At 46.4% G+C, this 144,179-nt stretch overlaps 1 protein-coding gene across 1 annotated transcript; it reads right to left on the minus strand.

Moving 5' to 3' along the window:
* Window positions 1-1,467: 1,467 nt before the first annotated feature.
* Window positions 1,468-93,712, minus strand: LRIG1 (leucine rich repeats and immunoglobulin like domains 1). The gene is given in 22 exon segments (XM_069028419.1): window positions 1,468-5,598; window positions 5,828-6,136; window positions 7,250-7,396; window positions 7,980-8,102; window positions 9,375-9,794; window positions 10,339-10,620; window positions 11,250-11,570; window positions 13,502-13,665; window positions 15,766-15,837; window positions 17,107-17,178; window positions 22,201-22,281; window positions 25,881-26,024; window positions 30,575-30,718; window positions 31,541-31,684; window positions 33,935-34,078; window positions 35,029-35,166; window positions 52,974-53,048; window positions 57,874-57,945; window positions 93,175-93,403; window positions 93,406-93,482; window positions 93,484-93,607; window positions 93,610-93,712. Coding segments are annotated over 22 exon segments (3,618 nt in total). The 3' UTR covers window positions 1,468-5,365.
* Between the last annotated feature and the right edge of the window lie 50,467 nt (window positions 93,713-144,179).

The following is a 144,179-nucleotide window of genomic DNA, read 5'->3' on the forward strand; positions in this document are numbered from 1 at the left end:
AGTCGGTGCTGGCGGTCAGGTTCACAGCACCAGCTGGGCTGAGTGGTGGTTGAGAAGGTTTAGCTGTGGAGGGCGTTTCTGTGCGCAGGCAAAGCCAAGGGGCTGTGGTGGGTGATGGGTTCCTGCACGGCCGTGGGTTGGGCCATGATACTGGGCAGTTCCTCATGACTGAGCCGTGCCAGGTCACTGGTTCTGGTGGCACCGTGCGTGCTCCGGCTGCTCCGTCCCCGTCATCCCAACACTGGAGTACTGGGGATGATGTGCTGCCCTAGGGTGCTGTAATTTAACTGTGAGGCTGTTCCCCTCATGAGGACGATGTACAGGTGTTCAGAGTCTGGGGAGAGGGAGAACAAATGCCAGACCAGGTTAGTGGACTGACCAGGGGACACAAGTGACACCAGAGCCCCTGCCCAGAGCACCAACAGCCCAGGCTGGATGGTTTATTACACTGTTATCCATGACAGAGTAGTAAGACTTTTTAGAGGCCAAAACTTAGAAAATAATTGGCAGACAAGTAAAACATAGAGAACAAAGGACACAATTCTTAAAAATAATCTTCAGTTAAAATTGGGAATTCAGCCAAGTCCTGTCTTGGCTGGTTGGTAGTGCTACTCGTTACCATGGCTTGCTGTAGAGGTTGTCTCTTTTATGACATTTTATATATGTGTCCTGTATATATGTATCAGATCCAATTTTAGGGGCTGGGGGGGAGGAAGATTATTATTACTCTGTCTCAAAAGTCTATCACGTTTTCTCTTTAAACATGGTGAGGGGGTTAGCACTACAGTTGATGCATTTAATTACTTGAGCTGTAAATAATCATCTTTATGTCATTGGGTCCAAATGGTGCATTTTTTGTTTTTATTTAATGTTGCAGAATCAGTTTTTGTCATCACCTCAGGCCCTAGCCTCTTAAAGCCTCTCTCAATTTTAAAAAATTTTAACTCCTACATATGTTAAGGAACTTTGAGTATTCTCAGACAACCTGTTTTATACCCAAAGTGATAATTTCGAGGGGGAAATAGTTTTAATTTTTAAAAAATATACAGAAACGGAATTGAGATTTTTAGTTAAAGCAAGAATTCAGGCTTATCTCCAAAGCTGCCTCTGGAATTTCCACCCAGTGTGGGGTTGGGGTTTGGGAACACCAGAGGTGTTCACAACTGCTGCTGAGTCTGGTGCTGTCCTGGCCATGTTTTTACTTGCACACATGCTCACACCCCCCATCTGTTCTGTTCACACTGCCAAGATAGGGGGACTTGCCAGATACTAAAGCAAGCTGATATACTGGAAATGTATTTCTTACGAGTTCTGTATTGTATTTTCCAATCCAGCCCCAAATTCCACCCCATCCATACGCCAGGCTGTCAGAGCCTCATGCTGTTCCCCAGCATCTCATGGCCCAATTTCAAGAGCAGGTACTTTGGCAGTTAATCTCCATTTTCATAAGAGAAAGACAGAAAAGAGTTATAGCAATGGATTAGAATTTTATTTAATTTTCAACTGAAACTCCCAAAAGCTCACTCTCAACAAATCAGCCGTAATATTATAAATGAACCTTTATTAAAGACACTTCAATGCCGTTTGTTAGACACTTCAATATCTTACATGTTTTTCAATGTACAACATTGTACCAAATTTTCTAATAAATAAATAAATTTGTACACAAAAGTAATACTTCCTCTTTCACATTGCCTCTTAGAAGCAGCAAATTCACATATTTAGTGGAAGTCATAACATTAGGCAGTTAACTTTATTCAGAAACATTATTTTCAATGTTAACATGGCAAATATGCTTTGTATCTGCACTGGTGATGACACTGCCGCCAGCAAAACGAGCCCATTGAATCATTCCCATCTTCCCTGTGTCCCTGGTTCCATGAGTCGGTTCTGGAGCACTTTTCCCTTCAGTGAAGGGAAAACTGTGCTCAGTTTATAATTTTCTAACATCCATTTCCTTTGCTTTGAATAAACTTGGCACTCAACATAATTCACCACCTGTCTCAAAGTGCAAATGTGTCAATAGTCAGGGACTGGGACAGACAGGTACTGGCTGAATTATGCCTGGCTTCATCCAGGGGCAGCTGCTGCTCTCCCTGACCCTGAGGTCCTTCCCTCACAGGAGCTGGTGGCTCCTCAAGCTAAGGCTGGGTATGACCACCTTGTAATAAAACCAAGGGGCAGCTTGCAGCCACTCCCTGAAACCCCATAGGTGCAGTAGCACTGGAGCAGGTCCCAAAGTAATGGGTTTAAAGTGAGCATGAAGTGTTTCTGCCCTTACCTCTGCTGCTTGCTCTGAACAGCAGTCCTGGCAAAGGTGGATTCCCAGACTCAGCCTCAGTGGAACTGGTATTTGAGTTGCTCCATAGGAAAAAAGTGATAACTCCCCCTGTGATAAGCCTGCCCCAAAGTAGTCATCACCAGAGTTAGCAACCTCATGTTAGCAGAACTCAAATCATCCATCCACAGGTACCAACAAACACCACTGGAAAGCAGCCTTTCTATAAATAAAAAGCGTCATTGTGAAGTCAGAAGTGACAAAGATCTGTTTGACTGAGGTGGGCATTTCTTTATTACCTGCCACCCCCCATTAATGGACAAGCTTAAAAGACCACATAAAAACATTTGGGACATTTCCATTTAAAAGTCTATTTCAACCATGAATCCACAGTTTTCCTTATAAAACAAGTGTATTTCTAACTAGCCCAGAATTGCTACACAAAGCAGTGTAACTCACTTGAAGGTGATATTTTCATATAGAGAGTCTGGCTGTTCAACTACATAGTGTAATATTATGTTGCAAGGAAAAAAAAGTATTGGATGAATTAATGATACAGCTGTCCCCTTAGGAGTGCAGTTTGGTTTTGTTGTCAAAACAGCTCTATGGTTTCAAACCCCCCAGAACAGATGTCTTTTGGGAGTGAAAATGCATTATACTGGCATGGGTTATTTATTCTAGGCAGGGCAAGGCTGGATCATTGCACACACCTCAGACAGGTGGAGCTGGGACCTTTTGGAAGGGGAAGGGCCTGTGGTGAGGGCTGTGGTGCCCAGTGCTGTGCCAGCACACATGGAAGGTAACACCTCCTACGATGATGTGTTTGAAAGGTGCACTGTTATGAGACCACCCCTGGTTTACTGCTCAAGTTATTTATTTTGGTAACTGCTTCCCAGTCATAACAGCCTTTTCCTCTGGTTGTTTTGGGGCTCTGTACTGTTGCCGAGTTACTTAGTGCCTCCTGTGTGGTCCACTCTAAAGTCTCACACAGTCACAGTTCAAATAATAATTTTTATAAAGTTTTGAAAAATAATAGAATTTAAGTTCTTCCACCAACAGGAAAATATCAGGTTGCTATGTCATTGCTCACTGCTATTTTTTCTTTATAAATTTCAATTGACACAGTTGAACCTCTCTGTTATTAAATGTGTTAAGTACAATAAATTTCCAAGGGGAAAGAAATTTGTGCTAAGTAATGCAATTGAATCACAGAATGTCTTGGGTTGGAAGGGACAGAATCACAGAATTAACTAGGTTGGAAAAGACCTTTGAGATCATCAAGTCCAACCTATGACCTAAGACTGCCTTATCATCTAAACCACGGCACTAAGTGCCAGATCCAGTCTTTTTTTAAACACCTCCAGGGACAGTGACTCCATCACCTCCCTAGGCAGCCCATTCCAATGCCCACTTTGTGAAGAATTTTTTCCTAATGTCTAGCCTAAATTTCCCCTGGCACAGCTTAAGGCTGTGTCCTCTTGTCCTGTCAGTAGTTGCCTGGGAGAAGGGACCAACCCCCACCTGGCTATACCTTCCTTTGAGGGAGTTGTACAGAGTGATAAGGTCACCCCTGAGCTCCTTTTTTCCAGGCTAAACAACCCCAGATCCCTCAGCTGTTCCTCACAGGATTTGTGTTCCAAGCCCTTCACCAGCCTTGTTGCCCTCCTCTGGATGCACTCAAGCACCTCAATGTCCTTCCTAAACTGAGGGGCCCAGAACTGGACACAGCACTCAAGGTGAGGCCTCACCAGTGCCGAGTACAGGGGAAGAATCACTTCCCTGGTCCTGCTGGCCACACTATTCCTGATCCAGGCCAGGTGCCATTGGCCTTCTTGGCCACCTAGGCACACTGCTGGCTCATGTTCAGCTGCTGCCAGTCAGTATCCCCAGGTCCCTTTCTGCCTGGTCCCTGTCCAGCTGGTCTGTCCCCACCTGTAGTGCTGCAGGAGTTTGTTGTAGCTGAAGTGTAGGACCCAGCACTTGGACTTGTTAAACCTCATATTGTTAGATTTAGCCCATTTATCCAGCCTGTCCTGACCTTAAAGGTGATCTTGTTCCAGGCCCCTGCCATGGGCCAGGAGACCTTTCATTAGTCCAGGTTGCTCAGAGGCCCATCCAACCTGAACACCTACAGGGATGGGACATCCACAGCTTCTCTGGCAACCTGTACCAGTGTCTCACCACCCTCACAGGGAAAAATTTCAATTTCTTCCATATCTAACTTAAATTTTCCCCCTTTCAGTTTGAACTCATTACTCCTTGTCTTGTCACTACAGCCCTCCTTATACTGAGGGCACCAGAACTGTGTGTGGGGTCTCACCTGAGTGGAGCAGAGGAGGAGGATCTTCTGCCCCCAATGCTCTGGATGCAGCCCAGGACACGGGTGGATTTCTGGGCTGTGAGCACACATGGCAAGGGCATGTCCAGCCTCTGATCCACCAACACACCCGGGTCCCTCTCCACAGGGCTGCTCCTGGTCACTGCTCCACCCAGGCAGTACCTGGGATTAACCCAACCCTGGTGTACATGGTGTAAAGGAACTTCCCACTGAAAAGAGGACAATCCCTTTGGAACGGTCTGGCTTTTAAAAGTTATGCTTATGCATTTAAGGCACCAGAATTATTTCTCTCACAAAGTTTAACAGCAACCTGATACTGAAAACAATATTGCCAAAATTGTAAAATTTCACTCAGTTTTCCATGCACTAAAGATTAAAATAGCCTCTGTAAAAGATATATATATTTTTTTATATATATTTATATATGAAAACTCTTATGTACAATTGTATCAAATACTTTTCTCTTTACACAATAATCCCTTGCATTTATGTGCTTCATATGCAAGTTGACTTTTGAACACTTCATACTTCTCAGGGAAGTTTTAAACTATGTACAATCAGATGACGCTCGAACAGGAGTTTGTTCCCCATACAAGCTTGTTTCTCATACCTCAGTTGGCTGCCTTTGCCAGGCCATCAGTTCGAGATTGGAGGTAGAAGTAAGTAGCCTATATACTCTGTGCAAAAAAAAAAAATTTAAAAAGTAATAGTGTGTTTGTTAATTTGCACATGGCAGTCAGTGTGTGCTCTCAGTCCAGAGACCTGTTGGGTAGCTTGGGCTCGTGACCAGAGTTGAAGGGCTGGGCTGCGGTGCCATTGGGCAGGAGAGCCTGCTCCACTTCTGCTTCCCTCTGCAGATCCAGTAGTGCTGGGGACATTTCGGGAAGCACATTCAGTTGCTTTAGTGACCCTCCTGCTGGTGAAGCTCTCACCAAATTAAGGTTGTTAAGCTCTGAAGGCTTTGTTGCTGCTTGTGAAGAGCCTGCAAAACCCCAAAGGATCAGCATGGTTAGGTGATGCTCAGCCTGCCATCTTCCATGACCTTGGAGGTCTTTCCTAAGCTTAATGATTCTATTCTGTGCTCAAACCAACCCCACCGCTGCCATCCATGCCTGTGAGCTAGCTGAAAAGGCTGAGGGGAGCACATGGGGCTGTACTACAACCCCGGTGGAGCCCCTGGGGATCAAAGGTGACCCCAAGGAAGGACGTACCGTGCGTGTCTGCGAGCAGCGCGCTGGCCATGCCCTCTGGCCTTATCCTGTCGTGGTTGCTGGGGTAGAGGGTCCCATCTGTTTCCACCCTCTTGCCACTGGCAATCCCATTGCAGGGCTGAGCATGAAGAAGGCTGGTGCCTGCACCCCTCTTCCTATGGCGCTCCTTGCTGCTCAGTGCATTGGGGTGGGTGTTTTCCACAGTCTTTAGGCTCTCAGAGTAGCACTCAGAGTCCCTGGGGTAGATGTGGACGTTCATGCTGTCCGTGCTGCTGCTGCACTCTGTGCACACCACGGGCAGCCCATAGCCTTTGGGGGAGGAAGGGAAAATCAACAAAGGAGGATGAGCAGCTGGAAGTGGTCAGCACTGGAGCACACAAATCATGGAAGGAAAGGGCAATTCTGTATAGTTCAGTGGGGAATCTCTCATTAAATAATGTGGACACTTTGTGATTTTACACAGGGCTACTACGCACCCAGTTTTCAGAACTCTGTAGCCACCATCACTAAAGGTAGTTCCAGTCAATAGCTTTAGTTAGTTAGGGATTCTTTTTCACTCCAAAGAAGTTGTAACCTTCTTTTTTTTTAAATAAACTATGCATTTATTTCCTTTTCCAGACTTTCTAATCAGGGTAGAAATGCAAAGTGGAACTTTCCTGTAGCTGCTTTAAAATACCAAGTTACCTTTCTTATTTTTGTACTGCTGCTTTACAAGGGATCACCATCAGCTCACACTGTTATCTCAAGATACATTATTACTGTTAGTGGGAACAACAGATGAGCAGAATTCAAATCAGCAGGAGTTTCTAAATGTTGAAAGTTAATTTCCTTAGTGCACTCAACAACTTTCCATTATTAAACTTTACATTACTTTCTTCTAGAGAGAAATTTGTTTCATTGGCTGGTTTTCTGTGGCTTTTACAATGCAATGTGAGAACAGAAAGCACATCCTAAAAATAGAAAAGTATGCGTGTAACACTGTAAAAATTGGCAAAGAGCAGAGGCAGGTGTAGTGCCCAAAACAAATTTTAAATTTTGAAAATAAATAAATAAAAAAGCTGAGCTTTGAAGTCAACAGCCCTTTTAAAAGAGCATGAAAAAATTTAACACCTTCAGTTTTGAAAGTGCTCTCATATTCTACGAATATCTCAAATCAAAATTCCCATCAGCCAGCTGCACAGAATGGCAGTCAGGAGCTTTACTCTGCCTCTTTCTGACAGTTCCTCAAATTCCAACTATCCTCGCTTGAGAGAGGATCAAAGCAAGCAGGAGAAAGTAAATTTTCTGTGCTTGCACCTGATAATCATTCTGGGCTTTTTTTTCTCTGAAGGTAACAATTTCTTGTGTTAATGCTGTCTGACTTGGAGGGCTTTGTGATCTGTACAAACACGAAATGCCTTCCCAGATTAATGGGTTTTGTACCTGTCTTATCTGGAACAAGCATTCCATCAGTCATGTCCTCAGTTTTCCAAGTGTCTTTATTATAGCTGACACACAGCTTGGGCTGTCTACAACCTACAGCAGGAGCTTCAACATCTGGACACCTTCCAGTGTCAGTCTGACACATACCTGTAACAAACAAGCCATCTGGTTAAAGATCACAGCCCTCTGCTCACACTTAGGTGACTTGTTGGTCTTATTTCTACTGGCAAAATGGAGAAAAAATAGCAATGGAGATAATAGATAATTTTCAGCTAACATTTAACAGAATAAATGCTGCACAGTCTCAGGAGCATCTTAGTTCAGAACTCTGAACTTCTCCTTCCTAATGTGCTGTGTTTGAATAGTGTAAAACCCCAACATTTAATTTCAAAGCCTGAAGGCAGGGACAGGCAATGCTAATGCATTTTCTAGTATAACTATGTGTTAATCTGCTGCCAAAAAAAGAATCCAAAATTAGCAAAAAACCAGTCCTTAGGGCCTGACTGAGCAGTTTCTGAGGCAGTCAGCTTGTAGGAACACTTACTTCTGGGAGAGGAGAGCTCTGTGAAGTCAAACACAGATCCCTGCTCTGCATAAATGCAGGAGTTACATTATGAAGATCTCTGATAACTCAGAACAAACACAAACACAGAAGTACTCTGGGCTGTGATTTCTACCTCCCATATCAAGTTCAGATCCAGCATTACAGAATGATTAAACCATTTCTCACCATTGCTGTCAATGTGTCCTTTGGGCTGCTGGGTATCCACTCCGATGGCCACTTCCTGCCGCTCCGAGAGAGTCCCTTGGGAGGACAAGTAACTTGGCACGTCAGGAGGCACAATAGTCTCATCTAGAGCAATGGGAGCAAGGAAACATCAGTTCCCAGCAGGATTTTCAAAGTAAATTCACATTTTCAAGGGGGATTTGGGAACAGATCTAGAACCGGTTATTTTCTGTAGGTGCAATGGAAACGGAACTGCCTAAATATTCCTTTCTCCTCAGAAGCCCCATTCCTGATTTTTCAAAGCTTAAAGCTGTGAGAGATAGTGCTGATAAAGGCACTTTGAGGGTTTGCATGTGGCACAGTCAGTACATAGTAGGTGGAGTGGAACTATTTCTTCAGAATAAGTAAATCCTTCCCTTTCCCCTGAAATTCAGTCCCCCCTTTGACTCAAGTCCTCTGCCTCCTGAAGTCAGGAGTAAAAGTACTCTGCAGAACAGGCTCTTTGATTCCTGTAAGCAGGAAGTAAGTCTTAAGCTCCTGGCTGTCCTTGGCTTTCTCCATTTTCTATCAGGTAATTTCAGTTTCCCTTGCCATACAAAACCAAGTGAAACTCAATTATATCAGGCATGAAGCCCTGGATTTTCAGGACTGAAAAAAGAAGTTATAAAAGAATCCCACTAATACATCACACTGCTAACAGGCTATCCAAGACTTCCTACCTAACCCATGTCTTTAAAAATCCTTTTGTACTCTGCCTAAAGCTAAGCATAATATAGGAAGGCTGCAAATCCCAACAGGCTGGGAAAGTCTTAGGCTGGTTCTTCCATACTTCTGTTTTGTTCAGAGGCTGTGTAAAGAGGTCAGGAGACTTTATTCTTACTGCAACACTTATTTCAGCACGAAATTATCCCCTCTGAGTATCAGGAGAAAGCAATAAACGCTAATTCTTCCTTTAAAAAGTAACAGATACCCCCCCCATCAGCCAACATGGAAAAAGGGATTCCATCTTCAAAGTCTAATTTTTCAAGTTTGGAATTCAAAATCTTTGAAAATACAGATTTCCAAAAAGTAAGACAGGTTCCCAGCATCATGGACATCATCCAGACTGTCTCAAGAGCTATCACGTATGGTCATGGAAAACCAAAGTAGCAAAGCAATGGCTGCAAAGTGCTAAGTGGAAAAGACCTTCCTAAAGAGCAAGCCAAGGGGAGAAATGCAGCTCTGAACATGCTTCAGCAGCAAGTGAAAGCTGGTTCCAGCTCTGTGAGCCAAGAGAACCAGGGAGATAAGCCAGCTGCAGTTCAGTGGATTGTGTGGCTCCCTGATGGGCCGGCTCAGCCTCAGTGGGACATCTGGCAGCACGAAAGGTTAGAGGGGGCCTCAGGACACTAGAGCTACCTGTGTTGGTGACACTGTACTCTTCACTCTTCTTCCTGGTCTGGTAGATGATGCAGACCCAGACCAGGGAGGTGAGCACGATGCTGCAGACCACGGCGATGGTGATGATGCCCACGGTGGTGCGGTCCTTGCGGCAGCCCAGCGACTGCAGGATGCTCACGTGGCTGTGCGCGCGCTCCGTGCCCAGCGTGTTGGACATCTCGCACGTGTACTTCCCGGCGTCCTCCAGGACAACATTCCTGATGATCAGCAGCTGGTTGCCCGAGGTGAAGTGGTGCCTTTCCGTCACCACCAGGGGCTGGTCGCCTTTCAGCCAGGTGATGCGGGGCGGGGGACTCCCCGTGGCTTTGCACTGGAGAGCCATGGTCTCACCGACAGAGACCACGTGGTCTTCCAGTGGATGGACCAAAGATGGAGTCTCTGCAGGAGAACAAACACAGAAATTAATTCTTAGGGACAGTGTAACATCAGATTTAACAGTGCTGAACATTCCTGATGTTCCTGTGGACACAGCAAGGCACAAAGCAGGCACATGCTCAGGAATATGGCAGCTGCACACCACAACAGATCTAACAACCACAGCCAAGGCCTCACTTCCCACAACCAATTGGTGTTAAGTTTTCCCAACAAGAAACTTCTGACGACATGGGCCAACAGCTGACATGTGAATTATTTCATAGGGCAAGAGAGATGAAGTGCAATTTCCTTTTGAAGTCATTTTCCCAGAGAGCAAATAGGCTGGTTGGATGGGCTTCCTTGGCTCAAGAGGAGATGCAACATACAGCTCCTTCTCTAATTTAAGAGGTATTTTTCATTAGTGAACTACAGTGTAAAAGAATGAAACAAGACTAAGCAGAACATTTAACTCTGTCTTTTCTTTATCTGCAAGTGGTAAAGAGCTTGAACAGCCATCCCTCCCAGTTCCCACTTGCACTCGGCCTCCTGGGGCACTGGTGCATCTTACCCAGGACGGTGAGGGTGGCATTGGCCAGCACGGACCCTGCAGAGTTCTGAGCTGTGCAGCTGTAGACCCCCATGTCCTCGATCTTCACATCTGTGATGAAGAAGACGTCATCGTCGGGCATGACGTGCATGCGGCGCTCGCGGGCCGCGGGGAAGTCGGTGCCACCGTCCTTCTGCCAGGCGATTTGGGGCGTGGGGTGTCCCTCGGCCGCACACTCTAAGCGTGCCGTCGTCCCCGTCCGGCTCGTGATGTCGTGGGGAGTTTTGATAAATGATGGCAGCACTGATAAAAGATAACAAAAAAAGGGCATGAGCAATTCTGTGGGGGAAACACCATTGTCTGGGCAGTTCTGTTTTCCTTCCCACAGAGAGGGTGAACATGACCATTACCCACAGGCAGGAGGATGTCCACCTGCTTCTGCAGGGTATCTCTGAACTGCTGGGGACTGACCCTGTGTTTCTATAGAACACACCTGTCTGCAGAGTCCATGACACCCCCAACTCAGATCATTAGAGCTGGGATCAAAGCTAATTTTCTTCTGTGAAGACCAGGGAAAAAATCCATTATCTCTCCTACAGAGAACTTCCAATCACTACATCCCTCTTCTTTGCATCCCTTTGTTATTCTTGTTTTCATTGAGCAAAGAATCTACCTGAGCAGCCAAAGAGAGGCAGCTAAAGCTGTTAAGAACATGCATGCTGAAGTGCTTGGTTGGATGGCAGCCAACACAAAATGGTGTGTGCTCCTCATAGGGCATTTCTCAGCATCCACTGAGATACAGACAGCTGCTGCAGAGGTTAAGAGCTCACCACCAGGAGTGGACCCTCGGGAATAACTAAGTGGGTCCCAAGGAATTGTACCACGTACGAGCTCAGGCTGAGGAGAGGAATGAGGAAGCAGCTCGCACTCACCATTAACAGTGAGTCGGGCCTTGTTGGAGTAGGTGGAGCCGAAGTGGTTGGTGATGACGCACTGGTAGCGCCCCTCGTGTGCGAAGGTGACGTGCCGCAGGTGCAGGATGGTGGTGCACTCCATCACCTCCCCGTCCTTGGCTCGCACGTGCGCAAAGTTCTCGATCTCAGCGTTGTGCAGCATCTCGTTGTCCTTCTTCCAGGCAAACATCATGGGGGAGCTGCTGCTGCTGGCAGCCAGGCAGGTGAAGCGGATGTCCTTGCCAAGGACGGCCACTGTCGTCTCAGGCTGGATGATGATCTGTGGCTTGGGGAAATCATCTGGGAGGAAACAGCAGCAATAGTCAGTGCTGAACTCTGAGGGGAGACTGGAGCAAGCCAAGAGGTGAAATGAGAAATAAGCAGCGCTCTGTAGAGCAGGTGTGCCACACGCAACTCCACTGAGTGGTTGGTTTACATGGGATTGTTGTTCCTCTGGTTCCTTCAGTGGGCTGAGATGGTCACCTAGTGACCTCAGACACCTACAGGACACCCAGCTCCTTTACCAATGTGGCTGAATCTGAGAAAGATGCTATGATCTGCAGAAAATATTCAGACCATATTCAGGCTGTCCTTCCTTGTACAATCCATGCATGAAGAGCACGACTGAACTTAAAACCTCACCTCCAGACCTGTATTGGCATAAAGTAGGATGGGAGAGGACACTTAAAGGGCTGCAAGTGTCACCTCCAGGGAAAATTTCTCATAGGAGGTTTTAGTGAGGTGGGAATTGGTCTCTTCTCCCAGGCAATAGGACAAGAGGTAATGGCCTCAAGTTGTGCCAGGAGAGGTTTAGATTAGCTAATAGGAAACATTTCTTCCCAAAAAGGGCTGTCAAGCACCGGAACAGGCCTGCCCAGGGACCAGGGATGTGGTGGAGTCACCATCCCTGGAGGTATTTAAAAGATATGTAGATGTGGTACTTGGAGCCATGGTTTAGTGGTGGGTTTGGCTGTAGTAAGTTAATGGTTGGATTCAAAGATCTTAGAGGTCTTTTCCAACCTAAAGGATTCTATGACTCTACGCAGCCCATGCTGTCAAAGCAGAAGCAGCTGTATTTGCCTGTCACCCAACCGGGGTGGAAAGCTTTGCACACTCTCTCTGCCCTGAAGACTGTTGGTTTTAGCAAGGTTCCAAGCAGATTCATTTATTAGATTTCTACAAATGGTGTAATTTAATATTTGACTGAGGTTTAATTAAACAGCCAGGCCTCTGGAACCAGGACTACTAGTGCCTGGAGGACTTGGCAGGCACCGGGAAGCAAAGCTGCATTTGCTTTGTGATGTTGCTGTGGGGATGGAGCCTTCAGGATCTCTTCTTCTTCCAGATGAGCACAGCAAGCCTCCCTCCCAGCCTGCTCAGACAGAGGCCACCTAGGCAGAGCCTGTCACTGGGGGATCAGGAGGGACACTGGAACAAAGCTTCTGCTCCGTGTTCAGTGCAAGTCATGCATTCAGCTCAGTTAAATAGTGTTTTGCAAAAGCTCATTTTTCCTTCAAACAACCATGTGCAGCTCCACCCAAGATCCTCACTGGTTGGCTCCACTGCACAGGGTTTGGCTCCCAAACCAGGCCTTTCTTTTCCCCAAAAGCTGGATGCCTGAGCAGCATTAGTTTGGCCTCCAGTGATGATTTAAATTTCTTCTTCTTTATGAGAAAGGTAGTAGATGTTTATGTGTTCTGGGTATTAAGTAAAGCTGCTTTGAAACCACAGCTCAGGTGAAGACACAACTGCAGTATTTGGAAGAAGCAGCTGTGATAGAGGGATTCTCCTCTGGGTTTTGTTTTTAACTCTTTGCTGTCTCCAAGAGGGAGAAAGATGGGTGAGGAACACAAATCCGCAGAAGAGCTCAGAACACTGCAGAAGGAAATAAAATTACAGCTGCAGCCTTGGTACTGTCAAACTGAGAGGGCTGGGGAAGTGTCTGTGCAGCCCCATCTGGAAGTGGAACAGGCCTTAGTCCCTTTTGATTTAATACTCAGAGAGCCCTGTAAGGAATACTCTGGATGCAAGCAATGCAGTGTGGTTTTGGTGGGAAATAAATTGTAGCCAATGACAAATTTTTAAAATGCAGGCTTGGGCTTCCTTTGATCCCACTGAATAACAAAACAAAACAGAAACCCTCTCATAATAACATGCTGGTAGTCAAAGAAAATGTTTCCCAAGTGACTCCTACCCTTCATACAACCTCAAAACACGCAGGCAAGACTTACCACACACAAAACTCTCTGGCTGGATGGAAAAAATGCTCTTGCTTTTCAGTGACTCAGGATGGGCACAGGTGGCCACCACGAAGGACTGCAGCTCCTTCTCCACTAACCACTGGGGCAGCCACTTCAGCTGGCAGTCGCAGAGGAAGCTGTCGCTGTTAATGTGGCTGCAGGGAAACAAAACCAACATGAGCCTGCTGTGAGTCCTGCACGGGGGGAAGGCTGTGAGGCTCACAGCCCTTTCATGTTAAACACATTCCTCCCACCCCCCCAGCATGGGTGGAGGGAAAAAAAAGGACTTCAGGGATGTCCTGGAGGCACTAAGGATGTTACAGACATGACACATTTAAAGAGCATTTCATCTCCACATAGACAGCCCCACTCCTGTACTGCAGTGACACTCTGTAGCACCTTGTACTTATTAACCAGCTTGCAGAGTGATCCCCAGGAACAGACAAGCAGTGTCAGTGAGTTCCTCCTCTGCCCCTGTGGTTTGAGCATCTTTGGTGGGGACCAAATTCAGCACTTTACTGCTGAACAGAGAGAGGACACCCAGCTGCCACTCTAAGGCCTCGAGTTCCCTCCATGGCAGAGCAGTAAGCAGAGAGGCCCTGCCTTCACTCGGTGAACCTGGAGTTGTGTTTACTGATTAGCAGAAGCAGCAGAGGAGAAATGACCAAAGATATTTGTGTAAACCCCACACAAACAGTAACTAGTCTGGAAAACAAAAGACATTTCTCAGCATCCTGAGATGTTGAGAAATCCTGAGTTCCAACCCCACCATTGCAGGATTCTGTAATTCTGTGATCCAACACTAGCTTAGCACCTTATGTTACGAAGAGAGGTGTGAAAAAGGGGAAAAAAAAAAGGGAGCTTCAGGATTAATGTGGGGTTTTTTTCAATATTCTGGGCCAAATTATGGCTCAGCATAGCTCTGAGGCCAGTGAAGAACTGTAAATTTAGGGCATTCAGACTTTGGTCTGGTTTGCAAAACTCAGTCTGATCCCTGGAATTAAATGTGAGGATGCCTCAGAGACTGGGAAAATGCCCCAGAGAGAGCTCTTGTCCTGCAATACTAGAAGCTATGCAAGAGCAGGGTATCAAGAGCACAGCAGAACCCCAGCTCCAGCACTGCACTGTAAGATGTGAATCTCCTGCTATTTTTCTACCCAATACCTCAGGAAATCCTGAAGTTTGAAATGAGCAGGAAAGGGAAAAAGAAGGAAATGGACTGGAGAGGGAGGGAATATAGGATTTGATTTTTCAAAGCTGTCCACTTTGCTCTTCTAGAATGATGTGTAGCCTCTAACACACATGATGGCATAAAACCCTCCTGGCTAGTTGGGACAGGTCACAAGATCCTTCAGCATAATGCATTCTGCATGTAAATGCCCTCTAGCTGAACTTCTCCATTTTATAAACATTCCTTCACAGTATCTGGGATCTCACTATCTCTTCCTAATAAGATCAATCTTTCATCTCAATTTTGTTTCAAGAGCCAGTGCAGAAGATAAAGTTTTTAATCACACAACAGACGCACAGTGTTTATCTTCTTCATTCCCAATCACTGGTATCAAGTGTCACTGCTAACAGTGACCATCTGATTCCCATTTCCAATGTCAGGAGCAAGAACCTGTGCCTGCCCAAATACCAAGTAAGTGATTTTGTGTTCCACAGACACTGCACTACTCTGGGGCATAGCAACACACTGACAGTGGATTAAATATTTATGGGGAAGAAGAGAAAAGGAAACCAGGCAAGACTGGAAACAGTGTCTGATAACAGTGCAGAGCCCCAGCCTGGAGCACAAGTGGCAGCTCTGATAACACATCTGTATTTTTACACCAGAAGGCTGGATGACAAGCGGATGCAGTTCAAATGGTGCTTATCACTGCAGTATCAGTCCTGTGTGTGCACCCTAAACACAGGTACAGCAAGGGAGCAGACGGACCACTGGGAATTAAGTCCATGGTGGTGTGAGCAGGAGAGCTGGCTAATAGGACCAAGGGCTGGACTTCCTGAATGGAGATGAATAATTGCACAGGCACAAACCTGCTGGAAGATCCTATTCCGATGATCTCATTTCACTCACTATTACATGCAAGATGTTCCTGTGACAGCTCCTTGTGTAAAAATACCCCACAGAGGAGGACGGAGGGGAGGGGCAAATAAATGAGTGGTAATGTGGATAACACCTGTGCTGCTGCTCACGTCCAGGGCCAGGAGGATCCCTCCTGCCTAATGGTGTGAGCAGGGCAATCACTTACAGCTGCTGCAGGCTCCTCATCCTGGCAAAGGCATCGGCTTGGATGGAGCGGATGGCGTTGTCCCCAAGGTTCCTGCAGGCACAACCACAGGCAATGTGAACAAAAGGGATGCTGTGGCTGGGACAGAGCCTCTCCACATTGATTTAAACAATGACTCCGGTAGCAGGTGATTTGGTGGCTCCTTGTTAAGGCCTTGTGCACTTACGGTGCATAGAAATGCTCCTCAAAACACCTTTATATTATTAAAGTATTGCTGAACGATAGCCAGCCAACAAAAATTACACTTAACTAAATCACTAAGTCATTCCCTACCCCACCTTCTCACTACGCTTTCTCAGTCTGAGCTACCTCCATCATCCATAGCTCGGAAATTCCTCAGCCCCCTCGATAACCAAAGATAGTCAGGAATGTGGTACCCCAGGCTAGACCTTCAGCAAATATAAAAGAAAGCAAATACTTGCACTACACAGCATCTGAGGAATTATTTGAAAGTGATCTGGAGAGGATATTGTTGGGTTTAAAAAAACATCCCAGTATTTCCAAAGGAAGGGGTTCTTAAAAGCTTCCCTCACAACTACTGCTAATTAAAAAAATAATTTGTTCTCTGAAAAAGCAGTGTCAGATTTAGGGCTGAAGTCTACTAATTGACATATAGGGCAGACGAGCACTACTTAAAGAGGACAATCTCAGTAGAGCATTAAGGGCACCTTTATTTGAGAATGTACCCCCAGTCAGGCAGCCCAGATCTTTCAGTGTGCTCTCGATGGCCATAAGATATCATACAATCAACAGCTAATAAAACATGCAGAGCACAGTCACATATACTTTAACTTGTCTTAATCCAAGAAAGAAGGTTATTCATGAATCACTGCTGGAGTCACCAGCCTTGGGACACAGAAAAAAATTGCACAGAGGCAGGCAAAATTTACTTTTTGCAAATGGCTCTAAGGGGGTTGGGCTGAATGGGGATGTTCAGTGCCTGCATCGAAACCAGTCATCTGCAACATATGTCACTGCCAGAGCCTGGGTTTAGGAGGAAGTTGAGGCAAAGGAGGAGAGCCTTTTTACTGCTAACAGCCTGCAAACAGTATTGTGCAAGTCAAGGTGATACTCTCAAAAATTAAGAGCATGCAAATTTGCCATATGTTCTATAACTTTGTTCCTGGCACAAAAAAAGGCCAAAGTTGAGGCGGACTTATAATGAGAAGGAAGCAGGTGGCCCCCACAAATGGACTGGCTTCTCAGTTTACAAAGACACTATTAAATTGCTAGCAGATTTCTCAAGCAGCTACTTTTGGCAGACCCCCCTTCCCGAACTCTGAGGCATGGTGGGTTACTCACAGGTGCTCCAGGGCCTCCAACCCTGAGAACGCTTTCTTGGCCACTGACTTGATCTTGTTTCCAAACAGAGTTCTGCAGTTTCCAAACATCCAGTGCCAGATAAACAGAAAGAAAATGGGGAGAGGGGGGCAAAAAAAAAAAGAAGGAACGCAATTAGTGTGGCTTTATCTGATATACACACTCAGTGTAAGTCCCAGGAAATCTGAACTGCACAGAGATTAAGAGGGCTGAAGCACACTCGCTTTCCTGCTCCTGAAATGAAATCCTTTTATCTGTATTTGAATTTAATAGTGATGACAGCGCAAAAGGGAATGTGCCATATCATGTAAAAAGGCAGGTTTGCTCCTGTGCTTGGGAACCAGCTTGCTGAGTAACAGAAGGTCCCCTCTGTTCTTCACAGGCTGGCTGTGGACAGGATTAAGTGCAGTGACAGTTTAACAAGATATTGGTTTCTCCCCACAACACTTTTCATTTCTGACTTCTTCCCAGACAGGAAAAAGAGTGGTCATTTATTCACTGGTACTTGGCCTGAGCAGCCATCAGCACACAGAGCTGAGGACTGCCCCTGGGCTGCACATTTACACTGCAGCTGACTGGAGGCACTGCTCATTCCTTCCTTGTAAATACAACAGCAAAGTAACATCATGCAACAGATCACAGCCAAGGGAAAATTTCTAGGAGCAAAAGGCAGAACAGGTAATGTCCAGAGCTGAGGAGTGGGCCTGCTTGCATCTGTGACCAGAGAGCATTCCTCCAAATCAGCAGTGGCATGAGGGGGACTATCACCAGAAAACAGCCAGCTGGAGAGGTCCCAGCCCAGCTGCCATCTCCAAAGCAACAGTTCTCCATAAATATTGACCAGTGCTAATGGCCAGGGGCAGGGTTCGTGCCAAATGGATGGTCTCCTCACCTGTTTTAATAAAACACCAACCAGTGTTATTAATTAGGAACTTTTTTTTTTTGCTTTCCATCCCCAGGCTCCCTCTAAGGTTCATCCTTCAGGTGCATCTGTTACCACCACACGGTGTCCAGTGCAAGTCATCACCCACACCTCAGGTGAAAAAAAGACACATCTGGTGCTGCATTTGATTTTGAGTTTTCCTTCAAGAGCTGTACTTCAATATAGGGTGCAACGTGTATCTGCACCCTAAAAAGACCTAACACTATGATGGTCCCACTGCTTGCTTACTGTCCAGGGAAAGAACAGGGATGGAGCATGTGCAGCCATTCCATGAACAAATACATTTCCAGTAACTTGTCAAGGCTTTCCACAAAGCACTTTTGAAATGTCAGCATAATTTGGTTATATACTGGCTCCCAGAAAGCCCAGTTTCAAATACACCCAGCACCAAAAGATGTGTGCAATCATGTGTGCCATCATTTGGTAAAAGGGATGTTGCATTAATGAAAGCTTTGAAAAATCCATTAGAATGATTAATACAGTAAATAATTTACTATATGTAAACTCTGGTCAAATGGCTGCATCCAGACACACTGATTTCTGGAGCCATATCTCTAAATAAGGGTGTTACAAGGACGAGGTAAGGATAAAACAAGGACTAGAGGAAACAGCCTCAAGTTGCGCCAGGGGAGGTTTAGAATAGATTTTAGGAAAAATTTCTTCAGAGAAAGGGTTGTAAGCATTGAACAGACTTCCCAGGGAAGTGGCAGAGTCACCATCCTTGGAAGTGTTCAAAAAACATGTAGACATGGCACTTCAGGGCATGGTTTAATGATGAGCATGGTGATGGTGCTAGGTTAATGGTTGGAATTGATGATCCTTAAGATCTTTGCCAACCTTAATGATTCTAGTGGAAGTTAGATGGGCAACTGCTGTTGAAAAAATTATGCTGAGCTTGGGTTTGATAGCTGCAGATTTCTATTATTGTTCAGTGGATTTTGGACTTTGAAAATTGGAGATACTGCTGGTATCTGTTTATTTTTCTGTGCAGACATAAGCAGTACATCTGGGGATGGGAATACACAACTGTACCACTTGTGTAGGTGCAGACGACTTGATGGCTGGACATGAGAAACACCTAACACACTTAACAAGTCAGGCCTCGGCAAACTCATTACTCCTTTCAACTAATTTCAATCAATTTCAATTTGCCTCCACAAATCTGAGAGTTTGAACCCAGCAGCCCCCATCAAAGGGCTGTGGAAGGCTGGAATGTGAAGGCAGCAGAACACAGCCACAATTAGCTATCCCACTGCTGTCCAAAACCTCCTCCATGGGGCAGAGCCAGGCACAAGCTCTCCTGGAGATTGCACCAGTGTAATTACATGCCAGACACACAATTCATTGCAGCATTTTCTCCTCCAGCCAGTTTTGCACCTGCAGGAAGATCTCGCTGAGTAAGCCATCAAAAAGCCGGTTACATTTAGCAGCTTGAATAATTAGGAACCTCCTTGTTTCCACAGCGATTCCACCACTGCTTTTTATGCTTCAGTGCTCCTCTACTCCCTCTTTCTTCAAGCAACATTTTAATTTAGGCCTGTGCTCTCCATCCTGGAGAGCTTCATATATAATTCAGAGAAGGCTAAAGTGACTGGCCTCTCCATCTCTATTTAACACCTTCGTGTCAGCGAACAACCCTCTCTGTGCTAAGTCCTTTCAGAGGCTAATCTGTGCCAGATCAAAGGGGAACGGCTTTTAAGGCAATCTCCACAGAGCTGAGGTGATTATTAATTCATCAGAAGGTCTCCTCTGAAGTGCCCATTTATTTTTTGTATGCTAATGCATTTAAAGCGGTTGATGGTTTAAACACAGGCCCTAAATCACACAGTGAAATGTTTGCTGTAAGGGCTGACCTTTTATTTACAAAAAAATCCTGATACTCACTTCAGCCTTAGAAATCACCAGTTTGGGATTTATGTGTTGATAAGCTAAAACAGTTCTGAGGAGAACCCTTTAAAAGTGACCACTCACAAGTATTCTCAAAATGCCTCAAGAAATAATAATAAAATAATTTCATGTTCTGAGCGTGTTTTAGCCTTACAGTCTGGCTGACATTGAACGATTCCAGCAAGCTGTCTGTCCCACAGCAGTTCACTCTGTTAAGTAATCAAACCACTCCTGTCTGCCCCAAACCAACCTGATCCACATGCTCTTCCAGGCTATGAAATGTGCTGCAATCCCCCGTACAAACCTTCCCTGCACATGTCCCTCAGCCAGACTCAAAGCTGGCCCGAGTCCATGTGCAATGACAGACATCAGTCAACAAAGGAAAGAAAGATATAAACCAAATTTCTTTAGACTTGCACAAGCCTTTAGTGCATCCTTGGCTACTGGCAGCCCAAACCAGCCATCTTTTGGAGGTGTTCCTTGTGCTGGGTGATAAACTTCCCATCAGGCCACGGCATTTTACAGAGGAGAGCAATAGCTGCTGTGCTCAGAGCTCCCAGCACATAATCCCACAGGCTGTCCCTGCCCCCTTTCTTCCTCCTTCTGCTCCTTGCTGTTCCTCCTGGCCTCTGCCTGACCCCCACAGCTCATCAGGGCTCACTGCTCCTGCTCTCCGAGTCAATCCTTTTCCTGAACTCTTTCCTTCGATGCTGTCTCCTCTGGATTAATCACCACTCTCCTGATATCTGCACCCAGCATTTCTAACATATCCTAATCACTTGGGACCACTACTTTTGCTCCCATGCCAGTGGCCCTGTTGGAGGGATGTGTCACCAGCAGTGGTTGTCCCACCAGGACAGCTCTCTCTGCTCCTTTCCAACACCTTCTCTCCCTTGTCAAAGCAGCACTACAGACTCATAATCCCTATAGCCTGCAAATCCCACTGGATAAAGTCTCTTCTCCCATCACCCTTCCAGCTGCTCACATGGTTTCACTGGGTTCTTCAGACAAACCAAACGCTTCAGTCAGGCAGCCAAGGACTCTTCTACCCACATCTGCTCCTCTGCCTTTTTTCTGGCAGTCATGGGAAGATTCCCTGACTCTGCATGCACAGCAATTCTTACTGACTTCTCTCTCACCCCCACACTACTGCTGCTTCCCTGCCTGGCTCCCCCCATCCTTAAATCCTTCTCTGCCTTCTGCCCCACTTTACGTGCAGCTACAACTTGGTTCCTCTCTGAGTGGACCCAGTGACTCCCCTCAGCAACGATCAAATGCCATCTCTGTCTGTGATTTCAAATTTTTCTTCTCTAAGCACTACATCCCCACAAATCCTGCCATGGCTCATCCCACTCCCCGAGGAGTCTCTAATGAGAGCGTGACAATATCCCGCCTGCCAGGATTCATTCCAGCCATCTGCTATCCATCGAGGTACTTTTACTGCACCTCTGGCTGTGCCATCCCAGCATCAGAGACAGCGGCATGGGGGGTGCTGAGAACTTCAACAAAGGCAAGAGGTAATGATTAGAGACTCTTGATTTGTCACAAGCCATCAGAGACTCCTCCGACAGGGCTGATTTATATCACCCATTTCCAATGGAATAGGGACTTGTACAGAGCAATGTGAAAATCCTTGTGAAGGCCAAGCAAGCCATAAACATTTGCAAGGCGCATGCTTGCCTTGGGTTTCTTTTTATCTCTTTAAGAGCCTGTGCCCCATGGTGCCTTTTATTGTCACTGCACATGGAACCGAGCCCAAAAGATCACTCTCAGACAGAGTATCCCACAGAAACGAATTCTGTTTCAATCCTCTGCTGTAACAGGAAGTGGTGCGATTTTTCTCTTCTGTTTATTGTTATTTGCTGCATCAGTCAGTGCCTCACTGAGGATTGCAAGGGGTCGTTTTTGTTGCTTGTTTGCTTTTGGAAGTGAGGAATGGTTGTGCTGAATTTTATACACGAAAACAGCTTAAATTTCTCTCTCCTGTGTGTCTGAACTGCAGTATGTGGCACCATATGTTCACCATTTTGAAAGGAAGTAATTGCCTCTACCTGCTTAGAAACACCAGTGCTTGAAAACCACATTTGCACTCTTGCAGTGAGCCTGAAAAACTACTACATCTCAGATTTTCTGTTGATTTTTGTCTTGTTCCAAGATGAGGGAGGCTGCATAAAAAGGGACAGACCCAACCCTACACAGGCACACAACAAAACTGGCTTGCAGAATTCATGCCCAGGGATACTCACAGCTTGCTCAGGTTTTCCAGGCCTGTAAAGGCTCCATTGGTATCTTCTATTGTGCCTGAGATGTCGTTGTGGTCCAGTTCCCTGGGGAGAGGACAAAAGAGAGCTTGGAATCAGCGCCTTAGTCCCAGAGTCACTGTAACAAACAAGTGGAGGAAGCTGGAGAGTGAAGCATGAGAGCTTCCCATTTTCTCCTGAGTTACCAGAAAATGCAGAGTCCTGCAGCAAAGCAGCACTAATCACTTCTCCTGCACTGACACATGGTGGGATGGTGCAAAACAGAAAGAGCCCTAGCTGAAACCCTCTGAGACAGCTACTTTTTACCAAGTAGATTTCTGTCCATTTCTAGTTCTGTGTATCCAAATAGGAGGAGGAAAATTAAAATAAACTGCCAAAATTAAACTGAAAGAAACAGCGGTCCTTAAATGCTACTACCATGAAATAACATCACTTAAGGTATTCTAGTGTATACATGTATTTGTCTATAGCTGAATCCTAGGAAGATGATTTGGTATATTTTCTACAAAGATCCATTTTTTCTGGCAATGAACTTGAAAACTCAACAAAGGAAAGCGCCAGCATCGCTACACCAGCCTAACTTTGTGTAACCATTTAAAAAAAACCAAGAGAATTCCTTTTTCAGAGTTAACTTCTTTTGGCTCTCAAATTGACCATCAATTACAAGAGCCAAAGAGGTCTGAAGAAAAACAAGCACACAGAACAAACAGAGAGATCCACAAAAGCTGTTTAAACAGTCTGTTTAAAAATCCTTCCCTCCCAGCTTTTAATTCCAGCTAGCAATGAATACCCAGCAACACAGACAGAAATTCATCATTTCCAACGCTAAGTAAAAAGAAAGAAAAACTAAATAGGCTTTGTTGGTTTTGTTACATCACTCGGATTTAAAACCTGGCAAAACCCAACACCAAAGCAAACTTCACTATCCAGATAACCCCTGAGCCCTCAGGTACTCCTTTCGCACCTTTTGAAGATGATTATCAGAATGTTTCCAGATAAAAAAATATTAAGACCAAGAAAAGAAAAACAAGTCCCCCTGCATTTTGCAACACTCCAGACACAGGCATCACAGTGTGGCTTCTGGGCTGGGCAGCACAAATACACAGTAACTCACAAGAAGGGAAAAGAAATTTAAAAGAAAGCCCCAGTTGCAATATGGGAATAGCTTTCCCTCAGCTGGCTGCAGTCTTTGCCCCTTTCGCTGCTTTAGGGTGAACTGAAGATGTGAAGGCAGATGGCCAAAAGGCACAATTCCTGGTTCTCAGCTGGCTTCAGCCTGAGACCTGAATCTCATGTCCCTGGAGAGCCCAGCATCATTGTGGATGTCAAGGTGATCTGTGGATTGCTCTGTGGCACAGGGATGGACAAAAACTCAGCATCCTTGTGGGGTGTGGGTGCACATAATGCTGTGGTGGCCAAAGAGATGAGTCCAGGAGACATGCTTTGATGTGCTGGAATTTCCAGCACCATCCGAGTCGGACAGGAGCAAGTCACATCCTCCTGGAGCTTAGTTTCTACATTTTCCCAACAGTTGCCAAGCCAATGTCTGTTGTTCTGTTTGTTTTTTAAAGGAAAATCCCTTCTCAGACATTTCTCCTCTTCAGTTTCACCACGGGCTGCTGGTCTTTGGAGTGGCAAACCCTTTCCCATGGCAGAGACAGACAAGTGGGAACAGCCTGTAGGAGCTCTGACACACACTTTTATTAATTGACTGCCACACATTGTGTTTTCTTGAAAAAGGGAAAGAAAATGGTACTGCTTGTTCATCCAGTGGCAACTCAAAGGTTTAGTGTTAGAAAGGAAGAATAAAAAACCTTTTTAACAAATGAGTGAAAATAGAGAGAGGGAGAAAAAAAGAGTGGGGTATTTTAGCCCAGCTCTCTTTGTATTCCAACTCCTCTCCCAGCCCCTGTTGCCAATTTCCTATTCTTTCTGGCTGGCTGAGCTTGAATGCTCGAAGCCTTGTTAATCATTGTGCTCAGAGGTCTCCGGGCCTGACCTCTATTTGAATAGCTCCACATTTCAGCAGTTTCACACCCACCAAAGGCTCCCCAACAATAGCCCATAATTAAAGCATGCTCGGCTCTTTTTCACCAGGTGCAGGACCCAATAGGCCTTTCTCTTTATTAAATTAGAGCTCGCTCACACACTCCCTCTCCGCCTCCCCCCTCTGCCCTGGACATAAAAGAGGCTCCACATTCACTGCAGAGCAAAGAGAACGACCAGCTCCCCTTCCCCTCCATTTTTCTTTGGAAACCTTTAGTTCCGGTCTTGACAGCTGCCTCAGAGAGGTCCCTTTCTGAATGCCCAGTGGCTGAAAGGCTTTGGCTTAAGTTTAAAAAAAGCAAACAAAACCCAAACTCACTTTCCAGTCACTTCCTTCACTATGAACTTCAATAAAGAAAAGAGTAAGATGCAGAAAGTCCTGTAAAGAGGGGAGATCTTTCTGCTCCCATTTCCTTTTAATGACTCAGGCCACAATGGGCTTCTGAAGAGGAATAAAAGTATCAAAGTGTGTTTTTTTCTTTTGAAGGAAGAATTAAATCAGTTTGCTGAACCCAACCAGCCTGGGAATGTGTCTGGTGCTGTCACAAGGACTGTGAGAACTTTGTGGTTTGCCAGATGAAGGTGCTGAGCCTGCAGCTCCCAGAGAGAGGAGGAGAGCAGCCAGCAGCCCTGCAGGTTCCAGTAAGGAGACCAAGACAACACAGCTGCAGAAATGGAACTGGGTTCCTCATCTTCTGATGGTCATAAGACAAGCCCAGATGTACTTCAATCTAACACAGCTTTTGGGTTAACAGTGCATAATGGTACAGCTGCATCCCACGGGAAGTCACATTGACCTGTCTAATGGGATCTACTACTCCTAAAACCTTACAAGCTGGTATTTGGATTAGCAAGCTCGTTTCCAGTGTCACATTTCCAGGTATTATATTGTGTGAGTGGTTTTAAAATAAAAGTCTGTGGCAAATGGCCACAGCCAGCACTGGATGGATCATTTTGCAATTCAGTATTAGGGCACACGAAACTTTGCCCTTGGCAACTTTTTGGCTTTTCAGGGTTTACCATGAAAATCAGAGCACAGAACATTTCATGAGCCCAATTGCATTAAAGACTTCTGGTTACTTGCATGGTACCTGCAAAAGCTTCTCATTTCTATGACTGGACTGAAGACTGGGTGAAGCTTCCTGTGTTGTTACACTTACTGGCACAGTCAGATCCCAAGCCCAACTTCTACATTGCTTTGTTTTGCCATTGCTTTTTTCTTAACATCATCCTACCCCATAATTTTATATTTAATATTCAGTTTTTTTCTAAAAAAAGTAACAACACAGAAGTGCTCAATAGCACATTTAAGAGGATTTTCAAATTTCCAGTGCTGCCAGTGGAAGGAATCATTCCCTGCTCCTTCTGAGTGCAGAATAACCCAAATGAAACTAATCTTTTCTAAGCATTTCAATTAAAGTCAATATGATAGCAAGAGAAATACTGCTATTAGCTGCAGGAATGAGACCTCAGGGATTTTTGGTCTGCTGAGGTGGTTTCAGAAACCTGAAACTGCCAGACATGGGCACCCAAGGCACCTCCAAAGCAGAACCATTCAGCAGAACACAAACTGTGGAGGGAACATGGGTGTGGTCTGACAAAAGCTCAGAGCAACTTACAGGACACGTAAGTTTTTGAGTCCCCTGAAAGCACCTTCTGCAATATGATTGATGGAATTGTGGCTCAGCCGTAGCACGTGCAGTCCCCCGAGGTCTGCCAGGCTTCCCTCATCCAGCCTTGTTAGGTTGTTGTAGGAGAGTATCCTGAGGAAAGAAATGTAACAACAGCCCTTGTCAATCCATCTGGTATTTTCCAAACTCCTCTGTGCCAACCAGTGCCTGCCTCCCACAACCACCTTACACGAGGTGAGGTACCGGGTGCATACGTAACAGCTGGATGAGGAAATAAGACTGCAGCCTGCAAGTATTGCCACAAGACACCCATTGGGAAGCCTGGATGACACTAAGGGAGCAGGAGGCAGTTGGTACCCAGCTATGGGGAAATTTTCTGTGCAGGATACAGAGAGAGGCTGCCCCAGAAGTGACTAAGAGCAACAACCTAACACACACACACACTGGCAGCTACAGTAGGGATGAGCTTCTCCTGCTCCCATGCAGCTGGGTGAGGGTCTGGCAGTGCCACCCCTCTGTCCCCACAGGTACAGGCAACACTCAGATGGCTGTGTTCAATCCTCACTTCCATTTGGACTCCCTCCGAGGCTTACAGGGAAAAGCAGGCCCTGTTCCCCACACCCTGCGAGGGGCAGAGTGATGTCACACAGATGGATTTTGGAGTTCACACACGCTCTTGGCAGGGTCCAGATTTCTGTACTCAGGAGGTGTCTTATCGTTCTGCACTTGTGCACAGCAAGCCCCAGGCTCTGGGTGTGGGTGCCTCTGCTCCACCCCAGTCCAGAGCCAAAAGCATTTCACCACAAGGCAATTGAATGCTTCCTTTCACGCACAGAAAGGAGGTGCCTGTTGTAAACCAGCCACCTTTCCTTCTTCCCACTCCCCTTTGTCAAGAAGCATAGTTTGCCTTAAATCCTCTCCACTTACAAGAAACTATCGGAGGGTTGGTTTTTTTCCTAGTTTTCCATCTATCTCTTCCCCTTGCCTGTATTATCTCTGGTGTGGGAGATTGTTTTTAAGCACTACTCCTGCTGCAGTTTGGAAGCTGGCAGGAAGGCAGCTGCTTTTCTCTCCCAGCAAGGTGCAGACGAGGCTTCGGAGACGTGACACTGAGGGCAGGCATTGGGAAGCTACAAGCCACTGCAGCCACCTCACACACTGTGCAACGACCTTCTATCCAGAATAAAGCCCTGCTGTGGAAAGCCAGCTTGGACTGTCGAATGAGGGACCACTCAGAGTAGCAGCAGGCACCAGATTTTCAAAACAACCTTCTTAGTGACCGGGAGATACAACTCACTTCAAAAGATATGACGGTTTGGGCTGCTCAGCTTTTGAAAAAGTGGAGTTAGGCAGCTTTGAACAAGCACTAAAATCTTTCACTGTATGGACAACAAGAAAAAAATTTCACTGAGTTTGAAACCTCCAAATTCCTGTTCTAGTACTGCCTGTTAATGAGTCTGCTTAAAAATGTGTCCAGGGCTTGCATGAAACTCACTGCAAAGCCAAAACCTAAGTCAAAACAGACACATACTCCAAAGCACTGAGGGCGTCATTTACTTGGCAAACCTGCAATCTTTTAGCTGTGTGAGTGGGCAGAGGGCAAGCTCTGGAGAAAATTCAGCAAAGATTAATGAGTTTGAAGGTATGGGACAACATACCTTCATTCCTAAAGAAGCTATAGTGCTAGTTATGAAGAACTGGCATCTGGTCAAAATTGTGTCTTCACCTGCGATTAAAGAATTTGGCTTAAAAAAAAATTGTTCAAAAGTAATCCTAAACCTGACTGAGAAAATATATAGTTCCTTTTGATTCTACACATAAGAGTTCCTGCCACAACTGGTGAAGGCACATTCCCTCTGTTTGTTCTGATGTCACCCCAAGATGGACAGACAGCAGCACGACTTGGAGACTCTCTCAATGGTGTCACCACATGGAAGGTTCCAGGAGCTATTGCACCTGGCAGTGGCTTCTTCAACATTCCAGGGCTCTGCTTCCTGCCACAGGACAGGCCAATTTGCAAAACATCAGGTTTCCCCCCTCAGCAGTGTGGATTACCTGGTTGAGAGAAGCCAGCAGATCTCTGCTGCTTCCCTGACCTTGGCATCTCTCTACCGGTGAGAAATCACTGGAATGAATAAATGGCAATGTTTGTTTACACAACCCTTTTGGCAAGAAGTGGGAGAGCAGCTCCCTGAGCACCATGCCAAAATTGGTACAGAAAGGGGTCAACCAGAACCCTGTTGTGCAGCTGGGGCTGCTGCTGCCAGCCTGTTCTGGACCAGGTACATCTAACATACTTCATTCCCATTGACCAAGCTACAGGTAGAAAGGGAGACACCCAGCAGGCAAGCCACCATTTACCTCTGATGAAATCCTGTGCTCCCACTGTGGTTTTTTCCATGATACTGATGCTCTAGCACCTGACTGGTGAATACAATCAGCCCTTTCTCATGCTCATAACAAGGCAAGTGCTTTCTTTCCTTGTCAGCTTTTAAATCAGACCAGAGCCTTGGGGCCACATTTTGTCCCAGCAACTGAATGAGAGAAAACTCCTCCTTCAGATGACCAACTCCCTCCTTAGAAGACTTTGAAATTCATTCCCTGTACAACCACAGTGTTTTCTGGTAACTGAAACCCAGTAGATTTAGCAACAGTGGAGGTGAGCAAGGATCTTTCAATGAGGAATGAAACATAGACAGCTAACAAAGTGCAAGAGTCAGTCTAGATGTATCTATGGCTTCCTTTCCTCACCCTTGAGTTTCAGCACAGACCTCTTCTACAGGTACTCTCTGGCTGTGGGAGTTTCAGTTTGGAGATCTGATGGCTCCCTGCAGCAGCCTTACCCTAAAGGCAACACCTGCAAGAGCTTGTACTACTTTGCAGGGATGTGCTAACACCCACACAATCACCTTTCTCATCTCTGTGACTGTGTCTCTGGCCTCAAACAGCAGCACAATCCTGCCTGGCAGATCAGGCACACCCCAGAGGCTCATACCACCTCACACCACCGGGCATTTTCCACATCTACCCCATCCTGCACCAGCATGAGTGAGGCCTGCACCCGAGTTTCTGCAATTACTGCTTCTAAGACAGGACAGCTCACTGTTAGAACTGCATGTTGGATGAGATCCCAATCTGTACCTGAGAAAAAGGACTCAGCATGACATGCTACTCCAACCTAAACCTTGAGGGTTTGCAAGACAGTGTCAGGTAGAGAAGACAAGCTTAGCTCCCCCTAAAAGAGTTCTGACATTAGCCGTGAAAGGTGCAGATGGGCCTTACCCATCCTATCTAACCCAGGCTGAAATGAAGCTCAGCACAGGCACCAGACATTTGGTCCTGAGAGCAGAAAGCTCTCAGAGCTGTGCAGTACAGCAATCTGCATTTGGCTGTTCCAAGGATTCAACTGTAAGTGCTTTGGCAAGGCAGGTTCCCCTTTTTTTGATGCTTCAAATTTTAGCAAACCACAGAGCACAGTTCCAGTTCTGATCTCTTGCCTTGAAGATGTCTCCATTAACACTGCCTTAATCTAGAAAAATATCATGTGAGGATCTACACATGAAGGAACTGCAGCTGTCCACAGAACTGTGCCAGGCATATGCAGTTCTGCAGCAATTTGAAAAATTAGGTAATTTAACAATCACGCATGTATTTCACTAAAACCAAAAATAAAGTACTTCCTTGTGCCCCCAAAAAATAACCAACGTCTGAACGAATGGTTTGGGTTCAACAGAAGATCACAGGGATGGCATGTTAATTCTAAACTTGAAGAAATTACATGTGTCATGTCCACCTCTGAATCCACAGCCCAAAAGTTTCGGGACTCACAGCTGAGTGGGCACATACCAACCTCTAGTGGGAGAGCAGAGTGAGACCTCTGGCAGCAGGAAGCTGCTTTACTATTCTGCTTTTTGGTGGATAGGAGAATCCCTAACAAGGTCTAACATTTCCCTGCACCAAGCAGAAGGAATTCCAGTTAAACTGACCACGTGTCAAGTTCCATAAGGAAAAAAGTGAATCTTTCCACAGTCCCACCAAGGGGATAACAGCTACTTCTGTAAATACTGCAGGCACCCATGTGTGTCTCTTCAAAAAGGCTTTGAGCAGTGTCACAGACCCAAAAGACACCCTTGTGGGGCTGCCCTCAGCAGCAAGGCTTTCTTTCATTTATCAGGCTGTATTCACAGCTGGAAACCTCAGGAGAGCAAAGCCAATGTATTTACTTTTCAGCAACTGAACCCTACAGAAAGGATAAAGTGTAAACAGGAGAAACAAGGAGAACTGCCTTTAAAGGGCCACATCTTTGCTGGTTGAAAGCATGATTGTTCTTTGTAAATACAGAAGATAAAGCAAAGCTTCCTTCAGGCTGTAGAGTTATTTCATGGCAAGTTACAAGTCTTGTAACTCACTAGCTAAAAATGCTGGCAAGCCACAGCTCACAAGCTCTCCAGGTCTTTGGGCACTGTGCACTTTTAGTGGGTTCTAGCCTTTGTTTCTGGTGCAAATGTATTTTAACCAGATGCTCTGAAGGTTGTAACATCATAAATAACAAGGGCATCACTTAGGAACCTGCAGTTCCTGCATTTCTACAGGTTGATACAGTGGGAGCTGTAAGCCTTGAGAAAATTCCTTCCTGCTGTCTCTCCTGCCAACATTACACAACACAACAGAAACCAGCTTACAGCTCATGCAGCTTCTGGCAGAAGCTCCAGCCATCGGGGTTGATGCGGGATATGGAGTTGTTGCTGAGGTGAAGCTGGTGCAGAGAGGAGAGGCCATAGAGAGAGCCACTGTTCACTTCTGTCAGGCTGTTATATTCCAGATGGCTGTGGAAGAAAATCAGAAGGAATTGACAGATAAGCAGCACTGGTCAAATGCTGAAAGAATTTCCAAAAATAACTGGGATTTTTGCCATTCCTACACACCTTCCTGCATACCCATGGACACATGCATGTGTGGGCATTTCATGTCAAACAAAGGATAGAAATTCAAGGACAACACAAAGGAAATGCCCAGGAGGAGATGTGACTGCAGAGAGAAGCTCCAGTGCAAATAAACTGGGCTTAAAGCATCCCATTCAAGTTTGTATTTGCAGAGTCTCAGTTGTGTGACAGCAGCACCCAGAAATATGCTGCTTTCATCATCTGGGACCTTGCAAACACACCTAAAAGCCAAGTGTGTTGGAAGCTTCAGGTATTTCTCTGCAACTTCTAATCAATATTCTCTGGTATGGAAAGAAAACATCACTAAGAATGGCCAGCTTGGTTTCCAGGTATCCCAAGAGGTAGAATAATCCTGTCTGCAACACAGAGTTTCCATATATCAGTCAAAACAAATTTGCAGAAGCCAGATATTTAAAGACCAGTTGAGATCAATGCTGATTGTTCAAATAGTCAGACTTTCAAAGGAATAGTGTCACAGCTTAAAAAACAATGCTCTTTTTATTGAACACCTGGTGAAGCAGTGAGCTTTTGTAAACTGTAGGCCAACTAAACAGCTGCTGCAGCAGCTCTGAGCAAGCAGGACAAAGAAAGAAGCACGAGAAGTGGAATAGGTGCCCACAGGTCTCTGCTAAAACGAAGAGAAGGATGTGACAGCAGCTGAAGCTGAGGCTGTTTAAGGGAAAAGAGCCCATTTCTCCAACTTACAGAATCTGCATTTTGGCTAGTCCCCAGAAAGCCCCATCAGTCAATTTGCTGATGTTGTTGCGCTGGAGTTTCAGGACTTCCAAGCTGTCCAGTCCCTGGAACGTCAGGCCTTCAATCAGGCGGATGCGATTCCGGTTCAGCTCCCTAAAATCACCAAGGCCATACAAGTTTATTAAACCCCAGTCCTTTCTCACGAATTCATCTGTGCAGCACACAATGGGGACAGCAATGCCAACAACTCCTCTGTCAGTGGTTCCCAGGAGACAGCAGAAGAGCACCGGAAACTTTCAATCCAAGAGCTATGCAGGGAAGGCAGCTGGGTGCGATCGCCTAAACAAACTCACCCTGGGACAGACTTTCACTACAGAGAAATAACAGAGTGCAGCAATTCCTCTTCATCCCTCCTCTCTCGCATTTCTTTTAAGCCATTGATCCTTCTCATCAATTTTCACACTTCACCCTCCCTCAAGCGCAGACACCATTTGAACCAGAACACTTAAACGTCGGCATTATTTCCCTTACAACCCATTGTTTTTACAGGACTTGTAATTGTCCAGTAAAAAGGTGCTCTGAAACATGCAGGTGCCCCAAAAGGGTGGGCCCAAGAGGAAACTTTATGGCTAAGTTTGAAAGGAAAGCTTTCAGTTTTCTGACAAATGTCACTTTTTTTTTCTACTATCAGAAACTATAATAAAGAGTGAAAAAAGTTGTTTCCAATAACAATGTAGTCTTACTATTTTCTGTATACAAAGATTTCCAGCCTGGTTCATTAAATTTATTTTTAGTTTCCATGGGTGGGGAAGGACCCCATAATGTTGGCAATATCTTTTTTCTAAATAGCAATATGAACATCATAACAGCACACTTTAGCAACCTACATCAGTCTTATGGATTGCTTGACCCACATATATCAGGTGAAAATCCAATTCTGTAAAATCAGTGGAAAACTTCAACACCATGCACTAAAAGCTGAAGCTGGAGCTTTTAAAATTGATACTTTTCCACACATACAAGATTAAGCTAAGGATAGTTCCCTATTCAGTGTTTGTGTTGAGGAAAATGGTGGAAGTTACAACATCCAAACTTGTTTTGGAAAAGATGAAGAAGCCACAGAGACTTTAAGCTTACTTTTCAACTGCCTAAAAAAACAATGTTGAACTTGCACTCAAGTTGAGTGTAATTAAAGTCAAGTAAGCAATAAAGATTTTGCAGGCCTAAAGTCCCTTGTCGTACTGCATTTCCTGGGCTATTAGTGAAACAGGCTTTGCCAGGAAAAGAACTGTACACAAATTCTACAACACACCAATCTGGATAACTTGCAATTCATTCATGTTTATCTGTAGAGTTAAACAACCAGCTCTGAGGCTGTCATTAAGAGTACCAATTACTCCATCTCTCAGTGCAAACTGTGCTCCTAAACAGACTGAGTTGTTTTTATTACAGCTCTGCACATGATGCAGTCAAACACAGTGAATTAGAAGCCCTCACTCAATGGACAGTAACTTCCAACTGAGAGGCAACAGACTTTTCAGATGCATATGCTATTGTGTCCCCCTATCCAATCCCAAACTGGCCATAAATCCTGCACGTATGCAGACACAAAGGCACACACATTCCTTGGGCACACCCTGGCTTAAGGATTTGTCTCTCAGTCAAGAGGTTGCCACTTAGAGGTGCGAGTTCCAACAGCATTTGTGGACTTCATGTTAACAGACAGAGGTGGACCTCCTGCCTATCAAATTTGATGGAAAGATTGCAAGGAGCATTAGTCTATGCCTGTTTCTCCAACAGCAGCAGAAGGGAAAAGCTCAACCATTAGTGCTACTTTTTTACACATGCAGCATGTTTATAGCTGCAGATATCTGCATGTCCCCATGCAGGCAGAACAACTGTGTGTGTGTTAACTCATCTGAGCTGCAATTTTCTCTGCCCAAATATCACCTCACAGTTTAACAACCTTCCCTCACTGCTTTTTTATTGTCACATAAAGATACTTGTGTGGTCTTGAAATGCTAACATGGCAGCTGAGTTCTGTCATTCTCAATAGAAATGTCCTGCAAACCTCTCTTGCACCACAGACACCAGCAACTTGCAAGGGAATGGATTAGTCTCACTCTGTCAAGTGCAAAAGATGCTGACGTCTGCTGCAGCACCCCTCCCTCCCTCCCTCCCCACCTGATCCAAATAATGGCCTGAAAAGCCAAGAGTTACAAGACAAAAAGGACCCTCTCCCAGTGTGTCTTACTAGAAGGTGGCAGAGGACTGCTGCAGAGTGGATTCTACATTTTATAGATAGCAGGTGAGGAAGGGTGACATTCGGTGTGCATATCCCCAGGGACATTTTGACTCCATATAGTGTGGCAGAGCTTAATTAAAGTGGACATTTGTACTCACAGTTGTATTAGCCTGGGCAGCCTGAACGCCTTGACAGGAAGCTGAGTGATCCTGTTTTTACTCAGACGAAGTGTTAGCAGGGACCGTGACAGGCTATCAAAAGCACCAGGCTCCAGGGTGCTGATTCTGTTGCTCCCCAGGTAGCTGCAATAAATCACAGCAGAAAAATGAACAGTTCTGTCAGAAATCAGCTTTTATCAGCATTTAGTTGGTCTCCAGACAAGCTGGTGAAACTACAGAGATGGCTTCAAACCAGCTGGATTTCTGTCTGCACAAAGGGCACAGGGCCTTTCCCAGAGCCTGTGATGAATGTGGAGAATTGTTGGGCACTTCCAAAGAGCTCCCTGACATCCTCCTACTTGAACAAGGCAATCAGGAGTGGAAGCCAGAAACTGGAGACTATTCCAGTGCAGGATGATACTATTCATTCCCCATTTTCCCCTCAGTATCTGTCCCAGAGGTGTTTCTTATTTAGATCCTAGTCTTAGCCACAGGGGGCTGTTTTTGCAGGACAACAGGCAAACATCAGTCACACCACCACTCTCTTACACCCTCTTGCAACCAGGAGCAGAAACGTGGGTGTAAACTTTAATGCAGGCAGACTATTTGCCTGCACCTCTTCAAAGGTACCTAAAATACAGATTATTTTATGTCTCTCTGAATAGGCAAACATCCTGTTGGAGGAAGGGGGGTGTTACTCTGCTTGACCCCATTTTCTTCAAATAATCAGAGACATTTCTGTTCTCGATATTCAGAAGCCACTTTAATGATGAAATAGTTGTTCTCTCTCCACTCTTCTAGATGCACATGGGTTTGCAGTTGTAAAGACACCCACACCTGAAGGATGAAGGATACCTTTTCTCTGCAACATAATTAATAATAATTTGCATTCTTTATAGCTACATCAGAAACAGCACTCAAAAAATAACCTGGCAATAGTGACAATATGCTGCCTTCTAGCTCTCCTTTGCACTTAAAATCCTGACAAAAAATCCCATACTTCTTATGTTCATTACTTCTTTTTTTAAAGGTTTGAGGCCCTTTTCTCTGCTGTGGTAACTCAACAAAAGCAGTTCCCAACAAGAAAAACTCACAGCTCCTTTATGTGAAGTCCCTGTGGAAAGCAGCCGTTTCGGATTTCCGTGATGTCATTGAAACTCAGGTCCAATGTTTCCAGGGTAACGTAGGGCTGCAGTTGACTGGCTTCAATGCTGCGGATCCTGTTGTGATGCCTGAAACAGTCAGGAGGAGAAAAAGAGACTATTTAGTTCTCTTAGAAAAACAGAAAGAATATCCAAGGCTGCAGCAGGCCCCCAGGCTGGCCCCGAGTTTGTACGCTCAGAGTTACGGTGAGTTTTCAAGAGCTGTCTGAGGAGAAACCCATTCCAGAGAGGCATTCCCTAATCCCCTCGCTGCTCCTCTGGCTAGAGACCAGCTCACAGGTATCTGCAGGCTTCCAGACAGTTTTTTCCTTCTACAGAACCCTTCACTCCACTCATCAGTTTTTCTTCCATTAAGCTGGGCTCGTTCTCCTACAAGCCTGCACTTCCAAACTGGATTTGTTACATGCAAGGACTACAGGGCTGGTTTTGAATCCCAAAGGCAAGGAGTGCAGATCAGTGGTTTAACCAACCTGCCAAGGCTTTATTCAGAGAATGGGACTTTCAGAGAAGGAAACAAATAAGTAAATACAAACTCAACAGAAGTTACATGACATTCTTAATTCCTAAGGATTCTTCTGAAAATTCCCAGCTTTGCACTATGTTACAACAATTTGTAACACACAGAAATAAGAAGTCTTGCAAATGTTCTTGCAGGCGTTTCCTCATCTTTTGCTACTTTTGTCCCACTGTAGGATTAGGACAGCTCTGCAGTGCCAGTGCCTGCCCAAGCACGGACTGCGGGATCAGACCCTGCACTCACCTGTGTTTGCTGCCTTACCAGGACAGCCTGAGGGATTCAATCTAAGGTTTTCCTTTAGAGAAGGTCCTGCCAACTGCCCTCAGGGCTTCCACAGCCACTGAACAGTTAAATACCTTTAGACTTCATCTGTATTCAACAAGGTCTAAGTTAAAATCACCCTCCCACCGAGTTCTTTCCTCTGACTCCTTTCTGGCCTGAGTCAGTAGAGAACAGTAATCAATTAAAAAAATACATTGTGCATTAGTCACAGGAGGCAGAGCACACGCCTGATGTGAATTTAGACCAGTCACTGATATTACTGGCAAGGCTTTGAGTGAGGCACTCCAAACTGAGACACTCACCAGACACTTGGGAACTTGCTGAATAATAAGAGATAGTAGAGACAGTTCAGACAAGTCCTGTGCCTTAATCCATCCAGCTACCTACTGGGTAAGCAGAGGAGGGGACAGCAGCCAATGAAAGCACTCCTGAATGCAAGTCCCAGCTCCCCTGACAAAGCATCAGCTCTTTGAAACCAAAAACTGAGGGATGTCCAACCACAGCCTTTCAGGCACTGAAGCTTACAGCTGTTTAGGAGCCCATCTTCTCCAGCTTCACCCCCATTCAAGGCTCTCCCGGTGGTTCAGACAAGCCCCTTTTGAAGAAAACCTCCTCCCTTTGGCAGCAAATGGCAACAGCACATGTCAAGGGACCTGCTCCCCACACCATGATCTGCTCCTTTACCCTCCCTGTTATTAAAACCAGATTGTTTCACCACAACATTTGCTGGTGTCCGCAACAGGAAAACTGTAAAATCTGCAACCCCAGAACAATTTACTTTTGGGAAACTCACCCTTTAAACAGCCAGCACATGGCCCTGGCTTAACGCTGGGGAAACAGGCACAGAAACACTACTTTGACTGAAGAGTTTAAATGATAATTAATTCAGTGCAGGCCCAGAAAACATTAAGGATAAATTTTACAGCACCATAGCAGTGTGCTGCTAATACAATGCAACAAGGTGTCAAGAAAAATCAAAGGAAAGTCATAATTTATGTCTCCAAACTGGTTATTCCGTGGGTTACTGGCACACAGGTCTCCACAACCACAAACTGTTTCAGAGGCAATGACATGGCTGCTATCCAAATGACCAATATTCATTTACAGCTAGGAATAAAGTCTGAATTTTCACATCCATGCACCTAGTAGAACAGAGGTACACTGAATTTAGAGTACAGTGAGACTAAAATACAGGAAAAATCACTATACCCAGAATTTTGTGACCTCCATTAACTAAACACATGGACAAGAGGAATTTCTTTCCCCCCAAGACTAGTTTCTTTTTCAATTAACTTGATCAGTAGAATCACAAAGTTCAGAAATGTTAATCTTTTTTTCCTCCTCAAAAGAAGAGCGCCCATTAAATGTGTGTCCAAGCCCGATTCAGGAAAGGACCTCAACACAGACATAACTGAAAGCAAACCATGAGCACGTTTTCTGGAGCTCTCCTGAAGCAGGGGCTGTGAGTTCAGCTCTGATCTCATCTAAGCTGTGATGGCTGAGATGAATCTGGCTGTAAATTAACAGGAAATGAAGGCTTGTACAAATGAACATGGAGAATCTATAAATCACCTGACAATCTCTGCACAGGGCAGTTAAGTCTGCAAGGGACTGAGAGCACAGAGTGAATTTGGACATGAAATGCTCTTCAGAAGCCAATGTTATTTTTTTGGAGTATTAATATTTCTGTGCTTTGGTTGCTCAACATATATCCACTGTGCCCGCCTGCCAGATCTCCCAACCTGTCCCAGAAGACGGAGTCAAAGAAGGGAAGAAAAGGACAGGAAAGAACTATTTTGTTTGAGCCACAATCACAGTTTCCAGGTGACTTCTGTTTGCCTCTTACTTTTCATGTGCTGCAGCTGGCAGATGAGATGGATACGTTATTTTACACAGGAAAAAAACTGGCTCCTTTTTCTCCGTCTTCCCATCCCGTTCAAACATGGGCTGACTCCAAATGTAACTCTCAGCTCCAAACACCATCCTGGGCCAGTCCCAGCTGGGGAATGTCAGACAGTTCGCTGCAAAGCACTGCACCCTCTCAAAGCACTGCACTTCAAACAAAGCCTGTGACTTTTCCTAGACACAGCACGTGATATGAAGGCAACATCACCCAAACCTTTTACTAGCTTGATTACAATTTATTTTTCATTCTTTCGTTAAGAGCCCAAATGTGATTTAACCCTTACTCTTACTACTTGGATCCTCTCAGCTCTCCTGCCTTTGTTCCCCCGTTCATCGCAAGGGTGTTTTACAGAAAAAAAAAGATCAGCAATGTTATGAATTTGCCTCTCCCCTTTATCACTGACTGGAAAAGGGCTGGATTTTTCCCAACCACTTCACACTGGCTTCAAACGTGACAGATCAGATTTTAGTACCAATTGCCAAAACCAGGCGTTAAAGCACAAATAATTGGTGCTTGCACAACCAACACCTCCAGGTGTCTTTTCCTCTCCCCACTCCTTAGGCATCACAGCCTGGAAACAGCTTTCCCTGCCTCACTTCAGCCAGTGTTACCTCAAGAGTATACAATGACAGGGCTTCAATGTGAGATTGTGCAATTAGAGCCTGGAGTGGGAGCCAAGTCTCTTGGTTTCTATTCCCAGCTCTGGCACCAACTCATCTGCCTTGGGCAAGTTAACCCCTCTCTACCTCTGGCTTTCCAATGTGCATGGAAAAGGACTATCCAGCTAGGATAATGCAGCCTTTGCTGAGGACTGAAAATCCAGAGTGAAAGAAGCTCAAGTGAAAAAGAAATCATAGGAACTGAGGAGCCTGTCCAAGTCCATTTAGGTTTATGAATATGGGAGGATCTGGCTAAAACAACTGAACTTCCAAGTTCATACCCAACGTCATTCCCAGAGACACCTCATCTGCAGCTAATGCAGACCTGGAACTGTAACACCTCCATGCCAAGCTAAGGTAACTTGGAGTCAGCAATGATCCCTTTTACACTCTGTACACATGGCACTTGTTCAGGAACTTCTTCATCCTCGGGTCAGCACCAGCTACAGCCGCAGAGGGAGAGGAGAGCTGGGCGGAGCTGCTCCAGCCCCTCAGTTTAACCGGCCTGAATCCCAGTTCAACACCCTGAGGCAGCACAGCCTCTTAGCCCTTGCACTTTGCACCGCCCTTGGACAGACCTCTTGGGCTTACAGGAGATTTGGATTAACCTCAGCCAGTTCTTTGCTGAACCAAGCCCATGAGGACCCCATGAGGAAGCAAAAGCGCGCTCTCTGCTCCTCTGGGCTGAGACAAACAAGCAGAACGTTCCAGCGAAGCCAAAGCGTGTTTGGGTTTGCTCTGAGTCGGGAGGGAGCTGAAGGGGGTGGCAGGAAAATAACAGGTGGCGCAAAGTCAAAGGCTTGCAGCATTTCCAGGAATCTCAGCTTGTATTTTAGAGGTAAAGTTACACTTTAATCCCAATGTGTTTCCTCATTTGAAGCGTCTTTGTGAATATTTATTTGATAAACAGGCTGTGAAACATTTTCCACCAGACCTAATAGGGGAAGAATGCACCTTCCTCTTTGCAGCAAGCAAGGAGAACACCACTCTGTTTAATTTATACCATAGCTTCAAACTCCTCATGTGAAATGGATGCAAAGAGCAGCACAAAAACATTCCTTTGTTGTTTGAGCCACATTCACTCCCCCCAGGTGCTGCCCACTCAAAAGCCGACAGTGGAAAATCCAAGCAAGCAGACCCCTGGATGGGAATGCATGAGGGGCTTGACTTGGGCTGATTTAAATACAATCAGCCCAAAACCTCCTGGTTTAGACAGAGCTTGAATTAAAGCTGCTGTAGCTGCTGCAAGTCTGCAGCGCAAATGCTCGGTGTGAAGGGAGGCTAAAGTCAGGGAGAAGTCACATGCCTGGCCTTCATGTAGTGTCAGCTTACAGATCTGGCCAGGCTCACCAGAGAAAAAGGAAAGCTGTAATACAGCAAACCTATTAAACCAGCACCTGTTATAGGCATCAAAAATAAAATTGAGCTTCTAAAGAGGGGCTCCACACCTCGGGCAGGGTTCTGTTAATATGCCAGCACATTTTCAAAATTAGCGTACGAGGGAGATCACAGGACTAGAAAGAGATAGATTTAAAACGTTCAGGGTTTGGTTAGTACTTCCATACTGCCAAAGTATTGAAGTAACGAAATGCTGGAGTCAGAGTGAGTTATGGGGTTTGCTACTGAAGGACAGGCAAGGTTTGGTGCCAGAGACTGGCCATGCAAAGAGAGGGACTTCAAAGGCAGAGTAACCGGAGATGGATCACATACACTGTGACTAACACATGCCTGGAACTACCTGCCCTCCTCCTCCTCAGCTCAGAGGAGATGGAAATCCAGTACTGATCCTCCTAGAAACACAGAAGATCAAAGACATGGGTTCCTAAGCTTTCACCTTACATGATTTGCCATTTGATTTTAGCCCATCACTCACTACACAAACTCAAAAAATGATAAATAAAATCATGGTTTCAGAGTAGAGTGCAATGCAATTGCCTGAGCAATTTTCCTAACAGGCAAGGAGGGTAACTGATAATCTGGAAGATGAATTTTTCTTTACAACAGCAGCAACATCAATGTTTCTGCTTTTCCTGGTCACCTTATTACAGTCAATAACCGGAAATCTCTTGAGTGATTTTTATTAACGTATGGAAAGAAGGAAGGGGAAGAATGTCATCAGGACCTGCACATCAGCTTTGACTCAAAGTTCAAACAATTTATCAGTGCAGAACTTCTTATATGATTTTAACATTTTATTTATAAATTTTACTTCCAAAGACTTATTTCAGAAAAATTTTTTCCTCTACTGTAGCTTGTGAAATGTCTGCCTTGGAGTAGAGTGAAGCCATCTCTGCAGCAGAAGAAGTAGTAAACATGCAAGTGACATGCTGGAAGTCTGTGCCATATCATCCTCTAGCTCTTCATATGAGACCTTCCCAGAAAAACTGAACTGGCTGTGCATGAGCCCTCACACTTCCCAAGTGCTCTGGAAACCCCCACTAGTTGTCTGACACTTTTCATTGTCTTATCAGCCTTTCCAGAATAATCCATGAGGCACAAGATTCTGGACTGTCACAAGAATGTGTATTTTTATCCAGCACAAACACACTGTATATAGTTATGGGAACTGCCCCACTGTCCTTTCAGAGTAAGGCTGCATGGGTTATTGTTTGGACAGGAAGCAAGGATGCATGGAAGCAGCCCCCACTTTTCTCAGATGCTCTGAATCACTCCTTCCCCTGAGGAATCCTGGTAGATTCCCAGGCTGTCACAGATACAGCTCTGTTTGTTCAGGTGCTGGCTGCACACACAACAAAAGCAGAGCAGTGGCAGGCCAGGCAGCCACTGCATTTTAGGGTCAGCCACACAAAAAAAAACCAACCCAAAAAACATCATCCCTAAAAAGCCCAAAACCAGAAAACCAAACCCCAAACCACCAAAAAAAGCCACCTGCACAATTTTTTATGGATATCCAAACTTTCTCTTAAAGGTTTACGTGCTCTACCCAAGACCATAAATTAGGATCTTCCCTCTCCCTAGCACTCCTTCAAAAAAAGGTCTAGGATGCAGCAGACAAAATCCATGACCATTTCACAGTGTTTTTCACTTAAAATCATACATAGGAATAATGCAAGAATAGACTGATGGACCTATTCCAACTATACTGAACTAGAGCAGAAAATCTGAAGACAATTTCTTCATCTGCTGTACATCAGCTTCAAACCAGATATATTCCAGGGGACTTTTATTTATCAGGTCATGTTCTCACCCTGTTTTGTGGTTTAGGATGGAGAAGCATGAGGCAAACTACCCCCAGCTACACACAGCTGGGACGAGACAGGGGGTTTGAAAAACAACCTGGGTTATGGGGCTTTTTTGAAGGAGGAGGGGATGAAAAAAATTCAACCTTTCACAGTGAAGTGACTCTCTCTGTTCCAGGTCATGGATGTTTGGAGGCAGAAATCAGTCTGGGGGATGAGATTTGCTAATTCACCCCTTTGGGCTTGGGAGCAGCTGCCACCTGCAGAGGGCTGTGCTATGAACTCTATTCCCACAAGCAAACTCTTACTCACGCAAATAGTTCCACTGCAGTCAACAGGACTATTCATGTGAGCCCAGTGTGACCCAGGGGCTGTGTTTTCCCTGTCTATTAAAGGCTACTCTGTGGTCACTCACGGGACCAAGCTCATCTGCCTCTCACATTGATGGACTGAAACCACTGACCCTGTGCACTCCCAGTGGCCTCAGAGCATCCTTGTGCCCGGGGTACCCAACCATGGGCAGATGTTATCCTGCTGCCAGGCACACTCTCACAGCTCTTTCGTAAGGCAGCCACATGGACAAGAGGCAGGGATCAAGCATTCTCTTTAGAATCTGTCGTAGCAGCTGGACATAAGCAAAGGCCTGGATCTGATGAATAGTCATTAATGGGTTTTGTTAGGTTCAGAATGAACTGCATGAAGGAAAGCCTTTCTTCTGTTGTAACCAAAACCATCACATACCCAAGTGAGATACATATTCTCTTCGAATATTTCTTCACTAGCACTGTAAACTTTCTGACTTCTTGCATGACCTTATGCTGTGTGGCAGATCCACTGAGGTAAGTCATGTCATTTTTCAAAGCTCTCTCCCTCACTTTGATCTGCATTTCCTTTCACTGGACTTTGACTTGCCACCATATGATTTCGGATCTTTTTTGCAATATACAACTTCCTAAGCCTTCAGCATTTCATTCCATTAGGAGAACAAAATGTGTGGGACAGGCAGGATTAGAAGTTAGTCATCTTTGAAACAGAGGCTGTCTTATCTCTTCAGGAGATTACACAACCTGCTATGACATGAAAGCAAATTAAGATTCCTGAAGACAAGACAGTCTCTGTTACAGGCACAGTCCCCCCATCAGCAACTGGGTGGTTCTAAGAGGACCAGCTCTCTTCTGGTTACACAGGATGTTTCATCAAGATTGTGCTCTGCAGCAGCTTTTAAAATGATGCATTCAACAAAGGGCACAGATCCATTAAACGGGCTGTGCAAAGCATCTCTCATTGTCTGGCACAGCTCCTCTGTAATGAGCCTCCCTGAACTTTTATGAACTCAGTACCAGAGCACAACCTCATGGCCTCATGTGCAGCTTGACCCCAAACCATCTCAGTGATTATATGCAGAGCCCTGAGCGCATCCCTCGATGGAGGATGCACCTGCAAGGGTTGGGGCCACATATCTTCAGCAGGGGCTGCCCAAAGGCAGTTTTGGCCAAAGGCACAAGGGAGGGACAGGATCTCTAAGCCACTGAGCACCATCCGTGCTGGTTTTGAAAGGGGCAATTTGCAAGCACTCACAGCTGTACTAGTCTTTCACCCCCTCCTCCAGCTCTCAGTCCAAACCGCTGCTCCTGTCACTTCTCACATTCCCTGACCCCCATCTGGAGCAAGCACTGAGAAAGGCTGCAAAGGAGAAGAGAGGCTCTTCTGAGTGCTGAACTCTGCTAAGGAGGAGAATTGTCCCGTGGGACAAAAAAGAGAAGAAGGAAGAGGAGTCATATAGGGTAAATGGCAGTTTTCATACAAGAATTCAGGAAACCACAGGACTCTGCACCAGCTGTCTGAATGGGGTTGTGGGGCTCAGCAGAGCCTCTTTGAAGGAAGGGCTGCATCAGTATTTGAAAGGGGTCATTCAGTTGCTGGCAGATGACAGTCAGGTCAGTGTTTCCATGTTCTACATCTCATGTCTTTGGTCTGCTACTCTCTTGCTCCACCACTGGCTTTTCCTCTTATGCTTCTCCTTCAAGGGCTTTGTTCTGCTGCTGATACATGCCAGCCAAACTCAATTTTCTATCACAAATTAAATGCTTAAGCAACTCCTTGAAGCCAAGAAAGAGGCCAGCTTCACCCCACCAGTTGCTGCTCTGATGAGTTCCTGCTCTCCACAGCCCCACACCTGCACAGCGCCCACGTCAGGGCTGCTGCCTAGGCCCCCCACCTTATCATTGGCCTAGAAGATGAGTCAGGTTTGTGATAAGGAAGAAGAGACACCTAAAAATCAGATTCAGCCCAGATGTCAACTGAACTAGCACAGGGCAGGAACTGGAGCAGAGAGAGCAGCCTCCTTTCATTTCACTGCATGCAAGTTTTGTGCTTCTAATCAACAAGGATGACATTTCCATTTGAAAGCCAAGAAGGTCCAAAAGCACAGGGCATGGAAGCACTTTTATCCTTAAATCCTGATACTGATTTTAGTTTCTCTTTGTGTAATACATGATCAAAGTAAATAAGATCCACCACAGCCTCTCTTAAGAGAGTGCATGTGTTCTGTGGGTGGTTTTGTTTTGCTTTTGTCTCTCCACGGGAGCGAGGAGGGGAAATAAACACAAGTGGAGAAGCAGTTCAAGTGCAAACCAAATGCAATGGCTCTGCCCATGATGCTGCAATTTTAATCCAAATTGTAACTGCATGCAGATTTCTTGATAGCATGCGCTGTCTGTGCCTCTAAGCCACAATGTGACAGAGGGGCTTTTCCCACCTTTGACAGGAACACAATGAAAGCAGGTGGATTTAACTCCACTGATGATAAGAGAGGTCAATAAAGGACAACACACTTGAATACATCTTCCAGACTATCAAATCCTTGGTCTCATGGAACTTGCAGCAGAAGCTGCTAAAAGACCTGCCTCTTGAAAAAGGCAGCATTTGAAGAAACATATTTTTGACTGGCCAGTCAAACTCCTGTTAACACTTGAGAGATGTAGATAGGCTGGCGTTTCATCTGCTCCAACATGACACACACTTGTGCTCTGTTGAAAGGGCTTATCTGTCTTGTCAGCAAGGTCACAGGAACAGGGATTGCCTCTGGGCAGAATTCACTGAGCTCTGCTTGGCTCACACTGCTCAGCCTGCAAGAAGGAATAGCTCCTATGTGGAAAAGCAGTGGTCAAGTTAGCAAAGAAAAGAGCTGCTCTTCACAAGTCCAGGCACCCTGTTACTAATAAAGCTCACCAAGTAGGAAGGGTGGCTCTGGGAAACCCCAGAACAAGGTGTCAAAACATCCAGGGAAGAGAAAATTTGGGTTTTAGAGTAGAACTGCCTCTGTGCTAAGCCAGGCTGGTGTAAAATAGGCTGTTAAAGCTTCCCTGGTGAAGATCTTGTAAAGTGTAAGCATTCACCACCACTTAGCCAGTAACTTCTTCAAGCTTCTTTAATAAGACCATTTACTTCTTCAGTTCCTCTTATTTTGAAAAAGATGACTGCTTTCTCAAGAAAACAACCTTCAGGGCAAAAATACCTTAGTAAGATCACCAAAAGGTGTTCCTTTTCCAGGGCACCTGAGGGATTACCAAAAGTCCAGTCCCTTGGCCTGATTGCTCATTGCTAATCACCACCCTGTTCAGCAACTGCTTGCACACAGTGTGTGATCTGCAGTAGATGGACTGGACTGGAGATGATATTTAAGTCTAAAATCCATAAGCCATTTATAGATTCTTTCTTTTGCCATCAACTCTTAATTCTACCTCTCCCCAATTCATTTTTATCTGCTCAGATCTGACCGCTAACACAGTTGTCTTTTCACTCGGACAGCCCTGCACTCCTGTTTCATTTTCCAGCTGCCTTTGCTATTTTCCCTGATGTGCAATTGCACATTAAATGGTTTGACAGGCAGAACATGTGCTCACCCAACCACTTATTCCCAATCAATATTCACGTGGAATTCCTGTTAACAAGCACGAGTTATGCACACACATAAGGGAGGGTAGCCTCTCAAGTGATCACTTCATCTGAAGGTGTGACAGATCACTTTCTCATCTACCTTAACCTGCAATCACATTTTCCACGCTGCACACCCCCAGCAGGGCTGGTTTTGCAAGATAATCACTTTTGACATGATCTCTATTGTTCACCTCTGCAATTAATTGGGGAATTTGACATGGGTTAAAAATAAGAGAAAATCCAGCACATAGCTGGCTTTTATTCAGTTAGAAATGAGCTTTCTATAGACTTTTTTGCTAATCTCTTCCAACCTGAACATGGCAGGATCACATTCAAGTGAACATTTTCTTCAGCCTACGCTATTCCTAATGGTGCCAGCGTTTTATGCCACCCAACTTAAACCGTACAATTCTACCCCCACCCCTGTTCTTACTTCTCTGGGCATCTATCTGATGCTCTCAGCAAGCACCACTGTCTACAACCAGGATAACTGACAGTGACGACTAACTGGTCAATCTCAGTAGGGAAGCAGGAACACATTCTGAGAGCTTCCTGATTTTGTGCAATTTTGTAAAAAAAACTGAATTGGTCAAGCTTTCAGAGAGGAAAATGGGTAGAGAATTTTACCCTGAAATAATTTAACTTGCTTCTACTGTAGCTTCAACTTCACTTTTACTCACCTCTGAGCAAACTTAATTGCCATTACCAGCAGTTTTTAGGCAGGAAACTCCAATATGCTAAAAAAAAGTTCAACGCAGCAAGCTATCTATATTTGAAATCTGCTTGGTCTGTGTGAAGACTAACAAAGGAATTGCTTTTGTAGATGTGTGCTTTATTTGCCATATGCCATTAAATGTGACAGTCAATCTACCACAGATATTAATAGTAGCAAGTTTGGGCTATTCTAAGGCTCAAATATGAAGCTATTTTTCATAGTGACCTTAACAAAAGATCATGGTTGCAAATGACCCTAACAACTGATCTAGGCTTGATCTGTACAGGGACAGAAGTTGGAAACCACCTTGTGCATTGTACATAAAATATGCACCTGCCCTTGGAGATGCTTTACATCCAGGAGTTCCATCTGCACTGAGGAAGATCCTCTTCAGCTCAGAGGAAGCAAATCCGCCCAAAGGGGAATTTACTGTGGGGTGTAATGAATATGTGGGTCACGCACAAAAAGATCCTCTTCCAGTATTCCAACTCCCAACCTTGTGCTCTGTCCAACAAGACCGCTCATGTCCTCTCCCTCCTCCAGACACATACTAACCCATCATGGCCTGCTAAGCAGCACACAGATGCCAGAGCAGATCTGGCCCAGCTCAAAGCAATTCTCTACAAGAAGAAGCTGCCACAGCTGCACAAAACGTTTATCCTTGTTAATACACAATAGAGTAGCCTCCAGGGGTAACTGGTATTTCATGAGCTGCCACCAACTTTCACTATCTTTATCCTCTGGCCAATTTTTACACTACACTGTATGTGCCCAGATTACTTTCTGATGCTCTTTTGTTGAGTCTGATAACTGTGTGCTTTACTGCTGTTGCTTTTCTAGAAGAAATGATTACTCATTTCCCTGCAATAGCCTCAGATCCTTTGCCATTTCCATGTGCTCATGTTATATCTAAAAGCTTAAAGAGGACATGCAAATGATTAGAACAGTTCCAACAACCCAAAAGAGAAGTCAAAACATCATCTCTTCTGGTGCTTGGGAGCACATGATTAATGACAGTTTCCTCCACTGGGAAAGGCTCTGCAGTCTTTGGCCTCAAAAGCTTGCAGACTTTACACACCAGAGCCTTAATGTGAACTCTGAGCAAAACAAACTAAAGAGGTGGGTTTCAGAATATCTTATGCCTGTACACTGCTGCACACTGAACAGTCTGACTATTGGCATTCTTTTAATTTTCCCTTTCCGTATTAATATATTTCACATTCAAACCCAGAAGCTCACTAGTGTAGCCTGTAGTGTGGACCAAACTCTCAGAAATGCAGCTCTCTCCATCTGTGAGGGGAATTGCCTAAGCAAACACTGCAGAATTGGCCCCTGCAGACATTACACCTTGTAGGTGATGCAAGCAGGGGTTGGGGGTGAATCTGTTCCCACTTATGTATCTACACATGCCTACACCACTTCGCCTTAGCTCCCAGAGAAAGTTTTCTTTGGGTCAGTAATTAGGAAGAGTGGAAGGCAGTGTGGTTTTCTGATCTGCCCAAGGCACGTCCTGCACACAAGCAGAGCCTGCTGACTTCAACCAGACCCCGCACACGGCTGCGTCTGAGTCATCTGGATTTTGTGCTTATGAGCACAAAACCTCTTGCTGCGACCCAGATGGAATTAACAGAGTAGTCTCCTTATTTCTAATTGTTAGATCATCCCTTTTTAACTCCAGCAAAGATGACTTGCAGATTAAACCCCTTGGGGGTCAAGGCAGTTGTTCTGTTTGTACAGCAATTAGCACAGCAGGATCCCAGGCCACAAATGGCCTCCAAGGCTACGTCTGTACTATCGTGTTAGCTCAAACCTCATTCTCCCTGTAAGCCAAACTTCCCAGCTCTCAGCAACGCCTACACAGAGGTTTTTACTCTGGCCTAGCCAGGAACAAGAAGTGAGCTCACACCTCGTGTAGAGACCAGCTCAGGCTTGAGCTGTGCTCTACGAACAGCACAGATGCAGCAGTTTTGAGCTCTTCCCTCTAACAGGGGTCACCCTGGGACACTGCATGGACAGAACTCCAGCTGCAGTTCTGATGCTCAACCGAGTCTGCACCATCTTAAAAGCAAAGATGAAGTGAAGTCACAGATCTCAACCCCACCACCCCAGCTCCCAGGACATCTTGCAGAAAGATTTCTGCAAGAATTTGTGAGATCCCACTCAGAGCAGCAGGGCACAGGCTGGTTGCATTGTTTCAGCTCACGAAGCAAGACACCTTTGTCTTGGGTGAAAGCAGAACAGCAGCTCAAAGAATCTAATGGACCACATGGGTTTTCAGAAAGAGTCTCTGCAAACCCCATCTGACAACTCGAGTGAAGCAGTGCAAACAGCACTAAAATAACAGCTGCTTTCCCAAGCCTTTGCATGAAAGAATGAGGCAATAGCTCTGTGTGATCCTGATTCTGCCACGTTAGGGACCTCTGAGACCAGCCAACTTTAATCTACTACAAAGGTCTAATGAGCGTCAAAGAAAATCAAAGTTAGACAAGACACAAGGGTCACAATCTTTACAATGTGGCTAATTTAATTCAAATTATAATGGAATCCCCAGTACTTAAGAGGAAAAGCTCTACAAGAAAGCATGCAAGTCAAATGGAAGAGACTGGCTGAAGTCTTTGACCTGTCTTACCCCACATCCAGCTGGAATAGCATAGAATACCCTCCTTTCCATGAGGATCATGCTGCCCCAACCAGCATCTGAGCTCATCAGCCCTTCTTCAAGCAGTCCTAGTATGTTCCCTGCCACTCCCAGTTTCCAATTCTCTGTGTATTTAGTTTTCAAATTTTACATGATCTATTTTGCCTGGGACACAGTAGGTCACTTACCCTTCTCCTATTAGCTCTCTGTTTAATTACAGTTTAATGTGAATTGATCTTTACATTAATGAGTCTGTAAAGAAGATTGATTTTCTTCAGGAGACTTTTCTGCTCAGTTTGGCAGCAGAGTAGGCCTATTGATTTCGCTTTCCCCAGTAAATACACTGCAGTGTCACTGCATCTTCTTGTGAATCAGCTAATCCTATTTCACACTCTTTTGCTCCAAAAATCCCTATTCTGAGCTCCTTGTTATCTGTGCCTATTCAGAGCAAGACGATGGGGCCAAAGTATCTTAAACAGCTCTGCCTGTTGCTAACACACAGCTGACTGCTGTGGGTCACTGTCCCCTTTGTTCCTAAATGGCTGGGGGCTTAAAAGACTTACAGTGAAAGAAATGAAAGTTATTTTTAAGTGTTTAATCTGTTAACTTCCTTAATTCCCAGTCAGCTATGGATGTGGCAGAGTGTGCTCTGTTTACCACGCTTGCTCCAGAGGTCTGGTTAGCACTCTCCACTGAGCCCTACAGCTGCCCAACAGCCTGTGCTGGTGCGCCTGTGTCAGAGGATGCTGACCGAAATCAGGCTTGGAGCAAGGGCAGAGGACAAGGATCCACCTCCATCATCCTGTCCAAACTCCCCAAAACCCCTCCAGGATGCATTTACCCACATGCAGCTAAGATGCAGCAGTGAAGACAGGCCCCAGAGTAAGGGCTGAGCTTGTGCCTGCTTGGGGGTTTGTAGGAAACCCATAATAACAGACCAGTGCAGGGTTGATTGCAGCTCCTTTAACCTGGCAAGCCTAAGAGTCCTTCCATGCAAGTTCATGAGGAAGTTGGATATAAACAGACTAACTTCTGCAAATAAATGATTTCTTCCATCATCCCTTTCCCCACCAGATCAGGTAACAGGGTCTTCTCAAGAGCCTTCAGAGTTAACACACTGTAGCTGCACTGGGATGGGAAATCCTCAGCCAAGGGCATGTCAGTGAAAACATCCTGCCATCAACTCCCAAATGTCCAAGTCTAGGAACTGTAACTAAATTACAAATGCTGTGGGAATTTCAGGCAAGGTTCTCCTCTCAGCTATTCCAATGTAATTTCGGAATGAATCCAGATTCAGTCTCTCCCCCTCCCAGCTGAATTTCCTGGCTTTTGTTTGCACTCACAGATGTTTGCATTTAATGTCTGTCTTTATTTGGTAACCCGTACATAGATTATTTTTCCCTTCTGTTCTATTAAAAGCCTTATCAAGTCCCTTATGTTTGCTCTCGCTGAAATGAACAACTTTGGCAATATTTTCAACATGCAAGACAAACAAACTGATTCTTCGAGGAATAACTAAACTGAACCAAACTTCATGGCAGCATATTAGGACAAAGCATTTTTGATACATATGTTATGTCTGCATCCATCTGCAGCCTGGGACATCCAAAGGCTTGCAGAAAGCTTTGAGAATTCTCTCTTCGACAGATTCTCACACGCTTACATATATACTGAGCTGGCCTGTGGTCCTCACATATGTGGGGTCAGGCAAGTTTTGGGTGATGGAGACAGGTATGGGAAACCCAAAAGCAGTGAATGCAAACCAAAGCTCATTTAAAAAAATCCAAACAACAACAACAAAAACAAAACAAAAAAAACCACCCAAACAAAACTTTATGCAAAAGTTGAGTTTGGCAGTACAGCAGATTTCTTTCTCCCAGCCCCAAAAGGAGAAAAAGTGTCTTCTCCTGTTTAGGAAGAGCAGGAGATGAAGTAACTCATTTAGGAGGGCTGTTTTGAGTGACAAATATACAACCCTTGCTTTTATAATACATTAACAGTCCTTTGGAAATACTTAACCACATGCTATATACAAAACCTACTTCAGAGGTTTGTGAGGTAAACACACTTCACACATTTCTAAACACTGAAAAAAAAAGGAAATGTATTTATTTTTCTTTAGCAGTAAGAATACACTGCAACACTACACACTTAAACATAAACCAATTTCTCAGTACACAAGTCTTCATTATGAGTCTTCACCCTGGGTTTGGTTTGGCAGCCTCCCCCATTATTACTTCACAGATTGGAAGGCCAGAAGAAACCAGTATGACCATATAATCTGACTCCTTACATCATACAAGGCTAAATAACTTTACCCACCAATTTGCCTATCAAGCCCATTAACCTAGGATTGAACTAAAGGACCATCTTTTAGGAAGCCAACCAATTGATTAAAGACTCCCAAAGATAGAGAAACCTTCACTTCCTCAGCAAATCATTCCAATGTGAGTCAGCAACATCGACTGAAGCAGGTACTTTAAAACATCTTCCAGGTTATTTTTATCTCTGATAAAAATTAAAAGGAAATGCAAGGGGGAAAAAGTGGCATTCTCTAATAAAAGCTAAACAAAGAGACCCTTGTTGCAGAAGTATGACAGCAGCATTACAAATCCCACTATCAGAGTTATTTACGTGTAGCAGCTGAGGAGAGCATTTTGAATTTCTGGAAAGTGATACTAAGCAGGTCTGTTTGGAATACCATCCTTTTATCATTTGGCATTGTACCTTCTCCTTCCTTCTGCACCACTCTAAAATTTCAGAGAAGCTGTAAATCTACTGCCTTCCACCAGTCATTATTCCTCCTTTCCAAACTGCTTATTTCATTTCAGGAATAAAAAACCCAAAGCTCCAGCAATTTGGTTCTTTGCCAACAGCTAAGTTAATAGCAAAAATAACAACGGGGGCTTGTGGAACTCAAAGCATTTATAGACTTCATGAGAAAGAGAAGCCAATCTGGGGGGCCTAAAACTATACCCCTGGATAGCAAATTCTATGCAAGCTTTCCATCCATAAGTAAGATTTCTGGAGCTCTTTTTCAAACCCTGATGCACAGCACAAATGTGGCAGCATGGTAAGTCAACAGATCAAGGCTGCCTCAGAGTAAATCAGAGCCTTTTGAGCAAGAGAGGCCAATGAGCTGGAGGTGTGGTCACAGGCATTTTGCACCACAAGAAGTACCAAAGCCATGGAAAATACAGATACCTGCCTGTGGGTGTACTGCAAGGCCATGCAGGCTGGAAGCCACCACTTGAACTGCTCTAGCACTTTGTTGAAGTTCCTATTAGCTATAAACACTTCCCAGGAACCTGGGAGGTATCATGCATACCTCAGCAAAATTCCTTCTCAGTGCACATTACAAGCAGACACATGCAAAAACAATTTTAGAAATCCACACTCTTTAGGAACTAAATAGTTTGATATTTTAGTATTTTATTCCCTTCAGCAGCACCATCAATCCAAGATCCTCACTGGCAGGTACACGAGGGCTCTCAGGAATCTAATGCTTCTGTGGTCACCTAAACTACCAAAGTTAGGAACTTCAAACCTTCTGCAGATCATGCTTTACAATCACTGCTCTCTCAAAAGAAAGTGTTAAAAAGAAGTTGAAAGAAACCATAAAAACAGGTCTGGAATGAGGTCCCTACAAGATTAAGATATTAATAGTCTCTGGCTTTAAGAGGAAAGAAGAAATGATCAGAACAGGGCCAGGGAAAAAAAAGAACAATAAAGAAAAGGTAAAATTTAATAGCGCAAGTATGACCTAATGGTTGAAACCCAAAGACAGAAAAGAAAAAAGAAGTTTTATTCAACCTATGGAATTTATTGACATAAGTTACCACTGACCATAAGCACCTCACACAAATCACGCTATTCAAGATGTTGTTTCTTAATTAAGGTGCCAACAAACCAAAAAATGAAATCTAGAGTCAGCAGGAGTGTGACACACATGGAACTCTCAGAGGCCACTAAACCCACCCCACAGAGAGCCCAGAGCCACAGGAGGTGGCAGTGACTTACAGGTGGAGGGAGCGGACGCTGGAAGCAGCAGATCCCAGGGAGGGAATGGCAGTCAGCTCATTGTTGTCCAGTCGCCTGCAAGAAACAGAAATTAAGGGTTGAAGCCAAGCATCCTGTACCCAAGCATACAGGAGCAGGGGAGGCCTGGTACTTACACTGGGGTGGAGACCTCCATCTCAAGGGGTTTGCCTGGACCTCTGATGGCCACACCTTACTCTTTAATACATGAGAGCCACCATCACTGGTTCCACCACACTGTCTTTACAAGAGCAAGGCTTCTTTTCCCCCCTGCCACCCACTCCCTAAAGTGGCAGGGAAGAAAGCATTGTGCCACAGCCCTCCACTAGCCTGTGTTTCCAGAGTCATCACAGAGTCAAGCCTGAGACAGGAGATTTTTGCACCCAAGGCCATGGGTCCCACTGCCTCAGGACAGGAATTTAACCCCTTCCCCAAGCAGCAGCCCCTGCTCACCCCCTCCATACCAGATTGGGGCCTGAGGGCATAACCAAGTGGCATCCTCTCCACAATTTGTCTAACTGGGCTAGTAACCTGCCCATCGTCAGAGCCTTCAGCAATTGGCTCTGTGCTGGACATAGAAGTTTTGAACAGCTTTTTTTCCCTGTCCCCACACAAACCAGGTTTTGTTAAACCAACACACCAGGACCAGCTCTGAAAATCCCAGAGGGATTTCCCCAGAGAGCCAGCAGCACACAGTGCTGGGCACAGGAATGTCACCAGACACGGGGCCCTGCTCCAGGCGCCGGGGAGCACAGGGAGCCCCCGGGTGAATGGAACCGCAGGCCACCCGCTCCTGCAACCACCAGCACAGAAACGTCCCCTGCAAGGGCCTAATGCTTGAAGTGTTTTTCTGACTGAAAACAGATCCTTGCCATGTGACTGGCTCTTCCTTGGTTTAAAGAGCCCTTGTTTGTACGGTGAATTAGTCAATTAATTACTGTAACAGTCGCTCGTCTGGCTGCTTGAAAATTACCTAATTTCTCAACCTTCTTGCCCACTCCCCCCCTCACACCGCTCGCTGCAGTGATCACAGCCAAGCCCTGTCCAGGCTCCCCAGGACGCCCAAACACCACCTCAGATCCCATTGCTCCTGCTTGAGGCAGAGCCTTGCAGGGTCACTGCAGGCCTTCTGAGTGCTTCCCTTCCACAGGGAATCCGGAAAAGATCACAATTTGGGTGCAAAGCACAGCATCCCAGAGCTGCACAGCTGAGGTGTGCTAAGCCACAGGCACGAGCAGGGGCAATCCTAAGTTATGTTGGGGTTTTTTGCTCCCTCTTCTTTCCTTTAACACTATTTTTGGCAGGTGGGAGAGGGCAGTGGCACATTCATCCCAGAACTTCCCTTCTGGCTCCTCTGAGAGGAGGCAAGATATTTGATTTCATGAGAAGTTCCAAGCACTGCTGGGATAAAAGCTTTCCTCTGCCTCTGACATTATACCCGTGCCTTAAAATGGAAGGGAAAGAAGCCATATGCATTGCAATTCAGCAAGGAGCTCCACTCTGCAACTAAAAGCTCACTGTTGTTCATATTACAACATGGTCTAGAACTTCCAAAGGTACAGAGCAAGCTGGAAAGAGCATTAAAATGCTTATTTGTGGCATGTTTTCATTAATATCCAACTGAGCATCTTTTGAAGAGGAAGGAGCTTGGGTCAGCTCTGGTTTAGCAGCTCTGACACCAAACAGCATCTGACAACTGGTCAAACCCTCCTCTGACATAAGTGTGATATTCATATATCAGCCTCCTGTCACGTCAGGAGTCAGTCAGAAGTGGTTCTCCCACCTCATTTTCTCTCTTGGCTCACAGGCACCACTTGCTGACACAGAGGAGACAGCCAAGCTCTCTATTTGCCTGGGATTTCCCCCTCATCTTCTCTTTTCCCCCATGAATTGAAAAAGAAAAAAAAGAGAGGGGAAAAAAACCCTCAAAACAGAACAGCCAGGTTCAACAACTTTAAACTTTCAGTCTCCTTTCACTTCCCCAGCCCTCACCTTTGACGACACAAACCCGCTGCCTCTGGATGCTGAGCCAGAGGAGGAGGGGGGGCCACCCATATAAAATATTTACAGTCCAGTTGCCAGGCTGGTGTCAAGCTGAAATGGAGCCTGCTCAAAAATAGCACAGCTCTCCACAGCTTTCAGTGAAAGGCACTTTAGAAAATAAAAGGTGAGTTGTTTGGAGAGGAATTTTAGCATGGTTACTACTTTCTTTGCTACCAATGAGCTTAGAAAGCCTGAGAGCCGTGAAACCTTCAGTGGATCCTATGATCCATATGACCTGTGGAAACCCCAGAAAGGACCACAGGGCCTACCCCACAGAAGCACCCTCCATCCATCCTTCCAACCAAGGGATGAGAATGGATGGACCCCAAGGGATTGTCACTGGATGAAGCCACCAAAGGGGATGAGAAAAAGATCGTGTGTCCTGAAGGAAAGTAATGTCCCAGTCCAGCCCCTACCCTGAGCCTCCAACACTTACTGCAGAGCATGTGGGATCACAGGGTTTTGCATCACTTTGAGCCACTAAATTTCATCCTACACAGACTTAAAACTTTTTTTAAAAGTTTCTCATAAAGGCCACCAAAACAAACCACACAAACAACTACCTAAACTCAGGGAAAGGGAAAAGTGTAGGGTAAATTCTATTACTTTATCACAATCTCAGTAAAGCAAACAGAGCATTGAAGATAAGGTATGAAGTTTAAATCTTTTGGTCTGCAGATATTTTCTTAAAATCAAGGGACAACGAAATGTTTTCAAAATATACCACACTAATTATTCACATGGAGAGACACACACAGAGTTGTAAGGCTTGTGTAATGCTCAGGAACCACAGGCAGCATGTTTGAAGCATCATGGGAGGTTTCAGGTCTTATCAATGCATCTATTATTTGGGGCAATCTCTTTCCCTGAGGGTGCCTTGGTTTGCCCAGCACAGCATGCACAGAGAAACACTGACTTGCTCTCGAGACATGCCACAGCATGATGCTTATTTCATGAATGTTTGTAAAGTGCTTTAAAAAAACCCTCAGAAAGAAGATGCTCTGGCAATATAGATGTGGTTCTCCTTGTGAAATGAAGTTTATTTCAGTGGTCTGTGGTTTAGCTCTTATTCAAAAGCAACCAAGATTAGTAGATAGGGCTTTTAATAGAGCTTCTCCCTCACACTTCCCAGACCCTGCCTTCCAGGCTGTGCTCCAGACCTCTGCCTCCCTTCCAGTCTCCCATTTCTGACTGCTCCCTTTCCCTCCTACTCACTCTTCTGCTCTCTCCCTATTCCTGTCTTTCTGACACAGCAAGCAGCTCTTAACTGCCCATTACTTTTGTGGGCTGCATTACTTATCTCCCCTGAAACCCTGACACCTTTTCATAGTGTTTAACTGTTCAGTGCAGGGCTTGTCCTGCTCTACACACATGCAGCACTTTAAAGCTCAAGGGAATTCCCTACCTGGGGAATCAGAAGCCACACACATTTCCCACCCCATGCTCCCTGAAGTCACACGCCTTCAGGCACTTCCATGAATAAAAGCTATTGCTAAGCCACAGTCATGTTAGGATAATTCTAAAGTCTCTTGGGATCAGGGCTGTAATTCTTTCCTTTAAGCACAGAGCAATTTAAGGCTTTCCACAGTTTAAAGAGAAGTTGAGAAAACAGATCCTACAGGCAGTGTTCCACTGACCCACATCACTTTCTCTCTAAAGATCGTGAAGAGCTGATTTCAGAGCACTGCAGTCACTTCTGATATATATTCCTCACTTAATCATGATCCCCAGCAAGTCCCTACTATTCACATAAGCAGAGGAGCCAGGGGCAATCAGGCCAGGAGAGAGATGCTACATTAATCCCCATAGTCCAATCCAGCAGGCATCAGTAAGAGAGAATTCCACTTTTTGCCTACTTAAGAATCACAGGATCTGGCCCCTCCATGAGTCCCAGAGCCAACACTTAATGAAAACAGACAGAGGACAAGAGAAAATGCTTGATACAGCACAGTATTGTTTCTGAAAGGAAATGTTTTCTCAGTTTCCCATGAGGCATCGTAGCTCTTCAAACAGAGCCCAAACCTCAAGTATGCCAGCGATTCACCAGGCAAACATGAGCTCATTACCTCAGCCCACCGCCTGCAATTTCAGTCACTTTCGTTTTTCAAACCCCAAAATTGGAGCTCCAGGAATCCCCGTGAAGGGTTCACAATACAGCCCCTCTCTGAGTGAAACTGCTGAGCCTTCACAGAGATCAGGAGCTTGGAAAACCTGCAGTTCCCTCAAACAGGTCTCTTTCATCAGCAAGGCGGGCCTGGCACAGCCACTCCAACCTTCACCAGCTCCTCTTTTCCCCAGCAGAGCAGAAGACAGCCCTGCTAGTTTACCCTCTCCTAGCAAAGACTTCCAACAGAATTTGTTCTGGTTCCAAAAGGAGCACAAATGTTTGAGAGAGGAGGAGACACAGTTAAGTGCTTTGTTATCCACTACACTACACCTTTGTTTCCTGGGAGATTTGGGCTCGGTTGGCATCAGGTATCACAATCCAGGCTGTTCTGCCTTGCTTCGGGGTTACGCTTTCAGCAAGGAGCTTTGTGTGTATGTTCAGGTGTGCCAAACTGCTCCCTCTGAGCATTGCACAACACCAAGGGAGGCAAACTCCAATGATTTCCAATAACAGCTCTGCTGTTTTAATTGGGATGTTGTGTTCTGCTAATTGATTGGTTTTAAAAAAGCAGCACAGGTACAATATGGAGGGAAAAAAACCTCCACACCAAGTCAGACCTGCTCATCAACTTAGCTAAAGGAAGGTACTGTCTTAGGAAACGAGATACAATTTCCTCCTGGCCCAGAAGCAGCCCTGGCAAAATACAATTAAAACCTTTGAAGGAATACTTACACTTCCTGCAGGTTCGACAGCTCTGCAAAGGCAGAAGGATCAATCTCTGTCAACTTGTTGTAGCTCAGGTTTCTGTTAAAATAAAAGACAGTGAGATCAGCAAACTGCAGTCACCCTGCTCAGCAAAACAGAGTCATCCTAATTATTCTGGATTGCACTGGAGGGTTTGGGTTTTGGCTTTTTTCAAAAGAGAACTTAAACGGGAGAGCAGCACTTTTCTGCTGAATACATGAGTGAGTTTAGTTCCATGACAAAAATGTTATCTAGCTCTCCCCCAAGCTTCTTCCTCTTTTGCATTAGATTAGTGTGGTTTTAATTTGTCTTCATATTACACAATTACATTTATTATTCTACTATTGGTTATTCACAACCACAAAACTAATCACAGATGAATAGGATATTTCCTGACAAATTAAAGTCTGAACTGAAACAATCAACAAACCTTCCACTAAATATTTTATAGCTATATTCACATGGAGTATTTTTTTATACCACTGTGTGTTACAAAGGAAATACATACATATATAGGTATGTACACTTACTATGTGCAACATAAAATATATTCTACATTTTCTAACAAGATTATATAATTAGTATATCACGGAACGGTTTTATTTAATCAGTGAATACAGCTTGCAAGCCACACAGTAGTACACACTTTGGTCCTCAACAACCCCAGCCAATGCCCTCCAACTATCCAACAGCCCAAGTCTAATCTGAATCATATTCTAGCACTGATGGATGACAAATGGGTTGTGCCATATTATCTGAAAGCAGCCTGGTGGGAGAGCAGACCTGCCTCACAGGACATCCCTGACTGGAAACACATCCAGAGCTCAACATGCTTCAGGTAGGAACATACTGCAAGGATTGCTAGGGACAGCAAACAGGCAAAATAATGCAAATTAAGTGCCAACTCCAGAAACCACAAGAGCTTTGCCATGCTGTGCTGTAGCATCATACTGTGCAACTGCAGTCTTCCCTCCGAGATACGCAGTCTCAGCACACCACACAGGACAGGTCGAACCTGCAGCTAGGGACTAACCAGGAGAACACAGATGAATAAAGACCGAGTGACTAATGGTGCAGAAAGTAACAAGTGCTTTAATTACTATTCTCTATGCAGTGCTGGCATGTTTCTGTTAGTGTGTAATCTAAAGAGGGAGGAGGCAAATTGATGGGTGGTAGCAGAAAAACAACCACAGTAAATTGTAAGGAAATTGTGGGGGGGACTTCTTTAATTTTACTTTGCTCCACACCCTGCTCTAGGATATTACCCTGGGTAAAAATCAACCCTCCTGCCTCCTCTGCAGGGATGTTACACCCTCTTACTGCACCTCTGAACACAATCCAAAAGATTCATGGCCTGATTTTAGATAAGCCCTCAAACATTGAGCTGCTTTTTCAAACCACCAAGCCAGTCTGACTAGAAAACTGGCCAATCTCCCCTGGTTTGGGTTTTTCTTTGCTTTAAAACTGTGCCCACAGAAAGCAAGCAGGTCTGGAACCCAAACAGGTAAACAGGACCTAAATCACCGAGGCACCTACGGAACTTTTACCAAGCTCCATGACCCAAGAGCTGAGGCACGCACAAAGAGAAGGCAGCTGCCAGAAGAGCATTGATGGAAAATGCCTCTTGAAGTGCTCACACTAACACACTGCATTCTGCGGCAAAGCAAGGAGAAATCCAGGCTCACGGCAGCCTTACAAATACCAAGACTTGAAAGACTACAAAGCTTACCAACTCTGCATGACTAGCAGGAAGTGATAAACACCTCTTTCAAGCTAAAAAGCAGATATTGATCACCTGCCCTCTTGTAATGCATTTATGGGAAGTCCTCAAAGCATTCCCCTGCACGAGGGAATCATTTGATGGCTCTCACATCACACCATTCGCCATCATTTCAGAGCAGCCAGCTCTGAAGGCAGCTCCTTACATCTTGCCCAAAATGTTCAAATTTTTGCCAATACCTGCTGTGGAAGAATGCTCTACAAATCAACAACACAGGCTGGCTCTTAACAGAGCCTAGAACTGAAGCTATACAGGAGTGTAAAACCTAACCAAGCATCTCAGTTTAACATATGCTGTCCTGTAAGCCCCTACTGTCTTTTAAAACACTCAAGAGACCTTTAAATCAATACCAGCCTACAGCAGATATCCATTTCACTATGAACTCAAAGGCATTTATCTAAATAAAAGTCAAACTGCAGTTTAAACTCGGAGTGTGTTTGAAAGCCAAGTCCATATTCATAGCACAATTACGAATTAAAGTGCAATTTGCCCACAGATTATATTACTACCTTTTTTTTTAAAAAAAAACCCACACAGTAAGATCAGGTTGGAGCTTGTCCCTGCCTGATCTACAGGCAAAAAGAGAAAATACAACAGGTAATGTCCTACAGGCTCAGCACAATAATGCCGACACAGAAATATGAGTGACAAACTATAAGGGGGAAATAGAGGCAGACATGACCACGCATGAATCCGTTTTCATGTATTTCTGTGCCTTCTACTGCAGCCAATCTTTACATTTTTTAAGGTAATGTATTTCTCCTCAACACATTCCTCTGCAATAGGCTAAGAGGCTATTTTATGAAGCAAGAAACAAGAACACACGCACCAAAACTAATCATCCCTACACTTGCCAGAGGGACCAGATCCCTGGCTTAGCTTGTGGTCAAGCACTGAGCGACACGTGAACCTCTGAAGTTCACAAGTGAAAAAACAAAAATCTTCATAAACTAAAGGATTTCACAGCCACAGTTTAATGTCACCCAAAGCAACTTTCTGATTATTGTTGCTGCCATTCAGGACATCTGAACATCCATGTCACTGCACAAGTAGCTGGCTCTTCCGATAGCACAGACAGATTTTGCTGCTCCAGCAACATAAAGACTTTCCAATACTTGCTGCAGAAATGCAGGTGAACTCCATCTTTTTGCATGCCAAAGTCTTCAGTTCTCCCAACACTACTCACTCCAACCACTAAGTATCCTCACTAAACGGACAATACACTGTTCAAAAATCAGTGGGGAAATGAAAGCTACAAATACAATCAGTAAAAAATAAACAGGAGACTTGAAATTACATAGATATGCCAGAATAAAGTTTACGGAGTTTCCAACACTAGCTGTATTTTAACTTATATTAAAATACCAAGAATTTCTAGCCTGAAGCATTAGCAATGAAAGGATGTGTTTCCCAGAACTCTGATCCCCTCACTAGGCAGTATTTGGCATGCCAGTCACAGCATTTAAGTGAGAAAAAGAATTAACGTGCTCCAATAGATAGATCATTGGGACTGGGAGTCAGGAAACCTCTGTCTATTCCTGGCTCTCTTAATCTCCTGCTGTGTGACCGGGTCATGTCACATCACCTCTCCAGAGCTTTTGTTTCCACAGCCACCCTTTGTCTGTCTTGTCTATTTAGACTGTAAATAAAATTGAGGTAGGTATTGTCTTGGTTTGCCCGATGCTGATGAAATGAGGCCTCAATCTTGGTTGGGCTCCAGTAATGCAAATAAATAAGGGAACTCAAAACTTGAGGTCATGGGTGCACACGATGGTCTCCCACCCCTAAGCGTGGGTCCCAAATGTCCAGCAGTGCAGGCTGACTGGAGATGCCAAGCCTGGGGGCACAGCTGTCTTATCAGTGAAAGCTGTCACATTTACTGTTCCTCTGTAGCACAGAATGCATTCCTTCTTGAGGAGCCCCTTGGGATGATGCCACACAGTCACCCAACGATCACTGAACAAATGTTTCTGCCATCAGGTTTCCAAAATGTCTTCCTCAAAGAAAGAGAGCCATCAACTCCCAACATCAAAACCCTGCCCTTTCCCAAATCAGCACTTGCCCTACCATCTGAGCTCTCTCTCCATCCTGGGCATCTCTTCAAAGCCACAGTTTATAAAGCATCACCTACAGTGTTTTATGCCAGTTCCACAAGCCCATGACTTTGGGGTGCGTTCGGCCCATTTCCTGGCACCTGCACATGAGGTTAGCTGAGCCCAAAAGTGGGACTGCCCACAAACTGCCCACTGCCCTGAGCCCGCTTCTCTGCATGGGTACATGTTTCTGTTCAATTACTCATGGAAGGATATTTTGATCCCTCCAAGGCAACCGTGAAAAGGAAACAGAATTCAATTAATAGGAATTCAGGACAAGAGCCTGGGCTGCGAGTTCAGGGACGCATCCTACGAAGGTTAGAGTTTACAGCTGGCAGAGGAGAAAGAGCAGAACCACGAACCTGAGTGACCCCTAACATTCAGATTGTTTTTTTTATATCAGCTTCTATTGAACAGGGAAAGGTGGTGGATGTTTTTAAACTTTACTCTGACTTACTGGCATGAGAAGTGCTCTGCATATTATTTATCCATTACACACTTCAAGTCTTCCTTGTATTGGCTAATCCAACAATGTAGGGTTTTCCCCTCCTGTCACTAAGATGCCCGTGATCAGGAAAGGAGAGCCTGTTAAATCAATGTGGGAAGGGCCCTGTTCTGTCTTTTCAGCCGTTCCAGTCTCTAAATAAGAAAGCAGTGTTTGCCTTCAGCTAGCATTGTGAAAGTGGCACTGTGGATCACTGAACACTGCAGACACTGAAATGAAATTGTTAAATAACTGGTATATTCAAACTACCTCCCAAAAGAAATAACACTGTCACAGAAGGAGTCCTCCTTGCCAGTGAGGAGGGATCAGTCAGTTCTTTGACCTGTGAGAAGCCAACCTTGCCCCACGGGGCAAGGTGCAGGGTAGACCACGAATTCATGTACAAGTTTTGGCTCTGCTTTGGGACCTTGACCAGTGTAGAGAAAAGCCACCTCTGTTGAAAAGGAACAGAGACATACATGGTTCCTGGTCTCTGCTCACCACGACAATGGCTGAATTCTGTTCAGCAAGGTGAAGGTTTCCAACCCTTACGTCAAAACCATTTATCTGTCAGTGCAGAAGATTATGTCAAAAGTGTTTCTGCACCTTTTGATGACAGCCATTGGAGAAAAGGAGGATGGCTTGAAATTCTGTCACTGCCAACTGTGGCTTTCATTAAACACTTTGTCAACCGTTGTCATAACACAACTTTTCATTGCTCCTGCACAAAAGGGAGCCGAGGGCCCAGAACAATTGAGCCCTGCAGTAGAAATTCCTCTGGCTCATCTGTTGAAAGATAGCTGCCTAGTCTGCAGCTTACTGAATAGGCACCATCCTCTTCCCACATGTTTGTAGATGGCTTTACAGCACTGGAATGGAGGCCCCATGCACACTTGAGTGGGTATGAAAAGCATGGCTGCAGCTGAATTAGCCTGGGGATGGGGGCCAGGGGAGCAAGAGAGGGAGCACACTGCCCATGCTAAAAGTGTACAGCTGAGCAGGAAGAAAGCACACTCAGAAGTCTCTTTTAAACAAGCTTGTGAGGTGCCAGAGAGATGGCAGAGTCCTCGTTAGCAGTGACAGGTCAGCATTAATGCTGAAGCACAAAGCCATCAAAGCAACTGCATGGATTCAGGTGGTTGTATGGATTGTCAGGACAGAAAGAAGTAGCTTTAGTCCATTTTTGATTCCTGTGCACAGGACAGGTCCAAATTCTACTCCCATGAAGCAAGAAGCAGCCAAACAGCTACTGCAGCCTCTTCTCATCAGACCTGTGCTCCAGTCCCTTCCCCATCTCCACTGCCCTTCTCTGGACATGCTCCAGGACCTCAATGTGTGCCCTGGAGTGAGGGGCCCAGAACTGAACCCAGGATTCATTGTGTGGCCTGGCCAGTGCTGAGAGCAGGAAGGTGATCACTGGCCTGGTCCTGCAGGCCACACTATTGCTGGTACAAGCCCGTGTGCCACTGGCCTCATTGGTCACCTGGGCACTCGCTAGCTCATGTTCAGACAGCTGTCAACCAGCACCTCCTGGTCCTTTTCCACCAGGCAGCTTTTCAGCCACTGTGCCCCAAGCTGAGCCCCCTGATTTCTGTTATAGGGTACTCCGAGTACAGCGTGCTGCCTACAAGTGCAAAGCATCCAGCTTACAAGAGACTCCAAAATGGAGCACAGAAATGGCCCACACCAAGCATGGGAAAGAGTTACCTCCTAGAAGGTAAACACAGGCCAGCAGAGAGGTGAATGTCTCAGATTGCTGCTCTAAGTGCTTTGGAGAGGAGGGGACTCTGCAGGACATAGGGAGGCCACATAGCACCCACATGGGTGAAGCTGTGCCCCACCACTGAGAGGATCTGTTAGTGGCTCAGCTGATGTGCTCACTCAGGCTTTACTTATGTCCTTGTTCAAAATAGCAGCAGCAGCATCATAGTGGCTTGGGTTAACAGCCTGCTCATATAAGGGGCTTTATGTGCAGGAGGGAGTCAACTTAAGGGCAACCCTCAAGCCATAATATGAACTAATTTGACAGTGAAGACAAACTTTGAGAGGTCATCCAGACACCAAGAAAACTGCACCATGAATCACTCTCAGTCACGACCAACGATACCATCTAAAGGAAATTCCTGTAGCATGATCCCCAAAGAACTGATACCATGCCGATTCCAGCGGATGCGTGCAGCCATTAATGCAAAGAATACTAATTAAAACCACATCACTGAGAAGCATTGTGCCAGACTACAATTTAATTTAGCATGTGGTTGGTATGGTTCAAGAAATTTGGGAATTATCTTACTTTCAAGTAACTTTCAGGGACACACTTTCAGCCTTGGCCCTTCCTCCTGCTCTGCCACTCTGCACTCACAACTTTGGGTGTACAGAGAGCACACATCTGGCAGAGAGGTGCCTGGTGAGCACCCACAAATGTAAATATCTCTATCATTGTGGACTGACAGACTCCCAACAGGCAGCACAGGATGAGCAGCCACACTCTCAGGGCTGAGGAAGGGCAGGAGTCCCCTGCAGGAGCCATGGGTAACACTGCACTGCTGCTGGGGCTTCCACATCTCCCACAACAAGAATTTTTACAAGCTTATTTGTCTCTTTCAACAGGGCAGTGTCAGGTTATTTTAGGCCCTGTTTGGCTTACACGAGTGTGTTTTGACAAAATCTAGGATCCCATTTCCTCCTATTTTAATAATCTTAGCAAAACTCAAGTTGAGTTCTTGTCTGCTTTTTTCTTTTATTTTTCTTGGAAGATCATCTCCTCCAAACACCCCTATTTTATTTCATAAGACAGAAGGCTTAGATGTAACTTAATCTACATAATCACACATATATGCAAATACTCCACAACACATGTACAAAGCACCTGGGTAGCTCAGGTACTCATGGACCTCATGCTATGACTCTGCACCATCAGAAGAGACATGAGGATACTCATTTCACCAGAGCTTGATCCTGGCCCACTCAGCAAGAGTTTTCTCAGTATTTCAATTGCTCCATGTTCCAAAAACAGTGAAGTGAGATTTCAGTAAGTGAAGTAATTTGAAAGCCATCCAGTGGTCTCAGTGGCAGGGGTAGGACTGTGAGCCCCTGTTCCTGCAGTGAGACCCCCCCCCAGTCCCAGCAGCACTCGTGGCTGCCCCATGAATAGCCCCCCTCTGTTTCCCAGGGACATGTACAGCCCTCACCAGCAGCTACACAGGGACTCAAACCAACAGAGGATGGCAGGGCAAAGGAAGCACGAATGACAAGGTATCCAACAATGCTTTCTCTGCTTCTGAGAAGAGCATTAGCCACAGGCACACAGCCTAGAGCCACCAAGGCCACAAACCCTCCTGGTTAGGGTCACACGTTCCTCTGCTCCCAACAAGACAGCCCAGTCAAAGGCAGCATTGTATGCAGGGAACAGGGGATGCTGCAAGGGCTAGAGCAGGCAGGATTTAATTGCAGCAATCTTTCTCTATATTTGCCTCTTTTATTAAGCTGCACTGCCTGAAGGAGACTGATCCTCTCCAGAACACTGAGGCATCAGCTCCAAGGATTGCATCAAAGCAAAAACACATTTCAAAGGGGACATGAGCATCTAAATAAGAATAACTGTATTTAATTTCACGTAAAGCAATCTTGCTTTGCCACGTGTGACAGGTAAGCAGCTGGAAGGAAAAGCAGGATGTGGAAGGATTTCTAACCCACAAATAAAACTCCACCCATCATTTGCCCTGACACCCATAGGGTTTGTTCTGGGTTTATTGCTTTAATTAAAGTGCTAACTACTGCCATGAGAAAGACATATCCTAAAACCAAAATCCTGCAAGTTGGTTGCTCGACTGTGTATGACCAAATTCACCTTTTTCTAATTTGATAGCAAATTTCTTTCTTGGTGATTTTGCATCCACAAAGCAAAGCACACGGTGTCTTAAACCACTGAAGGAAGAGCTGGATAGCCCAGCTCATAAACAAAATACTCACCAAATAAATTGCTCCTGCTTCCATCACTGCTGTGTTTCTTTGGTAAATCAATAAAGGCCATGACTTCTTTAGTAACATTTTCAATTAAGCTTCCCCACTGTGTATTCAACATATTAAACCAATTTATTGAGGATTAACTATATAATTTACTATACCTATCTACCTTAGAACTGCTCAGCCTCTATTAACAATAACAAGCTACACTGATAAATCAGCATTAAGTGCTATTTACAGTTTCAAAAATGGCTCCTTTTGCAAAGCAAATATTTTCATCTGAAAGTTGTGCAATTCTTCACAAGTACTCACAGCAGATAAACCATGTTAAACCTTTGGCTTTTTCAGATGTTTGGGAAGACCCACAGCAGCATGTTTGACTGCTGGCAATCAAACCCTACCACCACATGACTTTGCAAAATCCAGCTGTGGGTTACAAGTTGAGTGCAGAGAGGAGAGAGAGAACTCAGAAATTCCTCAAACACTGTTCAAAAGTTTCCATGATTTTAGAAAACTTCCAAGGTCAATCATTCAGTAATACTGAATAATTTGTATTTCAAGATTAAGTTTTCTCTTAGAACACAGAATTGTAATGTGCTCTGCTCTCTTTGGGGATTCAAGTGGTTTCAATCCCATCTGCAAGTGTTTCTGGTAAGCTCAGAGACCTTAACCAGCCTAAATGATATTTTTCCACTGCTCCAACACCACTGTTCATCAGAAATAATAATTTAGTTAATGCACAACCCAGCACACCATTCTTGCTGCCACTATCCAGCAGCACCTCATATGCATTACTGCATTCCAGGATGGGGGATCACCAAGCCCTGAGGAAGAAATTTCAGCACACAGCTGGAATCACCCCTTTGCAGAGCCCACCATGAGTGAGACTTGGCACAGCCCTGCCCAGTCAATCATTAATGGTGGGGAGAGGGCACACAACCCTCTCCCACTGTGTTTGCTCAGCGCTTCACTTGCTCGTGGCTCTTATTAATAGTTAATCAGGAAGGCCTGATCTCCCCCAAAAACATGCTTGCTTATTTGTGCACTGGTTAAAACTAGTCCAGCAAAGAGTTAGGGGAAAAGTCTTTAAAAAACAGTGTGCAGATTTTTCCCGCACTCCAGGCTTGCTCCAGCTTCTCCTGCACTTGATGCTGCTTTTCACCCACACAAAGGGGCTGCACCACCTCCTGCTCTCACACAGTGATGGTACCTAAGTGTTTCTAGAAGCATTTCCCAGAAAGAACCCCTGCTGTCCTGGTCTCCACCTGGCTGGCCACAATACACGGCTGTTTCACTGGTGGCTGCTCCTCCCCAAGCACCCAGTGCATCTGCTGTGCTGTCATCCAGGAAAACTCTCAGCAGATAACACAGACCTGAAGCTCTGCCTCGTTAGATGTGCTGCTAAGTTTAAGGGACCAAGGGACCAGAGCCAGCACAGCCCACCCAGCTGGACCTGCCAGGACAGAGGCAGTGGTCATCCCTCCTGCCTCTGCTCCTCTCTTCCCACCTGGCAGCAGTGCCTCTGGCCTCACAGAACACCCAGACAACTCTGCAGCTTTGCACGGTGGAAATAAAGCCCTCTCTGATCCCAGCAGCAGTCCGAGTGGAATTACAGCACTGGACTCCTTGCTATGCCCACCATAAACTCACTCAGTTTGAAATCTAATGGAACAAGGACATTCCCGGCACTTTCCAATGCCATGGGCTGAAACTGAGAGGTTGGCCAAATCCAAACATCTTGTGTGTGGAAAGGAATGCTGTATATAACCTCAAACCATCTCAAGGACTAGTACCCATGGGCTGGCTATGGCTGGCAGCGCTGCGTGCTGCAGGGCCAGCTCTAATTCCCCAGAGGTGTGAGGAACACATGGCAGACAGCTCGCCATTTCCAGTTTAAAAATAGTTCTTCTCTGTAATAAAGAACAGCATTTTAAGGGCAAAACCTGAAGATTTTAAGCTAAAAAAACCCTAAGCTGACCACCCTGGCTGGAGGCGTGTGGTTTACACAAGCATCCACCCCCTTTCCTTTCGAGTAATCAATGGCCAATCATAATGCACTTCCACTCCAAGCACTTTTGCACTGCCAACAAAGCCCCAAGCAATTTAATGGATTTCTAACCCCAAATTGGAAACTGTACTACATCCAACTGATTCAATTTGTTCAGCCTTAGAGGAAGCCCCGGGAACAAAATGCTAGAAATAAAACCACATACACTGATAAAATTACAGAAATAGATACACCAAGAAGCAAATGTTCTGTCCCTTTTATCTGACCTCTAACTTGGTTTACTTGACCTTCAAGATAGAAAGGCTGCATTTAGAACAAGCCTTTTCCACCTAGATCAAGAGTAATGAAAGTGTGAGTGTGCATGAGTAACTGTGTGTGCATATGAGTGTGTGTGAGCGTGAATGTGCTCTATAGAAAGTACTTTCCTACCTCGATGTTAACACCAGTCAGCTGTCAGAACAAGCATTCAGACTTTTTGGCATAACTCCTGTACTGGTTTTTGCCACTGGGACAGCAACAATGTCAAAGCAGATGGAGCTGAAGCCCAAGTCTCTGCCCAGAGAATGCCACAAAGTCATTGAGAGAACAATTAAACCTACTGCTGCTTTACGTGCCAGCCTTCACATTCCTTATATACAGCAGAATCTCACATGGGTACATTCATGCTTAAATAACTTGCACATGTACATGACTTTCACCATGTGCATTTACAGACACAAAGGCAGTTTAGACACAAACACGTATGCATGCATGTATGCATGAGGCATTACAATTACAGTGATGTACACAGCTAGAAAAGCTTTGTCAGGGGAATTTGGGACAGCTGTACAACTTACGACTAAGTTGTGAAGAGTGCTAGTAAAAAAATCTTTATTGCACTCTGCCCCAGCATATAATGTCACATCTTTTACAGAAGCACTATTTAAAAAAAATCTTTGAGAGCTTTACAGTTTTTATTGGTGCTGTTTTTCAGCTCCTTCCACTTACAAAGCCAGATTTCTGCATTAGTGCAACTCAGATTGCAGAAAGCCTCAGAAGGAGGAAAAGTTATAGGCAATTAAATTTTAGGAAGTTCTTCAAATGAGCTTTCTCTTTTCAAGTCCAGTATCTCAGAACTTTGCAGAATTAAAAGTCAGTCCTTGTTGCCAGTAGCTGCAGTTTTTTGCTCTTCAGGTCTCTTAACCTTTCAGGAGCCCTGGGCAAAAAGGGCTCCAGGCAGAGCCAAGGGGAAGCAGCTGCTCATTTGCTCCTGCTCCCCACCTCTGTGTTAGGGGCACTGGAGCTGAGCTCAAACCCTGCATTAGCATCAGTCAGGCACCAAAGCTGAGCACACAATTCTCTTTCAGATCAGAAAGGTATTTTTTCATCTACTTCAAAGGGCTATGATGTACTTTGCTGGATGGATGCCTTGATTTATTATTCAATGAACTCCCTCAGATTTGCACAGTTTCTCAGCTAAAAGCATCACAGATAATTCAAAGGGAATGTAGATGTTTACGGTTCAGAACAAGAACAAACTTTCCCTTCTACAGGTTTTTATCCTTTCCATGTTGCAGAGGGATGGGGAGGGGAACACTTCCCTATTCTTTTGCTATGGGAAACAATTAAGAACCCACTCACTCTCTTGCAAAATTGCTGGATTCAGAAGGTACTTGAAAAACTCATTTCTTCTTTTTATTACTGGAATCATACTGCTCCAGTTGGTATTTCAGATAAGATTTTTTGTTATAACTATCTTCATTTCTGCTCACCAGAGGATGTATATATGTCACAGGAGCTCCAGTCCCAGCTCCAAGGACAGGGAACCCCTTCATCCGAATGGATGCTGCAGTCAAGCAACAAATTCTGCAGGAAGATGTTAAAAGGCAGGCAGGTCCTCCCCTCTTGCTTTGAGCCCATCTCACCTGGGCATAATCCAAAATAGATGCCATCTTAAACCTACCTAATGGCCTCTAAAAATATTTCTTAGAAGTCTAATAATGAAACTCCATGTGGGTGGCCACCTGGCTGCCCTGAAAATAGAAAAGCTAATGCTGCAATTTTGCCAGGAACAGAAATACCCTTTCCCTCTTCCAAGTGGTCCTTGCAAGCCCAGGCACCGTGCCAGGGGCTCACCATTCACTGCACGACCTGCAGTTCTCTCAGGGCTCCTTGGCTTCCCACCAACTCCTGCTCCAAAATATGATTATCTGGGAAACATGAATGCAGAAGGTGCTTGCAAGGTTTGTTATTGCACAGTGAGGGACACAGGTGCACTCACTGCTTGGAAAATTCAAACCATGTCCTTTTGAGAGTAGACAGATTAATCTCCATGAAGAGAATAATAAGAAATGTCACCATTTCAAGGAAATCAGAGAAAGACTAGTTAGGGCTTGTGGAAAGCACTGCTGCTCTAAGCACACACAGCAATGGGAAAAAAGTGCAGCAATTGACATGAAAAGATGAAGAAATCCTGAGATGAATCCTGAGAAGCCAAATCCTGAGATGAATCCTGAGAAGCCAAAGCACCCCACAAGAGGGGACATGGGAGAGGTTAAAGAGGACAAGCCCAAGGAGATCAGGGGGTGACAGCACCTCACCTGGCCAAAAACACATAGGAAAGGAACTCCTGGGCATTTCATCACCACATCTGTGCGGCCATGAAGAGCAGATAGCTGCAGCAAACTGCCAAGCTGTGACCTGCCTGAAGGAGAAAACCTTCCTCAGTGCTTCCCAAAACTGGGCACTGCCAGGAGCAGGACCCTGGGTCAGAGGGGCAGTGTGGGAGCACATGCTGTGCACACTCCCTGTTCCCAGCTGGGCCAGACTTCAGCAATGCCACATTAAAAAACACATTTTCCTCAATTTGTCACAGCAAGTGAGGTATGAAATAAAAAAATCTTTCCAGATCTTCCAAACCCTCCAAGTCTTTGCAAACCAATCAAAACTGTGTAAAAATAAATTGCAGTGCATTTTATAGGGGAAAATAAACTCTACTGCAACTGGAAACACATAATCTTGCTTTTCTCTAACAAAACCTACAGGAAATGGCTCTGCAAAAGTTAACTAAGTGATACTGAACTTTCTCCAGGGTGTTGTATTGGAAATAACTGCAAAAATGACTGCCCAATTTAACCTTTTGTCCAGACTGCACTACAGAGCCACACCACAGAGGTATCTGGCTGATGTTAACAATCCTCTGGTGTATTCTCTAGAACTGCAGCAGAGAAAGCAGGTTATCTCACACATGCTCACCCTTGCCACAGCACAAAGCCCAGGCAGCCAACTGCTGATGGAAAACAGAGTTTTACAGTTTTCCCCTTCTGTGGCCAGCAATTGGTTTTTATTTTGTTTTTTAAAGATGTTGTGCAAAAAGCAGAGCAGATGCCTGCATGCCCTGCATTCAGACCTGTGCCAGGCTGGCAGTGCTGACATACCAAAGGTGACCCATCCCTCTCTACATCTGCCAGACAATCCATCCAGTTGTTAGAGATCTCATAATGTGATATTGGAGTATTTCTGGGTGAAACCTCTTTTAGCCTCCATCACCAACACTCACTGAGCTTCTCTCCCTTTACTCACCACCTCCACCACCCCAGGAGGGGCTGCAGCAAATGCCAGGGAAGGATCTTTTGCACCCAAGGCATTTCAGGAACGGCACATCTGCCAAGAAACCTGGTGTCAGTATTAGCCTGGAGCTCTGCAATCACACAATTCCACAACCTGAGCCAAGCTGCCCTCCATCCTTTCTCCCCCACCATCCACATGCTCCAGAGTAGAGAAGGTGCTGCTGCAAATACAGGAAACAAGTCTGGTTTTCAGCCTTCATTTCTTTTAGCTGAAAAGGAAGAACTACGGCTTTATACATACATATATACATATACATACACAGCTATATACACACACACCCCTACTGAATCCCCAACATCTAATTCAGTCTTCACTTTCCATGAAATACACTGTATTGGGGAAGAAAAAAAAAAATCTAAGAAGAAACCAAGGCTTTTCCATATCCCCACAAAGCTTGGGTCCTGTGTAATTGCTTTAACCAGGACAGAGCTTCAAGAGCTACAGAATACTGCTTGATCACATTAGCCAGCAGGAAACCATTTCATTCTCTTTTTTCAGCAAATTTGACACCACCACCAAAGTTGCTCCAAGACATATAAAAAAAACACACCCATAGGGGAGAGAGCCAAAAATCAGTCTAGAGCAAGGGAGGCTCACAGTAAAATGCCCCCCCATGGAATGACACTGAATTCAATATACTGAAACAGCCACTGGGAGGGAGGCCAACACACAGGAATATTGCAATCAGCCTTGGGAATTAGCTCTAGTAGGTTGTTTCTTTTCCTGCAGCCCCACGCTTACGTCAAGTCACGTGAATACAATTACATAAACTGTACCTTTTCCATGAACACCTTCACTGGGATAAAGGTTCTCATTTTGCTCCACATAAAAAACACTCTCCACAGGTTTATAAGCTTTAATTGCTTCTACCATTAAACCCATAAAAAGTGCCCAAATAAGTCTATTTAATGGTTACACATTAACCATCATACACCTCCAGGCTTGTGTTATCCACCTATTTGCTAAAGCAATAAACTGCTCCTAGGCAAACTTTTGGAAAATGTTGCTGCTGCTGAAAATGTTCCTTTTCTGTTTACTAATATCTTTATAAATTGAAAACTCCTACCCATATCTACGTTTTCTGCTTAGTTCTTGTAGGGAAAAAGCAAGCTGGTATTCAGCACAAAAGAACCAAACATCTCTCTTGTGGCTGAATCTGGATGCTGGTCCATAAGGCGATACAAGAGCAGTTACAAATCCAGGCTGGGAAGGACTTGTGTGAAGAGAAGTACATGTGTGTCTGTGTGTCTGCAGAGACAGAGTTCCTCTGAACCCAAGAAGAACAAGTCCCTAGGAAACACCATAAGCCTGGACAGCCAGGAGCAGGGAAGCTGTTCACATGAGCAGGAACAGGAAGCATTAGCAAGGGGTTCTAGGACAGCAAACGCCCAAAATACTTATGGGCAATTATGGTCTTTCCCCCAGTGAATTCACCCATCTACCTTCACCTGCTTTTTTTCCCCCCTCCTCCTTAATAAGTAAAATGCACACTGAAATCCAGAGATGCACTCTGACATCCCAGTGCAGCTTCCTTCTCCAAGCACTCCCTGAGCACTCTCAGCAGGGGCACCAGAGCCCCACACTCTGTGACTTGGATCCCTATGAGAAGGGATGATTCTATGGGTGGGACCCTGAGCAACCTGGTCTAGTGGGTGGCATCCCTGCACAGGCCAAAATGATTGGAACTAGATGGGTTTTAAGGCCCCTTCCAACCCAAGCCTTTCTGTCATTTCAATGATTCCATGACTGTGGAGATAGATAACACCACTTTTTCCCTAAGCAGGTCCCCCTGCCCCCACATCCCCTCTCCCACACCAGCCTCCCAGCCCATCTGCAGACCCACTTCCAGGGGGGCAGACAGACAGGGGCACTTCGCACCTCCCCACCATAAACCTGCCCAAAGCAATTATCCAGCCCCATTCCAGCTGGGAACACATTGCTGCCTCATTTATTGCACCAGAACTGCAAGGGCAGCAGGCAGCTGGCCCCAGCTATGCACGGAGAGAAGCTGAAAGTCTCCAACAGCAGAGGAAATGCAAACACAGGGGGCTCACACTAACTGCCCCCCTGCCTGTACCCATCTTAAAAATTAATCCCAATCATAAAAGCTGGAGGGCAGCCTGTATTTCAGGCCAAATAATAAGGGGAGGCCTTTATAAATAAGGAATCATTTACTATTCAGAGGGAGGGGAAATTATAAAGGTTATTTAAATTAAAAACAAACCACACAAACAAATAAACCTCACTGTCTTTCCCCCCCAGCCCCACGCTGGCTGCCTGCTCCACACATGTTATCTGCAAACCGCAGGGAAAATCATTCCCTGCTCCATCCGTGCTGTTTCACAATCTGCTCGCTCTGAACCTTACACCACGTCAGGAATTAAACAAACATTTCCTCCTTCTTCGGGATTTCCCCCTGCCCCATCCAGAGCTCAGCTCCAAAGTCCAGCTGAGCAGCAGGCATGGGATTGAGGTGGAACTGTCAGCTCAGAGAGGTCAGCACACTCCCCACCACCTCCAACAGCCCCTCAAAAGCACCCAAGGGGTAGCTGCTGGTGGTGACAGAGCACACAGATGCCCTTGCACTGGGAAAAGTGGAAGGAAAGCTGGGGTGGGCAGGTGTCCATTGGAGCCTTCCAGAAAGAACGGCCCAGAAAACAGGAGAGGGGTTCTGTGAAACCCTGAGCATCCATCCCACTGCTCCACTAAGGGAGAATAAATGCACCAAGGCCACCAAATCCCCATTCCTCATTTTTTCATGATCAGTGGGGGGAACTTGTTTGTAGCCATGCTCACAGAGGAAACAAGGCCATGGATGTCTGTCCTCTTCCCAACTAAGTCTAAAACTGGGACAAGACCAGAGGGCTGGGAAGAGTAAGTGAGCTCCTGCCAGGCTGCAGAAACAAGGGCAGGCAAGGGAGGGAGATCAGCCAAGGGGCAGCACGAAGCCTTTGCCCTTGGATGGCCTGGGCCCATCACTGAGGAAAACGGGAACCCCCCCACACTCCCAAAATACACCACAGACAGCCAAGGTGGAAAGGGAGGGCAATAATAAAATACAATCCAGAGATAACAGGAATACACTGCAGAAGTCAATTAAAATCTTAGTCAGCCCCGGAGACACAAATCCTCAGGAAACCAGACTTCTTGTGCCCATTTCCATGCACATTACTGAGATTACAAGTAACTGCAGCAGAAAAATTCCAAGAGAAGTCTTCTCTTAATCTGTCCATGTTACCAAACAGGTTTATGTTACAAATTTGGGGTTTATCTTCCTTGGAAAACTCTGGTCATAGCAGGGAACCAGCAAACCGAGAGCATGATTTAAACCGATTTAAACAAAGTCAGGTTGGTTGAATTTTTGTGCGGTTGCTGCTATTTAATGGCAATGCCTCATTAAAATGTGGGATAAAGGAAGCTTTTGTTAATGACCTGCTCTTTCCCTCCTCATGTACCTTCCCCTCAGGGTTTTGAGATCACATATAAAACACATCCCCAAGCTCCTCAAGGGATTTCCTTTTTTTTTTTCCAGCAAAGCTAAGGCTGACAAGACTTGACATTCCTGAAATGTTTAAATGGGGGAAGAGAGAGAAACAACATTTTTTCAAACCCACTTTATGCATCAGAGACAAGCAAAAATTGGCCCAGGGCCAAAAAAAACCAAAAAAATCAAAAATATTTGCGAGATCATCTTAAATACTCCCAATGTTCCTGATGGAAAAGTCCCCAGCTGCACAGCGGACCCAAGCCCCCACGCTGAATACTGCACATTCCTGGAGGGAGCTGTGGAGCAGGCAGTCAGAATCGACAAACCACCACACAGAGCTGCCAGTCTGTCCCCGAGCACTCCATGGGGACAATGCCACCACCGACATCGCCCACAGCAGCGCTCAGGCTCTGCAGGGACCAGCCTCCCCCTCCAAGCAGGTGGGGAGCCCTAAAAAAAACCCCAAAACCACATCCCAGGGACTTGGTAATGAGCTTGGGATTAGGAAACCAGGCTAATGAAGAGGCAAGAGCCAAGATATCCAATTTCTGCCAAATACCAGGAAAAGCACACTGCAATCAGTAGCCATTATATTAATTAATTCATACACCAGCCTATTTTGTAGCTTTTTCCAGGCTGGGATTTCACTTTCTTGATGCTGTGGGACAGAACTGGGCAAGGGAAAGGGCGCAGATGGAGCACTACAGCTTGCAATAAAACCACTAAAGGTGATACAAACCAGATGTGGATGGTAACCCCATGTGTTCCGAGAGGTGTTACAGCTCCATACGTCAGACACAGCATGTCAAACACTCCAGAGCAAGCACCCACAGCGCCAAAACACACTCAGGAGTGGGGAGCATTCCAAGGGGTGCAGAACGGGTTAACAGGAACCCACCGAGCTCCACTGGCCAATTACCCTTCCTCAGTTTACTAGCACAGAAATTTGGGCATCAAAGAGGACCACAGTGTTCCACTTGTGCAGTAAACTTCTTTCACCAACATCACTTCACACTTCCTAGAGTGCAAAGTTCGTGCTGATCGTGTTGGCTTTCCTGCTCCCTGCTTCTTGGCACCATCCCTCCTTCTTGGCTGTCCATTAATATGCAATCAGTACATTAAAGGCTTTGTTCCACAGGCCCAGCCAGGCTGCAACAGCCTTTTCCAGCAAGTGCTGTCTTGTGCAGGACAGACATGCAAATACGTTTCGGTGCTCCCAAACAGTCAAATTAAAACCCCAAGCCCTATATTCCCACCAATTGGGTTTTACAGAACAAGGAATTACCACCATCAGTGCCAAGAGTGTCCAAAGAAAACCTGGAAACTATACTGAATTTGCACCCATTATGCTTTACTCCTCTATGCACTGAAGTTCTGCACCATTTACAGACTGACTGATCCTAGGTTCATGGCAAAGGATGCCTGAACACACTGGCAGTGAGAAAGTTTCCACCACTTGTATTTGAATGATGAATCAGTGGGATGCTGTGAACAGTCTTCCAAAAAATACCACCTGTTTTTTCAGCTATCCTCTCTAATCTTCCAGATCTGAGCAGGAAGCAGGACAGCCCTGCCTCATTTACCATCACTGTGGTTGCATGGAGAACCATGTCACCATAGATCAAAATAATTCCTGCTCTTTTGGGAGCATTTTTTGAACAGTTCTGCTCCCCACATGCCTCGCTCCTATGAGCTCCTTCACCCAGCAACATTCATTTCAACCAGGAAACCAATGCAGCTCAAGTTCCCCTGTAGTTCTCTACAAAAACAACCCATCAGCTGCTGGCTAACAAGCTCCTCAATTAAACACCTTGTATTTCCTTCACAGACTCCTCTTCTCCTGCCCCTGGGCTTGACTGTTTCAGCCTCTGGTCCAGCCCATCCCCTCCTGGCCCACCCAGCATCACCTCCTGCCCTGCTGTCCAAACAGGCACAGAAAACTTACCCCAGCCTCCCATTATATATTATTAAATCCTGTCTTACTTTTCTTCCCTAGGAGACTAAACACAGGCTCTTAGTTCAATATAAAACTAAGTACATGCTCAAGACAGATCAAACGCAGTTTAATTGCAAGGAGTACCAGAAAAAGCACTCTGGCCATTTTAAGCCACACTAATAAGTTTTTGTCCCAGTTTTTCAAGAGTTGCTTATTATGGAGATGAGCCCAACTGGAAAATCAAAATCAAGAATCCCTGAACTCTGAAGGAAGGTTTATCTGAGCTTGGGGCCATATCTGCACTGAATGCAGCACAGCCAAATAACATTTTTCCATTAGTTTTTATCACTATTGCTTTGTGTTCTCCCCCATGAGCACAAGGTCCCATTAGAATTTCTCCAGACGGCCCCCAGTCCCATAAATTGTTAGAAATCTGGACTTCCATCAGTGGGATTACAGGAGAACAGACAAATGTGCGCATGCTGGATGGAGAGGGGACAACACAGCACTTTAAAACTGGAGAGTATTTTTCATTTATAAATAGTTTACATTTTTTGGATCCAGGGGCGGACAACCCGCTCAGTCTGTACTGAGACCAAAGAAATATCATGTGTGAGCACTAACCACAGTGTAGCAAAGATAATAAACAACAGACAGGCAGCCATATGCAGTGAGCCTGGTGGTTTTGGTAGGGGAGGCAAATTAAAAGAAAAAGAAACACCAAATCCAGCAACCTAATCACAGCTAAAGGACCTACTAAATTCCAGAGGGACTCTTTTGTCCAAATTTGGCTGCAGGAGTAACCTCCAGCAGGGACCCAGCCCCCTACAGCCCACTGTACTAATGTTCTTAGGTCTCAGAGCAGGTCTCAGACCTGACACAAAGGAAGGCCAAACCCAGGTACCTGCAAGCAAGGAGGGACAAAGTGATGTCCAGGTGGCCATACCAGGCAGGGGCATAGCACAACACGGAGTGGGCACACAAGTCCTGGGGCAATGCTCTGCGTTAATGTGCACAAGCACAGTTCAAATTCTGCCCCAAAACAGACCTGGTGCACTCTTCTAAATTTATATAGGAAACAACTACAAGAAACAGGAACTTAAAACACACTGTGCACCTTGCAAACAGGTACCATGTTTGCAAATGTAATCTTACAGGGTATGAAAACAACAGCTTGTACTCAGCACCCAGCAAGCGAGGGCTGCTACGGGCAAAGGTTTGCTGGGCTCCTTTGGAAGCCTCCAGCCTCCTGGACTTCACCATGAGAACTGACTGAGCTGGACTGCAAACCTCCTACAGCAGCCTCTGCTTTCTCAGCAAATAAAGCTGAAATGAGTGCCGACATCTGTATTATCCATGCTTTTACAAATGTTTTTGATATTACGTTAAACAATATCCTTATATCCCACAGAAGAGATGAGTCTTAAAAGGAAGTGGGACAACTCTGCTTGCCAAGCTGAGAAACCTGGACTTGGAGCACCTCTGTTGAAATCAGCCTGCCAAGACCAATTTGATGTGTTTTATTACTGCAAGGAATTCCACAAATATGCTGGCAACTTTTGAGCGTCAGTGCGGGTTCCTAGGTAGGAAAAAACCTCCTTAAAAATACACATTTTCTGGATTTTGCAAACATTTACCCAATGTAAACTCATGGGCGATTCATCTGCCATGACAAGTGTGTAGACATCAAATCTAGCAGAAGAGGCTGAGCACCCACCTCTGTCATGAGTGAAAGTCAACAGCCAGATATGCCTGGCTGAACAAAGGTTTGTTTTCAATTATATTTCAAATTCTTCTAACAATAACTGTGTGGCGTCTGGCACCAACACATCTGAGCCTTTGAAGTGGTTCTTGACTTCAACCGGAAAAAGGGGGAGAACAAAAAAAGGGAATCAATCAGCAATTTCAGTCTGACTCAAACCTCTTCTCTGAGGAGAAAATGTTAATACCACAATCCCCCAGCACCATGAATGTGCTCACAAAAACAAGGAAACTAAAAAAAAAAGAACCTATACTTGGGACAAAACAGCAATGGGTCTGCTCTGGGGTTTCACCTTTAGAAACAAGGTTATGAGATACACGAGTCAGTGGTCCCAGACACAGGAGTCTTCCTGCCTCCCAGCACCTCCCTGCAGCTGCTTCAGGTGCTGTGGCACTCCACATCCCCTTTCTGGTCACTCATGGTCATGCCTCTAATAAAGAGCTCATGGCAAGAGACATCCAATGCATAAACCCAATGTTTGGAGCATCCATGAGAGACCAGGACAGCAACATGGGTGCTGCAGAGCAGAGACTGTGGGGTGCTGGTGGCTACCCAGCCGAAACACCTCTAGATGTGCAGAGAAGAACATTCCCAGGAGCCTTTAGCAGGTTTGCAGTACCTGCAGGTACAGGAGTTGCCACACACCCTTATTTCCCTTAAGTATCTAAACTCCTTTTCAGAGTTAAATGATGCTAAGATCACTGGGGAAGTCAGTGCAAGAACAGGGGAAGCCTCAGTTTTAAAATCTGTATCTTTTTTATCTGGTTTATTCAAATAAGCACAGCTGTAATTTAAGAACAACAAGGTGGCAGAGCACAGCAACTCTCAAGACTGGGAATGGTGGTTCAGGTCAGAATTATGTTAATTTATAAAAATGCCTTATTCGTTTTTCCTAAGCCATGCCCAAGTCCTACCAACTCTTTCTTAGGTCAGGCGGTTTCTGGAAACGTTTTCTGGCTTAAAACATTTGCAGAATTTCAAGAATTTGCTCCACAAATCTTGAGGCTGCTTTGTTCAGGAATGCTGACATGTGGGCAAAGGGAAACCAAAACTTTCCTTGAATGCTGGAGAAAACTTTAAACCCTGCCCAAGATGAAAAATGCAACTGTCAAAATGCTGAAGGAAGTGTGGGTTTTCTGTTGCATTTCAAATATTACCCTGAACCCGTTTCTTCCAGGAGGGGAGCGTGGCTGTGCCAGGACAGCCTGCATGCCTAGCAAGGCTGATGGCCTCCATGCGCTCCCCTCAAAGCAGGGCTGGAGTTAGGAATGAATAAATAAAACAGTCTTCCAGATCAAGTTTTCTTGGCCTTTACAGAGATGATCATGCTGTGAAAGAGCTCTGGGCAGAGTCTCTTCTACCAGACAGGATCCATCCACATCCCGATGCCCCCCAATCCACAAGCATCAGAGGACAAGCCACACTTGGTCGTTTGCTTGCATGGCTCCTGGGACAATACTTGACTTGTCCTCTGGAAATACCCATTGCATCCCATGAAACTGAGAAAACTAAACCTCTAGCTTATCCATAAAGCCTAATGTTTATAGGGTTACATGAGGTGAGACAGATCTTCACTGCTTTAATTACAGAGCCATTTTCAGGCTGAGGAGTCTTGCCAAAGCAAGGCTCAGCTCCTGCCTGCATCAGCTTGGCATTTATTCCTGCCCTGCTTCCCAACACATCCCCATAGAAACCATGAGATGAGGGCTGGAGGGATGCTTTCAACTGAGGGAGACCAGTGTTGTGGTCTGCAACAAGGTCTGCAGAGCAGGGTTGGAAAACAACCACTGTGGCAGGCTGGGCATAGGTCAAAGAGCCACATACTGCCCCAAAACACCATCAAGTATTACACACAGAGTTGGTTCACCTTGGCTTGAAAGCCTGCAGTGGAAGTGGCCACAGTGAATGGTGAAGGAGTCAGGAACTGAAGGCCTGGCAGGGTGAGTGGTGCTGGAGGGCTCCCTCCTGGCTTGTCCCCTGCCTTTGCCCCCATGGACCCAGACCAAAACAGGCATCCTGCCACCCCCTCCCAACACCACGGGAATGCCAAGAGAAGGACCAGCTCTGCTCTTCCACATTTGGCACAGTGAGGTGGCTCCAAAGCCACCCAAACAAGTCAAGAGGAATTCTGCATTTCAAATCCAAAAAGCAGGAAAACCGTCAAAAGGCTTTTCAAGTTATGACAGACCATAACCTCCCCAAATTATTTCAGTGCACGTTTTCAATTCACTCCCAATCCCACCCCAGTCTCATGAGGGCTGTTGCTGTCTATTACACAGCATGTTCAGGAAACTGACTTCCCAGAGGATTGGAAATTTTCCTGCCACCAGCTACCATCAGCCCAGGGAGCCTGCAGGGATGGGATGGAGCAGCCTAGATAGGTGGTGGTCCAAAGGGAGATCTGGGGAATGATGCACCCTGCAATGGCAAGAGACTGTTTTATAACCAGCAGTCAGAACTACTCAGGAAACCATAGAGGAAGCAACTGGAACTTGTTGGACAGGGAAACTTCCCCATTTTGTTTCCAAATGCACAGACCTGTAAGTCTGTGCTGAATTCCTGCTCTTTTAACAATGTATCTCACAAACAAAGCAACATTAACACACAGCCCCAAAAATGCTCAGCTGCCACCTCCTCCTCCCCCAAAAGGCTGTATCTGTGTTGTTTTGACCTGAAAAAAACCCCATCTATGAGAAACCTAAAGGGCTTAGTGGCGCACAGCCTGTTCCCCAGCAAGCCCCATGCTGGCATTACGACTTGCATACAGGGCACTTCAAGCCCTGCCTTTGAGCTGGCTCAAGTATTCCCAGCTGGAGAGAGAAGCAAACAAAGTAAACAGCAGGACACGGAGCCCAGCCAGCCTGAGCACACCGTGCTCATCACACACCGCTGCTGCAAGAGGAAACATCACTGAGCACGGGCTGGGCACAGGGACATGCAGGGAATGTGCTGGGAAAACCTTGTGCAGTCCAAATAAAGGAGAGCCTGGGAGCTGCAGTAAGCCTGGGAGACACACAGAGGGATGCAGCACAGTCCCAGTGTCCCTGCCAGCTGAAAGGACAGCCTAGGCTCTTGTGAAGCAGACCACAAAGTGGTAACACTTGAGACAAGTGCTAGGAACCGTGAGAGAAAAACTGTAGTAAACAGCCTGGGCTGCGATTTGGCATCTCCCAAGGATGCTGCCCGGCTGCATGGCTCTGCCTTCTCCCCACAGGGGCTCTAAATCCCAGATCCCGTGAGCAGCCATCGAGGGAAGGGGCCCCAGGCAACAGTCCCTGCCCCAGTGCTGCCAGGGGGATGCAGACACCCAGGGCCACTCCTTCTCACCCACAGCTGACAGCCCCATGCCCAGCAGGCCATGAAGGCACCTTCTTCCTGGGAATTCTGCATCAAGAGGAGCAGCAAGTCACCAAAACCAATCCCTAGCTGTGGCCATGGCAGTCACAGGAGCTTGCTGCTTTGGCTGAGATGCTCCTCCACTGCACTGGTGACATCACTTTAGACACAGAAAACCATGCTGGTCCCCAAAGAGGCCAGGATTTGGGTGCTTTCTCCATGGCATCCCCTGTTTACAGGAGCAATGCAAGGGGTAATCCAGCACCAAACCCTCTGCTCCTGGCTATGGATATCAGGTTAATGCCAGCACCATTCCAGAAGGACTCTGAACACCTCTTTCACCAACCTCCTAACAGAGGTAAGCACAGCCCTGTCTCACAGCTGGGTCTCTGTCATCCACTTCTCCTGCAGGGGTGGTTAAATAGCACTGCTCTCTCCCACAGAGATTCTTTGATTCCTCATACAGGAAAATCTCACACTGCTTCCCTTCCCTCAGTGGGGATACAGCCACTCTCCTCAGCCTGCTGCCTATGGGAGAGATAGCCATTCCAAAATTGAGTTCACCCCTTAAAGTGAAGCTGGTCAACAGCATCAAAAGCTCTGGGAGAGGAGAACAGACACATGGACCATTGCACAACCTCCTTTCTGAGGAAACCTGGGCAAACAGCAGTACCTGCCTCAGAGAGATTACTGCACCAGGGAGGAGCAAATCCAGCTGTTGTTTTAAGGAGACAATGTAAGCCAAACACATCCTGTTAGGTCTGTACAAGTTTCTATCTGAGGAGATTAACTCAAAGACCAGTACATGTCTCTGCTGGTAAGGTCAGCAAGGATGAAACCAGAGCTCCTGGAAGAGCTTCAGCTCACCAAGGAGTCAGAAGCCAAGCAACTTCACTGGGGAGCTGGACTCAGCCTCATGGAGATAAATAGATGCTTTTACTGAAACTGCAGGAGCTGATGGAGTCCTGCTGCATGCCTGTGGGCTGGAGGGACAGGCTGCCAGCTCCTCGTCCAGCCGGCAAAACAAGTGACACGACTGGATAAAAGTGCTCAGAGATCAGGGGTGAAGCCTCAGCTCTGCAGACCTCCTCCCAAACCAGAAAACTTCTCCTTGCCCACTCACATAGCAAAGGTGGAGTCTACCTAGGTACCCATTCTAGTATTATTTTCTAACTTACTGTAACAGGAATATTTATCCACTCTTATGAACAGTCATTCAACCCCTTAATTTAATCAACCTCAACAGCTTTTGGATGGTCACCACCTCAATAACAAAGGTTGGAAAGTGGGAGAGGAGATATACACGAAGTTTACAACCATGTGAAACAATAAAGATGGTACAACTCTCACAAATCTTTCCAAATCAGAGAAGTCTAAAAATACACACTATCCTTTATTTACTGATTTATAAGCAAAATGCATGCTGTACTCCAAAAGAATCCAAAGGTGTTCAAAAGCCAGAAACTCAGATGACTTGTTTAAGGAGGAAGAAGAATGAACAGACTTGTTTATAGACCAACAGACAGGAACAGCACAAAAGTACATTTAGCAGAGAAAAAGCACAAACTATTATGACACCTTTCAAAATAAAACATCACATGGTTTGTTTAAATCTCCTAAAACAGGAGAAGTCTCCCCATATTGCCAAAACAAATGAAATACAAGTGTGGATGTGACTCTGCCCCAGTTCAGAAGGGGACAAAGGTTTACAGAGAGTTACATGGACAAACAGAGCATGGGATGCTCTCCTGGCTCCCAGCAAGGCCAGACCACAGGCAGCAAAACCTCCAGCACGAGCCAGATGCCCTGTGTCAGCAGCACCTGGCATTTCTGCCCATGCCTTTGCCATCACCACACAGGTGGGTGAGTGATGAAGTAACTGGGCATGAGAGAAGGGGAACAGGATGAGGAACATCCAGGATCAAGGTATACCTCCTCACCCTTTGCAAATGAGAGAGGTCATTGCTGACACAGGCCATGGACACACCCCTGTCATCCCCCTCCAACCTCACATTTCCCTGGGGCTGCAAAGTCTCCTGAGAGAGGAGGAAATCCCATGGCTCCATGCACCTTTCAGCTCCAACTCAAAGCAACCACGTTGTGCTGGGAAACAGCCAAGTTTGGGCTGCCTGCTCATGGACTGGGCTGCTGCAGAAGAGCTCATCCTGTGCAGACTGCTAGAGGACATTTTTTTAAACCTGTGCTAAAGGACTGTTTCTAGTGCTTTTCCACAGCTCTGGAACCCAGGTGAATGGCAGAGCCACAGCAAAAAGCAAGCAAAAGGTGCCTGGGGCTGCTCCCCAGGCAGCAGCGACGGCAGAGTGAGCTCCAGGCTCCCCCTGTGCACACAGCACAGCAAGGAGAGGCACCAGTGTTTGGACAACTGGAACACATTTCAGGGGCAATTTTTCACAGGGCCTCCAGCCAGGCCGTTTCCTACGATCACTGTTTTATTACCCAGGACACAACCCATAGACCAGCAGCTCCCCCACCCACAAAGTCTCCCACCACCCCACTCCTACACGGACATCACCCACAGTGAGCCCCAGCGGAGCACCTACGCACACAGGACACCACCAGCACTGCAGTTATAAATGCAACTACTACAAATCAATGTCCAGCAAACCTGTCACCTCCAACTGAGTATCTTCCACCAGTTCAACCCCAGCACCTATCTGCACCAGGGATCAGCCAAACACTGCCACACATGCTGCATGCACTGCCCTGCTGGACAGCCATCACTTCTTAGGAGTATTTTTTATATGACAGATAACATTGAAAACTTGTGTTTATATTGGCATGCAGCAGGCTAAAACACACTAAAAGTGAAGTTATAAAGCAGCCTGAATACCAGCTAGGCAAAATATATTTGGACCTTGCAGGTCAGTATTTTGGAGAGAGGCCCATGAGTAGCTGGTGTTGATGGTAAATTCTCCAGAGCAGAGGTGTATTCACAGCATTGAAAGACAACAGGGTTCCATCCTGGCAAGTGCCCATCCCAAAATCACAAGCTTCGGGCAACCAGAGAAACATGTAAGTGGTGAGGATGAATCCCTGTCCCTGTGTGCGGGCAAGTGGGAAACAGCACTGCCCAGACTTGGCATTCTGAATTTCTCATTTCCTCCTTACACCTGAGGGTTTGTCTGCCTTCCTGTAGGGAGCAAAAAAACCTAAAAGTTGGAGGAGGTGGTCTAGGAAAAAGCATTTCAGTTCAAGATTTCACAGCCAAATTTCCACTGAACTCAAGAGGGTGTGTTCTCTAATCTGAAAGGATTCATCTAAAAAACAGGCACCTTCAAAGGAGAAATGTTTGCAATATGCAACTGAGTATAGTTGAGTAGGATTTACAAGAATTACATTTAAGACTGCACCTCTGCCAATTTCAAAAAATAATGAGACTGTCCCAGCAGGTCCAAAAAAGACACCAAAGGAAAATTCACAGAAGTTACTGCCCCATTATGAGCAGCAATATCGACACTACCCAAACCCTGCCTCCCACCCTGGAAAAAAAAGACAAAATAAGACAAATTCCCTTGCACATAAAATCTTTATCTCCAAAACAAAGCTTTAGGCAGCTAATGCATTTTTAAATGCAACTTGTGTATAACATTTTAAGAATCTGTAGCTCTACATCAAATTGTTCAGTTGTTAAGTCTCCTATACTTTTCCTCCTGAAATCCCCACAAAGCCACTCTGGGAAGCTACAAAAATGCTATGGCAGGTGCACATAACGAACCATCCTGTTTGCACATCCAGCATGGTTAATAAAAACTACACAGATGGCTGCACTTTGAGACCCTTCCTTCAGTTCTTACTCAAACTGCAAATGGACCCATGTGGAAGTGAACCATGCTCCTGGAACTGGACGTGACACGTCATCAGGTCTTGAGAGGTGTCCCTAAAATAGCAGGCCCTGCTTCTAGACATCTCCAAAATTATATGGTTGTGGCCTGAGAGACAACGTGCTGAAAACATAATGAGGGAGTGTAACATATTACATATGTTGTGGTCCTGCTCTGAAGCCAGAGGAGGCTGGGGTTGTAGGACTTAGGCTGCAGCACAGGACTTGGTTAACTATTAATGGATGACTCAGCTACAATAATAATAGGTATTTCATGTCGTGCATTAGCACAACGGCACCCCAGTCCTTGACTTAGGCCTCTGTGCATGCTAGGAAAAAAACAATATATTGTAGTACATCATTTAATAGCTGGATGTACCAGGAAACAGGTTTGCAGTTCCTGCACACCCTGGAGCCTCATACTCTGCTTCTTTCTTCACATGCACTGAAAACCAGCAAGGGACCTCAGAAGAGAGCTCTCAGGGGGTGCGCAGGTTTGCATGAAACCACAACACAGGCCCAGGGGCTTTATTTATTGTTATTCACCAAAGCTAACAACTTCTATGTTAAATCACTCCCCTCATCCTGCAAGAGGTGCTAATTCCTGCCCAGCCCAGGTCCTGCAGAGCTGATCAACCTGAAGCCTGGATTTTCCACAGATGGCTCTTCTAAGCAACATTAGTCTAAATTATCTCTGCTGCATTCATCCACATGATCCCATCCAGCTCCACACTGCAAGACAAGGGAGTCACACTGGGTGATTAGGTTAGCAGCACAAAATGATTGTGTTAAAAGCTGATGAGCTGAGCTAACTCAATCCAAGGTGTCTGGCAGGGCAGCCAATGAGATCAATTAAAAGCCCTGCAGCCCTAATTGAGAGTTTCTGGGTGCGGCTGACATACCAGCCAGGGCCAACACACAAATCAGGGACAATACACAAGTTCTGAGCAGAGCTGGCTACTGAGGAATGAGAGCCATCATCCCAATTTGCAGCCACTCAAACTTCAAGACAAAACCTGAACCCCTCTTCGAGGGATCAAAGCCCTCCAAACCCAAAGGCAGGCAGTGCTTGGGCATGCCCAGGGTGACACTCAGCAATTCCCAGCTGCCCTGCTGGGAGACTGGTGGGAGATGCACGTATATTCGTGAGCACCTGGGCTCATGAAGCGGTTCAGGAGGGCATTTTAGGGACAATTCTTGGGGGATTTGCCTCAACATGAAACCACCTTGAGCCCTTCCAGCAGCTCTTCTGAAGCTGCAGTCTGGGAGCATCCTTCCAGTGCTCCCGGACTTCCCTGCATCAGGTGAGGTTCACACACCAAATAAAGCCCCATTTCGAAGAACTTCTACATCTGCCTAAATCCCCATCAGAGACAGGACTCCAGCAGCAGCTTAAGCAGGGAAGTGAAATCTCACCCATGCTGGAGAAAGCATTTAAGTACCTGAAATGCTTTGTTTAAGTGTCTGGGGTCCCAGACGTGTTACGTGTTCCGTCTACCACCTTTAGCTTCTTGATGCCAACAAGTGAAGGGATAAGACAGTCAGCCTCGCATTGGCTCCTTAAATTCCAAGCAGGAAATCCTGCAAAGCTCAGCCACCCCCAAACCTTACATCCAGAAAACTGTAGAGCACTTTGCACAAGCAAAGAAAAAAAAACATTAAGCTGTACCTAACACATAATAGTTGATTTTTCTAGAGAACACTTGATGGTGTGTTAGTTTCTTTTCAACTGCCTACTGAGACGCTGGTTCCCCTTCCCTGGGAATTTTCCCTCTGCAGCTCCTCCTCCCCCAGCTCCCAGACCATCCATTCTCCCCTTTTCAAACTGCACCCATTGTAAATGGCACTGAATATTAACACAGCCCATTGAGCACTTGCATCTTTTGTATGGGACCCCTGCGTTTCAAATTGCAGTCACTGTAGAGAGGAAAAGTCTCAAAGTGATTAAATGCCATGAAGTTTCTCAAAAGGGGAGAGGAATATGCAGAGGAGACTGAGGGGGTCCTAGAGCCTTTCACTAGAAGCCAGGGGCTTCTGTGAGAGCCAGAAGGGCTTCTTAAGTGGGGGTATTTTATCCTTTGTTATCAATCTCGTATTTACTTTTAATCCTAGTCTGATGAGCCAATTTCTGCCCCGGCTGTGGCTCAGTGAGGGGGGGAGATGAGAAGCTCAGACAGCAGATGCAAGATGCAGAGGGTTCGCTGTTAACTGCTGCCCTCCTGTAGGAACTGATAAATAAATACTGCGGCATGCTGAGGGTGGTCAGCAAATCCACCGACACATGTTCACACAGGAAGGGTGGATTTACTTGCAAGCACATGTATTTATTTGTGCTTAAGCAGCAGGCCCGGAGAGGCACTGCTTTGCAAGGAGGGGCTCTGCTGTTACCCACCGGGGCCAAGCTCCAGCGCAGGAAGTGCAATCCCGCAGGGTCCAGAGCCATCCTGCAGCCCTGAGGCTGGGCACTATCCGGAGCAGGGCCACTGGCAAGGACAATGCTCCGGGAAGCATCAGATCTATGTGTCACTGCAAGCCATGCAGGAGTTCTTTCACAAGCACCACCAGCTCCCAGCACTGTCCCACCTGAGCAGGAAAACCTCCTTGGAGCACCACCCAGCAGGGAACCACTGGCTTCGCAGGATGTCTTTGGGTTTCCACTGTTGCCCCAGGAGGAGGGAGAGGGACCAGCCACCTGCACCGATCCACATCCCTTTCCCGAGCCATCCTTCCAAGCGCTGCAGCCCATCCCCGGGCAGCCGGCACACGCTGAGAGCTCCGCAGCTGCGCGGGGCCAGGAGCCCAGGGTGACCATTACTTAATCTTTGTTCCATTATTTCAGCAGGCCTGGAAGCAGGACATGCAGGAGAGGTGGTGCCAGAAGCACTCCCCCCTCCCAGCACTGTCAGCAGGAGAGTCCCCCACACCACCTCCTCTTCCAGCATCTGCAGGAGCAGACTTACTCCAGAGCCCAAGAACAAGTAATGCCCTTCTCCCAAAGGATCCCATGCAACCAGCATCAGCACAGCCCCATACCAAGCAACCAAAGAAGCTACCCTCACACGTGAAAGCAAAGCAACAAGACCTGATACACGAAAACCCCAGTTTAGCATGAAATTTCAGTTTATAGGCAATTTTGAACATTCAGCTTCATTGCTTTGGACAAAATCTTTTTATATACACACTTGAGCACAGCAAGAGACTGCTCCCGACTTCTAGTTCAAATGCACTTCCAGGCCCTGAAACCACTGACAGGCACCCACAGGACTTTAAAAAGCATTCAGACACTGCCCTGATCTCTCCAGAGAGCAGCAGCACCGTGCAAAGAGCCAACCCGCACGCAGCTGGTGCCTCGGGGCAACTTATCCACATAGCCAAACCCTGGAGCCTTCCTGAGAAACAGAGAGCAGCTCTTAGCCTAGCTCTCCTGGGTACTTGAGGATGCTGCTTTTTCCCAGACGTGCCAGGCACATGCACACTGACCCAGAGGCAGAAGGGTCCATGCATGGATGGTCAGTATGCCCCAAACATCCCCTACTCATTTGGGTCAGATATGCACAATACAGCTGTTTAAAATTAAAACTTTCTTTCCTGCAGACCATGCTAGCAATGAATTAGCTATCCAACCATAGCCACATGGCCCCTAAATCTTCTCACCAAAAATCTGTACCTAAAATACTATTGCTTTATCACTAAATAGGAAAGGAAAAAAGCCCTCAATCATACATGATACCTAAAGGAAATCTCTCTTCTGTTGCTCCTCAAAAATCAAGATTCATGGTGAGAAAAAAGCAGAGGATGGCCACATCAACAATGCTGGAGCCCTGGCTTTTTCGGGGCACAAAGCATTCTGTACTTCAGCTTAGCCCTAAACTTTATGCCACACTTAACACTCTATTGTAAAAACAAACTTCAGACTTAAACACCACAACACACGAAACACCTCCAGCAGCTTCAAAGGGAGGGACTGCAAAGGAGCTCTGTGCACATCAGCTGCCCAGCAGAGTTTGATTCTCCCGGCTTCCCCCACGGAGCAGGAACCCTCCCCAGCTGCAGGTGGGTGCTGGTGCAAGGACAGGATGGGTCATGGCAGCGTTACAACGTGCCCTGTGCAGCAAGTCAAGAACACTTATATAACTGCTACACAGTGCTGAACTGCCTGCTGCTTTTAAGAAAAACAAAACAAAACCAAAAAAACCCAAAAAACATCCATGCCACGCTACATCAAATGTGAGCGACTCCAGCCCCTCTGCGTATCAGCTATTCCCTCTGAAAGCTTGGGAGAAAAATTACAGCTCCGAGCTCTGCTGCCAGCAGAGAAATAACAATAGTTTCAAAAAGCCCCAGTGCTTTTCCTCGGTACTGATAGTCCTGTTGACAAAATACGCGGCGTGATTAAGTCTGTTCCAGAACCCTCCGCGGCTGCCGAGCCGCATTTCCAACCCGACAAACAAAAGCTTTATCTCCAACACACTGAAAACCGATTCCAAGCACTGCCTCAGCATTGTGGCTCTCGTTAGGAATAAAGATAAACTGCTAAGGAGGGATTGTTCAATAGCGCCTTAATGAAGTTAAAGCACTGCCACCAGAGTCACTGGAAACTGCATTTATCTCGTCTCCTATTAGTGATCGAACATGCCCAAGCTTATCACCCCGGGGAGCAGACACCTCCGGCGGGACACAGCCTGCCCAGAAGGGACGGAGAGGAGGGATGCACAGCTCCAGCATCGCCTGTCTCTCCCCAGTTTACGGCTGGAGAACCCGCACCCCCTGGGCAGCACTCCCGCATCTGCCATGGACCACTGCAAACCTTCACGTTTGCCTTCTTTTTCTTTAAAAGGGCACGTTAAAAAAAATAAAAACAACAAAAAAATCCAAGAAGCATCAGAGATACCGGCACAGAAGTAAGTTTTTTCTAGCACGTGGTGCTTTTATACAGGACATTAAACCACTAAAAAAGTGTATTATCAACTCTCTGCACAAAAAAAAAAATGAACGCTTATGATCCCACCAAGCCTGAAAAACATGCTACACCCCTGTGTTCATAAACTGAAATAGGTAACTTTAGGCAATAGTTAGTAATTATAAACAGTATTGCTTTAAAAACAAAATATTTGCAACAGCTTCAGCGTCTTCTTTTTATAGTAGCTGTGCAGAAAGGAAGAAGCCTTAATGTTGCATTTTCAGATACAAAAGCCACCATTTAAACCAATTCTTTGGTTAGTTTGTAACATACAACATTACAAACTGTATTCTAAGCGTCTAAAAGATCAGTCCACAGGTCCATAGCAGAAGATTTACACGTGCTGTGACTTCACCAATAAAATTTAAACTCAACACAAGACACCCCAAAACCTGCTCCATTTGAAAAAGACACTCCCGGGGTATTAGCACTCCGGAAAAGACCACAATAAATTTGTTCTGTCTGGGCTATTAACGCACTTCCTTGCCCGAGCAAAGATACGCTGTCCTGTTTTAAGAGGTGCATGGGAATGCTGGAATTATTACAAGCTTGCTCTGAAAGGTGATGGAAGGATCCTTCAGAACAACTCAGCAACAGGTGAATGGGATGAGTCAGGGCTTTAATGCAGAGGGCACACGTTCCTCTCAATATGACACATGATAATGTCACATAAAACAAGGCATTTCTGCAGCCAAAAGCAAATACCACCAGGAGAACCTGACAAACCTCTAATAATTCTTCTTAATAAGGAGCTGGATGATCTCCAGCAACATTTCAGTGTCCATCCTCTCTGCTGGCAGAGCTGAGGAGTATCTATTACAACCAGGCGTTTTAGAGATTCAGTAATATATAAATCTATTCAAACAGCAGAAAGGCCCCGAACAGAAGCGCTGTTTCCCAACTCTTCCCTTCTGGATCCTGATTTCCTCAAATTAATTAATAGTTGAGGGCACTTATTTTTACAAGTTTGTGATTGCACACACATACTCTCAGTGCTCCTGGACTGTTAAACGACTCGAACTGTCAATGCTGAGCACACTTTTTCCCCCAGATCTCCTGAGCTTCAAGTGTCTGACGTTTAATTCCAGCTCTGACCAGCCCAGAGCAGCGGTCACACAACCGGAGCAGACCCGCTGCCCTGCCCGGGAAATGGCAGTGACACCGTCCTGCGCCTGGACACGAACCTGAGCGCTTTAAAACACCCTTCTAGGGATAAAAAACATCCCACGGTGCTGCAGCAACCACCAGGTGCCGGGCTCTAAGCTCAGCTGCCGCCCAGGACATACGATACACCGCAGCCTTATAACTTCCCTAGACACGCAAGTATTGAGGGAGCGCAGCCAGCCGCGCCGCTTTACTGGAAAACACCTGGATTTTACTGAAATTCCCCAGAAGCCCTCAACTCCCTTTCGATCCCTCGAACTTCACAGCCTAAAAAGTTGGCAGCACTAAAAGCGAGAAGGGCGGGCGCGGCCGCAGCGCTGGGGTTCGGGCACCCGGGCGCGCCCCGCTCCGCCGCTCCGGGACGGCGCGGATGGACGGACGGACAGATGGACGGGTGGACAATGTCCTAATAAGGATTCGGAAGCCCAAGCTAGCCGTTATCTCCAGCAGATCCCATCGCTGAGAGGCCAAACCCGCTCCCGGCTCCCTTTTCTCCGGGAGACCCGGAGGCCAGCCCCGCACGGGACCGGGATACGGGGAGCCCCGAGCTCGCACTTCTCACCCGGGACCGGCATCGCACCCGACGCCTCCATCACCCCCGTCCCCGCGCCGGGTGGGCGCCAGAGGGGACACCGGATCACGGGGCAAGCTTCGCACGGCGCAGCCCAGCAAGGCGCTAGCGGCCGCTTCGCTTACATAAACAAACCGGAGTTTCGCGGGGATTTTTGTTTAAAAGTTTTCCCGTTGTTGACAACAAGCCAAAGAGCGGTGGTTTGGCTGCCCAGACCCCTCGCCTCGCCCTCGGTCCGTCCCCGCGGGTCCCCCCTGCCGCTCGCCGCCCGCGGAGCCCCCCCGGTACTCACACGTGCCGCGGCCAGCGGGGCAGGTCCCGGGGCAGGGCGGGCAGCGCCAGCCCGCCGCAGCCCAGCGTGTCCCCGCCGCAGGCGCAGCCCGCGGGGCAGCCGGCAGCGGCCGAGCCCAGCAGCCCCAGCAGCAGCAGCGCCGCCGCCGCCCGTGACGGCAGCGCCATTTTGTATCCGGCACCGGGGAACGTCCGCGGCGGGAGGAGGCGGCAGGAGCGCTCACGCCGCAGGCGCTCAGCGCCGCTCCGCCGCCCGCAGCATCGCCTCGGCCGCCGGCCCCGCTGGGCGCTACGGCACCGGCATCCACCGGGCACTGCCGGGCGGGTCGAGTCCGCGTCCCCGCCGCGGGAAGCGCCTCCTGCTGCTCCTCCTGCTTCGCGCCGCACGGCTCGGGCTCGGCGGGCGCCGGCCGGTCCCGGTGCGCTCCCGCGGGGTCAGACCCGCCGCCGCTGCCGCCCGCCCCGAGCGCCGCTCGCCGCGGACCCACGTTGGCGACACCGCAACATGTAGCCGCGCCGCCCCCCGCGCGCCCGCCCATTGGCTGCCGGGCGGCCCCCGCCGCGCCGCCATTGGGCAGGAGCCCCCCCTGCGCGGCGCCGCGGCGTCCCATTGGCCTCTGCGGCCCGTCAATCACGGCCGCCGGGGCCCGCCCCCCTTTCCCACTCCAGGTGTGAACGCGGGCGGCCGCTGCCCCCCCCGCGCTGCCCCGCTTAAAGGGGCCGCGCCCGGCGCTCGCTCCCCGCGCACCAAAACCCTCCCTCCCGTAAATCTGGACAATCTGCTGGAACACCAGGGCCTGAGGGCATCCCTGCACCCCGGGGTGTCCTTCTCCGGTCCCACGAAACGGCCGTGGGACTGCACTCCACAGGGACACGCGTGTCCCGCCACGCCCCCGTGGCAGGAGCGGATCAGGTATTCACGCGTGTTCCAGACCACACCTAAGCAGAGGCTGCACTTCCCAAATGTACTCTTACGCGTGGAAGCCCAGCAGACGGCAGATGTAGAGGAGCAGCCAGCCCAAAGCGGGTCGAAGCGTGACTCACCAGGGAGCTGCACCGAGAGCATTACGGGCACAACTCATTTTAGAGCAGCGATGCGCTCTGAGGACTCGATTTAGAGGCTGCTCCCGAGCTCAGTGGAGAGCATCCAACTGGCTTTGGTCAAGTTTGGATGTGGCCCAACACAGCATTTAGGGGAGGAAGCTCACGGAGTGTTCACCCACGGCAGGCGGGAGTGTGATTTAACCCCTTACAGCCGGAGTTGCGTGGGGAGAAGGGGGATATTTTAGGGAAAGAAACACATATCGCAGCCCAATCCTGCTTCCACTACCTTCGATTAAATTTGCAACCTTCTACTGCAGATTCCTCCTCAGTGCAGGGACAGAGCCGTATTTCCTTCCTGTAACAGAACAGGGCATTGCACTGCAGGATGCTTCAATCATGCTGCTCATCATATGTATCTCTTGCCATAAAACAGCCTGCACAAGGGCAATGGCATTTCAGGCTGCCCAGAGTGGGACCCAAAGAGAGTCCATTCCAAAGCCTCAGTGTCTCTCCTCCATGCAGAATGTGGAGTTTGGGCAGCCTCACAAGTCTCACGAGGAGGATGAAGGCACAGCTGTTCTCCATGCCCATGTGTAAGAACCAGCAGCAAGAAAAAGCAGCACGCTGGAGCATTATCAGCAACTGACAGAAGAGGAATGCAGGTGACAAGCCAGCCTTTAGAGTGATGAGCAATTTGGCTTTCAAAGCCTGGGCTTCAGTATTCCTGCCTGTAGTCCTAAAACTGGGCAAAAATCTTGCAAGGTCTTTCTTGACCATCAGCATCAGTGATTGTGGTGATGAAATGCTACCTTGATGATGATAGGGAAGATGTGAGAAGAGACACGTTTTTGGGAACCTATCACTCTAGATGAGGACATTCTCACCCTGTGCCTATTCTTTTCTTTTAGATTTCGTACAAATTGGTCAACGGAACCTTGAATTTAATCTGAGACAATGCACAGGGATTTTCTAGCTTACACAGCCAGCTGCCTGACGCAGACAGCAGTCAAGTCTTCTGCTGGACCCAAAAGCAATTTTATGGAGAGGATTTCTCCTTCTCAGTGGGGATGGAATCATAGAAATAAAAAGACCTTTTGCTTCTTTCACAGTGTTTTCAGATTTGACAACCAGGCTTTTCAATTAACTTTAACAATTCATGTTAATTTTTTTTTAAGAGCAAGAGGGTAGGTATGGGGCTTCCCATGGAGAGAGAGAGTTTTAGATAATCTTTATACAAACAGAAAGCTAGAAGCAATTCTGCTGGAACCTGGGTCCAATCATCTCAGATGTGCACAAGATACCCTTGCACAGAAAATAAGAGCAGCTGGTAGGAATTGTGCTCTCCCTCATCCCTGAGTCAATGCCTGTGATGGAGCCTGTGTGCAGCATGGAGGATGTTTCTTCCTCAAACCTCATTAAATCTAATTAAATAGCTTACAGAAGTATTTATGAAAACAAATTTTAAAATGGCAAAGGCATGCCAACACGGAAGATACTTCTAATTCTGCCGGTGTCTTTTTGTGGATTTGGAGTTGGTTCAGAAGTGCACACTTGGAAGGTAATTGCTGACAGCATGCAGAATCCATCAAGCTATAATTAACACTCTACTATTATTCTAATTGCCTCACTCAAGCTTCTGTGTTTTTTAATTGTAGAGCAATTCGCCGATAGAGAATTTAATTGCAATACATATTTTATACATTTTGGGACAAAGTACCATTATTTCCACTTCAGCAAAAATGTTCCTCAGTTCTTAATAGCTTTCTTTATTCCTTTCTGTGATTTTTAAATTTTTTTCCCCTATACAGGAATTTGATTGCAACCTCTTGTGAAATTAGCAATGATATAATATCCAGGAGTGCCTGGAGGCTTCAGTTTGGATCATGACTCTGTTAAGCTAGGAACTGTACATACATGTATCAGACACAGCCCTGAGGAGCTTGAAATCTAAACAGAGAAGACGAACTGAGGTGAGAACAGAAGTATTATCCTGCTTTACAGCTGGGGAAGCAGCCCCAGATGACTCACCTTAGGCAACCCCACGCTCCTGGGGCACAGCCAGGAACTCACACGAGCCCTGGGCTCAGGGCACCCTTCATCTTCAACATGAACTGAGTTTGTGTCTTCTAACCACCCAGGATCTACAGTCGCTTTTCACAGATGCCTTGACTTTCAGAGCAAGATGCAGCATTAAGGAGGAGCCCTGGTGGTCTGCAGAGCACCCCAGAGGTGTCACGCTGGATGGAAGACAATGGCAATGCTGTCAGGCTTTGGGAAGGATGCATTTGACTTCTTCTGGGGCAGGCTGAAAGTTGGAGGCAGTGAAAAAGAAAAGGATGGACCTTTGCTCATGTTGGCTATCCTTGCATTTGACATTTTTCATTCTCTTCTCCATTCACTTCTATCTATAAGGCTACAAATTCCTCTGTAACAACATTTGTCTTCTTCTAATAACTTTCATGATGGCTTTACACCCAACACCAGTGGGTGTAAATGACTGATGCCATGGCTACAATCCCTTGTATTGTCAACCTGGTGCATTGAGGTGTCAATAAATATTATCATGGTGCCAAATACTTAATAAGTTTTCAGCAGGTGTTTTGTGGACAGTGTACAAAGTCACAATGATTATTCAGCACAGCAACAGTCACATTAATACATCTCTAGTAATGGCCTTTGGTGTTAGCTGCTCATGATTTGGCTCCTGTCATCCAGGTTGCTAGAGATGGTTTCTCTGGTATGACCAGATCAACCACAGCATCAGCATTCCAGAGGTTTATTATCTGTTCTGGTTACACCAGATCCACAAGGACAGTTTTATGGCTTGTTGCCACCCAAAACTGGTCTCTTGTCTCTCTTGGATGCCAGCCTTGCTCCTCAGAGCTTGTTCTGTTGGTACAACCTGCAAGATGCATGACGTGATCCACAAGTGCCTAGAAGCAATGACTTGTGATAACATTACTTCTCACTGCTTAAATGGGTGAAGCCAATTCAGCTTAGCAGGAGGCAGCAAATGACAGTGAGACTTAAAGAAAGAGATGATCAAAATCAAGCTTCACTGTAGGGTCACTAACAGTGCTGACATGAAAGTTTACCTTGGGCTCAAACTCTGAAGTTTACCTTGCAATGACACATAAACCTTTTCTTCTCTTGAAGTTAGAGGCTGGTGCTTGAACTCTGGTCCTCCAGGAATACAGTCTTTGATCAAGACCAGAGCATGCTTTGTTAATGTGAAAGTTCACTTGAGTAGCTGCTGTCATTTCATTTTTCACAGGCAATGACTTAAATTGCTCTCTCAGCCCAGGATGGCACAGGCAGTTAGCAAAAAATGGTGCAAATAACTAGATCCAATTAATTAAATCCAAGTTCTGTCACAAATTTGCAACCTCTGATTCTTTTTTTTTTTTTCCCATCCTGAAAGACTTATTTTTAAACTGTTGTATAAATGTGTGTGTATTTGTCTCATCTTTCTAAAAGCAGACTATCAAAATAGTATGACAGCAGTTTCTTGTCAAGACAGAAGGGAGAAAGAAACAGACTGTTAACACTAGAATGTTGCCTGCCAATTGGATGGGCAAAATACATGATAAGAGTGAAGGTTTGAATGTAAACCTGTAGTACTCAAACCTGGAGATTACACTCATTTGCTTAAAAGCTTTTTTTTTTTTGGTAGACAAGGCAATGGACTGACTCCAAGAGCAGGAAGAAAGCTGGTAGACCTGAAGCCTGAACACTGTCTGCTTGGATCACACATTTCAGCATAACATTGCACTAACCATTCTTGAACTCCAAAATCCAGAAGTTTGCCCAAGCCCAGGGAGAGATTTGGCCCCATGTGCGAGCTGGCAGGCTTTGGGCTTTGCTCTTCAGATCTGGACTTGGACTCAGATCTGTGCCAAGCCTCCAACAGCAGGAGCAGAGCTGGAGACACAGCTATTCCCAGCAGTGACTAGTGCTAACAGTGTTTATGCTATGAGGAGCTCTATTAACTGGCATAATAACCATAATTACATGGTGAAACCTCCTCGCGTTGCTCTCACCTCTAGGCTGAGATGGAAGAGCAAAGTTCTTGCAGCCCCAGAGGAATGTGTTAGATGAAATGATGCAAGGGGAGCAAGGAAGCTGGAATCCAGCTGCAGATCAAATTGGAGTCACCTGCCCCTGCCCAGAGAATAATGGAAAAAAAAAATTAGAAATATTGGAGGAGGAGTTTAACTTCTCTTTCAGATAGGGATGCTTTAAATCAAGGCTATTTCTTCACTCTGGACAAGTCTCTAGAAAGGTCTAGAGACTCCATTTGCAGCTGAAAAACAGTAGATGCTTTATTTTACTGTAAGCCCTTGCCTCAGTGTAAGTGGGAAAATGAGCCACCAGCTTGCCTAATAAAAGTAATGAGCTCTAAATTGTTTCCAGAGTAAAGTTTGTATTTCCTAGCTGGTGGCTGTTGACTTCCATGGCAAACAAAGGTAACTCATCCTGCCCCAAAACAACCCCCACCTCTCTGTGGGCTCAGATAAGGAAAAGCCCACATGGAACAAATGCAGGGTGCCCTCTGAAAAAAACTGCCAAGCTGAGTATTTATTTAATAGCTCACTGTCCAGTCTTTATTCTGCAGATGAAGGACACCATCAGCAGGGGTGGTCTCTGCCCAGCAGGGTTTTCAAGGCAAGTTTAGCTGAGGGTTGCACAAGTTAGGGCTGTCCTCAGAGGTCCAGATCCCATATAACAATTAAAGGAAGATGATTGCAGAATGACCACAGCAGCCAGACTTCGGAAGCATCTGGCAAGCAAGCCCTGCCTTACAGGTCAGAGCTAGTTTTTCCCAACTGTTGTCCTTGATCTTTATCCATGCTGGAAGTGGGGCAAGATACCTTGTGACAACTTTTATTGGGACTCAATTACTGCCTCTGTGATTACCATGGGCTGTTACTACCAAACTGTCTCTTGTTGCTTCATCTGGCTGGAAGATATTAAGATTTGTCCACTGCTTCATCATACTTTGATCCCTTGTTTAGGAAAGAAATCTGTTTCCTTGCTTGAGTGCCTCATTCTTGGCTAGGGATTGAGCTGCAGGCTGATATTTCTGTTTGGCCCTTGAAGCCAACTATTAACCACACTTCTTATCCTGCTGGTACCACCCAGGAGTGCATCAGTCCTGCAATACAAATGGCACAGCATCATTATATGAAGAATAAAATATGTGGCAGGGCCCTGCTGTGGCTTAGAGGCTCTGAGAAGAATCTCTCAAAATATCTTAGACATCTGCCATGTGTAAAATCTCATGATTGTTCTTCAAATTCTTCTGTGGATACATCAGCCTCTCCTCTGCTCCTCTATTGGTCTCCCTGTGCCAACACATGTGCTCTTACCAGCAGCGTGTGACACAAGGCTTGTTTTCCTCCACAGTTCTTCTATTTGTTCAGTACCTGAGGTGTTATCCTCTGATTCGAGACACCCTAAATCACTCCCATAATGCACAGTTGGGATGACATGAAGGATTATGATTTCATGTGGGAATAAGGAAGAGCAGATGAGGGCTTAATAGACACAGATCCCAGTTTGCGCCAATGCCATAACTAATTAGAAACAGGGGAAGCAAGTAGATGGAAAATGTCTCAAGCTTCTCTCAGAGCCTGCCATGGCACATGAATGAGTCTCTGGCATCACCACGCCATCATTGCAGTAGCTGGACAACCTTGTCCACAGATTCAGTGATGGGTGTTTGGAATTTGTACATAAGCTCAGTGTCTTCAGCAACACCCATTTCTCAGCACACGCCTTCACCTCCCACAAGATGTGAACGACCACAGGAAGTTCCAGGGATGCAGAACAACTGTTTCCATTGTATCCCAGGAGGATTGCATTCCTTTTGCCTTAAAGATGCTGTTGCCATCATCTCTACAGAAAGGCACACTGCAGTGTAGAGCTCACACAGAAATAATGAGATTGAAGCCCTTACCAGCTTGTGATCTGAGGTAGCTGTTTGAAGAAGCACAAGTTGCCTTATGCCTCCTGCCAACCAAATTTAAAAAAGAAAAAGAAATACAAACCAGAAAACCAGAACACTCCACCATGATGTTATTTGTCTCTTAGATTAGAAGAAACTACATAGAGATTTTAGCCTCACATGTGCTGCTCCAGAGAGGAACTAAATTCAGCTAGGATTTCTTTTTATTCTTTAGCTTTCATATTTTTCTCCAAGAGGTTTACATTACTCCCTTTCATCCCATTTGGCCAGAGCCTCTCCATTCTGGTTACCCTAGACAATATTTTCTTTTGGAGAATCCATAATCAGACACCTTGAAGGTAAGGGCAGACCAACCAATCCCCTCTGCTCCTCACATAGCAGCATCCTCTGCTCCTAGGGCACAAAGAGAGAGCTCTTCCTGAGGACAACTTAGGGAACAAGCAACATCCAACAGAACTCCCAAACAGGAAGGCTGGAAGAAGAAAAGAAAAAAATGCCACTCTTACCTTCCACTTACCCCCCTTGTGATGAGGTTTTTGCAGTTGCTGACTCCAGCTGGAAGCAATGCAGTAAAGAGCCACATGCCCTGTGCACAGGCTTGCTGAGAGGAGGAAGGGGAGCTGAACTCCTTCCCTCCTACTCCTTCACTACCATCTGATGTTGCACAAGCCCTTAGCTACACAAACCTTCCCCCTGAACCACAGCTGTCCACAGCAGAGGTGAACTCTCCTCTCTCCAACATTTATGGGGTGCAGGGTGTCTGTGCTTGGGTCCCTGGATGGGCTACGCCTGTGGGCTATCAACAAGTTGTCTCACCTCCCAGGCACCACCTGCACTGCCCCAAGCCTTTATCCTTCAAGGGAGCCTTAAGGGTGAAGTGGCAGGTGCTTTTCTTTTTGGTTTGGTTTCTGTTTTGTTTTGGTTTTTGGTTTTTTTTATGATGGGCTTGCTGGCTATTATGCCAGAAATAGCAGAGCTATACTTCAGGTGACTCCTTGTTTCTGGCCCTAGGAGTTGTCCTTTTCTGGGGAGAAGGGAATGTGCCTGGGGTGCGCTGGATATTTTTGAGTGCATGGTGGAGCCTTATGACACTTGGAATATCTGTCAGGATCCCAAGCTATAACATGAGGGATAAGTGAATGAGATTTGCTTCTCTTGTTAAATGCTCTTTTACCAAGTGCTATCTGGTTTTGGGTTGTTTACCTCCAGTTTGACTAATAATTGCTGAGTGGCTCTGAGCTCCTGCATTGTTTGAAGTGGTGTCTCTGTGTGAGGTGTTTCCTCGGAGCTTCAGATGCCTTCTCTGCTTCTGTGCGGAGCCCAGACTCGGATGTGGTCAGGAGGGCTTGTTGCTAGGAGCATTTTCCGATTGGTTCCATCAGGACTGATGGTTGCCCTTGGCTCTTTGCCTGAGGGTGTTGAGGCTTGGCCATTAGTTCACTTAAATGTCTTCCTCTGGCAGAGTGCAGCAGAGATAGGAGGTGTGTGTGTACCACAGTGCTTGTAGGCAATGCCCAACTTAGCCTGGCTTACCTCCGAGATACCCAGATTGCGTAGGCTGGGACAGCTTCCTCACATGTGGCAGCCTCCAGGCGACTGGAGTCCTCCCATAGATCATCCATAATTTGATAAAAGTTGGCTCTCTGTATTAATGTAAGGCAAAACGTTGGAAAAAGCCATTAATCACAGCGAGTGTCGGTGGCTGCTGAGTGCGCACCTGCGAGGCTGCAGCCTTGGGAAACAGCATTTGAGCAATCTGCATGGCTCTGACAGAATCCTGTGAGTTTTTCCCATTACATCACTGCTGGGGCCAGCACAAAGGCTATCTGGGTTGCTGTGGAAAACAATTCCACTTTGATGACTGATCCAGGCATTTATTTAGGCAAAGCAGAAGCAGTTGCATTGGCTCATTTGATCTGTGCTGTTCACGGGAGACAACTCAGTGCATGCTTTTGTTATACTTGCTCTTGCTTGCAGAAGTTCTTGACTTTTTTTTTTTTTTATGAACAAAACTGTCTATCCCTTCACGTGGCAACCGTGCCAGTGTCACAACCTTAATCATCACTCAAATTTTCCAGATGGGATTTTTTCCAAAATCTGGCTCAGAAGAATTTGCCCACATTTAAGGAAGTCACTGAACATGATACTGAAGAACTAGAAAAGCATCTGTATGTTACAAGAAAATAAAAGACAGGATGCAGCATGTGCAGGCATGGGTGAAAATAAAACAGCTGCTTGATTTCTAATTGCATGCTTTGCTTTTACACAGGAATGTGTCAGTAGCCCCCTGTGTCCTTCTGCAGTAAAGATGCAAAAGTTCCCTGAGAGAGAAGGAAATCTGTTACACAAATCACACTGATCTCTGGGGATGTGGCTGGAGCACCTTGCAAAACATTTACTTATATTTTTAAAATTCATTCTCTTAACATTTCTCATATGTTAGTGGCTGTTATGAAAGGTTTGATAAATGGTTTAAATGAAAGACTTGCAGAAATGGCCAATTGACCCCTTTGAAATTTTGTTTACTCTCTATCTAGATATTAATTAAGATAAATAGACCTTCTGAAAAAGCCCCCAAAAAACAAGTGGGGCTTTCAACAATGTAGTATATGAAAATAAAAGGTGAAACTTGGTGGGAGAGGCTGACAAATGGATGTTATGTTTTTCTCAGGTTTATATCATACACTGAAATAAGGTGTCACTGCAGGATTTTTCTGTCATAGCAGTTTTATCCTGTTTTAAATCTCTTCTAAGGGTTAATATTTCTCACCCTTAAAGCTGTGGGAGAGGAAGGGGTTTTCAGCTCCTTATTTTAGAAAAATTCTCAAAATTCTCCTCATTTTAGAGAAAGGCCACAGTAAATAGCAAGGCATTACTAGTTGAAATTGCAAGAACCCACAATGAGGAGAAATCTCCTCCACCCTTCATTAAGGTAAAGTCACTGGCAATAAATGTCTCCTCCTAACCCAGTCTTTGAAAGATTCAGCAAGACTCGTCCATAACTGTTTCTTGCATAAAAGGTAGTTCTGGTTGTCCCACTCTACACTCACAGGTTCACCAGCACCCCAGGGCAGCTCCAATGGGAACTATCTCTGTTCCTTCTCTTCCTGCAACAGCAGGAACAAGCACACACAAGCTGTGGGCACTGAAGATTTTTAGGTTTCCAAAAACCAGGAGGGCAGCCCAGGGCGTAGCTCCAGCCAGGAATGCCTCTCCTAAAACCCTGCACACCCTAATGCGGAGGATCATAAAAGTGGAGTCCGGACAGCTGGAAGTCACGGCTTTGGGATCATGGAGTGTGCAGATTTGCATTGTGGTGTATTTGATCCAGACTGAATGTCAGCTCGTAAGGGTGCTGACAGAGCCCATGGGGACAGTCCCCTCCACAATGTCCCTCATCAGAGCAGTCTTTCACATCCTCTGCCTTTGCTGCTAGATCATTTGTCGGCTTTATGAGCTCCAGGAATGGCACATCACCGTCTCTTCCTAGTTCTTGTAACCAATTTTCCACAAATGTTATAGGGTGTGTCTATTAATTTATTTATTTGTTTGTTTTTGCAAAAGGGGTTTTTACCTAGCTTTTACATGTCCTCAAAGGCCTGCTGCAGTGTGAAGCTGGAGGAAGGCAGAGCTGTGTGCGTGCCTGGTATCGCCTGCATGCACCAGACCCTGCAGCTACTCATTCCTTCTTGTGCAGGCAGCTGAGATCGTGACAATAGCACTTGGATGTCATCCCATTTCCTCTCCCTTAAACCTGAGTGTTGTCTTCCAGGTGTTACAGACGTTTTTGAAGTCAAAACACTTGCCAACTCCAATTAAACTTGCGGTTTGCAGACAAATTGGGAGCCGGCCGGAGAGGAAGCTGGCAGGAGAACAGCTTTGTACATGTACGGGGTTCCAGGACAGAAGAGTTTCCAAAAATTTTGTAGAAATAGTCATCAGGGCAGAGATGAGACCATAGTGATGTGCCCCTGGTAAGAAGGGTACAAATGCACAGCTGCATGGTGTCTGCAGTGAAGGACTCCTCAAGAGCAGGGACCTGCTGTGGTTGGGTAGGGGGTACTCCTATTAGAGACTGAAAATTGGAGAATTCAGATTTAATTTGTCCAGCTCGTGGTCCCAAAGCCCAGTCTCAGTGCCAGCTCTCTGGCTGGACTGCCTGCAGGGGCACCAGGGGCTGCATGGGCATGGTCTGCTCATGGATTTTTTACAATGAGAGTGGTGTAACACTGGCACAGGTTGCACAGAGAGGTGGTGGATGCACCATCCTTGCAAACATCTGAGGTTAGGTTGGACAGGGCTTCGAGCAACCTGATCTGGTTGAAGATGTCCTTGCTTGTTGCAGGGGGGTTGGACCAGATGGACTTTAAAGGTCCCTTCTAACCCAAACTATTTTGTGTTGGTTTTTTTTTTGGGGGGGGGGGGGGGAGGGGATGGTAACCTCTACATTTTCCCTCCTTCCCTCTCTATTTGGCTTTTACAAGCTCCAGTCCTTCCTTTGCCCTCATTCAGTTCTATATTCCCCACTTACTCCCTGCAGGACCTGGTCAGAAAAGGGCTGATCTACTCTCACCTCTTTGCAAATGATTTCTGGACATTTGAGGTCTCCGTTTATGTGAAGCGTTAATCAAGTTAAGAGGCAGCTTGGGTCCGTTTGCAATGCATTTCTTTAAAATGGAGTGGGAAAGAATTTTCCCAAACTGGGAATATTTCAGACACCTTGTGATGAATGTTTTTCAGATTGCATAACGACCATGTTCAAACACTTGGGTTTTGTTTGGGGACAAGGGAGAAGTTATTTTGCTCCTTTTCCTACTTGCAGTATAGGGAACAGACACATTTTGAACAGCAACATTAAAAAAGACCTTAGATTTTGGCACTCACTTGAAATGGGACACTTCACCTGGATTTAAAAAATGGATCAAAATGGCCTCAAAATTAAACATTTCCTGCACAAATGTTCATTGCGAAAATATTTTTTTTTTTCCGTGGGAAAATATTGTATAGTGGGGAAACTGCTCATTAGTTCTAGCATTTGATACTATTGGAGAAGTCTTTTACAGTTTTAAAAAAAAAATTGCTTCTTTTTTTTTTTTCATTCACTCTGCCAGCCAAAGTGGAATCTGAGACTAAAGTCAGACACAAAACCAGGAGGAAGCAGTTTATTAGACTGGGGGGGAGTTTTGCAGCACATCTCGCTGTCCTGCTTTAGTGGTCTTTCCAACCTGGCTGGCAGCATTGCAAAAGCACCCACAGAAAACGTGTCCCTGGTGTTGCAAGGATGTTTGTCTCAGGATCCTGGTTCAGCTCCGGGGGATTTCCAGCCCTCTTGCTGCAGTTACTTGCTGTTCTCTGCCTGCAGGCACCACAACCAGCTCCCCAAGTGCCTATGTGCCCTCGCCTTGTGCCATACCCTGTGGGATTTTGCTTGCTGCACCCTGTTTGCCAGGCACCACTTTCATTTACTGCCCCTGCTAGACCTGTAAAAGCTCCATGCTGATGCCTCTGAAAGCCTTAGAGTGAGCTGTGCTATGGCAGATCAGAAGTGCTTGATTGCTGTGGTAAATGCCAGGATAGAGAGGATTGGGGAACAGTGCCAAATGACCCTTTAAAAAATACTTTCTACTGCAAATGTAGGATTTTGTATGTTCCTTGTAGGAAGTGTTTCTGGTCCAGGCACCACTGGGGCATTTTAGAGGTCAGCGCTGGGGAGCTGGAGACCTCCAGGGAGGTCTGTGGCTCTGATGGCTGGAAACAAGCTCACATCCACTGTTCTTCCCACCAGCAAGACTTTTCCTTAGCTGTTCTCCGTGTTGGTGGCCCTGTGGTGTCCCAGGTAGCCAGGCAGCATTTGGGTTTCCAAAATCAGTCGCTTTGCCTCATCCTGCGAGCAAGAGCCATGCCCTGCAGTTTGCCCACCACCCCAGGAAGGACATGCAGGTCTCAGTGGGTGATACTTGTTCCTCCTGGAAACATCTCTCCTCCTGCAGCCTTCTTCCTGACCATGTTTCTGTTTTTCCTCTCGACTGTTTCTCCATCCTCCACCTCCCCCTGCCTCCATCTGGTTTCTATCTGGACTAAACAGATGTTTTTCCACTTCTTAAATGTCCTGTACGCTCACCTCGCTGATGTCTAACAGGGATTGTTCATTCTTCTTTCCCCAGGTGTAAAACTTGAAAAACTGGAGGGGCTGGGGGAGAAGCAGCTTCTCTTCATACCTTGGTGTGCATTTAGTGCTGGTGGAGGGATGAGGGAAACCTTTCCAATTACTCACCTGGCAGCCTAGAACCCTCTTACTCCTTCCAGGTCCCGTTTCCATTGCTAGTGTATACAGAGGATCAGACCTGTGATTTATGCCGGGGCAGTGTGTATAATATTCTCACTTTCATGTTATAAATGTTTAGCAAATCCACAAGGTATCAAAGGAACTTGTGGAGGAGATTTGCTAAGAAGGGCTTGTGGATAAACCTTTCGGACTTGGCTGCAAAGCAGACATATACAGTTTATTGCTTCCCCCTGCTGCAGAGTGACAATAGGTTAAATGTAGACTTTTCCTTAAAATAAAAGTTCCCCCCTTTGCAATTCAATCAAGCGGCATCTGTCATGCAGAGGTCTCATGAAGGATTTATTCCCATTTTAAGTAATGTTTTGGAGGTGCACACTCCATATGGAATACATTAGGCAGCGGGAAGGTTTGCTGGCATGCTCGTGGGGCTGGGAAGGTGCATGTGCTGTGGGCACAGGGGCTCATCCATGGGGATCTGCCTTCCCCTCACCCTCTTTCTCTCTTTTTCCCCTTACATGGCTCTGAAGGTCTCTGAGGGAGGGTTTTCCCAGCCTTCCCATGGAGGGAGCTGAAGCATCAGAGCCCATTGCCAGGGGTCAGGCAGGAGAAGGCCCCCAGGTCCCTGCCCACTGAAGCAGGAACCCAGTGGCTCTCCCAGTGACTGTGGGGCAGAAATCCCAATGCTCATCCCAGCTCAGGTCCTTGAGACAGTGTTGGCACAGCAGTCCCCAGTCCCTGCAGGCCTTGCTGGGGTTGCAGAGGTGGTCTCTGAGCTGCTTTAAGTCCCAGAGGTGCTGGCAGCCACTGCTGGTGTCTCTGTCTGCTCAGCTCCCACAGGTGGACTGAGGGTGGGACTGAGGTGAACAACCATCTTTTTCTCTGGAAAAAACCAGCTGCTTTCTATGACGGGAACTGAATGACCAAGTAAAATAATGTAATTTGGAAGCTGCTCTCTTCTTGGCTTTTGTATTTTTTCTTTTTTTTTGTTGTTGGCTGGACTCTTTCTCCCGTGAAAACAGCAACCAGAGATAGGGTAAGCGATCAAATCCTTGCATGGCAAGTGCCTGCCAAGTATCACAGCTCTCTGCCACCTCGGGAGGTGGGCGCTGGCCCCTGGCCACCCTGGCTTCTGGGTCAGGCTCTTCTGCTTTGCTGTAGGTTATGGAAACTGTCCTCCTTGGAGACCGTATCTGTGAGCACTGGCATTTTCCACGCTGCCTGCCAAGGGGGCTGCGCAGTGTGGATTAGTGACTGAATGTGAGCACAGCCTGCTCTCCTGGGGAATTTGGCTTTTGTCAGGCACCAGCTGCTGGGACAAGAGCACCCACGTTATTATCTGCAGGTGCCTGGCTGCAGAGGGCTCTTTGCTGTGCCACAAGTGAGCTGGGAGAGGTCCCTATGGTGTGCTTGGGCACTGGTGAGGAGCAGCAGGGAGTGGGATTTGCTTCTGCTGTGAGTTTGCCTTCATAGGTGTCCTCTGTAAGAGCCATGGTCAGAGGGATGCACCCATTCCAAGCAGGTGTGAGCACAGTGCTGCACTGTTAGAGGGGCTCAGAGACATAAAACAGTGGATTGCATGGAGTAAAAAACCAAACAACTAAAATGCAACAACCTGAACAACTTGAGGCCATTTTAATCCAGATTTACCTGTTAGACAGCTATAGGTTTGCAGCACTGTGCACCTTGGCACTGCCTTACCATACTACATCTGGTCACAAAGTCTGCAGCTTCCCTGCTCCCTGGGACTGTGGGAGTTTGGGCACATTCCCTGCAATTGCTGCCGGTCCCAGAAAGAGCAAACTTAGCCCCATGTGCCCCAGGGGAAGCCCATAGTGTGAGGCAAAGGGAAGAGAGGCTTTCAGTTGCTTTTAAGAAAGTACATTGTAAAGACAGAGAAAACCCAGCCCCTTTGGCCAGGGGGAGCTGGGTCCCTGCTCAGCACTGCACCCATGTGAGGTCCCTTCAGAGAGGGAACCCTTCTCTGGGTGAAGTTGGTGACCCTCTGCAGCAATGCTGGTGTCACTGACAGCAGAAAATATGTTTAGTTCTTCACAGAACATATTTCCCTAAACTTCTTTCTGACCTTGAAGTCTTCAGCCAGAGTTTTGGTATTTCATGTTCCCCAACCCAGTGAAAGCTGAGACTCGGTGTGGAGCGCAGGGGGTGCAGCAGGCGCGTTACTAATGGGATGTGGAAGTGCCATATGGTCCTGAAAAATCACTGTCAGTGAGACAAGGTTGAGGAGCCCCACCTCAGAGGGGCAGGGAGGGAGAGGCAATTAATCATGCTCACCTCCTAATAAGCATGTGAGCTCCAATACCAACCAGCGCTCTTGTTGGAGGAGCAAAACTTCAAAGCCTGTGGTGCCCTGCAACCCTGCAGATGCACAGGGCATTGCTGAGCCAAGGCTGTATCCCACTGGGGTACAGTGTGTGCACCTGAGAGCACTGAGATCAGTGACAAATGTGATGGGGGTGGCTATAAATGCTGCCTTTGGACAGGGATGTTGTGTTTTACAGGGCTTCACCTGAGGTGTGCAGCTCACAGCATCCCCTGCTTGTCCCAACAGTGGTCTCTGTGTCTGGGGGAAAGTGTGCTCCTGGGGGTGTCCAGCTGGAGAACTTTCACTTCTCGTAAAATGTGAGCGGTTTGCAAAGCAAGGAAGATTCAGCTCCCATGAGCACTTGGCTGTGCTGACCTCCCCGGGTCCGAGTCCTCATCAGATTCATTGTGTGAACGCAGTGCTTAATAAACACATCCCTGAAGCCCCCAGCTGAGTTTCCCCCACTGGAAAATCAGCAGCTCCTTTTTCTTTTATCTTTAAGGTCTTTCTGGATGAAGCTGAAAGTGGTATTGGGGGAAAAAAAAAACCCTGTTTATTCAGGCTTTTCTTACTTTAACTGACTTCCCTTTGTCACAAACACGTCTATTTCACACATTTCCCTCCTGCAGTACCGTCCTCTGGCCACAGACAGGCTCGTTCAGCCCTTTCCACTGTTTTAATTGTAAACTTGGTGTTAGGCTGGAAGAGTCTTGAGCTAATCGTGTTTCAGCTCGTCCCTACTTCCATTTTTTGTGGATAAAATAATACTTCCGAACCCCATAGCACTTCATAAATATCACTGCCTGTGTGGAGAGCAGTAGGTGCTTTCCAGAGCCCTGTTTGCCAGGCCATGGATATTGAATATTTATCGGGAAGCTGGGCTGGGTCTGTCCCTGCCCACAGTGCTGGCCTTTTTGCTGTGGCTGTTTGATGTGGAGCAGGAGGCAGGGCAGTGGCTTGCTCTGGGCAAGCCTGAGACTTCCAGAGGAGTTTATGCATCCAAGTCCATTATCTGTGGAGCAGAGGGATTTGTCCCTCATTGGGCTGGCAAGGAGTCAGGCAGTGAGGTACATGGTGGTGCTGGTGCTCTGAGTGGATGCAATTGATCCTGTGTGGATGCAATTGAGTGAGCAATGATGGCACTGGGAGGAGGGTGCTGGAGGAAGAAGCCCTTCATGTGCCTCAGGGAGTTTTTCCCTGCTTTCTACTGAGACTGGGTCTCCAAGAAGGGCCTTGAGGGCATCTTCGAGTTTGTTCTCCTGTGTGTGCCAACCCTGGATCTCCCTGAGGGGCTCAGCCCAGCACTGGCACAGCTACTGCAGGAGCCACAGCACTTCATGTGGGGTATCCAGAATAAAGGAGCCCAAACCAAGCTGTCCTTGGCTCGTGTTTAACTCTGGTTAAGCAAACAGGCTTTGCAAATTCTGTGGTCTGAACAAGCTTCCACTTGTATTTCCACATGCGGCATCGTCCCGAGCTGTAACATAAAGCAGATCCCACAGAGGCTTGTGTGTGGGAAGACCTCTGCCCGGACAGGGATCAGCCACCCGTGTCCTCCTTCTGGCAGTGTTGTCAGGGCACAGAGTGCCTTTGCAGCATGGAGTGGAGAGACCTGGGGGCGAACGTGTGTGGCATGTTGCTTAACTGTAAAAATCAATACCCAGCCTGGGGGAGGGCTTTTGCTGGGAGTTTTTTTCAGACCTCTGAGCCTGAAAATTAGTGTGTGTGCGCACATATTCATCTCCCTCTAGTCCACTGTCAGCCCAAAAAGACAATTTCCTTTTCCCACATACTCTGCCTCTCTCCTGTGCCCAGGAAGGCATCACTCTTCTGAGCAGCACTGCAAAATGGGTGGCTTTGGTTTCCTGCATCCACCCTGGTGTACCTGTTGGGGGAAGAATATCCATCTGATGAGCACAGTTGTGTCATCAGTCACAGGGAGGGCCCAAGAGCAGCCAAGATGGAAGCAGCTGATGCTCTGAATGGGTTTTGAAGACCTCCCACTTGCTGTGGCAAGGGACACGCGGGACTTGGCTGAGCACACAGGGTTCCAGTTGGGATCGAGCAGCAGCAGTTATATATCAAGTTATTTCTGGCAATTCACCATATCCTAAAAATATAGTTTCATTAAAGTTTCTTGCTGTAGCAGCTCTTGTGTCTCAGTAAAGGGAGGTAGGCTACCGAACCAGCTGTGGGTTTTTCTGCGAGCTTGCTTACTGTAGTTTTGAACTCTGTTGCTCAGTTTGCCAACTGCTGTTCTTTCTGATGCTACCCAGTTGTTTTGCATGGCCTTGAAGTGGTTTCCCAGCTATTTGAACTCCCTAAATGACAATGCTTCATTATTGTCTGATGAAGAAGTGGATTCTTCTGTTTATATGTAAAGGTTCCCCTCCTTCCCCCCTACCTCCCTCAACATATGCAAAGGCACTGCAGAAACTGGAACCAGATAAAAAGAAGAAAACAGGCTTTTAAAGCAAGTTCTGAAGTGTAAAGATGTGAAGGCCACTTAGAAATCATTGCCTTGCGCTTTCTCTCACACTGTGATTCATTTGGTCCAATCCATCATTGATTCAACATGCTCATGGGCCAGAGCCTTCAAAGACAACTGTGCATCTGCTTTAGCCATTCATCAAGGAGGAGCACAAAGGAAAAGGGCAAAGGAAAATGTATTGCCAGCTCCCTTTGGTGCTGTTTAATAGGTGTGAAGGAAGGACAGTGGAGAATCTGGGTTAATGAAAGCCAGGACGACCGAGGAAGTGCCCCCAGGACATATATTTTTCAGCCTAGGTATGGACCTTGCTAAATTTGATTCTTCAGAGGAACTTCAAACACTGAGCAAGAGAGCCAAAATGAGGTCAACATACAGAAGAGTAATCCAGTGCAGGTGGATGTTCTTCCCCAGACGTGGCCACCAGTCTCATGTGGACACCAACTGGAGAGGGGCTGTGGACCATTCAGCTCTGTTGGTTTTCATTTCTCTGAGAAACAGCGAAGTATTTTCAGGGAGATGATGCTCTGCTGCTCCAGAGAGCTCCTATAGTCTGATCCCTGAAGATCTGAGGCTCCTCATTCAGCTGCAGCTCTGCCTGCAAGTGGCTTATCTTGCATGTTTGCTGTAAGCACAGCCCTGGTCACTGGACCAAGCCCAGATGTCGAGCTGTATGCACGTAGTCCTGGTGCAGGACCTGAGGGCACCTGAGGGATACCTGAGCTCACTGACTCCCTGCTAACACAGGCATCTGTTCTGTGGGGGACAGGTACCACTGAGCCATCTCCCAAGCAGCAGCACCTCCTCTGACCAACCCAACCTGGTGGCAAACTCAAATTATGGGCTCCAGGGGAAAGTATCTTGTCCTAACACAACCTGAACAATATTTCCTTGAGGTTGCTGGGCTTATTGCTTATGTCATCTGTGACCCTGCTGAGTTGTCTAGTGATTAAACCAGGGCTGGTTTACTTCATGTGTTTCTGTTTATTTTCTTGCTTTCTCACATTGTTTCTCCTGGCCCTCCTTCACCGCCCCATTGTCCTCCCACATTCTCTGTCCCTCCTTCTCATGCACCCTTCCCCATGTGGAGTGGAAGAGAAAGAAAGAGATAGATGCTTTTTAGGAACAGGTTTGACATTTGTTCGCCTTTAAAACCAAAACATGTTGGAGGTGAAATATTCTTCTTGTAATTCTCCAAGTCTGTAGGAAAAAACAAAAGGAAAAATAAGACTATAACCCTTGAGAGTATCACGCCATCTGCCTGCACAGCCCCATGCCTCTCCACACACACACGTGTTCAAGTGATGCCAGTGGACAACAGCAAGTGGGACAATAGAGAAGAGACTTGGTCTCCACCTTTCCTCCTGTCCAAGCAGAGTCATAACTGTGCAGGTGGGAGGTGTGTGGGAGGCCCTTGGTGTTTCTGATGCTGAATCCAGAGTGCCACCAGCTGCACAAGGAGGGTGAATTCACAGATGACCTGAGTTGTTCTTGTGTAACATCTTTCCCAAAGAGTGTGAGGTACTTAAGATGTGACTCATTGGCACGGACAGGAGTTAATATTAACAGAGTATCAGATTTTTTTTCTGGGCATCCTTGAAGCTCACCCCAAATTCCTGGGCCAGCCAACCCTTGTTTAACAGAGAGGGATTATTTGTCCTTCTTTACTGTGAGTTTGTCTTGGTGAAGGAAGGTTGTTACAAGTTGCACAGAGGGAAAAGGACATTCTGTACAATACCACGGGGAGGGCTCTTGGCAACTTATGGGCTGGTACGGATCAGCAAGTGATAGAACATGTCTGATGTTTCTTACCTCACTTTGGGGGAGGTTAAGGCCTCCTGTGTTCTCACCTGATACTATTTATCACTGATATTAAGTTCTTTTCAATCAAAGATACTTTGCCTGAAGTTTTCTGAAGACTCTTCCAAGTAGTTGAGCAACAATTTGTTCTCGGAATAAACCAATTTGCAGCTGGGGCCTGAAATGCTTTGAAGAAGATGAGTTTATACTTGCAGGCATTCTGCTTTGTGCTTATCTTGATTTGGCCTTGCAGATCTTAGTCCAGATTTATAGCTGAGTGCAGTCTTCAGCACAGGGAGGGAAAGCACTGTGCTTCCCAACAACATGTGAATGGATGAGCTCTTGTTCAAAATCTTTCTCCTGTGAATTAAATAGAGCTCCTGGACTTGGGTAATGCATGGTTCAGTGTGTGCTCCTTTCTCTCCTTTCCATACTGCAGGATAAAGATGGAGGCTGCTATGAATTATTAATCTTTGAGCTTCAGTTCTCTAAAATGAGAGAGTTTGAGGTTGCAACCTCCCTTGGAAAAGTTTGGAAACTCTGGAAACCTGTAGAAGTTCTGTGAGGTTTTTTTTTTCATTTTAGTGCATCTATCACACAAACCCTCCTATATCTATATTTATGTGGTTCATTTTTCAGTACAACTGCAGTGACTTTCTTTTTTTAAGTCTGTATGCAGCAGGTTGGGATTTGCTTTTCTTGGCTGTCTCCCCTTCAGCCTCCCTTAGTAATGCCCTTGCTTTAGCTTTTTTCTCTTGAATTCCCTTGAGTTCAGTCCATTTTTGAGCTTTAAAACTAAGAACCAGGAGATCTGTGCTCATTTGCTTGCAGCTCAAATCAAACACAGCCACTCTTCTCCACAAGTTCATCATTGTTACAGAAATATTGTAAATCACTCTTGTGAGTTTTGAGTTTGCTAATGAAGAAAGCAAGACAATGTCTGCTGCTAAATGAGTGTACTCATGTTAAAAGGCTCTTGATGGGAATCCGGGGCAGTGAAGTCACATAGCCCTAGTCTGGGTGCGGTCAAAATTGTGAGCAGACATCAGGTTTAGATAAAACAGAGTTCTAGCACTAGTGAGCTTTTATTGAAAGTTAGTAGCAGGGATGTTGACCTTATGTTTGGCAAAAGTAGACTACCCAAAACATGTATGCAAGGCAGATGGGGAATGTGATTTAATTAAAAAAGAAAATATTATGATATTCTGAGAACAAAGTGGTAAAATCTTCTGGCTGTGCAGGAATTTCTTTTGAGAAATGGAAGGCACTGAAAGGCAAGGCTGGGAGAGGATGGGATCTGAAATGTCCTTCCACAGTGGGGAGGAAGAAGGACGATCCCAGGGTATCTGCTGGCAGCAGGGTTATCAGTTACTCCTTGAGCAGGGATGGCTGGAGAGCTTCCAGGCACATTTTTCCATAGGAGGGTGCCAGCTTGCTGGAGCCCAGGCATTTCGCAGAAGAGGGTTTGATTGCAGCTTGATAGTGGCAATGGCTCCCTGCCCTGCTGGCACCCCCCAGCCCCACCTGAGCTGCCCACCTGTGCCTGGCCCTGGGGCTCTCCCCAAGCCCCCGGGTGCTGTGCCAGGAGCTTTGCACCGACTAGACCTCAAGGCACCAGGTGATGCAATGGGGAGGAGGGAGCTGAGCTCAGTAAACACGAAAGGCCTTCACCCATCTGTGTTCCCATTCATCTGGATTTCCCTCCACCCCTCAGGGACTTTTAATGAAGATCCAGAGCCTGGGATTGCTGGCTCCCAGATTCTCTGTTCTTTGTGAGGAGTGAAGCCCTTTGAAGTGGTGCTGCAGTGAGGCAGGTTTTTGGGACCAGGGAAGCCCCACAGGAGGACAGCTGTGCAGTCCTCTCCCGGTGGGAACGATGTGACCCTGGATTCTTGCAGGGTGGGATAGGGCAACAGAAACTTCCACTTGTTCCCCTGAGGCCTTGCAATTACGCTCTGCTCACTGCTGTCTGTCCGTTCCTGCCGGCCTTCACCCTGTCCAGGGACAAGGCTGCAGCTGCTCCCCAGCCCCACGCGAGCCGGGGGGCAGAAAATGGGTCTGTGTGGGGCAGCTGCAGCCCACAGCAGGCAAATAAACAAACTGGGGCTTTCCTGAGGGAGGGAATTTAGCCACAGGGTCTCGCTCTGCTGTGGATCCTTGCTACCCACGATTGATGCCTCTCCAGGGACTGGAGAATATTGCTGAGTGGGCAAGGGCTCAGGAAATCAGGCAATTTAAGGGGCTTTTGTGTGGAAGAGCCCCCAGACAGACACCTGCTTCTGAAAATACATGCCAGGGGCACCAGTTGTGTGCAGGACGTGGGGAAGTATCTGTAGGTTGAGTCAGTGTGTGCCTGCTGTGTCAGAGTGGGGTCCCTGAGCCAGAGGGAGCTGGCAAGGACACAGTTCTGGATGCAGGTACAAGGGTGAGCTCCTTGCGTGGCAGAGATGGTCTCTGGTGGGTGATGGAGAGATGCCTCAGCTCAAGGAGGACCTCCCTCTCCATGGGGCTGGCTCAGGTACAGCCATCAGCCCTGCTCAGTACATCAACCTCCAAGCAGCAGGGTGCCTTCTGTCACAGGCTCAGCCCTTCAGGGAAAGGTCCCCTAACCTCTGGAGAACTCCACCTCTTGAATGACCTCTGAGAGCTGCAGACAGGGCAGTACAGCCTACAACCCTGATCCTCCCACCATCGTCCAGTCCTGTGCCTGTGCAAACCCTGCAAGCTGCCTGCGCTGGCTCTGGGGGTCTGTGGGGACCAGGGGAAGCAGGTCTGGCTGCAGCTTCCAGGCCTTCATTTGTAAATAAGCACCTAGCTGCTATGGTAATGCTTATTTAATTTCAGCTAAGCATTTCTACAGCTGTTCTGGGGGAATCATGCTGCTTTATGCTAAATGTTAATTCTTGGCTGCTCACAGCTGCAGAAGCGTACTGGCCAGGCACAGTCCTAAGGACAGATTCTGCTGCCTGGTGTGGCACAGCCGTGTGGGCTGTCCCTGCTTTGGACTTCATGGAAGGTGCCAGTAGCTCCCCAAGACCCTTGCACACAGCTTACACCAGACAGCAGCAGCACAGATCTGTGCTAGCAAAGCAGGTTGTAAATTGTAGGTTACCTACAATTGTAGGCATTTTAAAAGAAAAAGGATGCTGGTCCATCCCTCAGATATAGCTGTCGTGTACTTTTCCTGCCCTCTGCCCAGTCACCCTGTGCCAGAACTCATGCTGGGTTTCCTGCCTCGACTATATAGGATTGAATCTCCCCTTGCTCCTCATCCAGGTTTTGAATGACCAGGGTGGGTCAAGGTGCAGAAGTCAAGGGGACAGACACTAAACACGTGGCACAGGCACCTATGACCCCAGGGGTTGCAAGCTGTTGGTGGAGGCAGGAGGGTGTCAGGGAACTGCTGGGGGTGGTCCTTGCTTTGAAGCAACCATCAGAGCACAGCTACATCAAATCTGGTCGTGGGATCATGATGTGTCCACTGCTGCCATTTCTCTTCCTTAGAGGTGTGGGGACACACCAACCATCCCCAAAGACCCCACAGAACCCCCTGCTCCACTCTGCAGCACACCAGAGTCACATTGGTTCCTCTGCAGCTGAAACCTCTCCCAGCCATGGGATCGATAGACTCCAAGGCTGAAAGGCTGCCAAACCATCCTGCTGCAGCAGGTGGGCCCCGCTGGCGAGGAGGAGCTGCAACGAGTGCTCACAGCTCCCAGTGCTGGCTCCTCTGGTGCTGCGAGCAGCTGGGAAGATGCTGCTGTTGGCCAAGTGTGATAAAAGTCTCCCTCCAGCCTCCCCTGGGCTGGGGTGTGTTGGAAAGCACGGCTTAGTTTGCACTGGGGGTGAAGGCACTCTGCAAAAAGCAGATTTTAGGGCACGATGGGCTGAAATCAACTCTCTGTTGAGGATTTTGGGGCAGGCTTGGGGGAGCAGCAGGGTGCTCTGCAGCTGGCAGCCTAGTCATGGGCTCAAGGTTGCCGTGGGTCCAGTGTTGTCTCAGGGGGCATAAACCTTTGTGCCAGGTGAGATGACACTGGGCACAACTGTGCTACAGACCCCAGATGGTGGTGGGTCCAACCGTGCTGTGGTTTCCATCACCTGAGATGACCCTGGGTCCAAGCATGCCATGAACCTGAGCTGACAGTGCTTCCAGGTTCCAAGCTGGCCAGGGCCCCAACCATTCATGATGACAACCTAACATCATCTCTGGTGGTGCAAAGCTTTGCAGAGTTGTTGGGTCCATGCTTGGACACACCATCACCTCAGTCCATGGCTTGTTTGGACCCAGCGTCATCTCAGGGGGTGCAAAGCTTGCAGAACAAACTTTGCATCCCCTGAGATGACGCTGGGTCCATGGCATGCTAAAATAAGCCCACTTTGACAGGAGCCCGTGCGTGAGTTGTCTCGCAATCTGTTTATAGCTCAGGTTTGTCTCAGAATTTAAACATTGCAGCGAGGACTAAACGCAGCGAGCCCCATGTGGGCTTTGTTATGACATTTTGTTGCAGGCAGGAGGCAAGCTCCGGCTCCAATAACAAACACCCAGTGTTATGACACTTTTACCTTTCCAACTATTTATGCAAGCACAAATATTTTATTTTAAGGTTTGAGACACAACGTTAACATAAAGCAGTCTCATTCCTTTCAGTACGGCCTCGTTCTCACTTGGGGAGCTGTTGTTTAATGAAAAGGTTAATTGTGTTTTATAGGGCTGTATTGCCTGCCTACCAGTTTCTGGCTTGGAAGGAGGTGAGGTGAGGCTGCTGGTGCTCATGCCAAGTTATGGGCTGTGAATACAGGCAGTTTCTAGGAAGAAAACAAAATGCACAACAAGAAGTGGCTCAGAAACCACGGGGTTTTGTGGTACAAATCCATTTAGGTGCTACAAAATTAATTTCATGTGAAATGATTTCCAGCGAGGCTACCCCACCAACACCCAGTGCAGTGGAGGATGAGAAGGGAGTTTCAAAGAACAAGGACTATTTTCTGCTCAGCCGTAAACATGCTAAACACACTCAGCCTTTCCCTTCCATAGCTGCACCATGTTAAATCCTACAAGTATTTTCCTCTCCTGAGGTTGAATTAATTAACTTGAAATTTCTTAACAGTCCATAATGAGTGTGGAGAGCAGAAGGAACTGAAAGTTTAATCTTGACTTGTCAGCAAATTCCTCCTCCAGCAGCTGAAGGAGCAGCAGCCATGCACTTGCATAATGCCCTGGTATGGCCACCAAACTGTTTTGATTAAATGGATTCTGGGGGTTTAGGAAAACTACAAATTTTATAGCTCTGGTGTTCTCTGCAAAAGTGATGTAAAACATCGTAAAGCTGCCAAGCCACCACCGCGGTGCAGGGATCCATGCTGGCCTCCTCTGCAGCAGGGACTGTCAGCCTCAGAGAATGCTGTTAAGAAAATAATTGAGAAGGAATTGGCAGAATGGAGTGGGGGGAGGTTTGTGCATTGCAAACTTTTGTTCCCTCTTTCTGAACAGTTACGTGTCTTTCGATCTGTGCTACTTAGAAGCCATGTCTTAATCTGGTGTGGTGTTTGAATTGGACACTGGAGAACTGAGTGTTTCTTTGCAGCAGCATCAGTCACAGCATCAGTAATGGCATCATACCTGAACTTCTCTTCTTCCATTTGAAGAGATTTAACACCTGTCTGTATCACAGACTCTTTCTGCCTTCAGAGTGCACTGAAGATGGATCCAGGGGAAATGTACTATCTAAATGGTTTCAGAGTAACTGTTTGAAAGAAGGTGCTATTGGCCCAAAACCTCATGTAGGGAGTCATCCCCTGTCCCACATCCACTCCATGTTGCCACCTGACAACTGTCCCAAGCAGTTGTACTCAGCTTCAGCTGCCCCTGAAGGGTGCACTTTCTCCTGGATATCTCCATCAAGGTGGCAGAAGCATGCTGTGGTCCCCAGGTCAGTCTGTGCCCCCTCAAACCTAATTCAGCTGGCAGAGCTTGCTTTGTTTGTTCACTCATGAGTGGGGTGATGACCTGGTGCCTTGCAGTAGTAACAGGCTGGAATATATAGTCTGGATGTAGGGCTTTGTCAGCTCCCTCTGTTGCAAAACCTCCCAGGGTTTGGGCTGGATGGAAGCACTGGGAATGGTGCACCCTCCACTGGGAGGGATGGTCTTTCTCTGAGCTTTTGGGGAATACTCCCTCTCTTGGAAAATTTTGATATAGTTTCCTATGGGTTGGAGAGAGAAAATGCAGCTCAGGGTTTCTTAGGGAAAAACTGGATTCCTGAAATCAAATCAATTGCATTAAAATTATAGTTACAATTACAGCCACTCTTTTTTGAGAACAGTGCCAGAGGGGTGTGCTGAGTATGACTGATGATTCTAATGGCCAAGACCTGAGAATTTCAACATCCCTGAAGAAGAGTCAAACTCAGAGCAGAAGGGGACAAAATTGAGCCCTGTTCACTGCCAAGAGGCAACAGGGAGGACGGGTGTACACAGAAATGATGCTCTGGTCAGCACTGCCACCAGACCATTCACTTGACTCTTTCCTTCTTATTTTCTTCTTTTATTTTATTCCTTCTCCTTGTCAGCAGAGCAAGCCATGATGCCAACACTGTTGAGACAAAGTATTCAGTGGTGGTAAGTCACTGGCATGGACCAGGGGGATGTTCTCTGCAGCTCAACCATGGTCCCAGGCATGCTCTTGGACCCAGCATCATCCCAGATCTGTGGCACCCTTGGACCCAGCTCTGAGACAATGCTGGTCCAAGCACATTTGTAGATCCAGCATCACCTCAGATGGGGACAGGAGTCGTGTGAGGCAAAAACCGTGCTCTGAATGAAACTGGTGGAAAAAATGTAGAATCAAAATACTGTTAAATACCTCTAATATATAAATGTAAGTTCTTTAAACCTGAAGGTTTAATTGATATTTTTTCTTCAAATAACAGACTAATGTCAAGTAATTTAAGCCATTTTACAGCAAAGGCAATTGAATAATTGCTAATGGTTTTCAGCTGAATGTATTTAAAGTCAGGTCACAAATCTGAGCTGATTTAAAGAACAAGGGGCATTCCTTTCTCTTGAAAAAGAATTTGGTAACAATGGCAATTAGAAGGTGGGATTCAAAGGAAAGTTGGAATTTGAGTATGAGCCTTGGCAGAGCAAGAGGAAAAGAACTGACCTGATGAAGAAAAATTGTGAGCAACTATGCTGTGGAGTGATTAAAGAGAGAAAAAAAAAACCTGAGACTTTGCCATTAAAAATTTGAATTATCCTAATGTGCATTAAGGGGTGAAATAAGTAGATTTTTTTCTGTGGAGATCAACCTGGTGCAAGATATCCTGGGCTGTGGCTGCACCTTTCATCCATTCCCAGGCTGGAAAATGATCTGGATGTGGGATGATGGGCACTTTGGCTGGAAGATCCCATGGGGACATCGTGGCATGCAGCGCAGTGCAGACTGGCAGGGGAGCACTGCCACAGGCTGTGTGTCTAGGGGTGGTCACAAGGTGAAGATTTAAAATAACCCCCAAGCTCAGGAGAAATACCCCCGAATATTTGCACGGGTTCTCTCAGAGCAAATAAACCTTGTGCTTTTACAAGGAACAATTTATTGATACTGCAGACAAGCTGGGACTGCAGCCCCAAGCTGCTGTTGGGGCAAGCCATTGTTGTGTTTGTTCTCCTGCTGCTGGCTCAGGAATTTGTTGGCTTTGGGAGCTGGCAGGTGCCTGTCCTCACGTTGCCGCACGTGTGTCACCTGGCAGTGTGCACTGCCACGTCTGCTGCCTGCCCTTGCCTCTGCCACGGGTGCTCATCCTGCTGCTGGAGAAGGCATTCAAACTTTGCAGCAGGCAGATCAGTGCACAGTATCTCTAAAACTGCTCTACAGAAAAATTCCAAGATGTAACATGTGCCCAGCCTGGGGTCTGAGGGATAATTCAGTATATTCATACCCGGCTCTGTTGCAGTTGTCTCCTGAAGCTAATGGGGACTTCAGTTTCAATGACATCTTGCAGTAGTGGCCTCCATGTCCCAGTGATGAGACTGAACAAATCTGTGCCTTTTGCTGCTCTCTGGACTGGTCTTACTCTGCTGGTTCTGGAGTCACAGGAGGAGGAAGACAGGAATTCCTCATCAGCTTTCTTCAAATAATAGAAAGTGGATTCCTTGTCTCCTCCTTTTTTGTTTCCTTTTAAGGTAACTGGTTCTGATTCTCCAGAGGGGAACTTACTTCTTACCGCAGTGTTTGTTCAGCTTCTCTGAATCCTTCTTTGCCCTGTGTCCTCCAGGGATGGAGTGTCCTGTGGCAGCGTGGCACATCCCTTCTTGTCTCTGAATTGCTCTCCTGGATGGAGTTTCACTGAAGGTTGTTCACCATTCAGCTGAGCTCTTCCCTGTCCCTTCTGCTGCTGTGGGTCACTCTGCACCCCGTGCAGTGCTGTGGGCACCTTCCAGAGTGAGCAGCACTGTCTCTCTCAGCACTGAACTTCGATTGCTGTTGCTCTGTTTGCCTAAGAAAATAGTCCTGCATCTGGAGTGTGGCTATTTGGAAGGTTTTAAACACCCTGGCCTGCTTTCTGCTGTAACCTCACTCTTTTCTTCTGCCAGCCACCACAAGTGGCATGTGGAGGTGTGATCTATTAGCACAAACCTGCATTGAACTTTGTCAGCATCATCCAGGATGTGCTGTGGGCAGTTTTTCTGTGACTTGCAGGCCTAGGACTTCTTTCTGGCAGTTCAGCAGTGCTCATGAACCATTCTTCCAGCCCTTCATTGCAGTTCTCATGGGCTTTCCTTCTGCTTTATGGCTCCTGGCAGAAGATCCTTCCTCACTGGATCCCATCTGTTCAGCGTCCCAGCTCAGGCAAATCTTGTTAAGGTCTTCTTCCCTGCAGATTCCCTTCTGGATGCTCCTGTTCTCCATCAGACTTTGGCAGCCCTCATACTGATGTCATTGGGGTGGCTCCTCATCTGAAGTCATGGCTCTTCATTTTCTTTCTCTTGTCCTTTACTTGCTCCCCAGGGCTCTCAAGGCATGAGATAAGCAGAAGCCAAAGAGCAAACAAAGCTACCAGTGCACTTTTATCATCCTTTTGCCTTGGAAAAGGTGCTGGGTCTTGCTCTTTGCTGTTTTCTTCGCTGTCGCCCAGCGTTCCACTGCAGTCTAACAAGGGAACAGTTAAGCAGTGTAAATAGCAAACAGGTTCATGTGCCTAAGCACTTCCAGATGCCCGAGCAGGTAATGCTTTGAAACGTGTTTTAAATGAGTGCTGAGTTTTGACCTGCAGGATAAATGCTGGCTGGCATGACACAAATAATACCAATCTTGAAAATTATCTCAAATTATCCCCACTGGTCGTAATGGTGGTAACAGCTCAGGGACTGCCCCTCAGAGGGTGATTTCCTGCCAGGATCCTGTAGAGCCCTGCAGTGACTGTCACCGACTTGTACCTTGAATTACCACGTCTCTGCTAATTATCCGTTTCCTCAGGAGGTCTAAACACAAACCAAAATTTTAATTTATTATCTGTTCATATATCCATGCTCAGCCATGCCCAATCTCTGTCCTCCTGCACTGGTCCTAAGGAGCTGAGCACTGCATGTTCAGCATTGCTCATTCAGAGCTGTTTCCTTTGGTTGACTTTCCTTATGCAGGGATTTTGCAGCTGGTCCCTGCAGGATAGAGGTGTTCTCTTCCCTTCTCTCCCTCTCATTACAAACCTCTTTTTTTGAGGAGGATAGTGCTTGTCTTACTGCAAGAACAGCATTACAAAGCAATAATAAATCAAGATGCTTACATATCTCCCTTACAACTGTAGACTCCAAACAGCTGAGATAGCCCCAGTACATTTAGGGACATAATTAGGACAGGTTGTGTTTTGTGTCCTTTTAGGAAGAAGATTTTCTGTAACCTCTCACACTTGAATATAGCCTGTAAATCAGAGCAGATCAAACATCATATCAAACTGGTACTGATGTGAGAATATTCTTATTGCCTACAAAATGGCAGGCAGGGATTGGAGGTGAAAACCTGGATTCCACTCCTGGACCCTTCAGGAGGACTTCTTGTCCTTTAGAAATTTTGGCATCAAACCCTGGCTCAAATCCAGTGAGCTCATGAGAGACAATTTCTATAGAATTTTTCATTATTTACATGCTCTCTATGTTTATTTTTCTTTTCTTTTTTTTTTTCCTGCTGAGAATGAGTATTTCATGATGCACAGGAGAGAAATTTATAGGCAAAAAACATCAGGTCTGTGTGTGGGATAAACCAGTGAGCTGGACCATACACTGTAGTATTGCAGAGCAAAATCAAATTGCATTTCTAGTAACTGTTTACAAATGCTTGCTTCTTGGAAACTGTCTTCTATATGTGAACAATGAATTAACCTACCTGTTTAAAATTATTATAGAGGGATTTCTTCGCTTTGTGCTGAGTGATAACAAACATCCAACAGAATTTGAGAGCCCTTTCTTCCTCAAGCTGTTAACATTTAAAGTTTAATACTAAAATACAACATTAAATGAATTATTCTCTCTTAACTGCATTCTGTCTGCTCCCACTTTCTCCTGCAATAGCTGTAGGAGACCTTCCCTAATCTTTCCAATTAACTCGGTATTTCCTGCAAGGCTGACACTGAAGAGGGTAAGAAAGGAGTGTAAAGTGAGGAAAGACATCTGTCAACTATTGGAAATACTTTCCGTGTTAGAAGTTGAAGGGAGCCCACACTGAAGCCAGATGATCCGAGGAGAACAATTGCAGCGTTGGCTTGACAAGAATGTGGGTGATTTGTTATAGCTGTCCTCACAGTAGGCACCTGGTTGTCATGTTCATATGAGAATACCTTGGAGATATGCTAAACACATATCCTGTTCCAATCAGGAGGGCTGAAGGGCCAGAGCAGGCAAGGTTTGACTTGCATTTTCTGAAAGACATAAATTATCATTTGTTCCTAAATCTCCATCTTTTCAAATTCCTTCTCATTCCTCTCTGCTGTCCCATGACTATTTCAAAGCAAGATATGAGAGTCTGTGTGTTGGGTAGGCAACTGAAAGTGTGTGTTTTACCAACTGGAGGTTCCTGACCCTTTTTGGGGCTAAGGCTGTGCGCAGAAGGGTTTTGGTGGTCTGGTTTTGACTATGAGCTTTATATAATAGGTCAGCAGAGACCCATTTCAGTAATGCTGCAGTAAAAATATGAAACACTCTCTGGAGAGGAGAGGCCCAGTTTTTCAGCTGATCTGACACATAAACTCTTGGACTGTTGTTTGCTTTGTTTACTTTTTTGATTTACTCTGAAGTCCGAAAATGGCTCCAGTGAACTTGAAAATGAGCTGGAACAACAGTTTGTGTTTGTGAGCCAGGACACGTTTTAATAGGGGAAAGGCACTGCAGATTTCCAGGGCTCTCCTACTGTGCTCCTTGCCCAGCCCAAAGTAAATTAATTCTAGATGCAGAGAGTAGAACCAGCTTCATCCTTGTAAAAGAAAAAGCAATTTCACTGTGATAGTTTCTGCATCACTTGGTGTACTCCTCCCTTCCCTGGTCTGATCAAAGCTTGTCAGCAGTCCTTCCCTGTCCCCATCTCAAAAAGAAGCCTATGAAAGACTCGAGTCATGGCCCCACTAGTTTGTCATTTCACTGTTGTGTTCTCCTATGCTTCATCTCCCTCATTGTGCCAGGCTCCAGGAAAACAGAGGAAACTTCTGTGAACAGCTGGATTAGTTTTAAGGGCAGAGACTATCACAAGATCAACAACTGGAAGTTTACATTTCATGAATCATGGGATTTACCAGTCACACTGGCAATGAGCCCAATAACTCTTATTCCAAAATGGCCTGCCAGTGGAGACGTCAAGGGATGGAGACTGTTAGTAGCTCCTTTGTTATCTTTGCACTTAGTCATGACGCTTGAAGTGGAGGATGTTCATTCCTAACACAAACTCACACCAGTCCTTCCTCCCTGAATTTTGGCAGTGGATGTTACTGTGGGGTGAGAAAAGGAGAACTGTGGAGGTCACTGCTGCATGTTTAGATCCACCAGATCCACTTGTGCTCTGGATCTCATGGAAAAGGACAGCATTGCCTGAGGGTGCAAACATCCAGGATTATCCCTGAAAGCATCACACCTCTGTAGTTGTGTCCTCCCCTGCTGACTCAAACACAGAGGGACCTATTTTAAGTAGAAACCTTCTATGAAGACTGTTCAACATGTTCTCCTTTAAAAGGTCAAACCTCTGTCATCTTCAGGACATTTTCCCTCTTGAGCTGTTTCTCTCTCTCTGGCATTCGAGAGTGATGGACCCAGCAAGGACAGGAACTGGTGCAAGGCTTATGTCAATGCACTGCAGGTGATACTGAGCAGGAAATCTGCTCCAGCCCATGCCTGGACAGGGTTCCTTGTCCATCATGGGTGATAGACCTGTCCAACTGCATAATTTGTCTTACAAATGTTTCACCTCTTCCTTTGAGCATTGCTTTTCTTCAGTTGTTGGCCACAGTTGGTTATGCTGACCTGTACTGTTTGGTGGGACATCCTGGCCATCACCACTTCCAGCCCCTGCCTCCATCCTCGGGATTGAAACTCCTCCCTGCCTTGCACGTCTCCCCAAGTCCAGCCTCATGACATATGTGCTATTTGCAGAAAACGTTTGTGAAGACCAGGTGGTTGAAAGTAAAAATGCCAACAGATCTGCCTTTTGTAACCATGCAAGCAGCTTGTTAAAATTAGTCACAGCCTAAGCTGCAGTACATCTGTGCTGTCAGCCTTCCAGAGGGCCATCGATCCCGCTCCCGCCCGACGGGAGCTGTGCTCCAACGCCCATCTGTGGGGCTGCACTAGCGGAATGACTGCTGCAATCGTTCCCAAGGCCTTCTCCCCCTCCTCCAGTTCACAAACCTTTGTCCAAATTTAGCCACGAGCCTCCTTTGAAATGCATAAACACTTGTGTGTCCTGAGTTTCAGATACGGGCAGACAGAGCATCCCAAAACAAAACCTGGGAAATCTTGACACTGGCATTTGCTTTAGAAAAATTTGTTCTTGGCTGCTCTGAGAACTTTTTTGTTTTTCATTTTATTGAGCAAGGACTGCGATTTCCAAGGTTCTTTGGGGAGTGAGGTACCTAGCTGTCATTGGAGGATTTATTAAATATGTGCCCACCTCCCATTTTCTGGTTGAAAAACTGAAAAGCAAAATTCCTCCCTGCTGTTGTACGGCTGCCTCTGTGAGATCACTGAATCATCTGGTAATTAACAGCTGTCCCTGTGTTGAGCAGGAATCATCTATTCCCACTTTCTGTGCAGCACCCAGCACCAAGAACCTTTGGGAACTGCACCCCAGTGAGCTCAGCATGTGGGGTCGAGATGGCAGGGCCATGCCTCAAACCCTCCGCTTCCCCACTGGGGGCTGCCTTTGATGCATGTCCAAAAATACGGCTTGGATTGGCTTCTTCAGATCCATCGAGCTTAACTGCTCTGTCAACATGCCCCTCTGTACAAACACATGCGCAGTTTGCATGTCTGTCCTGGAGCCAAGGCTCTTGTATTTCTTCCCATCCTAACTTTGAAGATTTCTCCTGAAATGCTGTGAACAACCCTGTGTTCACTCAGTCCCATATCCCTGCTCCCACCTGTGGGCACCTTTCCCCAGCCTGCTCAGCTTGGGAATTGCTGCTCCTTCTCTTGAAGCACAGAAACATGAGGGGTTTGTTCTCCCACCCTTAAAACAGGGGTTCTCATGAGTTTGACCAGGATTTCTCGCACCACCACCAGCAACAGACCTAACAGTCTGCGCTGGCTGGGGAAGGGGAGCACATTGCTCTGGCTTTGCCTGTTTCTGAGCACATTTGGTGCTGACTTCCAGGCATTTTGCACACAATTCCCTGCCTGTGAGAGCCCGCCGCCGCGCCGGGAGGCCATGAACACAGAACCTTTGTGCTCAGGGTATTATGCTTTTCCCGCGCACATGCTCTCTACTCACACACGCCGTCTGGCCAGCCCTCCGAGCTGGGTCTCTCGCATTCCACGCTTTCCTATGGAATTTGGATTCAAATGTGAAAATTCTCTGCCACACAATAAAAGTGGCATTTCCATGCCCTTTAGCACATCAGTCTTTTCTTGTGAATAGAGCCCTGAGTTCTTTGGCTTTTGCCGTATGGAACAATTGATCCCTTCAGTTCACTTGCCAACAGTAATCAGTTTCTTCTAGACATAAATTTTAGCCATTCTTTCCCCATCCCCCTGCTTTTTGTGGGGAATGGGGCAAATAAAGTAATAAAAAGAGACAGCCATAAAGAAGGCAGCTGTTACTAGTCAGATCTTAGTCTGGGAAAGAAGCAAATCAAATATCGACCTGGATCTTACCTGTTGCTCTTCGCTCACAGCCATCAGGACAGGTTGCTCTACGATGGGTTCCACTGCTGAGGTTCCTGCTTCCTCTGTAATGAGGCCATGTGGAGTTTTTCCTGTATTTAAACTAAGGGAATAACCAGTTTGAAGCACTCTGTGGACTTTAGGGTTGTTGGTGAAATTCAGAAAATAGAATCTAAGTGGGCAAAGCAGTAGGAAGACAATTTTTTTAGGACGGAAATTTTGTATTCATCAATTTTCTACCTGGTGTCATTATTTGTTTGCCTGTTCTCTGCCTTGCATTGACAGGCTGTGTTTGCACATTTTAGCCGGGCTTTCCTGTTCTATTCACTGCAGTATCTGCTCCAAGGCTCCTTGTTCTGGTTGATCACAGTGAGCTCCTGCTTTCCTGGTGGGTGGCACTGGAGGGGCTCTCCAGAGTACCATGGCATCCTAACACCAATCCCTGCAAAATCTACCTCTCCTCCCCCATCCTGGGGACCACATGTGTATTTTGCTTTCCTTCCATCTGAAGCTGAGGCAAAAAAGGGATGGGAAAAGCCAAGGAAAACAGTTCCCCTCTCTCCACCAAAATGAGTGCTACAGAGTTTACTTTATAGTCTAAACCTAGAGTGTGTCTTGAGAACAGGTTTATTTGAAATACATTTGTCCTGGAGGCTGATTTTCTATCCATATGGCCCAGTATTGTAAGAGCTGTTTCACACTTCTCTTGTGGTTTACAGTAAACTGGGAGCACCTGCCTCTGCTGGGCTTGGGAAGGGCTGAGCAGTTTAGAAATTGTTGATAAAATTGTTCTGTAAGGGGACTTGATCTTACTGAGTTTCCTTCCTCCACCTGCTCGTGCTCCATGCTGCTGCTATCAGAGAAGGAGGGTGGGGGCCTCTGTTGTGAGCAACTTATAAGAGGAAACACATCAGATTTAGAGTCCAATCCCTTGGAATTACAAAAGAAAATGTCCTGCTGCTCTGGGAGGGAGCAACATCCTATTTCAGGCCAACCTGTGCCTCTGCAGCTGCTGCTGCCACTCTGGTGACAACCAGGAGACATTAACTGGATATGTGATGGAGCCTGGGCATGCTGGGTGACTTGCAGAGAACCAGAAAACCCTCCTGCTGAGGTGCTCTTTCCCCTGCAGCTGAGGATCTGCAGACATTTGCTTTCTCCTCAGTAGGACTCTGATTCCTACGAAGTTCTTCCAAAGCTGATGTCATCTGGGCAGAGACCTGCCAGATTTTCTGACCCCTTTGACATGCTCCCAATATCCACATTCCCCCGGGGACTCTGTGAGATGATGTGTGCCAAGGCCAAAGGCCGTGGTGCTGCTGGCCCTCAAGCAGGCACTTGGCTCACAGGCTGCCTTGGGAGAGCCAGCCCCAAAATCCAGTTTCCTCCCCAGGCTGGCTAAATCACTCCCACTGAAACCACTTTATTTCTCTAATAACCCTCTATAACTACATTTTGATTTTGGAGAGGGGTTAGGTTCCTTTCCACCATCCCCACTGAGGATTGGAAAGAAAGAAATGTATTTTAAACCCCCTAGCTTTGGCAGAATCAGCTCTTTCCAGTGCTGTCCCTGTTTGTACACCAGGTGCCAATATCCAGCTGCAGTAAAACCACAACCTTGTTTCCATCAGTTCAGTATGAGACCTTTTTTTAAAATGTTGGATAAACCAGGACCACCAAGGAGGTCTGTAGTCATATGTCATTAGATGCTTTCTCTTGAGAAGTATCCATTTCAGTACCTTGCTGAAATGGATCTTTTCTTCCACCTTAGATACTGTGCTGGTATTTGTAATAAAGTTGGATGTCCCCCAAAGTCCCCCCTGTGTGTCACCAGCCACACTTAAAAGAGGCAGATGGTACTGGAACACAAATGTGAAGCAGCTGGACCAGCCAGCACGGGGAAGAGTCTGAAAAGCATTGCCTGAGGCTGGACACATCTCTGAGGCACTGCATGCCAAAAAACTGTGGTGTTTGTGTGGACATTTCAATGCACTGAAGCAGAATTTGAGACGCTGTTTCAGAGTCCTGTTCCAGATCTTGACAGGTTGGAGCCACCTGGGCTGAGTGGGCCCGGCCCAGGCCCTGCTCGGGCCATGCTGGGCCGGGCCACGGCCATCCTGGAGCCGGTGGGCCCTGTTCCACCCACGGAACCCCCCCACAGCCCTGCTGTGGGCAGCCGGAGCAGCCCGGCTCCCCCTCTCCAGTGCGGCCAAGATTCCGCTGAAGCTGCCCTGCTGTCCGGCAGAGATCGTGTGAGCAACAGCGATACGCAAAATTCCAGCTGCAAGGCCTGGGTGAGATCAACCCTTTTAGTGCTGTGAAGAGCTGAAAACCTGAGGGAGGAGAAAGAGGAGATGCTTAAAGCTGAAATTCTGTTGTGAAGCTATGATATATCAGAGTACCCGTTGTAATTTCATGAAGGCATGGGGGGTGGAGCGTTCAACTTGTACTTGTGAGCAAAAGCACCTGCACTGAGATAGGCAGATGCTGACGCAGCTGTAATTTGATGAGAAGTTTGAACAGGGAGTGATGGAAGCGATGAGGACTCTTACTCCACATGGAAAGGGGAAGACCTCAGTTCCTAGAGATGCTCCCAGAGATAGTCCTAGAGATGAAGATGAGGAAGACCCTTTGCTCCCAGGGAAGGAGAAGGGCCTCTATTCTTAGAGATGAAATGCTCCCAGAGATGGGTGAAGAGAACTTTTATTTCTGAACGGCTCAACCTTAAATTTATACCCCAGTAATTCAAGATTGGACCCTCGAAAGCAGTTGTGGGAAAAGCTGCAAGTCGGGGGAAAGGACTCACGTGAGAGCAGAGAACCAACCCGGGCGGCTGTCTCGTTGTGATAATGTTTTCATGGCATGGGCAAGAGAGACTCCTCTTCCTAAATGGACTGAACAAGGTTATTATGGAAGTGGTAAACAGACTGAACATCTCAAGGCTTGTCTTTCTACATTGTCAGTGGGAGAAGGGAGAAGGGGGGGTGGGGGGAGAGGAGAAGTGTTCTGAAGATGTGGTATGATTTTTTATTTTCTTCTTTTAGGTCTGTTAATAAACTTCTTTATATTCTTTCAAGTTTGGTGCCTGCTTTGTGTTTCTCATAATTCTTATCTCACAGAAGGTGAACAGTAATGAGTATTTTAGACCAAACCACTACAGATGGTTTTCTACTTTCAGGTGCACAAAGTTTGGAGCATGGTCTTGAATCAAGATGAGCTTTTTTCGTCCATACCAGGCATCTGCTTGTGTGTGAGGCTTCTGACTGTGTTTGTGCAGTGTCTGGTTTGAGAAGAGACCTGCTCAGATGGATCACCAGAATGCTGTTGACACCCGGAGAAGATTAACAAACTCAAGGAAAGGCCAGAAATAATACATACAGTCCCTACTCACATTCTTGTCATGACCAGTTAAAAGAAATAAATATACATAACAGTCAGTCCACCACAACTGAACACAGTTGTATTATCTGCTCCACTTTCTGATTTATTTGTTAAAGTAGAGCAGTGCACTTAATGCTCTGCACAGCTCAGAGCTGCTCTTTCACAGGCGGCAGAAATGCTTACGCATTCCAGTAGTTAAATGATGCAATATCCAGGTGGATATTTAATGGCCCATGACAAATCTGGAATGACACAGCAGACACCATAAATATCTTCGCTCGAACAGATAGAACAAAACCTTTCTTATGAAGGCTGTTCCAAATATTTTCCACGTGCTGGCCATATTTTTAGAACACTCTTTAAGAACAGTCTGGGGAATCGTCCCTGTCCTCCTTGCAGCCTGGTCCGTTCTGAGCTTTTCAGGATGTGGAGCCTGTGGTACTGCAAGAAATGGAGCCCTTTCCTCTACAAGAGATACTTCTTGGCATTTCTTTACAGCCACAGAAAAGCCTGCAGAAGTTCATTCATGTGAATATGCCCACTTTGTTCAGGGAAACTCCTCAGGTTTATGTGCCTTTATGGGTTTTTTTCATAATCCTGGAGGTTTTTTAAGGATGTGCTTCTGCCTGTGGGTAAGTGCTGTTTTGGCTGGGGCAAGGTGTGGCAGGATGTCAAGGCTGGCAGTCACTTGTGGCACTGCTGTGGACTCTCCCATGCCACCAGTGTCCCTCAGCAAGAAGATGTTGTCCTGCAGGTGCAAGGAAGACATGGACAGTGCCCAAACTGATGTGCCTGAGCACTTTCTCTGAGTCTTGTTTCCATCAAGTTACACACAGGATGCTGCAAAGGAGCTGGTGAATCCTTGAAGAGAAGGACACAGTTTTAAAATTAGGTTTTGGAAGATGTGGAGCTCTTGTGAACTGAGGCTGAACTTGCTGAGTCTTTAATTTTTCTACTAAAGCTTTGTAAAAATCCTCACGCTTCATTCTGTCATCCTCAGGTTTGAGTGTACTTCAGAATTTCAAAAAGAGAAGTTTTTTTGAGAGTAACTCAAAAGTGATGCAGACTTTTATTTTCATTGAAGAAAAACCATGTTATAAGTTGAAGACTTTATCTGAAGTTTTTCAAAGGATAGGGAGGAGACGAGAGTGTTCTCCTGAAACATTCCTTTTGGTTTAAGATTAATGGCTATATTTAACTTATTTTGTTTAATCACTTGTTGGCTTTAAAAATTTTTGATTTTCTTGACTCTCTTACTGAAACAGTGTCATGGCATCCTCTGTTTGATGTTTAAATTATGGAGATGCTATCTCCAAGTGCATGCAGCCCCCCAGCACTGGCACAAACAGACAACAGTTGGGTTGTTGTGAAGTACATCTGAAAACTTGGATCTTAAAAAGACAAAAAAGTGCATGAAGGGCAGAGCAGGGTGAGGGCTCATAGTGACCCAATCCTGCTGGCCACTATTGCCAGGGAAGAGCTGTGATGGCCCCAGGGACCTGCTAAAGGGATGGAGGTCGGTGAATCCCTGGAATACACTTTGAACAAAGGAAGGTTTTAGGAGGGTTTTGGCATTGCCTTACATAGGATTTGATCCCTTGTGGAGTGCATGGCAGAGCCCATATGTTACCGATCCCAAACAGACTATAAAGATCCAGAAGAATGTATCTACTGCTGCTGTCCTTGTTTGTGGGCCTTTTTTGTGTCCTTCTTCCCAAAACATTTAGAAAGCAGTAGGATTTCAGGACTGGTACGTGTGTGCCTTGGAGGTAGCTACTGAGTTCAGTGGAAACACCACTGTCCCTTAGAGACAGTTAGGTTTGGACAACCAGGTATTAATTAATCTCAAGTTCAACAGCCCATGCTGGTATGAGGTACCTCAGAGCCATTTTTCAAGCCAGGCAAGTCTGAAATGCAGCACACTCAGCTTAGTGGACTACACACAACTCCACGCCCGCACACACCTCCCCTCTCTAGAAACACTCTTTATTCTTTTAACTACTTCCTTTATCCATAAACAGTGAAGAACTTGTCAATTTGTCACAGTCTCTATGTGCCCTTCTCCTCCTTGCTGTTAAATCCTTGTTATAGGCTAACACAACTGATCTTTATCTGTTCTTAACCACTTACCCTTTCTGCTATTTTGCAGCCACTTTTACTGATACTAATGTTTATTTCTGTTTAATCTCTAGTGTCAAAGCACTAGAAATCGCTCTTGGTCTTGAATTATGGGATACTTGTCTCTACCACAAATTAATGAATGATGTAATCACAGCTGCATCTTGAAGTAGCTGGAAAATACCTCTGCAGCGCTCTCCAGACAGGACCATGTTGCATTTGCGCTGCAAAAAACCACATGCTCAGGCCAAGCATCCATGGGAGACCCTCTCAGATGCACATGTGGACACAGAATCCCAGAACCCCAGAATGGGTCAGCTGGAAGGGACCTCAGCGGGTTGTCAGGTCCAACCTCTCTGCTCAAGCAGGGTTGTCCCAGAGCACATGGCACAGGACTGCATCCAGATGGTTCTGGAATATCTTCAGTGCAATTCCTCCATCTAGTCAGGGTCTACTGACTATTCCAACTGCTCCCAGTGGGGTGCTGGGTTTGTCCCAGGAGTGGCTTTGTCCAATGGCAGATTCCCATTTGGAGACATGGATAAAATGTCCTGGCCACTGCTCAGCCTCCCCAGGAGTGATGCGTTTCTTCTCAAGGCTTTGAACCTGCAAACTCCTCTCTCCTCCAGCAAACTTTAATGTTTCATTCTATTGTATGGAAATGTTTGTGTTGCTCTGTGAAACATTGAGGATTCTTTTATTTTTTTTTTGTAAACGTAGACAAAACAACCCTGTTTTCCATGAGCTCATTCTACGAAATGCGAGACATATTTCAAGTGTTTTCTCCCCAAGATTTAGACTGTAGCAGATGCTTGCTTGGAAAATTTAAGCCCTGATAGTTGAACTTTGGCAACAGCAACTGAAAAACCAGTGTCTTGTCACTGAAAGCATCTGACAACCGTAACCATTGAAAAGTGTAACATAAAATAAATGCAGGGAAATCCTTTAGTGTGCAAGGGAGGCTATGCAGATGAATGAATGGGGAAGGAGATCTTCAGGCATATGGTTTTCTCCTTGATTTTGGACTGTGTACAGTCTCCCACTGGCCATTGGGGATGGGGACCACTGGGACAGCCCAGCTGCAACCAAGCCACACTCTTGTTGTTCAGGCAAGCGTTAGCAGAGCTCACAATGACGCACAGCCCCGACCTTGGCTTGGCCAGCATCCCGTGTGCTCCATCTCTGCTGGGGTAGCAGCCGCTTGCTTCTCCTCATCTTCCTTAAAAACATCATTTCCCACAAAACCAGCCAAGCTGCAGATGTGGAGTTGTCCGTGTGCAGGGGCTGCAGCAAGGGCAGGCTGGGCACTGGCAGAGGCTGACCCCAGCCAGGGGAGACCTTCTGGAGCGTGGCTTGACGCTGACCTGCCTTATTTAAACACACCTCAGAGAGACACTCAGACTTCACAGGAACCTCTGGACCAGCACCAAGGCATCAAGGGAGACTGGCTGGACCTAATTTAAGTTTGGGTTTTTTTTCTATTGCCCCATCTTCACTGATCACTTCCTTTGCTCACCTTTATGTTTTCCTTTTCTCCCCTTTCCTCATAGGTAACAGTGTGGCCCCTTCCCAGGGCATGTCTGCCTGGCTGGGAAGACTTGAATTTCCATTACCAATGTCCATCATGTGTTTGTCACGTCCAGTACACAATTCTGACTTTGTATTCCCAAAGTGTTAAATTGCACTTTTTATACTGGACACAGAGAGAAAATTGCCTAAGCAGTTGATGGATAATTTTGTTTCTTATATTTTCCCATTTTTCTTCCTGTAGAAAAGATTTGTTTGGTGAAAGAATCTCAGCATTTTTATCCAGTTTTTCTCCCACTGTGATGGAGCTGTGCTCTCATTACTCATTCAGTTTTTATCTTTTATGGCAACGAATTTAGGGGGTTTTTGGCCATGAACTCATTTGTTCTGTCTTTGCCCTGGTTAGCTCACATTTTCTTTTCCTTCTCTTCCTGAAAGAACATCTTTTCCTACAAAAAAAAAGTCATGCGTTTATCTTTAAGGCATTTGTTTGTAAACCACCATCAGGCCTTTGTACTTAATCCAGAGGAAAAATCCCCAGGATCTCCAGGAGATGTTTGCAATTTGACCACAAAATGGGATCCTGTATGTGGCAGGTGTTAGGACCCTTCCATGGGTCAGACCAAAGCTTAGCCCTGCCTCATGTTTGGGACTATGGAGCAGATGCTGAGAGAAAAACCCTAAGGACAAAGGAAAAGGGTCCTGATACCACCCTCAGCATTGTTTTGATCCACAGCAATCGATGGCTTGGGGACTTCCCACACCAGAGGTTGCCTGCTGGTATTTAATGTCCGTGTCTCTAATCCCAGTTAAACACTGTGTTTAGTAACATTTGTCTGTGTGGTGGCTCACAAAGCCTTCTGTAAGTGGCTTTTTTATTTTCGTTAGCAAAATACTTTTGGGTTCCATAAAACATTTCCCTTAAAAAAACAAACAGAACAAATCTTGGTAATCTATCAAATTTAGGGCTGTAAAAATCACAGCCATTCCCAAGCCAACCCCATTGTCTTGGGCTCAGCTCAGACTCTTCGACAGTTTTCCTGCAGGAGTTTTCCTGCAGGGATCTCTGGGGGAACCATGCATGCCCTAAAACTGTGACTTCTCCATGCAGGGGCGATCCTACATGTGCAAAACCTCCATGGGGTGGAGTCACTTCCACAGCACTTTGCTGGAATTTTTCCAAGAAAACTGATTTTTCCAAGTGCTCTTTGTATTGCCCTGAGTTGAAGGTGCTGCTGTTTTTTGCAATGCTGTGGGTGTTCCTTGAGTGGCTGTGCTGCTCATGACCCTGCCCAGGGACTGCCCTTCTCATGGGCTTGTCTGTGTCACTGCACAGACCATCGCTGCACCCTGGTGCTCCCAACTTCTTGTGCTGGAGAGAGGGGGACAGCATCTGCTCCCCTGCCCCTCCTGGTGTCTCCAGGGACATTCTTAGAGGGAGACAAACCCCTTTTGTGGTGCATGCACACCCCAGGTTGCTCTTTATAGCATTATTTTCTGGACTGGGATTAATTTCTCCTCGATGCATCAGGTGATATTCCTCTCCCAAGCAAAACCATAGAATCGTTTAGGTTGGAAAAGACCTCTAAGATCAAGTCCAACCATTAGTCTAGCACTTCCTTCTGGTTTTGACTCTTGCCCCTGCATCGTTTTTCTCCCTTCAAGCACTTTAGTTTCCAGGGTGAATTTTTGGAGTGGCTTCTCTGCTGTTTTCATTTCTTGACTGATAATACTGGATAAACCTGACCTTTACCACAACCAAAATCTCTGTACACCTCTTCTACCTTCCCCTGTGGTTCTGCACACTTGGCACAACTTTTCTCATGGCTGTTGGTCTCCAGATGAGTGATTCCTTGGGATTGTCCCATAGCTGGAAACACAGCCCCAGCGTAAAAAACAAACATCTGGGAATCAGGCAAGGAGCGGGATGCAGTCCTGATGGGATTTGAAAGTGCTCTGATGTCCTCTGCATCTGTCTGTCCATCCCCAGCTTGAATGCAGCATGGAGCCAAAAACCTCTGCTCTGAGCACTTGGGCAAGGGCCTCTTTTAGGAATTTGCCTGGGTGCCTTGGCAGTGGTGGTTGTTTTCCAACCCGAAGCAAGCCATCAGGGCAACAGATGATGTTTACTTCATGTGACATAATACTTAAGTCAAATATTATTTAGTAGCGCTTGCTTTCATGTCCTGACAACTCTGAAAGTGCCTCTGTATGACAAAAAGCTGTCGAGCAACTTTCTGCAGCTTTGCCTTTTTTTGTGTGTGGAGAGAGTATTTGTCTTTTCTTTGGCCAAGTCAAGACTGATCCCAGCAGAGCTACATCAGGTCAGACTGAAGCCATTTGCCTTCAGTTTTACTGGCACAAGTTTATCATGTCCCTCAAAAGAGACTGGAAAGGGCTTTAGTGGGTTTTGAACTGGATTTAAGGTCTGCTAGAGCACTTGGTGAAGTGGGAGGGGTGGTAGGAAAAAACCTCAGATTATGACCCAAAAAACATGTCAGTGCTTCCCAGCTGTGTTCAGATGTTTGGGCTGAGGTTCCTGCTCCTACTGACATCCTTCAACAGGCATCATTTCCCTTGTGCCAGGTCAGGATTGCATAAATATCTGGTGTGGATGAGCACATCACACTTTGTTGCAGCAATGAGACATCACTTTCTTGCAGCAGTGGCTGGTTTATTAACCTCTGGTAAACCAAATTTTCACAGTGAAACAACACATTTTAAGGATGTGACCTGGCATCTTGCAATATCACAAGCTGACAGAATTTATAGAGCCTTTCCCGCTAAAGATTTGTGGATCCAACAAACCAAACACCCTGGCAGTGTGGTAGCTGTGATGTAATGGATGTACTATTTAATTTTTATGGTGTGCTTAAACATATTTTATTGTCATGTTCACTGCAGCAAGCAAACACTATCTGTCTTAATGAAGATGTTTCTCTGGAGATGGTATTTCAGGTGGCTGAGGCTGCCAGAGGGAAGTGCGTCTGGTCTTCACCCACAACAGACTTTCTCAGTCAACAAGGTTCCCATAAATAAGGAGTAAATATACAAAGATTTTGCTAAAAATTTGTTGATAAGGGAAAATATTACTCCTAGCATTCCTTCTAGCAGCACCCAGAGGACCTGGCTGAGCTCAGGCTCTCTGCTCTGTGCCAAATGCTCTCCAAATCTCTGTGAGAAAGGCAGCCCCCCACTTGCTGTTTGGTCTTTAACAGAGGAGTCAGTGGATCTGTAATTATTTGGAGAGGTTGGTGTTTGCCCTGTATTTTGAGGCTGCAGGGGTAAAGCACATCAAGGATAACTGGAGGGTACTGGGATTGAGGGCTGTGTTTAGGATGTTTACAGGTTGTGCTAAGTGTTGGAAAGTAAAGTTGTATTAGTCCTAATTTAGCAGTGAAGGGTTGATAACTCCTGACTGAAGAGCAAAGCTTTTCCCCTTCCCCCACAACTGGCTGTGATGCTGCTGGGCAAAGTTCAAAATGCTGTTGATGGCTGAATGCCACAAAACTGTCATGAATATTCACTGGGATTTTTACATGAATTTGCCTGTGATCACACCCTTTGTACCCACTTTTCACTGATACCCAATCCATCAGGTTTTACTGGCAGCAGCATGCAAGCACAGAAACCAGGATGTCTTCGCCGTAAGTATTTGTAGAAATTGGGCTTTACTTTCCCATGCAGGGAAAAAGAGAAAAAAAATAATCAGGAAATATTCAGGACATTGCTGAATAACAACTGCCAGGAAAATTGGACTCCTGGAATTGAAGTTGACTTTGTGATGGCTTCTGGAGTGCCAAGTACAAAAATGGCAATAGCCACCAAATAATAGTTCAGTCTTTTCCAAGCAGCATCCCTGTGCTTGTTAGGGTGGGGTGTCTCTGTGTTTTAATTGCCCACATAAAGCTTTCCCCTGGACACCTTAAGCACAACCCTCTGTGCAACTTCTCAGAATCCAAAACATCCAGGAGTGTTGCATATGTGCAAGGGGTAAATCAGTTTTAAAGTTGCAAAGAAATACCTGCGTGCTCTGGAGTCTCATCAAGTCCTCTCTGTTTTCCTCGGTGGTGACTGTGTGTGGCAGTTCAGGAAAATAAACTTCAGGCCATTAAAGTAGCCTTTGCTAAGAATATTGGAGTGATAGAACCTATTTTATTATAATAAAGTCACTCTTACGGCCGATACAGATCTGAAGTCACTAATGCTGGTGTGTTTGGAAGATATTTGGTCTGCTTTATGGGTTTTATTGTTTTAAGATGATTGATGTTGCAAAAGGGTTTATCAGGCTGTCAGCAATAAATGGGGAAAGGACACAGCACATACAGAATCACGGAGCTGGTAGGTCAGTCTGGGTCTCTCGACTTGCATCTGGGTTCCTCCTCTGCTTGGCCACCCCATTCTTCTCCAAAACCCTGGACTGTCGTCAAAGTTGCGCTGTGTCCTGGCTCAGCAGCGAGCCAAAAGCCCGCAGGAAGGAGAGGGATGTCTATCAGCAACTCTGGTGGACTCTGCTTTGAGAGCTTTGAACCTTGGGGGATTTTCAAATGGAGTATTTTCAAACCCAGACAGTGTCCCAGGCTCCACTCAAGGCTTCCGCAGACACGTTGTAGCCAATTTGACTTCACATTCAGATTGGAGACAGGCAGCACAGTTTAATCCAGAAAAGATGGAGACAGAAGTTCTTTAAAAAGGACAGTTTATAGAGCTCCCTACTGCCTTAATGCATTTTAAGGAAACAGAAGGTTGGGTATGTCTCCCTGCTTCTCCCTTCCATTCTCCACAGCAGGGAGCAGATGTGTCCCCTCAGCTGTGCACACAGCAGGACCAGTGCCTGCTGTGCCCATTCTATGGAGCCTGGTCTGCAGGGCCAGCCTTGGCACACAGACCCCAGTGACCAGCCAGCAATGGGGGCACCTCTTGCTTTACTTCTCCCTGCTTGCTTTTATAGGGCAGCATTTTTCTGCCTTTCTGGCAGTGAGACAAGCTTTGTCTGAACAGGCAGGAGGCAGCCTTTGTTGGCAGCTCCCTGTCTTCTTTCTCGTTTCTCCTGGTGCTTTGGCTCTTTCTCCCCTCTCTGTTTATTCCCTCAGGAGCCCAGACACCAGCAGAGCTGTTGAGACTCCAGCAAGGGTGCAGCAGTCACAAACATGCCATTACATTTCCCTCTGCAGAGAGAGAAACAGAACAGATGCTGCATGCAGGGAGCTGCCCCGGGGATGGGGGCATCCGTCCAGATGCAGAGACAGACAGACTTATGCTGGCACCATTTGACCCACAGCTCCAGTCATTTAGATGCCACCAACAGTGGAGAGCACTGTGTCAGCCTCTCTCAATGCCAGCCAGGACAGGTCAGGCTGGTGGGCTGAAGCTCAGGAACAAACTGAGTCCTCTTCTCTGTTGGAAAACTGCAGGGCTACTGTGGGAGCAAATCTGCTCTGCAAGGGAGCATTTGTAAAGTGCCTGTAACTCCCTTGTTGTGTCTTGCTGCTTTTCCTGTCAGGAATTCAGATTTTAGATGCTGAAAAGAGAATATGGGGGCTGAATACTCACATACTTGGCTAATTCAAGCAGGGCTTTGAATCCTCTTCCAGAATAACTGGAAACTGGAAGTGCAGTGGTGTATTGCTGCCTCTTTCCTGTCATAGCAGGAGATGAGGATGTTTGCATCTTCACTACTCACCTGCAGCTCTTCAGGCAGTTCTTCGGCTGACACAAGATGCCCCAGGAGCAATAGCTCTTTGTTGGCTTATGCCAGTCTGGGAGCTGCCTGTCCCACCTTCTTCTGGAGTTTTTGATATATTTATTTTTCTCCTTAACTGGAAGAGGGATGCTCATGGGCTGAGCCCTGCCTTCGGACACCTTCCTCTCCTATGTGCCCGGGATAAACAATGACAGCTAAACCATTCAGTTTTCCAAAAGTAGCTTTTTTGGCTTTGAAAGAGATTTTATGAGCTTTTATTTTGTGATGGTAGGAGACAGGATTCAGAGATCTTTTCCAGTTCTTCATCCTTAAATCCAAAGATTGTAACATAAGCATTAGTTTTACTCAGGAAGCCTGGTGTTCTGTGTTAAAAAGAAGCACAAAGTTGGTACTGACAAGAGGCTTCTCGCTTGGCATCAGCTGAGGGGGGAATGGGACTGATGTGATGGTCAGACATACCCCCTACAAGGGCTCCTGTCAGTGGCACTGACATGATGAGGCCGGCAGCCCTCACAGAGCTCTTGGTGGGGCTCTTGGTGGCACCCCAGCAGGACAGATCTGAACCTAAGCCTCCCTCCCAGGCATGCAGGAGCCCACATCCAGCCCTGATGGCTCTGCCATCCATCAATGCCTCACAGGGACGACTTTGAACCTTGGCTTTATCTGCTGGAGCTGTCGGCTTGCCTGGCTCAGGGACCTCTGTGCTCCTCTACAGGGAACATTTGTTATGGGGCTGAGTCGATGTCCCACCCCACATGTGGCAGGATGAGTGGTGGCAGGGAGGGCCAGCTCCCCTTCCCTGTGCCCTCCCGCAGCGAGGCTGACAACGCACAGAACTGCTTTCAGCACAGCCCAGCTCCTGGAGGCACAGCCAGCGGGGAGTTTGTCTTCTCCACAAACCACCTCCGAGCATTTCCTATGCTGGGTCTGGGCTGGAGGCTCGGTGCTTTGAAGAGCAGGACCACACAGATAGTCCGGCCATCCGAGGGACTCTGCTAATTATCTGTGTCTGCCCGGCTGTCTGGCTACTGCTTGGCAGGAGCCACCCCTGCACATGGAGCAAGGTGGGCTCAAGCACACAGCCCAGGCATCTGCAGGACATGGCAAGGGCAAGCGACTTGTGCTGTAAATTCCCCTATAAATAGCTGAGGAATTACCTTTCTCTTTCTCTCAGGAAGATGTGCTTAGCTAAACAGAGAGCAGCACCGAGGGGTTGCTTTGTTTGTTGACACAGTTGGTCTCCATGCAGTCCGCAGGCTCTGCCAGGTTGGAAACCCCAGCAATATTTTGGTGACATGGAGTTACTAAGCTACTGTCAAACCTCCCTGGGAGAGCGAGCAGAACACCTCCCTGAGCACAGCACGCTTGCTTAACTCGCCTCTTGTCATTTTGAGCCTGTTTTTCTTCTATGGCGACGTTGTGCAACGGCTTTATCTGGTCCTTCTTATCTTCAGAGACTGGTGGAATCCCTTCCTCCTGGAGATGCCCAGCTGGTAATGTTCCTCCCTACAATACCCATGGTGGAAGGTGGCACTGGGAGCTGGAGAAGCCTTTTCTTTAGGAAACCCATCCCAGCCCAATCCAGGTCCCAACCTGGCTGTGGTCATCCCACTGGGGGGGACTTTGCACAAGGCAGAAGAGCCGGGCTTGGCTGAGTGATGCTTTGTTTTTTCTCCTCTCCATGCTTTGACTTGGAGCCTTGGCAATGCCTGCAAAAATGCCTTGGGGTTAGAAAAGTCTGAAAAAGTGTTTGTTTCAAGTATTTGGCTGGGCTTTTTCTAGGCAAGGTTCCCAGCACAGGTGTGAACTTTTTTGGGTGCTGGTTGTAATGCAAACAGTGAAGGAAGTGCTCCCAGATGCTCCCTGCATTACTTAACGTTCCAGCTCACTTTGTTTTTTTTTTTTTTTTTTACTTGGGGCCTTCAGCAACGTTTGTTTTATTCCTTATTTATACATTTATTACTTCAAAACCACTCGTCCTTCCCACCCTGCCCCAGTCCCAAGCCTCATTTGGATGCAGATGGGGAGGCAGGAGAAGCTGTGGTCCCTTGGTGGCTTCATGCCCATGTGGGGACACTGCAATGGGGTGTCCCTTCCCTGGGGATCTCTCTCCCCAGAGCTCTCTGTTGGGTCTGGCCCTTGCAGACCTACCCATTCAAAAGGGAAACATTTCTTTTTCAGCTGTGCAAAAAAGGCATTTTGCCTGAATCAGCAGTGGGTGTGTGGGGTGGATTTCTCCTTTAAAAACAAGGCAAAAGTGTACCTTGTTTGCTTTGCCTTTTTTTCCTTCCCCCCCCCCCCCCCCCCAGTTTGATGGAAAAACTGAAGAACTTGTTGAAATATGACTTTAGAAGTCAGAAAAGCTTTTTCTTGACATGGAAGGGGTCCGTGATGTTCCTGTCAAAACGTGGCTCAAGTGAAGGGACGTGGCACTCCGAGTTATCTTCCTGTTTCTTTAGAAAATAGTAACGTAAAAAAAACCCAATAGAGTTTTGGCAGCAGAGAAAATGGACACAAGCAGAAAATGAGAAGGTTTGTAATACTTAAATGATCAAGTCTGCTGCAGGGATTGCTGCAGGTGAAAAAATCAAAGAGGGTGGAGGGTTTCAGGGAAGCTTGTGATGCATTGGCAAAGTGCCTTTGTGGAATACAGACTGGTGATACAAGGGAATTCAGGGTGTTCAGGGGAGCTGGAGCTCTTGCTTCATGTGTCTCATTAATGTGAATATTTCCATATTTAAATAAATAGTCTGGTGAGATCAGCAGAGAGTCCCAGGTTTTTCCCAACCATAATTAGTGCTTGCCATCTCCATTTGCTCTGTTCCTCAGCTCACAGTGGTAGAAGCACCTGAACAGACACCGTGGCCCAAGGAAATTGGGAACCTTCTTTCCCCTGCAGCTCCACTTATCCAGGCACCACTTCAGCCAAGACAAGGTCTCATGAGCAGCTTCACTGCCTGGAGGAAGATTTTACTGGTTCAGTAGAAGTGATCCCCAGCCTTAGGGCAGGAGTTAAGTCTGGGCACTATCCTGGTGGGGGCTTGGTTACATGAGGTTGTCAGTTTTGCCACAGAAATTAGTGAGGTTAAAGAAAACCAGCAAAGCCAATCAAGCAACCTAAAAAATTTAAATGTCAGAGGATAAAATTCAAAAGCTCCATATTATGTCAAAATGTCAATATGTATTTCTCCCTATCTTTGCATTGATGAGGTCTAAGACAAGAGCCTGCGGGCAGAATTGTCCCTTTAAAAGAGTTATATGAAAAAGGTAATTTTCCTGGCAAAATTTTCATCCTCATTTTGCCCTGATTCATTTAATTCAATCTGAAAGACTGGAAGAAATCCCAAACCCTCAAAGCTTCCCCATGTCCTCTGAGCCCCACATCTCTAACTGTTGGCTTGTCTGCCTCTTTTGCTTTTCAAAAGAGCCCAGTTTTTTTAATGGCACTGCCCAAAAATACCATAGATATTTTGATTTGACGAGAAAAATTTCTCAAATTTTAATAAAATAAGTGAGAGTGGGCACTTGGGCAACCCTTGGTGTATCATGGGCTCTGGTGTAAAGGGAAAAGTGAGTTAAATTAGCAACAGCACCAGACTTTGCCCTGCAGACCAAAACTCCTCCTGACTACTCCAGGACTCATGGGCTAGAGAGGGTATAGAGGGTGGGGTGAGAAGGTGGGGAGAGGGAGCTGCTAATCTGCTGGAAAGGAGATTTCCTGGAAAATCTCTAATGCAATCAACTCGCCAACACAATGCAAGGCAGGGACTGGGAACAACGCCCTTCGCTGGGGCAGGTGGGAGGAGAAATGCAATATAGCCCCGCTGGGGCAGGTGGGAGGAGAAATGCAATATAGCCCCGCTGGGGCAGTTCCCTCCTACCTCACCCTGGTCTGCTGAGAAGAGGGTGCATGGCCCAGGGTCAGGTTCAACGTGCTCCAGGCTCCTGTCAGTCCTCAGAGGAGGACCATGCTTTACTCTCCGCAGCAGTGTGCAGGGTCTGTCTGTGC

Source organism: Aphelocoma coerulescens, chromosome 12 (genome assembly GCF_041296385.1).
Source record: "Aphelocoma coerulescens isolate FSJ_1873_10779 chromosome 12, UR_Acoe_1.0, whole genome shotgun sequence".
NCBI classification, from domain to species: Eukaryota; Metazoa; Chordata; class Aves; order Passeriformes; family Corvidae; genus Aphelocoma; species Aphelocoma coerulescens.